The following is a 143,026-nucleotide window of genomic DNA, read 5'->3' as shown; positions in this document are numbered from 1 at the left end:
CTTGTACATAGGTGGGCAGTATTATAGTAGTTATATCCTGTACATAGCGGGCAGTATTATAGTAGTTATATTCCTGTACATAGGAGGAAGTATTATAGTAGTTATATTCCTGTACATAGTGGGCACTATTATAGAAGTTATTTTCCTGTACATAGGGGGCAGTATTATAGTAGTTATATTCTTGTACATAGGGGGCAGTAGTATAGTAGTTATATACCTGTACATAGGGGGCAGTATTATAGTAGTTATATTCTTGTACATAGGGGTCAGTATTATAGTAGTTATATTCTTGTACATAGGGGGCAGTATTATAGTAGTTATATTCCTGTACATAGGGAGCAGTATTATAGTAGTTATATTCCTGTACATAGGGAGCAGTATTATAGTAGTTATATTCCTGTACATAGGGAGCAGTATTATAGTAGTTATATTCTTGTACATATGGGGCAGTATTATAGTAGTTGTATTCCTGTACATAGGGGGCAGTATTATAGTAGTTATATTCTTGTACATAGGGGGCAGTATTATAGTAGTTATATTCTTGTACATAGGGGGCAGTATTATAGTAGTTATACTCCTGTACATAGGGGGCAGTATTATAGTAGTTATATTCTTGTACATAGGGGGATGTATTATAGTAGTTATATTCCTGTACATAGGGGGCAGTATTATAGTAGTTATATTCCTGTACATAGGGGGGCAGTATTATAGTAGTTATATTCCTGTACATAGGGAGCAGTATTATAGTAGTTATATTCCTGCACATAGGGAGCAGTATTATAGTAGTTATATTCTTGTATATAGGGGGCAGTATTATAGTAGTTATATACCTGTACATAGGGGTATTATTATAGTAGTTGTATTCCTGTACATAGGGGGCAGTATTATAGTAGTTATATTCTTGTACATAGGGGGCAGTATTATAGTAGTTATATTCTTGTACATAGGGGGCAGTATTATAGTAGTTATATACCTGTACATAGGGGCAGTATTATAGTAGTTATTTTCCTGTACATAGGGGGCAGTATTATAGTAGTTATATTCTTGTACATAGGGGCAGTATTATAGTAGTTATATTCCTGTACATAGGGGGCAGTATTATAGTAGTTATATTCTTGTACATAGGGGGTAGTATTATAGTAGTTATATTCCTGTACATAGGGGGTAGTATTATAGTAGTTATATTCTTGTACATAGGGGGCAGTATTATAGTAGTTATATTCTTGTACATAGGAGGCAGTATTATAGTAGTTATATTCCTGTACATAGGGGGCAGTATTATAGTAGTTATCTTGTACATAGGGGGCAGTATTATAGTAGTTATATTCTTGTACATAGGGGGCAGTATTATAGTAGTTATATTCTTGTACATAGGGGGCAGTATTATAGTAGTTGTATTCCTGTACATAGGGGGCAGTATTATAGTAGTTATATTCTTGTACATAGGGGACAGTATTATAGTAGTTATATTCTTGTACATAGGGGGCAGTATTATAGTAGTTATACTCCTGTACATAGGGGGCAGTATTATAGTAGTTATATTCTTGTACATAGGGGGATGTATTATAGTAGTTATATTCCTGTACATAGGGGGCAGTATTATAGTAGTTATATTCCTGTACATAGGGGGGCAGTATTATAGTAGTTATATTCCTGCACATAGGGAGCAGTATTATAGTAGTTATATACCTGTACATAGGGGCAGTATTATAGTAGTTGTATTCCTGTACATAGGGGGCAGTATTTTAGTAGTTATATTCTTGTACATAGGGGGCAGTATTATAGTAGCTATATTCTTGTACATAGGGGGCAGTATTATAGTAGTTATACTCCTGTACATAGGGGGCAGTATTATAGTAGTTATATTCCTGTACATAGGGGGCAGTATTATAGTAGTTATATTCTTGTACATAGGGGCAGTATTATAGTAGTTATATTCCTGTACATAGGGGGCAGTATTATAGTAGTTATATTCTTGTACATAGGGGGTAGTATTATAGTAGTTATATTCCTGTACATAGGGGGTAGTATTATAGTAGTTATATTCTTGTACATAGGGGGCAGTATTATAGTAGTTATATTCTTGTACATAGGGGCCAGTATTATAGTAGTTATATTCTTGTACATAGGGGGCAGTATTATAGTAGTTATATTCCTGTACATAGGGGGCAGTATTATAGTAGTTATATTCCTGTACATAGGGGGCAGTATTATAGTAGTTATACTCCTGTACATAGGGGGCAGTATTATAGTAGTTATACTCCTGTACATAGGGGGCAGTATTATAGTACTTATATTCTTGTACATAGGGAGCAGTATTATAGTAGTTATATTCTTGTACATAGAGGGGAGTATTATAGTAGTTATATTCTTGTACATAGGGGGAGGTATTATAGTAGTTATATTCCTGTACATAGGGGGCAGTATTATAGTAGTTATACTCCTGTACATAGGGGGCAGTATTATAGTAGTTATATTCCTGTACATAGGGGGCAGTATTATAGTAGTTATATCCCTGTACATAGGGGGCAGTATTATAGTAGTTATATTCCTGTACATAGGGGGCAGTATTATAGTAGTTATATTCTTGTACATAGGGGGCAGTATTATAGTAGTTATATTCCTGTACATAGGGGGCGGTATTATAATAGTTATATTCTTGTACATAGGGGGCAGTATTATAGTAGTTATATTCCTGTACATAGGGGGCAGTATTATAGTAGTTATTTTCTTGTACATAGGGGGCAGTATTATAGTAGTTATATTCTTATACATAGAGGGCAGTATTATAGTAGTTATATCCTTGTACATAGGGGCAGTATTATAGTAGTTATACTCCTGTACATAGGGGGCAGTATTATAGTAGTTATATTCCTGTACATAGGGGGCAGTATTATAGTAGTTATATCCCTGTACATAGGGGGCAGTATTATAGTAGTTATATTCTTGTACATAGAGGGCAGTGTTATAGTAGTTATATTCTTGTACATAGGGGGCAGTATTATAGTAGTTATATTCTTGTACATAGGGGGCAGTATTATAGTAGTTATATTCTTGTACATAGGGGGCAGTATTATAGTAGTTATATTCTTGTACATAGGGGGCAGTATTATAGTAGTTATATTCCTGTACATAGGGGGCAGTATTATAGTAGTTATATTCTTGTACATATGGGGCAGTATTATAGTAGTTATATTCCTGTACATAGGGGGCAGTATTATAGTAGTTATATTCTTGTACATAGGGGCAGTATTATAGTAGTTATATTCTTGTACATATGGGGCAGTATTATAGTAGTTATATTCCTGTACATAGGGGGCAGTATTATAGTAGTTATATTTCTGTACATAGGGGGCAGTATTATAGTAGTTATCTTGTACATAGGGGAAAGTATTATTAGTATCTCTTCCTCCTCTCAGTAATATATGTCATGTACACACATTGGAGCAGTGTATCCTGAGTGCGGTGTTATCTGTGAGATAGGTGCACTGTATGGAGGTTTTCATCAGGAGGATATACCGCACCCCAGGACATACATTACTGGTCTTATCTGTTCCCTGAACATACTGCTGATGACGGGACACCCACACGTTATTATAGGGGCCTCCAATACTTTTAATTGAGTCATGTTATAACTTTGCTGCTTTTTGGATTGTTCTGTTTGTATGTCACATGATGTCACCACCATAGACGCGGTCCCAACCCCCAACGTTTTATTATCACTACAATTTCTGATTTCCTATGTATCTTCTATATTTCGTGTATCTCAGTACTGAAGCCGCTTTCCTCCCCTTTTACAGTAAATCTCCCCCTTCCCATTTCCAGTGATCAGAACCAGAGGAGAGGTTCTACGCGAGATCTGATAACGCTCAGACAGATTATTTTATTTCCATTAAAGTTTTTCATTTTTTGGAATATTTTGTAATTTTTTTGCAGCAGTTCCTCGCCCGGCGCCCCAGGGATTTCTTGTGCGCTGCGCGGCCGGGGGTTCTGGGTTTGATTATTTTCGCTCTGTAGACTGGCGAAGGGGGGAAAAGTGCAAAGTCTCCGGGTCACAGTGTGTAACGTGAGAGCGCGGCCGCGTCCTGAGGTTTTATGGGAACGAGGAGGAAACACGATCCAGTTCAAAAGACGGATTTAATGTTGCATCATGTGAAAACAATTGAAGCCGCTTAATCCTGTACCGTAGCTTTAAGAGCGAGCGCAGCCATCACTAGGAGGAAAGGAAAGCTCTCATTTCCCTGCATTCAAATTACAATCAGTATGGAAGAACCCCAGCCCCCAAAATACTCCAGCCCCCCTATACCCCAGCCCCCAATATACTGCATCCCCCTATACCCCAGCCCCCAATATACTGCATCCCCCTATACCGCAGACCCCAATATACTGCTTCCCCTATACCCCAGCTCCCAAAATACTCCAGCCCCCCTATACCCCAGCCCCCAATATACTGCATCCCCTATACCCCAGCCCCCAAAATACTCCAGCCCCCATATACCCCAGCCCCCAATATACTGTATCCCCCTATACCCCAGCCCCCAATATACTGCATCCCCCTATACCCCAGCCCCCAATATACTGCATCCCCCTATACCCCAGACCCCAATATACTGCATCCCCCTATACCCCAGACCCCAATATATTGCATCCCCCTATACCCCAGACCCCAATATACTGCATCCCCCTATACCCCAGACCCCAATATACAGCATCCCCCTATACCCCAGACCCCAATATACTGCACCCCCCTATACCCCAGCCCCCAAAATACTCCAGCCCCCCTATACCCCAGCCCTCAATATACTGCATCCCCCTATACCCCAGACCCCAATATACTGCATCCCCCTATACCCCAGACCCCAATATACTGCATCCCCCTATATCCCAGCCCCAGATATACTGCATCCCCCCTATACCCCAGCCCCACATATACTGCAGCCCCCTATACCCCAGCCCCCAATATACTGCATCCCCCTATACCCCAGCCCCCAATATACTGCATCCCCCCTATACCCCAGCCCCCAATATACTGCATCCCCCCTATACCCCAGCCCCCAATATACTGCAGCCCCCTATACCCCAGCCTCCAATATACTGCATCCCCCTATACCCCAGCCCCCAATATACTGCATCCCCCCTATACCCCAGCCCCAAATATACTGCATCCCCCTATACCCCAGCACCCAACATACTGTATACCCCTATAACCCAGCCCCCAATATACTGCATCCCCCTATACCCCAGCCCCAAATATACTGCATCCCCCTATACCCCAGCACCCAACATACTGTATACCCCTATACCCCAGCCCCCAATATAATGCATTACCCCTATACCTCAACCCCCAATATACCCCAACCCCCAATATACTGCATCCCCCTATACCCCAGCCCCCAATATAATGCATTCCCCCTATACCTCAACCCCCAATATACCCCAACCCCCAATATACTGCATCCCCCTATACCCCAACCCCAATATACTGCATCCCCCTATACCCCAACCCCCAATATACTGCATCCCCCTATATCCCAGTCCCCAATATATTGCATACCCCCTATACCCCAACCCCAATATACTGCATCCCCTATACCCCAACCCCTAATATACTGCATCCCCCTATACCCCAACCCCCAATATACTGCATCCGCCTATATCCCAGCCCCCAATATATTGCATACCCCCTATACCCCAGCCCCCAATATACTGCATCTCCTATACCTCTGCCCCCAGTATACTGCATTTTCCCTATAGATCAGCCCCCAATATACTGCATACCCTATACCCCAACCCCAATATACTGCATCCCCCTATACCCCAACCCCCAGTATACTGCATTCCCCCTATTCCCCAGCCCCCAATATACTGCATCCCCCTATACCCCAACCCCCAATATACTGCATCCCCCTATACTCCAGCCACCAATATACTGCACCCCCCCTATACCCCAGACCCCAATATACTGCATCCCCCTATATCCCAGCCCCAGATATACTGCATCCCCCCTATACCCCAGCCCCACATATACTGCATACCCTATACCCCAACCCCAATATACTGCATCCCCCTATACCCCAGCCCCCAATATACTGCATTCCCCCTATACCCCAGCCCCCAATATATAACATCCCCCCTATACCCCAGCCCCCAATATACTGCATCCCCCTATACCCCAGCCCCAATATACTACATCCCCCCTATACCCCAGCCCCCAATATACTGCATCCCCCTATACCCCAGCCCCCAATATACTGCACCCCCCCTATACCCCAGCCCCCAATATACTGCATCCCCCTATACCCCAGCCCCCAATATACTGCACCCCCCCTATAACCCAGCCCCCAATATACTGCATCCCCCTATACCCCAGCCCCCAATATACTGCATCCCCACATACCCCAGCCCCCAATATACTGCATACCCCCTACACCCCACCTGCCAATATACTGCATCCCCCTATACCGCAGCCCCCAATATACTGCATCCCCCTATACCCCAGCCCCCAATATACTGCATCCCCCTATACCCCAGCCGCCAATATAATGCATCCCCCTATATCCCAGCCCCCAATATACTGCATTCCCCTACACCCCAGCATCTAATATACCGCATCCCCCTATACCCCAGCCCCCAATATACTGCATCCCCCTATACCCCAGCCCCCAATATACTGCATCCCCCTATACCACAGCCACCAATATACTGCACCCCCCCTATACCCCAGCCCCCAATATACTGCATCCCCTATACCCCAGCCCCCAATATACTGCACCCCCCTATACCCCAGCCCCCAATATACTGCATCCCCCTATATCCCAGCCCCCAACATACTGCATCCCCCTATACCCCAGCCCCCAATATACTGCATCCCCCTATACCCCAGCCCCCAATATACTGCACCCCCCTATACCCCAGCCCCCAATATACTGCATCCCCCTATACCCCAGCCCCCAATATACTGCACCCCCCCTATACCCCAGCCCCCAATATACTGCATCCCCCTATACCCCAGCCCCCAATATACTGCACCCCCCTATACCCCAGCCCCCAATATGCTGCATCCCCCTATACCCCAGCCCCCAATATACTGCATACACCCTACACCCCACCTGCCAATATACTGCATCCCCCCTATACCCCAGCCCCCAATATACTGCACCCCCCCTATACCCAAGCCCCCAATAAACTGCATCCCCCTATACCCCAGCCCCCAATATACTGCATCCCCCTATACCCCAGCCCCCAATATACTGCATACCCTCTACACCCCACCTGCCAATATACTGCATCCCCCTATACCCTAGCCCCCAATATACTGCATCCCCCTATACCCCAGCCCCCAATATACTGCACCCCCCCTATACCCCAGCCCCCAATATACTGCATCCCCCTATACCCCAGCCCCCAATATACTGCACCCCCCCTATACCCCAGCCCCCAATATACTGCATCCCCCTATACCCCAGCCCCCAATATACTGCATCCCCCTATACCCCAGCCCCCAATATACTGCACCCCCCCTATACCCCAGCCCCCAATATACTGCATCCCCTATACCCCAGCCCCCAATATACTGCATCCCCCTATACCCCAGCCCCCAATATACTGCATCCCCCTATATCCCAGCCCCCAACATACTGCATCCCCCTACACCCCAGCATCTAATATACCGCATCCCCCTATACCCCAGCCCCCAATATACTGCATCCCCCTATACCCCAGCCCCCAATATACTGCATCCCCCTATACCCCAGCCCCCAATATACTGCACCCCCCCTATACCCCAGCCCCCAATATACTGCATCCCCTATACCCCAGCCCCCAATATACTGCACCCCCCCTATACCCCAGCCCCCAATATACTGCATCCCCCTATATCCCAGCCCCCAACATACTGCATCCCCCTATACCCCAGCCCCCAATATACTGCATCCCCCTATACCCCAGCCCCCAATATACTGCACCCCCCCTATACCCCAGCCCCCAATATACTGCATCCCCCTATACCCCAGCCCCCAATATACTGCACCCCCCCTATACCCCAGCCCCCAATATACTGCATCCCCCTATACCCCAGCCCCCAATATACTGCATCCCCCTATACCCCAGCCCCCAATATACTGCATACCCCCTACACCCCACCTGCCAATATACTGCATCCCCCCTATACCCCAGCCCCCAATATACTGCACCCCCCCTATACCCCAGCCCCCAATATACTGCATCCCCCTATACCCCAGCCCCCAATATACTGCATCCCCCTATACCCCAGCCCCCAATATACTGCATACCCCCTACACCCCACCTGCCAATATACTGCATCCCCCCTATACCCCAGCCCCCAATATACTGCATCCCCCTATACCCCAGCCCCCAATATACTGCACCCCCCCTATACCCCAGCCCCCAATATACTGCATCCCCCTATACCCCAGCCCCCAATATACTGCACCCCCCTATACCCCAGCCCCCAATATACTGCATCCCCCTATACCCCAGCCCCCAATATACTGCATCCCCCTATACCCCAGCCCCCAATATACTGCATCCCCCTATACCCCAGCCCCCAATATACTGCATCCCCCTATACCCCAGCCCCCAATATACTGCATCCCCCTATACCCCAGCCCCCAATATACTGCATACCCCCTACACCCCACCTGCCAATATACTGCATCCCCCTATATCCCAGCCCCCAACATACTGCATCCCCCTATACCCCAGCCCCCAATATACTGCATCCCCCTATACCCCAGCCCCCAATATACTGCACCCCCCCTATACCCCAGCCCCCAATATACTGCATCCCCCTATACCCCAGCCCCCAATATACTGCACCCCCCCTATACCCCAGCCCCCAATATACTGCATCCCCCTATACCCCAGCCCCCAATATACTGCATCCCCCTATACCCAAGCCCCCAATATACTGCATACCCCCTACACCCCACCTGCCAATATACTGCATCCCCCCTATACCCCAGCCCCCAATATACTGCACCCCCCCTATACCCCAGCCCCAATATACTGCATCCCCCTATACCCCAGCCCCCAATATACTGCATCCCCCTATACCCCAGCCCCCAATATACTGCATACCCCCTACACCCCACCTGCCAATATACTGCATCCCCCCTATACCCCAGCCCCCAATATACTGCATCCCCCTATACCCCAGCCCCCAATATACTGCACCCCCCCTATACCCCAGCCCCCAATATACTGCATCCCCCTATACCCCAGCCCCCAATATACTGCACCCCCCCCTATACCCCAGCCCCCAATATACTGCATCCCCCTATACCCCAGCCCCCAATATACTGCATCCCCCTATACCCCAGCCCCCAATATACTGCATCCCCCTATACCCCAGCCCCCAATACACTGCATCCCCCTATACCCCAGCCCCCAATATACTGCACCCCCCCTATACCCCAGCCCCCAATATACTGCATCCCCCTATACCCCAGCCCCCAATATACTGCATCCCCCTATATCCCAGCCCCCAACATACTGCATCCCCCTATACCCCAGCCCCCAATATACTGCATCCCCCTATACCCCAGCCCCCAATATACTGCATCCCCCTATACCCCAGCCCCCAATATACTGCACCCCCCTATACCCCAGCCCCCAATATACTGCATCCCCCTATACCCCAGCCCCCAATATACTGCATACCCCCTACACCCCACCTGCCAATATACTGCATCCCCCTATACCCCAGCCCCCAATATACTGCACCCCCCCTATACCCCAGCCCCCAATATACTGCATCCCCCCTATACACCAGCCCCCAATATACTGCACCCCCCTATACCCCAGCCCCCAATATACTGCTTCCCCTATACCCCAGCCCCCAATATACTGCATCCCCCTATACCCCAGCCCCCAATATACTGCATACCCCCTACACCCCACCTGCCAATATACTGCATCCCCCCTATACCCCAGCCCCCAATATACTGCACCCCCCCTATACCCCAGCCCCCAATATACTGCATCCCCCTATACCCCAGCCCCCAATATACTGCATCCCCCTATACCACAGCCCCCAATATACTGCATACCCCCTACACCCCACCTGCCAATATACTGCATCCCCCCTATACCCCAGCCCCCAATATACTGCATCCCCCTATACCCCAGCCCCCAATATACGGCACCCCCCCTATACCCCAGCCCCCAATATACTGCATCCCCCTATACCCCAGCCCCCAATATACTGCACCCCCCCTATACCCCAGCCCCCAGTATACTGCATCCCCCTATACCCCAGCCCCCAATATACTGCATCCCCCTATACCCCAGCCCCCAGTATACTGCATCCCCCTATACCCCAGCCCCCAATATACTGCATCCCCCTATACCCCAGCCCCCAATATACTGCATACCCCCTACACCCCACCTGCCAATATACTGCATCCCCCTATATCCCAGCCCCCAACATACTGCATCCCCCTATACCCCAGCCCCCAATATACTGCATCCCCCTATACCCCAGCCCCCAATATACTGCACCCCCCTATACCCCAGCCCCCAATATACTGCATCCCCCTATACCCCAGCCCCCAATATACTGCACCCCCCCTATACCCCAGCCCCCAATATACTGCATCCCCCTATACCCCAGCCCCCAATATACTGCATCCCCCTATACCCCAGCCCCCAATATACTGCATACCCCCTACACCCCACCTGCCAATATACTGCATCCCCCCTATACCCCAGCCCCCAATATACTGCACCCCCCCTATACCCCAGCCCCCAATATACTGCATCCCCCTATACCCCAGCCCCCAATATACTGCATCCCCCTATACCCCAGCCCCCAATATACTGCATACCCCCTACACCCCACCTGCCAATATACTGCATCCCCCCTATACCCCAGCCCCCAATATACTGCATCCCCCTATACCCCAGCCCCCAATATACTGCACCCCCCCTATACCCCAGCCCCCAATATACTGCATCCCCCTATACCCCAGCCCCCAATATACTGCACCCCCCCTATACCCCAGCCCCCAATATACTGCATCCCCCTATACCCCAGCCCCCAATATACTGCATCCCCCTATACCCCAGCCCCCAATATACTGCATCCACCTATACCCCAGCCCCCAATATACTGCATCCCCCTATACCCCAGCCCCCAATATACTGCACCCCCCCTATACCCCAGCCCCCAATATACTGCATCCCCCTATACCCCAGCCCCCAATATACTGCATCCCCCTATATCCCAGCCCCCAACATACTGCATCCCCCTATACCCCAGCCCCCAATATACTGCATCCCCCTATACCCCAGCCCCCAATATACTGCATCCCCCTATACCCCAGCCCCCAATATACTGCACCCCCCTATACCCCAGCCCCCAATATACTGCATCCCCCTATACCACAGCCCCCAATATACTGCATACCCCCTACACCCTACCTGCCAATATACTGCATCCCCCTATACCCCAGCCCCCAATATACTGCACCCCCCCCTATACCCCAGCCCCCAATATACTGCATTCCCCCTATACACCAGCCCCCAATATACTGCACCCCCCTATACCCCAGCCCCCAATATACTGCATCCCCCTATACCCCAGCCCCCAATATACTGCATACCCCCTACACCCCACCTGCCAATATACTGCATCCCCCCTATACCCCAGCCCCCAATATACTGCACCCCCCCTATACCCCAGCCCCCAATATACTGCATCCCCCTATACCCCAGCCCCCAATATACTGCATCCCCCTATACCCCAGCCCCCAATATACTGCATACCCCCTACACCCCACCTGCCAATATACTGCATCCCCCCTATACCCCAGCCCCCAATATACTGCATCCCCCTATACCCCAGCCCCCAATATACTGCACCCCCCCTATACCCCAGCCCCCAATATACTGCATCCCCCTATACCCCAGCCCCCAATATACTGCACCCCCCCTATACCCCAGCCCCCAATATACTGCATCCCCCTATACCCCAGCCCCCAATATACTGCATCCCCCTATACCCCAGCCCCCAATATACTGCATACCCCCTACACCCCACCTGCCAATATACTGCATCCCCCTATATCCCAGCCCCCAACATACTGCATCCCCCTATACCCCAGCCCCCAACATACTGCATCCCCCTATACCCCAGCCCCCAATATACTGCATCCCCCTATACCCCAGCCCCCAATATACTGCATCCCCCTATACCCCCCCTATACCCCAGCCCCCAATATACTGCATCCCCCTATACCCCAGCCCCCAATATACTGCATCCCCCTATACCCCAGCCCCCAATATACTGCACCCCCCCTATATCCCAGCCCCCAATATACTGCATCCCCCTATACCCCAGCCCCCAATATACTGCATCCCCCTATACCCCAGCCCCCAATATACTGCATCCCCCTATACCCCAGCCCCCAATATACTGCATCCCCCTATACCCCAGCCCCCAATATACTGCACCCCCCCTATACCCCAGCCCCCAATATACTGCATCCCCCTATACCCCAGCCCCCAATATACTGCATCCCCCTATATCCCAGCCCCCAACATACTGCATCCCCCTATACCCCAGCCCCCAATATACTGCATCCCCCTATACCCCAGCCCCCAATATACTGCATCCCCCTATACCCCAGCCCCCAATATACTGCATCCCCCTATACCCCAGCCCCCAATATACTGCATCCCCCTATACCCCAGCCCCAATATACTGCATCCCCCTATACCCCAGCCCCCAATATACTGCATCCCCCTATACCCCAGACCCCAATATACTGCACCCCCCTATACCCCAGCCCCCAATATACTGCATCCCCCTATACCCCAGCCCCAATATACTGCATCCCCCTATACCCCAGCCCCCAATATACTGCATCCCCCTATACCCCAGCCCCACATATACTGCAGCCCCCTATACCCCAGCCCCAATATACTGCATTCCCCCTATACCCCAGCCCCAATATACTGCATACCCCCTATACCCCAGCCCCCAATATACTGCATCCCCCTATACCCCAACCCCCAATATACTGCATACCCCCTACACCCCACCTGCCAATATACTGCATCCCCCTATATCTCAGCCCCATTATACCGCAAAAAAAAGCCCAATAATGGGGAGGAGATCGGGGTCACTGGAAGAAAATGGAGTTTATGTTTATAATTAGACTCCTTTTTTTGAGGATTTCCTTTTTTTTTTCGCTCTCCCGCTGAGGCCTCTTATCATTTACATCTGAATGACCTTCACGTGTACAGATCCCTTTAATTTTATGGCCACAAACTCCAGCGGGAATCGGACGCTAATGTCTTGTTTACGGGGGCAATTCCGGCTTTTTTGGGGCTTTTCACCCATTGGTGTTAATTGATAGGAATAATGAGACTGACTGAGGGGAGGACAAGGGGTTAATGGTTTTATGGCAGAAATAACACAAATAATGAAGCCAATTATAGACTAATTAACCCTTTACAACCAGAGGCTTTGAAAAAAACATTCTGATAATTCCTGATTCTACACTCGTCCGTTTTAGCGTTGATCCCTACAGATGCGGCTTCAGATCACTCTGATCGCTGGGGGGGAGGTCCTGCTAGTGAGTCATTCACCCAACAGCGGCCTCTAAAGGAGAAATGTGATATGACAGGGCGTCCATTCAGCTTTCTGGTATATACAGGGGCTCTTCTCTCTGCTTCTTACAGGAGGTCTCACACTCGGATGTTATTTCAATGTATTCCGGACAATTCCATTAGAAGGACAATTCCATAAAGATTGTATCCAAGTCCATGTAACATTTTGTTCCTGTTTTTTCTTGGTTGTTGTGTCGCTGTGTAGCCTCGGGTCCCCGTGCAGCGCTGTTCACACTATGCAGAGTATATACCAGGACAATGTGGGGGGCTGTGGACTCACCCCCGGGGGGGTCTCAGGTGCGCACACAAGTCTCGCTGTTTGTCCGGTCTCCTGCTGGGGGCAGGTAAATATCAGACATTGTGCAGAGGGTTGTTATTTGAGGCCACATTATATGTAATTCACATGTAAACACCAGAGTGAGAGGAGATTACACAGGAGAAGTGTCACCCTACAGACGTGCTATGTATTGTCCCTGGAGAGATGTATAATCAGACCTCACACTGCTGTGCCCTGTGCTCTCTGCAGCCAGTGTTATGTATTGTCCCTGGAGAGATGTATAATCAGACCTCACACTGCTGTGCTCTGTGCTCTCTGCAGCCATTGTAATGTACTGTCCCTGGAGAGATGTGTAATCAGACCTCACACTGCTGTGCTCTGTGCTCTCTGCAGCCAGTGTTATGTATTGTCCCTGGAGAGATGTATAATCAGACCTCACACTGCTGTGCTCTGTGCTCTCTGCAGCCATTGTAATGTACTGTCCCTGGAGAGATGTATAATCAGACCTCACACTGCTGTGCTCTGTGTTCTCTGCAGCCAGTGTTATGTATTGTCCCTGGAGAGATGTATAATCAGACCTCACACTGCTGTGCCCTGTGCTCTCTGCAGCCAGTGTTATGTATTGTCCCTGGAGAGATGTATAATCAGACCTCACACTGCTGTGCTCTGTGCTCTCTGCAGCCATTGTAATGTACTGTCCCTGGAGAGATGTATAATCAGACCTCACACTGCTGTGCTCTGTGCTCTCTGCAGCCAGTGTTATGTATTGTCCCTGGAGAGATGTGTAATCAGACCTCACACTGCTGTGCTCTGTGCTCTCTGCAGCCAGTGTTATGTATTGTCCCTGGAGAGATGTATAATCAGACCTCACACTGCTGTGCTCTGTGCTCTCTGCAGCCAGTGTTATGTATTGTCCCTGGAGAGATGTGTAATCAGACCTCACACTGCTGTGCTCTGTGCTCTCTGCAGCCAGTGTTATGTATTGTCCCTGGAGAGATGTGTAATTGATAGGGATGGATCCTATATCCCCTTATGCTCTCCCTTATTCAGAACATGTTTATGTTATATCTCTCAGGAAAATCCTTAGGAGAATTGAGCTGAATAAATAAGGTTGCATAAAGAGTATAAATATTGCTTGGTTTAGATGACCAGAATGGACTTTGACCGGTTATTAATACTCTTAATTACAGAACTTCTGATTAGTATCAAGGAATAATAACCATTAAGGTAGCTTGTGCCAGCTCGCACCTGGCACTTAATGGGAAAATCAATAATGGAATTTATTCATTATTGATATGCCCTGTAAACAAGGACATATGTTAATTATTAACTATAGTTAAATGGAAACTGACCAATTGTTATAATATTTCCTAATGGTTCGATGAAACTATCCAATAATTGTAAGACAGCTTAACATGTAAACGCCCTTCTTTTGGGTATATAAGACGATGTCATGCACCAATAAAGCAGAGTTTTATTCAGAGAACCAGCGTGTGTTCTTGTCTGAAATTCTCGGCGAGCTCGTCATCATCCTGAATTTGGCTCCTCTCCAATATACTGAATTGTCCCCATTGAGGACAACCCTAACATAATCAGACCTCACACTGCTGTGCTCTGTGCTCTCTGCAGCCAGTGTTATGTACTGTCCCTGGAGAGATGTATAATCAGACCTCACACTGCTGTGCTCTGTGCTCTCTGCAGCCAGTGTTATGTATTGTCCCTGGAGAGATGTGTAATCAGACCTCACACTGCTGTGCTCTGTGCTCTCTGCAGCCAGTGTTATGTATTGTCCCTGGAGAGATGTGTAATCAGACCTCATGCTGCTGTGCTCTGTGCTCTCTGCCACCAGTGTTATGTACTGTCCCTGGAGAGATGTGTAATCAGACCTCACACTGCTGTGCTCTGTGCTCTCTGCAGCCAGTGTTATGTATAGTTCCTGGAGAGATGTGTAATCAGACCTCACACTGCTGTGCTCTGTGCTCTCTGCAGCCAGTGTTATGTGATGTCCCTGGAGAGATGTGTGATCAGACCTCACACTGCTGCGCTCTGTGCTCTCTGCAGCCAGTGTTATGTGATGTCCCTGGAGAGATGTGTAATCAGACCTCACACTGCTGTGCTCTGTGCACTCTGCAGCCAGTGTTATGTATTGTCCCTGGAGAGATGTATAATCAGACCTCACACTGCTGTGCTCTGTACTCTCTGCAGCCAGCGTTATGTATTGTTCCCAAAGAGATGTGTAATCATACCTCACACTGCTGTGCTCTGTGCTCTCTGCAGCCAGTGTTATGTATTGTCCCTGGAGAGATGTGTAATCAGACCTCACACTGCTGTGCTCTCTGCAGCCAGTGTTATGTATTGTCCCTGGAGAGATGTGTAATCAGACCTCACACTGCTGTGCTCTGTGCTCTCTGCAGCCAGTGTTATGTATTGTCCCTGGAGAGATGTGTAATCAGACCTCACACTGCTGTGCTCTGTGCTCTCTGCAGCCAGTGTTATGCATTGTCCCTGGAGAGATGTGTAATCAGACCTTACACTGCTGTGCTCTGTGTTCTCTGCAGCCAGTGTTATGCATTGTCCCTGGAGAGATGTGTAATCAGACCTCACACTGCTGTGCTCTGTGCTCTCTGCAGCCAGTGTTATGTATTGTCCCTGGAGAGATGTGTAATCAGACCTCACACTGCTGTGCTCTGTGCTCCCTGCAGCCAGTGTTATGTATTGTCCCTGGAGAGATGTGTAATCAGACCTCACACTGCTGTGCTCTGTGCTCTCTGCAGCCAGTGTTATGTACTGTCCCTGGAGAGATGTGTAATCAGACCTCACACTGCTGTGCTCTGTGCTCTCTGCAGCCAGTGTTATGTATTGTCCCTGGAGAAATTTGTAACCATAACTTTCATAGTTTTGTTTGTTGCTAGAAACAGAAGGACACGCCCCCAGTGCACTTGGAGAAGCTACAATCCCAGAATATAACTTTATATATAAACATATAAATGACACTCCATATATCACAGTCCTGCTGCTACTAACAATATACACAAAGGTCACACATCTCGCCAGGGACAATACATAACACTGCCTGCAGTCTGTATGGTGTCACCTGCTGACAGGTTCCCTTTAGACATGTGCACTCTAGTCTTGTCTACGTGTTCTCGCTCTGCCCCATTGTGACCAGTAGCTGTTACATCCCCGCTGCTCATTGTGGAAACAATAATCAGTCGCAGTCATTAGAGATGTGAATCATCAGAATCCAAACCTCATCCTCTCCCCTGACTCGTTATAATTAGCCCCGCTAATTGTACATAGGGGGCAGTATTATAGTAGTTATATCCCTGTACATAGGGAGCAGTATTATAGTAGTTATATTCCTGTACATAGGGGGCAGTATTATAGTAGTTATATTCTTGTACATAGGGGGCAGTATTATAGTAGTTATATTCCTGTACATAGGGGGCAGTATTATAGTAGTTATATTCCTGTACATAGGGGGCAGTAGTATAGTAGTTATATTCTTGTACATAGGGGCAGTATTATAGTAGTTATATTCCTGTACATAGGGGGCAGTATTATAGTAGTTATATTCCTGTACATAGGGGGCAGTATTATAGTAGTTATATTCCTGTACATAGGGGGCAGTATTATAGTAGTTATATCCCTGTACATAGGGAGCAGTATTATAGTAGTTATATTCCTGTACATAGGGGGCAGTATTATAGTAGTTATATTCTTGTACATAGGGGGCAGTATTATAGTAGTTATATTCCTGTACATAGGGGGCAGTATTATAGTAGTTATATTCCTGTACATAGGGGGCAGTAGTATAGTAGTTATATTCTTGTACATAGGGGCAGTATTATAGTAGTTATATTCCTGTACATAGGGGGCAGTATTATAGTAGTTATATTCCTGTACATAGGGGGCAGTATTATAGTAGTTATATTCTTGTACATAGGGGGCAGTATTATAGTAGTTATATTCTTGTACATAGGGGGGCAGTATTATAGTAGTTATATTCTTGTACATAGGGGGGCAGTATTATAGTAGTTATATTCCTGTACATAGGGGGCAGTATTATAGTAGTTATATTCCTGTACATAGGGGGCAGTATTATAGTAGTTATATTCCTGTACATAGGGGGCAGTATTATAGTAGTTATATCCCTGTACATAGGGAGCAGTATTATAGTAGTTATATTTCTGTACATAGGGGGCAGTATTATAGTAGTTATATTCCTGTACATAGGAGCAGTATTATAGTAGTTATATTCCTGTACATAGGGAGCAGTATTATAGTAGTTATATTCTTGTACATAGGGGGCAGTATTATAGTAGTTATATCCCTGTACATAGGGAGCAGTATTATAGTAGTTATATTCTTGTACATAGGGGGCAGTATTATAGTAGTTATATTCCTGTACATAGGGGGCAGTATTATAGTAGTTATATTCCTGTACATAGGGGGCAGTATTATAGTAGTTATATTCCTGTACATAGGGGGCAGTATTATAGTAGTTATATCCCTGTACATAGGGAGCAGTATTATAGTAGTTATATTCCTGTACATAGGGGGCAGTATTATAGTAGTTATATTCCTGTACATAGGGGGCAGTAGTATAGTAGTTATATTCTCGTACATAGGGAGCAGTATTATAGTAGTTATATTCCTGTACATAGGGGGCAGTATTATAGTAGTTATATTCTTGTACATAGGGGGCAGTATTATAGTAGTTATATTCTTGTACATAGGGGGCAGTATTATAGTAGTTATATTCTTGTACATAGGGGGGCAGTATTATAGTAGTTATATTCTTGTACATAGGGGGGCAGTATTATAGTAGTTATATTCTTGTACATAGGGGCAGTATTATAGTAGTTATATTCTTGTACATAGGGGCAGTATTATAGTAGTTATATTCCTGTACATAGGGGCAGTATTATAGTAGTTATATTCCTGTACATAGGGGGCAGTATTATAGTAGTTATATTCTTGTACATAGGGGGCAGTATTATAGTAGTTATATTCTTGTACATAGGGGCAGCATTATAGTAGTTATATTCCTGTACATAGGGGGCAGTATTATAGTAGTTATATTCTTGTACATAGGGGCAGTATTATAGTAGTTATATTCCTGTACATAGGGGCAGTATTATAGTAGTTATATTCTTGTACATAGGGGGCAGTATTATAGTAGTTATATTCTTGTACATAGGGGGCAGTATTATAGTAGTTATATTCTTGTACATAGGGGGGCAGTATTATAGTAGTTATATTCTTGTACATAGGGGCAGTATTATAGTAGTTATATTCTTGTACATAGGGGGCAGTATTATAGTAGTTATATTCCTGTACATAGGGGCAGTATTATAGTAGTTATATTCTTGTACATAGGGGGAAGTATTATAGTAGTTATATCCCTGTACATAGTGGGCAGTATTATAGTAGTTATATTCCTGTACATAGGGGGCAGTATTATAGTAGTTATATTCTTGTACATAGGGGGCAGTATTATAGTAGTTATATTCTTGTACATAGGGGGCAGTATTATAGTAGTTATATTCTTGTACATAGGGGGCAGTATTATAGTAGTTATATTCCTGTACATAGGGGCAGTATTATAGTAGTTATATTCCTGTACATAGGGGGCAGTATTATAGTAGTTATATTCTTGTACATAGTGGGCAGTATTATAGTAGTTACATTCTTGTACATAGGGGGCAGTATTATAGTAGTTATATTCTTGTACATAGGAGGCAGTATTATAGTAGTTATATTCCTGTACATAGGGGCAGTATTATAGTAGTTATATTCCTGTACATAGGGGGCAGTATTATAGTAGTTATATTCCTGTACATAGGGGGCAGTATTATAGTAGTTATATTCCTGTACATAGGGGGCAGTATTATAGTAGTTATATTCTTGTACATAGGGGGCATTATTATAGTAGTTATATTCCTGTACATAGGGGCAGTATTATAGTAGTTATATTCCTGTACATAGGGGGCAGTATTATAGTAGTTATATTCCTGTACATAGGGGGCAGTATTATAGTAGTTATATTCCTGTACATAGGGGGCAGTATTATAGTAGTTATATTCTTGTACATAGGGGGCATTATTATAGTAGTTATATTCCTGTACATAGGGGGCAGTATTATAGTAGTTATATTCTTGTACATAGGGGGCAGTATTATAGTAGTTATATTCCTGTACATAGGGGGCAGTATTATAGTAGTTATATTCCTGTACATAGGGGGCAGTATTATAGTAGTTATATTCTTGTACATAGGGGGCATTATTATAGTAGTTATATTCCTGTACATAGGGAGCAGTATTATAGTAGTATTGTGACTACTTAACCCTTTTATTACCAGTTTAGTTATTTTCGTGGGGGAATACATTGCCTTCCTATTAATAGTTGAGTCTTTCACTGTTGCTAATTCTTCATCCTGAGGAACATAATTCGGTGATATTTGACTCCAGGTCCCTGCAGCGCTGGGGGAGAGGGCAGATTAGGGCAAGGTCCTGACAAGTGGCCTCTCTCCATCACTAAATAGGAACCTTGTGTAATAATGTGTGTGGCGGCTGAGCTGTAGGTTGTTCTCTCCCCGTGACATTACAGTGCGCCAGTGTTACACGACACATGAGGTCATCAGGACCGGGTTCGGCGCTTTCATTACTGCTTGGAGCGGCGCCAGGACTTTCTCCGTCAAGGGTCGACCTCAGAAAATTGGGTCCTTTTGTGCTGGAGTAACGAGATCCGAAAATATGTCAACTTTAAAGAGAGACAATTAATGTATCATATCATCTTATTAATGAAATGGGCGGGGCCAGAAGGGGTAAAGGTTATCGATTGGAGGAATCAGACCGATCCTGGAGGATTTGATTGGGAATTGTTATGACATTGGCGACACCTAGTGGTTAGTGATTGCTCTGCAGCCTGAGGTTCCAGAGATGAGAGGGTTAATATTGAAGGGTACGGCAATGCCAAATTATGAGGAAAAGTAACAAAAATAAAAAAAATAATGTAAATGGTTATTCATATCTTATCAGTGGGATTGTAGCCCCCAGCCCCTCACACATCACATGTTTAATGCAACCACAGCGACCACTGCACAGCTTCTGAGCACAGCGCCGGACATGGCATAGTTACATGTTTATAGTAGCAGCTGGACTGTGAATAAGGAATTTATATATACCATGATTCTCCCAGTGCAATGGAGTTGTGTCCTCACACTGCTGTGCTCTGCACTCTCTTAAGGCAGTGTTCAGCTTTGTCGATGGTAAGATGTATAATCATATCTTTGTGTATGTAGTAGCAGCAGGACTGTGATATATGTATTTATATTCCAGAATTGCAGTTTCTCCAAGTGCACTAAAGGCATGTCCTCACACTGCTGTGCTCTCTGTAGTCGGTGTTAGGGATTGTTCCTGCAGTGATGTGTAATCAGACCTTTTTATATTTTGTTAGTAACAGCAGGACTGTGATGTAAGAATTTATATTCCAGCCTGTAGAACTACCAAGTGTACTGTGGGGGATGGGGTGTCACTGATCACTGCTGTGATCTGTAGTCAGTGTTATGTATTGTCCCTGGAGAGATGTGTAATCAGACCGCTGTGTGTGTTGTTAGTAGTAGCAGGATTGTGGATTGCAGCTTCTCCAAGTGCACTGTGGATGTGTCCTCACACTGCTGTGCTCTCTGCACTGACATGATCCACAGCTTTTCTCACTGCTGTAACATCACTCAGAAGCCTAGTATAGAGTTTTCCAATTAAAGAGGGGCCAAGCAGCACAGCAGTAGGGGCACTGAGCACTAAGAGCACATAGCACAGCAGTGTGAGGGCACGCCCCCAGTGCACTTGGAGAAGCTGCAATCCTGGAACAGAAATAAATTTATCACAGTCCTGCTGCTACTAACATACACAAAGATGTGATTACACATCCCTCCAGGGCCGATACATGACCCCGGCTGCAGTGTGTGCACATCCCTTTGCAGGTATCAAGCACTCGGCTCCATGGAGGATAATAACGAGACACATTTCCACTTCTCCATTCACTTTTACTCTCTCCATCCCCGGGACATAGGGGTCTGAGTGACGCAGATCGGACAGGACAGGGACACTATGGGGACATGTAGACAATGACATGGGGGCGGGGCTTTATGTGATGACCGTAGGCGCCGTGCGTCCTGTCCGCTCCTGGAGCTGGGAAAGCTTCAGCGCAATAGTGACCAGAGGAGCCAACATGTCCTGCGGGGAAGAGAGAAGAGTCACTCACACAACAGCAACCACAGGTACATGGTCTTGTGTCTTAAAGGGATCTCAACATTAATAATTACCCCTTTAAGAAAAGGTTTAAAGACAAAGCTATGTCCTAAATAATACGGCAGACATATAATTATATATTACTCAGCTGGTAACGGCCTCCCGCTCCAGCGCTGCAGGGAGTGGTCCCCATCAGACAGGAAGTGATGCTGACACGCCCACTGCTCAGCCAATCACAACTCCTCTGCCATCATCACTTCCTGTCTGAAGCCCTGGAGACTAGTTACAAGATCTGTGCAAAATGTATGAAGTGCAGCAAAAAATTTGATACAATTTCTTTTCGTTTGATACTATCGCCCGTTACAGGTCCGTTGGGATTTTTGCAACTTTTTGAAACACAATTTATCATAAGAAGCGCAGCCAGTACTACGTGCAGTGTCCTGTGCGGTGTGCAGGGGGCGCCAGATTCATGAAGACCTAGATCGGGGGTTAATTGGCCGGCTTGACCGTGCGGCTGCCAATCCGGCAATATGTTGCGGTTACGAGGCCGCACCCCGGATCTGAACGGCAATGAACCGCTCCACTCGTCTCTAATCGGGACAAATATGGCTGAATCTCTCTACAGGTCCTGAGATATAACTCTGGGTAATTGCACAGGAGGGGGAGTCACGTGGAGTGGGGTCAGGAGGTAAAATCGCCCACCCCTTACAATAGACTTCCTGTAGAATTACGGAGGGAGACACAGGTCAATCCATGGTCAAAAAGTTGCAACTTTTTTTCAACTTTACTTCTGCCAAATTGTCTTCAGTTTTAGTCACCTTTGTCCCCATCCACCAGCGAGTCAAACTATCACCCCCGCCCCCCCCATAACAGGCCCCGATTCCCAGCTTTGACATGTCGCTGGATTTTCCAATTTGTAACTACAAGGATATATATAAAAAAGTGAAAATACTTCATATATTTTCCTAAACTCCCCCCACGTTTTACGATACTGGACGCGTCATGTGTCAGCGCTGCCCAAAATGACAGGAAACGCAACCGGAGCCAAGAACCACAGAGAGAACAGGAAGGAATGTGAGCTCGGCAGCGGCGGGGAGAGACGCGATCCTGGGACATTAGGAATTAAAGGGTTCATTAAAGGGATGAGTCGGCCCGGGGAGATGAGGGGATTGCAGGTTTTAAAGAGTTAATTGTGCTCCATTGACGAACACGGAGGGAAAGATGAAGTTACGTCGCTTTTCACACTCAGGGACAATCCGCGGGGTCTGCCAATACACTCCCAGTACAATCAGTGAGAATCCACAGGTGGAGGGCTCTGGGCGGGTGTTACTAGAGACCTTCCATGCTTTAGCTTCACAGGCTGTTACACTGTAAAAGAGCACTTCTCCTTCCCACTGAGATTACAGCAGAGGGAGGGGTAAGTGCTGAGGGAGCAGGGAAGAGTGTAACAGCATTTGAAGCTACAGCACAGAGTGGTTCTGGTAGCATCCCCTGGTGCCCTTCAGGCTCATTAGCATAATTATAAAAGTTGATTTTAGTAGGAAGAAGGCCATGGCCATCAGTAATGTCCCTGGTTTATCAGGACGCATTCTGATGATGGATTTCCTTTAAAATGAGGCTAATGAACCAGAAGGGCTCCTGTGGGTGTTACCAAAGCACCTCAGTGCTGTAGCTTCCGAGCTGTTACACTGTCTCTTCTCCCTCTGCCTGATGTAATCTCACACAGTGATGTGAATATGGAATAACCATTATTCAGAGATTACGGATTCTTATGAGTAAATCCGAGGATTCAACAGGGAACGGACGTAGAAGCCGCTCTCCTCCTGTGCTTCATCACCGGTCTCCATAAGTATCCAGTAGATCCACATGACAGATCCTTCCATTGCCGGTTACTGTGCGCATTCGGGGGTCATCCTCTACCCCTGCAGACTCCTCTACCTACCTGAGGGTCCTCGTAGATTTTGGGAGCCTCCTTCTCGTAGCTGTCTATATACAGTCGTACAGTTGCTCCGGCGCTGCCGGTACCGCTCAGTCTGAAGATGATGCGAGATCCATCGGTAAAGATGATCCTTAACCCCTGCATGACGGAGATACAGTATTATATAGGAGGATAAATGGCCAAGACTACAACTCCCAGCATCCCACACAGTACAGTCCAATGACACCTACCTGATTCCTGGAAATACTCCCATCCACCGGGTCACTGTATTCAAAGTTATCAGCCTTCTCCACCGTGTAAACCTTATCCCCCACCGAGAACTTCTGCCCCACGAATGAGCGATCAAACATCAGCGACTCCAGGTCCTTCATCATCTTATTGGCTCCATCCGAGTCCACCTCCTCATAATCGTATCTATAGGGAAAAGCACATCACCCCAGAGCTGCACTCACTATTCACTGTGTACATACATGACATTACTTATCCTGTACTGATCCTGAGTTACATCCTGTATTATACCCCAGAGCTGCACTCACTATTCACTGTGTACATACATGACATTACTTATCCTGTACTGATCCTGAGTTACATCCTGTATTATACCCCAGAGCTGCACTCACTATTCTGCTGCTGGTGCAGTCACTGTGTACATACATGACATTACTTATCCTGTACTGATCCTGAGTTACATCCTGTATTATATCCCAGAGCTGCACTCACTATTCTGCTGCTGGTGCAGTCACTGTGTACATACATGACATTACTTATCCTGTACTGATCCTGAGTTACATCCTGTATTATACTCCAGAGCTGCACTCACTATTCTGCTGCTGGTGCAGTCACTGTGTACATACATGACATTACTTATCCTGTACTGATCCTGAGTTACATCCTGTATTATACCCCAGAGCTGCACTCACTATTCTGCTGCTGGTGCAGTCACTGTGTACATACATGACATTACTTATCCTGTACTGATCCTGAGTTACATCCTGTATTATACCCCAGAGCTGCACTCACTATTCTGCTGCTGGTGCAGTCACTGTGTACATACATGACATTACTTATCCTGTACTGATCCTGAGTTACATCCTGTATTATACTCCAGAGCTGCACTCACTATTCTGCTGCTGGTGCAGTCACTGTGTACATACATGACATTACTTATCCTGTACTGATCCTGAGTTACATCCTGTATTATACCCCAGATCTGCACTCACTATTCTGCTGCTGGTGCAGTCACTGTGTACATACATGACATTACTTATCCTGTACTGATCCTGAGTTACATCCTGTATTATACTCCAGAGCTGCACTCACTATTCTGCTGTTGGTGCAGTCACTGTGTACATACATGACATTACTTATCCTGTACTGATCCTGAGTTACATCCTGTATTATACTCCAGAGCTGCACTCACTATTCTGCTGCTGGTGCAGTCACTGTGTACATACATGACATTACTTATCCTGTACTGATCCTGAGTTACATCCTGTATTATACCCCAGAGCTGCACTCACTATTCTGCTGCTGGTGCAGTCACTGTGTACATACATGACATTACTTATCCTGTACTGATCCTGAGTTACATCCTGTATTATACTCCAGAGCTGCACTCACTATTCTGCTGCTGGTGCAGTCACGGTGTACATACATGACATTACTTATCCTGTACTGATCCTGAGTTACATCCTGTATTATACCCCAGAGCTGCACTCACTATTCTGCTGCTGGTGCAGTCACTGTGTACATACAGGACATTGCTTGTTACCTGGTGAAGAAGTTGCGTCCAAATTTTTGCCAGTGATCTTTGAGGATTTCCTCTACGCTCTGCTTGCGGGTGGCCATGATGGATAACCAGGCGAGAACCGCCCACAATCCGTCCTTTTCCCTAATGTGATCCGATCCTGTGGGAACCAACAACAATCACCTTGTAGTCAGAAATGAATGACCCTTTGGTCATACTAGGTGGAGCAATGGCATCTGCCCCCTCAATAGTGTATAGACCACCCTGTCCATATATACATGGGACCACTCCTACATTCAGGACGTGACTACCGCCCCCCCCCCCCCAGGAATATAAGAGGGGAGGGGGCAGCGTGTGATGTGACTAGGAGGAAGGAGAACAGCAAAGAATATTCACAGCTGGAAGGTTACATAGTCACCAGCAGCACAGAGGATTTCAGGAGAGGCTGTTGTAATGGCCTCCGCTGACCTCTCCGCTCCATCTGTGAGGCTTATAAACAATTCTCTCATTAATAAAATGACTGCCCCCCGGTGGTCACAGAGAGCAATGACGCCCCAGACATCTGTATTGAATAGAGTGCGAGGGGGGGACGCGGCCTCCCTAAAAATAGACCTCAAAATAACTTCCAATAATAACTTAATTACTCCTTTGTGTCCCAAAATTACACAGACCGCTGTCAGATGCAATTTCTGGCTTGGATACATTTCCATATAAAATAAAATGCTGAATTTAATTTGTACATCTGTAAAATAATAGAACTTATAAAAAAAGATCCTTCAAGGACCTCGCCAAATCAAATGTTTATGTACAAAGACGAAGGATGGAAAGGAAGTATGTGGTCACCCCCCCGCACCCAGCCCCCACCAACCCCGGCACCCAGCCCCCGCTCATACCGCTAATAGTCACACACTACAATGTACATTACTTATCCTGTACGGATCCTGAGTTACATCCTGTATTATACCCCAGAGCTGCACTCACTATTCTGCTGCTGGTGCAGTCACTGTGTACATACATGACATTACTTATCCTGTACTGATCCTGAGTTACATCCTGTATTATACCCCAGAGCTGCACTCACTATTCTGCTGCTGGTGCAGTCACTGTGTACATACATGACATTACTTATCCTGTACTGATCCTGAGTTACATCCTGTATTATACCCCAGAGCTGCACTCACTATTCTGCTGCTGGTGCAGTCACTGTGTACATACATGACATTACTTATCCTGCACTGATCCTGAGTTACATCCTGTATTATACTCCGGAGCTGCACTCACTATTCTGCTGCTGGTGCAGTCACTGTGTACACACATGACATTACTTATCCTGTACTGATCCTGAGTTACATCCTGTATTATACCCCAGAGCTGCACTCACTATTCTGCTGCTGGTGCAGTCACTGTGTACATACATGACATTACTTATCCTGTACTGATCCTGAGTTACATCCTGTATTATACTCCAGAGCTGCACTCACTATTCTGCTGCTGGTGCAGTCACTGTGTACATACATGACATTACTTATCCTGTACGGATCCTGAGTTACATCCTGTATTATACCCCAGAGCTGCACTCACTATTCTGCTGCTGGTGCAGTCACTGTACACACATGACATTACTTATCCTGTACTGATCCTGAGTTACATCCTGTATTATACTCCAGAGCTGCACTCACTATTCTGCTGCTGGTGCAGTCACTGTGTACATACATGACATTACTTATCCTGTACTGATCCTGAGTTACATCCTGTATTATACCCCAGAGCTGCACTCACTATTCTGCTGCTGGTGCAGTCACTGTGTACATACATGACATTACTTATCCTGTACGGATCCTGAGTTACATCCTGTATTATACCCCAGAGCTGCACTCACTATTCTGCTGCTGGTGCAGTCACTGTACACACATGACATTACTTATCCTGTACTGATCCTGAGTTACATCCTGTATTATACTCCAGAGCTGCACTCACTATTCTGCTGCTGGTGCAGTCACTGTGTACATACATGACATTACTTATCCTGTACTGATCCTGAGTTACATCCTGTATTATACTCCGGAGCTGCACTCACTATTCTGCTGCTGGTGCAGTCACTGTGTACATACATGACATTACTTATCCTGTACTGATCCTGAGTTACATCCTGTATTATACCCCAGAGATGCACTCACTATTCTGCTGCTGGTGCAGTCACTGTGTACATACATGACATTACTTATCCTGTACTGATCCTGAGTTACATCCTGTATTATACCCCAGAGCTGCACTCACTATTCTGCTGCTGGTGCAGTCACTGTGCACATACATGACATTACTTATCCTGTACTGATCCTGAGTTACATCCTGTATTATACCCCACAGCTGCACTCACTATTCTGCTGCTGGTGCAGTCACTGTGTACATACATGACATTACTTATCCTGTACTGATCCTGAGTTACATCCTGTATTATACCCCAGAGCTGCACTCACTATCGGTTCCCTACATCCTCTTTGGGTTCTGCTCCGGCTCTCCTCTTACCGGTTCCGAAGCTTTCCTCTCCGCACAGCGAGAGTTTATTTGCATCCATTAAATTTCCAAAGAATTTCCAGCCGGTCGGAGTCTCGTATAATGTGATCTTTGTAGCTTTTGCGACTCTAAAGAAAAAAAGAGACGAGGTGAACGAAAACAGAAGATTACAGATTCGCGGCTCATGTCGCTCTAATTAAGCTCCGAGGTTCCTTTTTCCTTCCACGTTGCGAAGTGTTTTTACTTCATATATTTTGATAAGTTTTCATGCGCCGACACGACATGTAATAAACACGTTCAGTTTTTAAAGTTTTATGGACTTGCAGATCCAGGCCTCGGCCTTCTCACAACTTTTTATTTTCGCCGTCGTCATGGCGACACGGGGACGGAGGCGAAATACAAGGACGCGAGTGTTTGGTCGCCGCATAGTTTTTAATCTGGATTTTATTATTCGTGTAATGTCACCGTCTGACAGGATTTGTTTTTTGACGGATCGGAGATTGTGGTCACTAACAGGAGGAACCATCGCAGGGGCCGGATTGTATTTCAGGGCATCAGGGCATTCACCGGGCACAAGTAAGGGGCCTCACACCCCAAAACTAGAAGACAAATCTAAAAGATTCTCTACACTGTAGTAAAAGTGTGAAAACGGATTCTTAAAATCTTTTTTCTACGTGGAGAAATTATGACCTGAAGTTACAGGCCCGAAGCCTGAGGCGGCAGTACGGAGGGAACCAGGGGAGTGCAACCTCTGTGGGCAGGTAAGTTGTAGATATTGAAGGGGTTGTCTGAGAGTTATGAAAAACACAAAAGGTGGCAGGGTGGGGGCTGCTTAAAAAAATAAAGATGTACTTACCTCCTCGTGTCCTGTTCTGCTGTCGCTCCGGTCAGCGCGCCATGTAAACAAACATGGCCGCCGGAGCAGTGCTGGACTCAGCTTCCGACTGGCCACGCCGGACCGTCCCTATTCACAGCACTGTGTATCCGGCCTGGACGGTTGTTGGGTCCAGCCGGAAGCTGAATCCAGCACTGCTCCGGCAGCCATGTTTGTTTACACGGTGCGCGGACCGGAGCGACAGCAGAACGGGACACGAGGAGGGTGTCGGAAGGTAAGTATATCTTTTTTTTTTAAGCAGCCCCCTCCCAGCCACCTTTTGTTTTTTTCATAACTCTCGGACAACCACTTTAATATTTATAACAATTTAGATCCATATGAGGATTGTCTGACGGAACCGGACGTGGCCAGGACCCTGGAACCGGACCTGACAGGACATGCCTGCAGAATCTTTCAGTCGTGCAGCCTCAGACTTTAGGTCTTTATCAATTCAATGTATTGAAAATCTGTTTTCAAGTTTGAATAGTTACTAAAATTCCTCGCAGACGATCTATTCCCTCCACAACAGGAAGCTCCCAGAGTTGTCCAATTGTTAAATTTTCCCTAAAGGAGACAGAAAGGGTTAAAAGATCACCTCACTGATCCCGACCAATCCCATACGGGCACCAAACAGTCTCTACTTCCTGTTTCCACCCGACAGACAGGAAATGTCACTCATCCAATCAGAGCATGAGGCGGGCCACTGCTCCACTCTGTGATTGGCTGAAAGAGGGAACAGGAAGTAGGGACCATTGGGGAATCGGGGCAGGATCGCGAGACCCAGGAAATTGGGGGATTGGGTATTTCTTTTTGTTGCGATGTTAAAAAGTCATAAACAAAATAAATTTAAAGGGATTTTCCAGGCAAGAAAAAAAGAATCTGCCCAGAAATCTCCATTTTAAAAGTTTTCCCCAATTTTTAATCTCCTCATATCTTACCGGTCCAGAGCTCCGCTGGTGGGCATGCTCCTCGCCAATCCTCGGACGCCCGTCTGCTGGAAGTAGGGAATACTGAAAATATTAGCAGCAATAACCGCCACGGAATCCGAAGGGTTAACAAAGAATCCGTTTCTGCCCAGAATCATGTTCCGGTCCTAAAAAACGAGAAGAGAAATATGGGGGTGGGGTTTTATTTGTCACTTGCAGAATCATCCTAAAAATCAGAGACAGAAGCTTCCCCCGTCCTGCGGCTACCCCATCTCCATCGAAGGCTGCGCCAAAGTCGTGCTCGCCGCACTTCATCGTATCCACCAGTTCTGAGGCGTAGGTCAAGTTTGGATCCGGATGGTGACCCCCAAAATCTTCCAGTGGGACGCAGTTTACAGCAGAATTGGCCGGAGCACCGAGCTCCTCGCAGAGGATTTTCTTCACGTACGGTCCAACAACTGGTTAATAGAGAAAAAAACGGAATAAGAATTGATGGAGTAATTATCGGATCATGTACCACACATCGGGAACCAGGAGTGTAAGGATTATATTGTATTGTCCCGTTACCTCCGTGCATGGCGTCTATGCGGATGTGGAGCCGGTTCTGTCCGGAGAGAAGTTCCTTTAAGGCACTAAAGTCAAAGATGTTCCGCAGCATGTTCCCGTAAGACTCCACCGAGTCCACAATCTCCACTGCAAGACATAAGACGCGGGTCAGAGATCGGGGGAAGTCCAAAAACATTCCAGAAGCATTGAGAAAGCTTAAAGAGGGTTTGTTTTTTGCAGGAGGAGTTGTAGTTTTATTTCTGGGAATATTATTATATTGGAAACCTCTCTCTCAGGCAAACTCCTGTCATGCCACAATCACTAGTGATCGTGACATCTAAGGGGTTAAAGGGCAGGGATCTGGGCCATAGTAGTGAGATGCTGGCACCAGCAGGGGACAGGTGGCAGGGGTTCAGAAGCGGATGGACCATCATGTCCACAGGAACGGATACGTCCACAGAGCTGCCGCTTGTTATATATTTGGGGACCCCTCACCCCAATGACCCCGCGCACCCGGATGTCACCGTCTCACCTGTAAACGGCTTAAACTTATTCTCCAGATCAAACTGCTGCTTCCCGATGGTGGATAAGTCGACTTTGAGGTCGGGGCAGATGGCATATTCCTCGATGGTCTTACTGAGCTGGAAGATCTTGTCAGTGATGGCTTCGGGTGCAGGTCCTAGAGGAAACACGAGACCCATCAGCGCCGGCTCCTGCCAAAACCTTATCTGACCCACCAGCGCCGCTTATACATGAGAACCACTGACTGATAATGTCAGGGACTGGTGGAGCCGCAATACCAAGCACAGCCACTATACAATGCATGGCGCTGTTCTTGCAGTCTCTTCATATTAGATTGGCGCGGTGCCAGGTGTCAGACCCCCCCCCACTAGTCGGATCACAGATCAATATCAATGTCCCAGAAAATCCCCCTGCAATACACCCGACTGATGATACTTTTGTGCAGCTGAGAGTTTGTTACAGTTGTATCCTGTATAGACAGCCCTCTGCTTTCCTGACAGTTTGTTACACTGTATCAGTGCAGCTCAGAGAATTGTCCCACCTCTGATCGCTCATTTTTCCCTCTCACCTCCATTGGAAGTGTTGAACTTGATGCCGAAATCTCCGTTGGGACCCCCAGGGTTGTGACTGGCCGTCAATATGATTCCCCCAATAGCTTTGATTTTGCGGATGATGCAGGACACGGCGGGGGTGGACAGGATCCCGTTCTGCCCGATCACCAGACGACCGATCTGAAAGATGAGAAATTATACTATTAACCCATTGCTTCCCAAATACATTCCAAATATCCGGGATCCTGGATCATCAATAAACCGGACAATTAGTGACTGGGAAGCAGCGGATGTTATATAGAAACCAATCAGATACATTTATATTACACCTGAGCTGTAATACCCAACGCAACCTGTAGGCAGGAGCGGCGCTATTACCGCAGCCTGGACACCCCCTACGTGTCCCATTACCACTATACAAGCCCCTCATCCGGGATGGTATTTGCAGCTATTGATTGCCCGATGCTTGGGGAGGGCGCAGCCAAAGGGTGCCCCGGAAAGGTGCAGCCAAAGGGTGTCCGGTGATTGGAGAGGGCACAGCCATAGGGGGTCCAGTGCTTGGGGAGGGCGCAGCCATAGGGTGCCCGGTGCTTGGGGAGGGCGCAGCCATAGGGGGTCCAGTGCTTGGGGAGGGCGCAGCCATAGGGGGTCCGGTGATTGGAGAGGGCACAGCCATAGGGGGTCCAGTGCTTGGGGAGGGCGCAGCCATAGGGGGTCCAGTGCTTGGGGAGGGCGCAGCCATAGGGGGTCCAGTGCTTGGGGAGGGCGCCTGGTGGGTGGATACTTTGCAGCTATTGGAGGTCTGTTGGGTGGGAAATGTGCAGCCATAGGGTGTCTTGTGATTGGGGAGGGTGCAGCCATTGGGTGTCTGGGAGGTGGATACTTTGCTGCTTAGGGTTCTGTGGGCGGAGCTATGTTCCCATACAATTAATGGAGGAACTCTTATAAAATCACAGCATGGGGTACAGCATTGAACCAGCGGAGAGGAGAGAGGCAAGTACAGGTTTATGGGGGGTTTTTTGTAAGCCTTTCTTTATGATGGGCCAAAATAGTTCAATCGCAACAACCCCTTTAATTCTGATTAGATAGGAACATTTAGGCAGTTGGGTCGTACAAAACATTGGTTTCATATTTTAGGTTTACAGTAATCTAAGTATTAATGCATAAAATTTATTATGTTTATATAAAAAAAAAGTAAAAAAAAAAAACCTGGATTATTTGTATAAAAAATGACAAAATTATATGCAAAAAAAAAAAAAAAAATTCTATCACAAACTTTATTGAAAATTAAAAAACCTCCCACAACATAAATCTACAGCAAAAAATTCCCATCCCGGCTACAAAGATGATAAGAGGGATCACATCCCGGTCATTGTCAGATGTAAAATCTCACTCATTCCTGGAATGTAAAAAGCTTCCGCTATAATATGGGTAAAGGGGGGAGAATATAAAATATACACCAGTGAAAATACATCATTAAAAAGAACATATAATGTGGTTGTGTATTTAACTTGTTCTAAATTCATTAAAAAAAAAATAAATTAAAAAACGTTAAAAGTAACAAAAAACAAAACAAAAAACAAATCAAACACTAGACACCAGGACTAGAGATCCCAGCAGGGTTAGTTATACGCACCCCATTAGCCGCCGCCATCTGTACGATAGTTTCAATAGCGAATTTGTTATAGTATCTTCCGTCTCCGCCCACCACCACGGTTGACCCCTGCCGATCCCGGAGGTCAATGGAGAAAAAGATGCTTTGGATGAAGTTCTGGAGGTAGTTTGTCCGGCTCTGGAAGTAGTGGGTCTTCTTGCGTAGTCCACTGGTTCCGGGTCTCTGGTCATTGTACGGCGCGGTGGGTAACGTCAGTAACGGGATCGGACCGTCATCCATTGCGTCAGCACATAGAGGCCGCGGGGGGGAAATCCGAGCGGCCAAAAAATTCAAGGAAACGAGCAAAATGCAGGAAACAGATTTCAGGAGCAGCAATGTCAAATCCAGCAGCGAGACATTCAGCGAGGAGACGCCAAAAATAGCTCCCAGGATGCGAGGACGATGCGGTTTCTAAGTGTAACTGAAGAACGCTCCGGACACATGTCCCCAACCGTCACTGTCACAGGAGGGAGACAAGGTACACACAGAGCCACACTGCACCTCCACACCAGGGTCCCGGGGCTGCAGGGCAAGGGGTCCCCTCCATGGCTGCCGGAGGACACACAGTGACAAGTCCAGGATCCCCCCGGTAGCCCTGGTGCGGCACCAACCAAGACGAGACGTAGATTGTAGGAGAGCGACAAATGCACAAGAGCCGCGTCCGCACCGGCACAGATCTGGAGTCCTGGATTAACTCTTCACTGATCGGCAGAACCACTTCAAGCCGGAATCAGGAAGGAAAACCCCCGAGTGCCGACATCCCCAGTAATCTCTGGATAAAGATTTGTTGTCTTTCTGCAAGAGAACGAAAGTACCTGGCGCTGCCCTGCTCTCTACTGCCCCTCAAATGCATTTGTTATCAAAGGCTCTCTAGCGCCTCTCCTGCAGGCCTCCCGGTGCTGCCCTGCTCTCTAGCCTAGCGCCTCTCCTGCACTTGTCCGGGGCTGCCCTGCTCTCTAGCGCCTCTCCTGCACTTGTCCGGGGATGCCCTGCTCTCTAGCGCCTCTCCTGCACTTGTCCGGGGATGCCCTGCTCTCTAGCGCCTCTCCTGCACTTGTCCGGGGATGCCCTGCTCTCTAGCGCCTCTCCTGCACTTGTCCGCGGATGCCCTGCTCTCTAGCGCCTCTCCTGCACTTGTCCGCGGATGCCCTGCTCTCTAGCGCCTCTCCTGCACTTGTCCGGGGATGCCCTGCTCTCTAGCGCCTCTCCTGCACTTGTCCGCGGATGCCCTGCTCTCTATCGCCTCTCCTGCACTTGTCCGGGGATGCCCTGCTCTCTAGCGCCTCTCCTGCACTTGTCCGCGGATGCCCTGCTCTCTAGCGCCTCTCCTGCACTTGTCCGCGGATGCCCTGCTCTCTATCGCCTCTCCTGCACTTGTCCGGGGATGCCCTGCTCTCTAGCGCCTCTCCTGCACTTGTCCGGGGATGCCCTGCTCTCTAGCGCCTCTCCTGCACTTGTCCAGGGATGCCCTGCTCTCTAGCGCCTCTCCTGCACTTGTCCGGGGATGCCCTGCTCTCTAGCGCCTCTCCTGCACTTGTCTGGGGCTGCCCTGCTCTTTAGCGCCTCTCCTGCACTTGTCCGGGGATGCCCTGCTCTCTAGCGCCTCTCCTGCACTTGTCCGGGGATGCCCTGCTCTCTAGCGCCTCTCCTGCACTTGTCTGGGGCTGCCCTGCTCTTTAGCGCCTCTCCTGCACTTGTCTGGGGCTGCCCTGCTCTTTAGCGCCTCTCCTGCACTTGTCCGGGGATGCCCTGCTCTCTAGCGCCTCTCCTGCACTTGTCCGGGGATGCCCTGCTCTCTAGCGCCTCTCCTGCACTTGTCCGGGGATGCCCTGCTCTCTAGCGCCTCTCCTGCACTTGTCCGGGGCTGCCCTGCTCTTTAGCGCCTCTCCTGCAGGTCTCCCGCTGTTGCTCTGCTCTCTAGCGCCTCTCCTGTAGGTGTCCTGCCTTGGCCACTACATCCATCTTCTGTCACTCACATTATACCCCTTCCGGCACTGTGACGGGCACTGGGAGCTTAACGGTCACAATGTTTCCGGAGGGGCACAAGTCCAGCTCTCCTGCACTGTGATCCTCCATATATTTATTTTCATGCTAATTGGGTTAAATACCTGGAATTTGTCGGAGAGAACTTCCGCGGCTCCGCTGTAACCGGACCCAACCCCAACACCTGTTCTCCTTCCCCTCTGACCTTTGCACAGACTCTAGGACAGGGATAGGTGGACGCAGTCGTGTAACTTAATCCTTTCTAATTTGATTGAGGTCACGGGAAGAAGAATCTGCCGATTAGTGACAAGCGCCGGAAAAGGGGGCGAGAGCCCGAAACCGGGACACAACCAGACCGGGGGCGGGACATTAATGTACGGGAGGAAACCCACTTACCCGGCAATCGCGAAATCATGTGCAAAAAACAACCAATTCTGAAATTGATCATAATCCAGTTTTCCAGTGGCTTCCAGATTTCAGAAATAGAAATTTGCTAAATATCAAAACTTCTAAGTCTCATTTCAGCCAAAAGTTACAAGTTGTTATAATGAAGCAAATCTGCATCAAAAGAGAGTCAATATTTCATAAGAGCGGAGACGAGTGAAGATCGGTGGTACTTGTGTCCCCCTAGTGGAGGAAGTTAGGAATGACATCCCTACTTCCCTGCATTCGTCAGCGCATGTTCACACTTGATGGATTTGCAGCTGCAAAAACCCTTTTAAAACTTGGGGTGTCCTATAGACTTGTTCTCTATTCCCCCCCAAAGCTCTACCTATAAATAATTTCACTATATCAAGTGCCTGAGGGGGTTCTGATCCAACTGATCCGATTTCTTATTGCACTTATTTGTTTTGTATTAGGATTCATCTTGAGGAATTGTTAGATATGCGATTGCCTAAGACGCAGTACAGGACGGGTAAATGACTGAGCACTCGGCACAGGAAGAGAAGGACACGTTCAGATTTGTTTGTCAAACTTTTCTGACCTTTGATCAGGACATGAAGTTTTAGAATTGCCAAAAATTCAAGGACAGAACCCCGACCCGGAACCTCGGCCCCCAGGTCAGGGGTCACTGCAGATAGTCCATGATCATGTCCTGTATAAATCAGACACTTTCTATCCATTACCCTTCTTTACAGTCGGGTCGGGGAGCTCATGGTGACCCCCTGTAAATCATCTCTTGTCGTATTGGGGGTCACCAAGACATAGATTATGTCCCACAGGCCAGAAACACCTAATACACCGACTATAGAAGATACACAGTAACAATGTATACAATTACTGTACAGCCTCCCTGACTGTATACTTAGGGTCCCTTAGAAATTTAGGACCGTATAGACAGAAGAATAACCTTAGCGGGCAGAGAGGGCACAGGCTTTAGCTCCTGCTTTGCCGATGCATTATGGGATTGATAGATAGGTCTTTCTATCCTTGTGGTAAGAGTCTGGATGGTCCCTGATCACACGGGGGGCCTCATCTCCCACATCTGTGATATGTACAATGGTGGGGGATGCACAGAAAGGACATTAAGCTTCATTTGGCCCATGAGAACAAAAATGCTGAAATTATGGAAAATCCCCAGAGCCATCAGGTTGGGGGAATAGTAAGACGATTCTGCTGCTATACAGGGATCACATCTCCAGGTAAGATCCGTTATTTATAGGAAGATAATGGGATTGACCACATCCCGTCACAGTCAGTAACGTCTTGGTCCCGGAGTAATAATCTGATCTCCGCATCAGACGCCAAGTCCTGTCCATGGCCGAGGATCTGGACCGAGGATTATAGCAGGTCCGATCGCTCCTGTACTGACCTCCCGTGAGACCAGCAGTCACATCCCGCAGATCACGGCACCAGATCTTACTGGGATGAGGCGACACTGGATGACACGACTGTGTGCTGTCCAGGGAACGTCGCACCAGATCCCCTAGACCAATCACATCCACATGAAACCATCCGACAACCTACAGCGGAAAGAACCAAAAGGAGAACAAGAGGGTCCAACGTCCCGTCCAGGAGATCAACATCCTGAAAACCCGTAGAAGGCAATGAAATGCGCCCCCCCGCTGTACACCGAGGCTCCATTCAGGAGGTAACCAGGTCCTCGTGTTGGGGGGTTCGACCCGTGTGTCCAGAAGATGAGCTACATAGTTAGGATTATCCTTCAAGTCAGATTTTCGGGGGAAACTGTTAAATTTGTCAGCCTCCTCCGGCTCTTCTTCCTGGCTCTCCTCCCTGCACTGCACGCTGCAGCTTCTCCTCTCCTCCCTGCACCACACACTGCAGCATCTCCTCTCCTCCCTGCACCGCACACTGCAGCTTCTTCTCTCCTCCCTGCACCGCACACTGCAGCTTCTCCTCTCCTCCCTGCACCGCACACTGCAGCTTCTCCTCTCCTCCCTGCACCGCACACTGCAGCTTCTCCTCTCCTCTCCTCCCTGCACCGCACACTGCAGCTTCTCCTCACTGCACCACACACTGCAGCTTCTCCTCTCCTCTCCTCCCTGCACCGCACACTGCAGCTTCTCCTCTCCTCCCTGCACCGCACACTGCAGCTTCTCCTCTCCTCCCTGCACCGCACACTGCAGCTTCTTCTCTCCTCCCTGCACCGCACGCTGCAGCTTCTTCTCTCCTCCCTGCACCGCACGCTGCAGCTTCTCCTCTCCTCCCTGCACCGCACGCTGCAGCTTCTCCTCTCCTCCCTGCACCGCACGCTGCAGCTTCTCCTCTCCTCCCTGCACCGCACGCTGCAGCTTCTCCTCTCCTCCCTGCACCGCACGCAGGACCCGGGAGTAGCACAGTACAGTACTTACCTCTCCGGCGAACCAGGAGCAGTGAACTTCTCAGCTGGACACATTTTTCGGCAGAGCTCTTCCACAGCTGGACCTCCACCCCTGGGGCACAGATTTTTACACAGTGATTCAACAGTCGCCTATGAGGGAGCGGCCATGACACGAGTCACAGATCTGTCCCACAGCCAAAACCTCCACAGCAGATCCAGACACCAGATCACCGTGACTCAGGAGCCGTCACCTCTATCAGGCTGCAACAATGTGCAACGTAACAATGTATCCATAGAAAGAGACTGATCACAACTAGGACAAGAAAGCGACCAATCAGGGCTCTGATTAACGCAGGACGGGAGCGAATGCAGAGCATGTTGGAACTGCACACCCGCTCCGTACGATACAGGGCACTTAGGGGACCTTCAGTTACCTTTACTCCCAGGGGCACCCCCAAATAATCAGACACATCCCCCGACCCTGTGGATAGGGGAACATTTCATCCGCGGATAAGAATTACATCGCCGCCTACATATAGATACAGCTCCAGGTTTACACTGTATGTAGTGGTGCAGGTACCTACCTGTGCTCTGCTGTAATGTGCTGAGCCCACCACATCCCATCACATAGCAGTAGCCCCCACAATTCAGTACGGACACCAGAGTTAGAGCCATCATCTAGACCAGACCTGGGCACTGTACATCCAACCCCCCAACAACCTCTGACCGGCCGCCTGAGACCACCGAAAAACTGCCCCCGTCCCCATCGTCACCTAATGATGCAATTAAGTCCTCTATATTGTCATTCAGTCATTGTGATGTATGTAGGGAGAAGTTATACACTGAATGCACTGTACATTGGGTAGATCTGAGCACATTAGTTTGGTCCTCCAAAACCGTTCCAATTTCTCGTGTGCCCCCTGGGAGAATTAAACGCCCCTCCATGTAGAATACGGCCACAGTCACTTTCCTGTGAGACGCGAGAGACATCAGTAAGTTACAGAGAACCATCCGGACGCCGAGCCAGAGCGGAGACGAGATCCGGGCGCACAAGTATTTGGGGGCCTGGGTATGGGGGGCGCAGGATAAACCTGTTATTAGATCACTGGTTCTAGGGAAGACAACTGACCTATGACCTCCAGAGACGGGCACCTCCCCTGCCAGGGCAGAATGGCAGTGGGGTTCAGTGTGGGGGGCTCCGGGGGGGCTGGGCCATTTGTTGATTTCTGCACATGTAATTCTACAGTTGCCCTGTAGGGGTCGCTATAAGGGAAACATATGACTGCCTGTGGCTTCTACTGGGGTGACATCTGCAGAGGCAACGGATCCAGGAGGGAGAAGAGAAGATGGTTCAGAATTGTTATTTTGTGCAGGAGGAAGTGCAGCCGGAGATTGTTACATTGTGGTGACATCTTACTACATCGCTACTATGTGTCCACATAGCCCCCGCCCCGTGTACACAGCTCCCCTGCTCCCATATGTCTCCATGGCTACTATGTGTCCACAGCTCCCCTGCGCATCCTGCCGTCATGGGTTACTCTTCTGTGTGGAGGTTATTACACTTGGTTTGTAGTCTGTTACCATGGAAACACATAGCATTGCATAGGACCTGTATACACAAAACGTAAGAGATATTTAACCCATTATAGTCACCTAGGATCAGAGCTCCTGCATTTCTGGGGGACGACAATCACCTACTGAAAATCGGATTCTAGTCTATAGTCCCACATTCACTATAGGAAATCTCCCCGACACTTGGACATCGCTCGCTGCCCCAAAATCCACCATATACAAGCCCTTCCAGGGAGTGTCCACCGGGGATATCAGCAATGGCTACAGGACCACAAACATGGCGCATTCTCATCCCTGCAAATAATCCGTCCTGTCTGATCCGTTATTCTCTAGAACTAATTCATTCCATGGGGCGAGTCAATCCGTAAAAACAGGTCCTTACGTCTGATCCGCAAAGAATAGCGCACACCCGGACCACGGATACAATCCCGACCTATGGATTATCTCTAATCCCCTGCAGAGTCCTGGCAGCTCTGAGCCGTATCGTGTACACAGGACCCGCGCAGGACGATGCGTACAACCGCAGAGACTGGAAATATCATCAGGAAAAATCCATGGAGCGGCTCCAGACCCTTTGGGGACCCGGAAGCGGTCAGACAGGAGCCAGGCAGGAGGATCAGCAGGTCACGGGCAGTATGGCTGCACAGCGGGGTCACTGCGGGTCACTGCGGGGTCTATGGAGGCCTCTGACGTGTTCCACAAATCAATACAGAAGGCGACGCTCCGTGTAGAACGCGCAGAACGCTGGGAATATCATCCAGAGACTTCTATATAAAGGCCCCAAATCCGATGACAGGAGGCGGCTGTAAGCGCACACCCGGCCTGGATTCCTGCAAGGTCACTTTAAATGTCAAAGGTCACATGATGCGTCCACAAGGTGACACCAAGATCATGTCTGGCCGGGGAGGAATCAGCCGTTCCCCAGCTGCAGAGCGTCTCTCCCCGGGTGGTGATGGCGGGAGGGGGGATGACAGCGATGGGATCCATAATAATGATCCCCGAGCTGTCAGTAGGGGGCGGCCCGGCCCTCCTCCATAATAAGGATCCCCACAGGGGAAGCAGAATCCTAGCGCCGGGCGCACTACAAGTACCAGCAACACAGAATCAGAGCTCCAGTCCCTACTGCTCCCCCATTATTACTGCCCTGAAAACCAATGCACCCCCAGAATGTTCTTGCCCTGCAGCTCATCGCATCCCCAGCACCCCCTGACCCCGCAGCCCATCGCACCCCCTGACCCCGCAGCCTATCGCACCCCCTGACCCCGCAGCCCATCGCACCCCCTGGCCCCGCAGCCCATCGCACCCCCTGGCCCCGCAGCCCATCGCACCCCCTGGCCCCGCACACCCCCTGGCCCCGCAGCCCATCGCACCCCCTGACCCTGCAGCCCATCGCACCCCCTGACCCCGCAGCCCATCTGACCCCCTGACCCCGCAGCCCATCGCACCCCCTGACCCCGCAGCCCATCGCACCCCCTGACCCCGCAGCCCATCGCACCCCCTGACCCCGCAGCCCATCGCACCCCCTGACCCCGTCTGCTACATTAATTCATCAACTTCAGACTATTAAACCTCTGGACTCACCGTCCTGCCACCCAGTAATTACTGACCTGCAGCTTATTGTACTGTCTGCAGAGTATTGCAGGTCCCGGTCCCTGCAGCACATCTCCCCCACAGTTTTGCCCTTGACCCCTGCAGCACATCTCACCCCGTTGGCGGCGGCGATCTGGATGATGATCTGTATGGCCTCCTTCATGTAGTACCTCCCGTCCCCGCCGACCACCAGCGCCCCGTCCTGCCGCTCCCCGGGCTCGGTGCACGAGATGATGCTCTGGATGAAGTTCTCCGCATAGTTCGGGCTGTTCTGGAACACGGTGACCCGCTTCCTCAGGCCGCTGGTGCCCGGCTTCTGGTCCGGGTAAGCCTGAGTCTTCACGGTCTGGATCTTCACCATCGCGGCGGCGGCAGCAGCGGAGGGATGGAGGAAGCAGCGGAGCCCCGGAGCCCACAGACCTCTATGCACAGGCCGCGCCGGGGGGAGGAGCCAGCGCGACCAGCCAATCAGATCCTCTAACGGGTACCGAGCTGTCAGTAGGGGGCGGCCCGGCCCTCCTCACCAGCCAATCAGCAGCGAGTCTCCGCCCCCTGCCTCCTGAGTGCCCGGGAGCACGTCGTCACCTGGAACTGTCAACCTTTACTACTGACAACAACCCTCCCACTGGGCGGGTCTTATATAGAGCAGAGGTGGTTACCCCTAGCAACCAATGCGAGCGCAGCTTTCATTTTCTAACCGACCCTGGAAACATTAAAGATGGAATCTGATTGGTTGATATTCCCAGAGCAGTAAAGCAGAGTAGTTTCTAGCTTATTTAGCCAACAGGGCGGACCTCAAAATGTGTGGCTCCAAATAGTTATAACACATCTTATAATACACACCTCGGCTGCTGCAGAGCATCACAATACACACCTCGGCTGCTGCAGAGCATCACAATACACACCTCGGCTGCTGCAGAGCATCACAATGCACACCTCAACTGCTGCAGAACCTCATAATACACATCTCGGCTGCTGCAGAGCATCACAATACACATCTCGGCTGCTGCAGAGCATCACAATACACACCTCGGCTGCTGCAGAACCTCACAATACACACCTCGGCTGCTGCAAAACATCACAATACATGCCACAGCTGCTGCAGAACCCTGTACTACACACCTCAGCTGCTGCAGAACCTCACAATACATACCTCAGCTGCTGCAAAACATCACAATACATGCCACAGCTGCAGCAGAACCTCATAATACACACCTCAGCAGCTGCAGAACCTCAAAATACACACCTCAGCAGCTGCAGAACCTCAAAATACACACCTCAGCAGCTGCAGAACCTCACAATACACACCTCAGCTGCTGCAGAACCTCACAATACACACCTCGGCTGCTGCAAAACATCACAATACATGCCACAGCTGCTGCAGAACCTCATAATACACACCTCAGCTGCGCAGAACATCACAATACACACCACGGCTGCTGCAGAACCTCATTCACAGAAGACACACATGCATGATACATGCACGCAGACACATGTATGCACTTTGTTTGTTTTTATTTCTCACATATACTCACCCCAAGTGAAATCTGTCATGCAGTCTTCTCAGAAGGGAAACCCTACAAGGACCCCATAGTCTAGGCTCAGCCAATCACTGCTTCCTCCTCCTGTGCAGTCCGGCACTCACCTGCTGTGCCCCGCCCCCTCCCCTCTTCTCACCGACCCGACTGCTGCAGAAGTGGGGAGGGAGCACAAGCTGTGCAGCAGCAGCTGTGCCGGGAGCCCCCACCACTCTGGCACCCAGGCGATCCCTCGCCCCATCACACTTGCATTATGAAGTTTGTGTAGTCAAAACAGCCCCACCCCAGTGCAATTAGCGGCTGATTTGCATATCCATGATTACGATTGTTGTTACGAAGTTTCAATCGGCTCTAATCAGGGGATTTTACCAACACTGCAGGCGACCCCTATACTCACAAGTTAGAGGATAACCAACCACAAGAACAGGTTCCATTCTCAACAATGGGTGGAGCAGCAGGTTTAGCATGCGTCCTGCCACTCCAATTAATAGTATCGGAGTGTAAGAAGTTGCTGAGCACAGCGCTGGGTTAAAGTAATAAATAATTCCTTTATTTATATAGCACACACAGATTACGCAGCGCTGCACAGAGCTCGCCAAATCGTACTCTGTCCCCAATGGGGCTCTCTTCAGCACTTCCATTATGTGAGTTCTGGAGATACCTGCGCTCTGTGCTCAGCAATTTCTGACACTCCCCTAGTATTAAAGAGAGCGTTGGACCGCTTCCTTGAATTAGCGAGAGCGGGTCCCACTGCTGTGATTCCAGTTCTCAAAATCACAGGGGGAAGTCAGACCCTTGGCGGTTTGATAATGTATCCTGTGGATAAGGAGATACTTGCAATGTTGTTACAACCCCTTTAAAGGGAACCTGTCACCAGGGACCTCATTTTCACTAAAGACAGGTTACAGAAGCCGATCACACCTGCAGTGCAAATATGTCTTCCTGCCTTCTCTACGCATTTGCAATACAATAAAATTGTGAGTTATAACTTATCTTACACACTGACAAAATCCTCTGTTTAGTCCCAGGGGTTGGGTTTTGGTTCGGATGCATTTAAAAAAAAACAACATGTGACTTTGTCTGTGCTACAGACTCCTCAGCTCTCAGCCCCCACCTTTGTGCTCCTCCCACCTACCCCTTCACAGAGCTCACAGCCTGGAGAGCTGACATCAGTGAGGGGGAGGAGCTGTACAGGAGCACAAAGGTGGGGGCTGAGAGCTGACAAGTCACATGTTGTTTTTTGAAATGCATCCAATCCCAAGCCCAACCCCTGGGACTACACAGGGTGCAAGGTAAGTAACACACAATCATAGTGTAATGCAAATGCTTAAAAAAGACAAAAAAAGCAGATGTGCACTGCAGGTGTGAGGGGCTTCTACAACCTGTAATAGGTGAAAAGCCCCCTATTATTGATCTTGAAGATGTATATGAATGATTGAAAAGCCTCAGTCCATGATACCAGAGCCGCACTGTTACTGGTTCTGGACTGTCCACAGCACGGGCTGGCGCATCCTCCTGCACTGTCCGGCACCGGCACCACTTACTATACAGGATCCTCCGAACCTTCCGGCAGAATAACGAGTCTGTAACCTGCACAAATACCAGGAACGTGCTGCCCGGCCCGGGATTTATTACGGGTCATCTCCCTGAGATAGTCCAATCCTATTGCACAGCTGACATTTATCACAGAGGATACCATTACACACAGAGGGCAAAGGTCACCGGCGGCAAAAATAGCAGCGGCCCCGCCGGCTGTGCCCGTACGGAAGGTTACACTAATAATATGGCTTCCCACCCTGTGCATCCTAATGAGACCCCCGGAATCAGAGTCACATTATCACCTCATTAGGCAGCCGGATCCTCTCTGGACTATACGTCAGATCTACAAATATTTCAGATTTGTTCATGTTTCACCCTCCTCTGCACCACTGGAGGTGTCCAAATCCTCATCCTTACTGCATTTGGGGTATGGAAAGTGCTCCCTCTGCTGCATAAGGTAAGTACTTGCAGGGAGGAGTAAACTTTATGATTAAGGGAGATCTGGCAGCATCTTCTCTAGATTCATCCTGAGTGTGCGCTTGGCAGAGTGTGCATGTGTATCAGGGAATCACAGGGAGTATTAGCCAGCAAATATAGTCTAATAACAAGGCTGGATTCACACGTGTCAATGATTTTATTACAAATGGTCCCCAGATGCAAAATAAGGTCTGCAACAATGAAGCTGCAATACCAAGCATGGCCACTATACAGGATAAGGCGCTGTGCATGGTGCATGCAGATCCTGGAATATCCCTATAAGTGGCCACTGCAACCTGACAAAATAAATAATTGTTAAAAAGAAATCTCCCATCAGAACCCATCCTGATAACCCAGGGACATTACCCCTAGATCCAGGCACCAGGACTGTGGGATCTTCTTATATTTGTTATCCATGGACTCCTTCCTTCTAAAATCAATTTTTATAATTATGCTAACAATGATAATCATGGGGGTGGGTGGTTGTTACCAGAGCCCCTCCATGCTGTAGATCCGTAGGCAGCCTGTGAAGCTACAGCACAGAGGGGCTCTGGTAACGCCCCCAGAGCCCTTCAGGCTCATTAGTATAATTCTAAAAGTTGATTTTAGATAAAAATAGGGCATGAATAACAATTATAAGACCACAGTCCCGGTGCCGGCATCTATGAGTAATGTCCCTGGTTTATCCGGATGGATTCTGATGGGAGATTTCCTATAACACTCGTTCATGAAGATTTGGCACATTCTTATTGATTTAAAATCTTTGGCATAAAAATCTAGACATTCCTTGCATTCACTAGCGACGTCCGGGGGGGGGGTCCGTCTCTGGTGGAGGACGTCCCGGGGGTGGGGGGGGGGGTCTCTTGGGTCCGTCTCTGGGGGAGGACGTCCGGGGGGGGCGGTCCGTCTCTGGTGGATGATGTCCCGGGGGTGGGGGGGGGGGGCACTTGGTATCCGTCTCTGGGGAAGGACGTCCGGGGGGGGGGGTCTGTCACTGGGGGAGGACGTCCGGGGGTGGGGGGGGGAAATCGTGTCTCTGGGAGGGGACGTCAGGGGGTCTGTCTCTGGGAGGGGACGTCAGGGGGTCTGTCTCTGGGAGGGGACGTCAGGGGGTCTGTCTCTGGGAGGGGACGTCAGGGGGTCTGTCTCTGGGAGGGGACGTCAGGGGGTCTGTCTCTGGGAGGGGACGTCAGGGGGTCTGTCTCTGGGAGGGGACGTCAGGGGGTCTGTCTCTAGGAGGGGACGTCCTGGGGGGGGGGGGGGGGGGAGAGGAAGTCCAGGGGTCTGTCTCTAGGAGAGGACGTCCTGGGGTCTGTCTCTAGGAGGGGACGTCCTGGTGGGGGGGAGGAAGTCCGGGGGTCCGTCTCTAGGAGAGGACGTCCGGGGGTCCGTCTCTGGGAGAGGACGTCCGGGGGTCCGTCTCTGGGAGAGGACGTCCGGGGGTCCGTCTCTGGGAGAGGACGTCCGGGGGTCCGTCTCTGGGAGAGGACGTCCGGGGGTCCGTCTCTGGGAGGGGACGTCCGGGGGTCTGTCTCTGGGAGGGGACGTCCGGGGGTCTGTCTCTAGGAGAGGACGCTGTGCACACAGTGGTACAGCCACTCCTGCTTCTCGCTCACAGCCATGACGTGCTGAGATACCTGCAAACAGAAAGACGATGTGTTAGTTGAGGCTCCGGTGATGTAACACTCAGGATTTCCATTGTGTGCACACAGCAGGGGGGCAGCGGGGGTCCCTGGAGCAATAAGGTACAGTAGCATATACCAGGGATCCAAAACCAAGGAGCAAACCTTTATACAGGGATTATTTCCCTGAGTACAATGTGTGCACAGCGCTGCACCCCACTGTATTGTGTGTAGCAGGACCTGCCCGTACATGCGCACCGCCCTGCGCCAGCTCCATACACCCGGGTAATAACATGGAGTGCCGGCTCTTACCGTGCTGGACTTTCCTGCCACTTCTACAGCAAACACGCTCATCCCCCGGCTGCTGGCGCAGTTCTTACTCTGGTCGTTGTTCACCTGCACCATAATCTTCTTATCAGACTGAGAAGAGAAGAGTCACCGGGTGTCAGGTAACTGCGCAGGCGACATATCATCCCAATAATACGGAAATAATCATAGCACAAGGGAAAATAACATTATATTCCACTGAGAAAGGTATCAGATCACATAGGAGTCTATGGAGAGGGGAGGGGGAGCAGGCGAAGATGGAGTTTATATATATCATATATGTCATCATTATATGTAAAGCACATTTGTGTTAACAAGAGCAACAGTAACACTATATCTGGCTGTTATACAAATTGTATTCTGTGGGCTGTTTAGCAGTTTTCCCCTCCGCAGGCGCTGTCTGTAATTCTCAGGTGTCTCAGAGCCGGTGGATGGAGACCGGATGCTATGATGTCTCCCTTACACAGCACACAGAAAGCAGAGGAGAATCTGCTCCATTACTCACTCAGAAACATCAGCAGGATCCTATAGGACATTATAGAGAAGTACTGACCTGTACTGATGGGGATAAAGCACTTGGGGTGAGATAGAAACTTACTGTCTCTGCTATTACTAAGCTCCTGCACACTCCTCCCCTCCAGTATCCACAGACCTTCAAGTAATCTGCGAATCAAGTTTATGTCACTGGAAATACGGCATCGGCAGCACTTTCAGACTTTCATACTACATTAAGTCCGTATATATTGGGGGTCATTTACTAAGGGCCCGATTCGCGTTTTCCCGACGTGTTACCCGAATATTTCCGATTTGCGCCGATTGTACCTGTATTGCCCCGGGATTTTGGCGCACGCGATCGGATTGTGGCGCATCGGCGAACAAAAGCCCGACGGATTCGGAAAAACCGCCGCTTTAAAAAAAAAAAAAAATTGGTTGCACGGGCCATACTCACATGCACCAGGAAGAGATCGGTGAACTCCGACGCAACTCGGCAGACCTCGGCGCAGCAGCGACACCTGGTGGACATCGGGTGCAGGACCTTCATGAATCGCCGGAAGACCCGAACGCTTGTCAGAGAAGCCGCCGCTGGAACGCGAATGGACCAGGTAAGTAAATGTGCCCCATTGTATCTGTGCAGAGAAATCACATCCAGGCGATGGCTCTGACATGACCCAGTCGTGGCTCCATGACTACAAGTGTCCCCCACATGACGCCCTCGGTCATTGCTGGGTGCACTGTGGGAGGGAACCACCGGTCCTGCTATGGTCAGTGAGTCCGGCCCACTGGTCCAATCTCCTGGATATTACAGTGAGTCAAAGTGTCACTAACAGCAGAGACTCTTCATGTCCTGTGACACCAAGGGGTTAAATTGGTTTTATCGTCACAGAGAGGGATCGGCTATAAGTCGCTCACCTTGTTCTCGATAACGGAAGTGATTCGCGTGTCGTTCTTGTAGGTGTAGACGGCGACATCTTCACATCCGTCCATGGACTTGGCTTCCCCTTTAAGGATGACGGATTTACAAAGAACCCTCTGCAGGAGGCGAGCGCCGGACTCCAGACTCACAGCCGTCAGCCGGGGCCTCGTCTTCTCCGCATAAACATCAATGACAAAGGGACAGGCCTGCGGTACAGAACAACAGTGACATCACAGGATCCGATACTACGTGTATGTATCATCAGAACTAAAGACCGGTCCATAATCACCTCCGTCATTTCCAGAGCCTTGTTATAGCCCATAGATTGTAGAGTCACCCACAGGTCCCTGGGGTCCCCTTCTCTGTCATTGGCCTCCATTAGATTGAGATCCAAGAAACCTTTTCTGGTCAACTCATTCTTCTTAGTTTCAAAGTTCTCTGCAATAATAAAAGACATTATATAAGACATCAACACTACAGAATCTACCTATACACTGCACTCACTATTCTGCTGCTGGTGCAGTCACTGTGTACATACATGACATTACTTATCCTGTACTGATCCTGAGTTACATCCTGTATTATACCCCAGAGCTGCACTCACTATTCTGCTGCTGGTGCAGTCACTGTGTACATACATGACATTACTTATCCTGTACTGATCCTGAGTTACATCCTGTATTATACCCCAGAGCTGCACTCACTATTCTGCTGCTGGTGCAGTCACTGTGTACATACATGACATTACTTATCCTGTACTGATCCTGAGTTACATCCTGTATTATACCCCAGAGATGCACTCACTATTCTGCTGCTGGTGCAGTCACTGTGTACATACATGACATTACTTATCCTGTACTGATCCTGAGTTACATCCTGTATTATACTCCAGAGCTGCAGTCACTATTCTGCTGCTGGTGCAGTCACTGTGTACATACATGACATTACTTATCCTGTACTGGTCCTGAGTTACATCCTGTATTATACCCCAGAGCTGCACTCACTATTCTGCTGCTGGTGCAGTCACTGTGTACATACATGACATTACTTATCCTGTACTGATCATGAGTTACATCCTGTATTATACTCCAGAGCTGCACTCACTATTCTGCTGCTGGTGCAGTCACTGTGTACATACATGACATTACTTATCCTTTACTGATCCTGAGTTGCACTAGCAGCAGAATAGTGAGTGCAGCTCTGGGGTATAATACAGGATGTAACTCAGGATCAGTACAGGATAAGTAATGTCATGTATGTACACAGTGACTGCACCAGCAGCAGAATAGTGAGTGCAGCTGTGGAGTATAATACAGGTATCTAGATGAGGCCCTCTCTTTCCTCCGCGGTTCGAGGACTCGGAATCTCTCCCCACATTTCCGATACAAAAAAGTAGAATTAATAACGAGTAAATGCTGTTAGGTTTCTCTCTGCACCGTCCATGGAAGGAGCGGGGGCTGTTAGCGGGTGATATTAAGGTCATATGATAATAAATGCTACACCGCGCGCGGCCTTTATGCCAGAGGCTTTTTTTTTCACCATCTTGCTGAAAGGTTAAAAGAAAAGTAATTCAGTCCTAATGCATTCTTAATAGAAACCATAAAAATGCAAATGTTTGGCTGAGAATTAGTGGACTTTTTACGGCCTGCGATATGGCGGATATTATCGGCAGGATACGGACACATATTTAAATCTCTTCCAAATTATCTCCCAATAACACACTTTTTCCTGTTAAACAACTGTATTAAGTGACTTCATTAATATAAAGGAGACGACTGCTGGCGAGATGGAGACGACGCGGACAACATGCAAAATAACGCGGAGGCGGCGGCACGCACCTTTACACACCTCCCAGGCGTCGTCATCGCACTTCTCACCGCTGCTCCGCAACTCGAAGAAATTATATTCCTCCAGGCTCAGGAAGCCGCTGCCATCTAAATCAATGATGTCAAACACGTCTGACAGAGCCGACCTGAAAAAGGGGGCGAGGAGGGAGAAGACGTTACTTCCCGCCATCAGAGCGGCGTCTGCATATTACGGATTAAAGGGAATGTGTTGCCAAATTTACATTTTTTATTTCTGATTGGAGATTTAAATCTTCCACTTTGGACCATGGGGGCGGCCATCTTGCCTGAGATCTGAGAACAGCAGTTAGTGATGTGCTTTACGGCAGCCACATGGACGTAGGCAGCAATGACCCAGAGCCGACTCAATGGAGGGGGAGGGGATAAGCTGTGACATCATCTATTGTCAGTAGTGATGTAATGATGGGTCAGTATTATCTATATAGAGGTCATTGTACAGGGAGGAGGAGGAGATAAGCTGTGACATCATCTATTGTCAGTAGTGATGTAATGATAGGTCAGTGTTATCTATATAGAGGTCATTGTACAGGGAGGGGGAGGAGATAAGCTGTGACATCATCTATTGTCAGTAGTGATGTAATGATGGGTCAGTGTTATCTATATAGAGGTCATTGTACATGGAGGGGGAGGAGATAAGCTGTGACATCATCTATTGTCAGTAGTGATGTAATGATGGGTCAGTGTTATCTATATAGAGGACATTGTACAGGGAGGAGGAGGAGATAAGCTGTGACATCATCTATTGTCAGTAGTGATGTAATGATGGGTCAGTGTTATCTATATAGAGGTCATTGTACAGGGAGGGGGATAAGCTGTGACATCATCTATTGTCAGTAGTGATGTAATGATGGGTCAGTGTTATCTATATAGAGGTCATTGTACAGGGAGGGGGAGGAGATAAGCTGTGACATCATCTATTGTCAGTAGTGATGTAATGATGGGTCAGTGTTATCTATATAGAGGTCATTGTACAGGGAGGGGGAGGAGATAAGCTGTGACATCATCTATTGTCAGTAGTGATGTAATGATGGGTCAGTGTTATCTATATAGAGGTCATTGTACAGGAGGGGGAGGAGATAAGCTGTGACATCATCTATTGTCAGTAGTGATGTAATGATGGGTCAGTGTTATCTATATAGAGGTCATTGTACAGGGAGGGGGAGGAGATAAGCTGTGACATCATCTATTGTCAGTAGTGATGTAATGATGGGTCAGTGTTATCTATATAGAGGTCATTGTACAGGGAGGGGGAGGAGATAAGCTGTGACATCATCTATTGTCAGTAGTGATGTAATGATGGGTCAGTGTTATATATATAGAGGTCATTGTACAGGGAGGGGGGAGGAGATAAGCTGTGACATCATCTATTGTCAGTAGTGATGTAATGATGGGTCAGTGTATTCTATATAGAGGACATTGTACAGGGAGGAGGAGGAGATAAGCTGTGACATCATCTATTGTCAGTAGTGATGTAATGATGGATCAGTGTTATCTATATAGAGGTCATTGTACAGGGAGGGGGAGGAGATAAGCTGTGACATCATCTATTGGCAGTAGTGATGTAATGATGGGTCAGTGTTATCTATATAGAGGTCATTGTACAGGAGGGGGAGGAGATAAGCTGTGACATCATCTATTGTCAGTAGTGATGTAATGATGGGTCAGTGTTATCTATATAGAGGTCATTGTACAGGAGGGGGAGGAGATAAGCTGTGACATCATCTATTGTCAGTAGTGATGTAATGATGGGTCAGTGTTATCTATATAGAGGACATTGTACAGGGAGAGGGAGGAGATAAGCTGTGACATCATCTATTGTCAGTAGTGATGTAATGATGGGTCAGTGTTATCTATATAGAGGTCATTGTACAGGGAGGGGGAGGAGATAAGCTGTGACATCATCTATTGTCAGTAGTGATGTAATGATGGGTCAGTGTTATCTATATAGAGGTCATTGTACAGGGAGGGGAGGAGATAAGCTGTGACATCATCTATTGTCAGTAGTGATGTAATGATGGGTCAGTGTTATCTATATAGAGGTCATTGTACAGAGAGGGGGAGGAGATAAGCTGTGACATCATCTATTGTCAGTAGTGACGTAACGATGGGTCAGTGTTATCTATATAGAGGTCATTGTACAGGGAGGGGGAGGAGATAAGCTGTGACATCATCTATTGTCAGTAGTGATGTAATGATGGGTCAGTGTTATCTATATAGAGGTCATTGTACAGGGAGGGGGAGGAGATAAGCTGTGACATCATCTATTGTCAGTAGTGATGTAATGATGGGTCAGTGTTATCTATATAGAGGGCATTGTACAGGGAGGGGGAGGAGATAAGCTGTGACATCATCTATTGTCAGTAGTGATGTAATGATGGGTCAGTGTTATCTATATAGAGGGCATTGTACAGGGAGGGGGAGGAGATAAGCTGTGACATCATCTATTGTCAGTAGTGATGTAATGATGGGTCAGTGTTATCTATATAGAGGTCATTGTACAGGGAGGGGGAGGAGATAAGCTGTGACATCATCTATTGTCAGTAGTGATGTAATGATGGGTCAGTGTTATCTATATAGAGGTCATTGTACAGGAGGGGGAGGAGATGAGCTGTGACATCATCTATTGTCAGTAGTGATGTAATGATGGGTCAGCGTTATCTATATAGAGGTCATTGTACAGGGAGGGGGAGGAGATAAGCTGTGACATCATCTATTGTCAGTAGTGATGTAACGATGGGTCAGTGTTATCTATATAGAGGTCATTGTACAGGGAGGGGGAGGAGATGAGCTGTGACATCATCTATTGTCAGTAGTGATGTAATGAGTGTGTTTTTGGAGGAAAATGTATTTTATCTGTTTTCTTTAAGGGTGCATTCACATGTTCAGTTTTTCACATGTGGTTTTTGAAGCCAAATTTAGTTGTGGATCATAATGGGTTAGAACATATTATTGAGAGAAGCCGTTTCTCAAATTTTTTAACTCCACTCCTGGTTTGGACATCAAAAACAGGATCTGAAAAACTGAACATGTGAACGCAGCCTCAGAGGTTTTCCATGTTGTACACATTGATGAGCTGTCGCTGCCTCGCCTTGAGAAATGTGTCACACTGTTGGAAATCACTGCTGCTGATGTTATAGTCTGTCCTGGGAGCATATCCCTTATGTGCTGCCCTCTAATGGTCAGTGTGAAAACTACAAATATTCATTCTACATGATAAAATAAATACATTATTAAAATGCGTCAAAGCTAAAAGTGACCACATTCAATGTCATCTAAATAGGGGTTAAAGGAACACTCCAGTCCCGGCTTATACCCAGTGCAGGGTCTGGAGGGAGTAACAGGACTCCAGGTTCTGGGAATACAATGACACTGGGGCTCATTTACTTACCCGTGCGAAGGAGTTCACCTAAAGTGCATTGTCCGTGTATAATGCGCTGTGCGGGGAGTCACTAAGATCCTGCACCCGATATTCTGCATGTGTCACTTCCCCGCTCAGGTCCCCGGAGTTCACCTTCTTCTTCCTGGTGCATGTAAGTGCATTGTCCGTGTATAATGCGCTGTGCGGGGAGTCACTAAGATCCTGCACCCGATATCCTGCATGTGTCACTTCCCCGCTCAGGTCCCCGGAGTTCACCTTCTTCCTGGTGCATGTAAGTGCATTGTCCGTGTATAATGCGCTGTGCGGGGAGTCACTAAGATCCTGCGCCCCATATCCTGCATGTGTCACTTCCTCGCTCAGGTCCCCGGAGTTCACCTTCTTCTTCTCGGTGCATGTAAGTGCATTGTCCGTGTATAATGCGCTGTGCGGGGAGTCACTACGATCCTGCGCCCGATATCCTGCATGTGTCGCTTCCCCGCTCAGGTCCACCGGAGTTCACCTTCTTCTTCCTGGTGCATGTAAGTGCATTGTCCGTGTATAATGCGCTGTGCGGGGAGTCACTAAGATCGTGCACCCGATATCCTGCTTGTGTCACTTCCCCGCTCAGGTCCCTGGAGTTCACCTTCTTCTTCCTGGTGCATGTAAGTGCATTGTCCGTGTATAATGCGCTGTGCGGGGAGTCACTAAGACCGTGCACCCGATATCCTGCATGTGTCGCTTCCCCGCTCAGGTCCCTGGAGGTCACCTTCTTCTTCCTGGTGCATGTAAGTGCATTGTCCGTGTATAATGCGCTGTGCGGGGAGTCACTAAGATCCTGCACCTGATATCCTGCATGTGTCACTTCCCCGCTCAGGTCCCGGGAGTTCACCTTCTTCTTCCTGGTGCATGTAAGTGCATTGTCCGTGTATAATGCGCTGTGCGGGGAGTCACTAAGATCCTGCACCCGATATCCTGCATGTGTCGCTTCCCCGCTCAGGTCCCCGGAGTTCACCTTCTTCCTGGTGCATGTAAGTGCATTGTCCGTGTATAATGCGCTGTGCGGGGAGTCACTAAGATCGTGCGTCCGATATCCTGCATGTGTCACTTCCCCGCTCAGGTACCAGGAGTTCACCTTCTTCCTGGTGCATGTAAGTGCATTGCCTTGCGATACAATTTGAATCTTAAATCCCGCGCTCAGTCCGAATCAGTCGGATCGTCCGACGGCCGCCCCCCCGATTTCAGTTGCATGAAAGCAGTGCAGCCATGCCACAATCCGATAGCGTGCGACACAATCTCCAGTTAAATACCTGTCACAGCCGCACAAAACTTGAAAACGTCGTAAAATCCGTCGAAAGTGCGGCCACGGACCCTTAGTAAATAAGCCCCAATGAGTTATGCTCCGCCCTTCAGGCCCTGCACCATGTATTATCCAATGAATCAGCTGTAACTGGATATTCCAACATCTGCATACATTTATTAACCCCTTCATGGGGTGGGAGTGTGCAACCCTATATATGTTGCAATAGAAATTACCATTGAAAGGTTAACAAAACTTTGTCAACTTGTGGGGTCACCAAGAATCCGGTTCCTCCAACTCAGCCTTGATTGACAGTCCCCTGCTCCAATGTGGAGCTAGACAATAAAGGGTGCACTGGCTTTGTAGCCACGCCCATGATGCACTGGTATGCTAATTTGCATATACATATGAGTATAAATGAAGATTTCTCTGCATCCAGGCCACAGGTTTTCTGTAGAAGTGCAGGACATTTGATGTTTCGCTTCTATGTGACCCCGGAGCTGACAGATTCTCATCCTGTTGCAGCAGAGTGTGAATATGCGGTTACAATCCCTGAGCAGATGTTGTGCATCCACAGGGGTCACGGGCACATTCACACCCGCAGCGATTTACAACTGGATTCCAAGGGCTCTGTAGTGGCCTTTGTATACTGCCGGTAAGAAAGGCGCTGTATGCTGATGGAGTCTCTGCACCAGATCCTTACCCTTAGAATATATATATATATACACGTCTTATGTAGATTCAGCAGTGGCCCAGAGAGGCTCCTCATACACGGCACATCATGTTCTGTGACACTGCATTTACCTTGTTAGTTCTGGGCTGACATCACTCACGACGTTCTCCCCTTCGCTGTCATCCGCAGGATAAAATACTGACCCATCGGGTCACTTTATAATGATTCTTTATATTACGGAACAGTAGCGCCGGTCATTGACCACCTGAACCCACAGACTTACCGAAACTCTGGCGTCAGCTGTAAATCCTCGCTGTCGTCTCGGTAAACCAGCCGCGCTTCCTTGGGGACTTGCTTCTTGCTCTTTCTCAGCCGGCAGCCGGTAGTGAACGGCACCAGCGTGTAGGAGCCGGCACCCAGATCACCTTTCCAGATGTAGGACTGAGCAGAGAGAAAAGTCATGTACAGGGTGATCGTCGTGTAACGACGCTGGAGAATCCGAGAAATGGCGGCACATTACTAGAACATCTATCTACCTGTAATAGGTGGCGGTTCAGCCTCTACGCTCCCTGCTAATCACTAAAATCCCAGCTTGTACATACAGATGACTTACACACAGGGCCAGATTAAAGGAGGGGCTCCTGGGGCTCTAGCCCCGGGGCCCCCACCACTTTCACTTTTTAAGGGGCCCCCACCAGTTTCCGGCTGAGTCGCTGACTGTCTTTGTGTGTGATACGCAGTGGCCCGTGGCCGCCTGCATCGCACATAGGGGTCTAGGATGTCAGCTGTGTCAGTGAGACACAGCTGCCATCACTGGGGGAGTTCGCCGATGCACTGTTTTGGTAGCAGGTTGTGATGGGACACTGGCGGCGAGTGATGACGTCATGCTGTCGGCGTCCAATCACAACATGCTGCTGCACAAAATCTCCCCCAGCGATGGCACAGCTGACATCCTAAACCCCTATGGCAGGCTATATACTACAGGGGGCTGGCAGGCTATATACTACAGGGGGCTGGCAGGCTATATACTTCCAAGGGGCCCCCACCACCCTTAATCCGGCCCTGCTTACACATAGGAGAAGTCATGGATATCAGATGGGTGGGTGGGCGAAACTCTAGAGCCCCACAATCAGCTGAAACGACACAGAGAACTGAGCTGGATGAACAGCGCCATGGTGTGTAGTGGCTAAGCTGTGTCACTGCAGCTCACGTCCTATTCATATAAATTAGAGCAGAGGTGCAGGTAGCGGGACTGACCACTACATACACAATGGCGCTGTTTTCCCAGCTCAGCCCTAATTCATGCTCCTGAGTCTGGATTCCCACCAATCTGTGATCTGTACTATGGATAGGTCATTGACCTCAGTACACCGATACACCCCCTGTAAGAGTCTCGGGTGCCCTGTGTACCTTGTGATCCTCCTGACCCTGTGTATAGTATTACTCACATGTGCTGCCGTCCCCCATCATATGATAATAGGACAAAGGTCAGGACCCCACATCAGCGACTAATGGGCAACACACTCGGCAATAGGACATTGCTTGCTAAAGAAAGACATCCCCTTTAAACCCCCTGTGTGTTGTGTAACCCCTGGCAGAGTATATGGGGTGCAGGGGTACAAGTCTTAACCCCTCAGTCAGGACCTGAAATCTCATAGGGCTCACTTAAAAGGAACATGTCAGATAAACTAATACACACTAACGAAACATATCTTTTAAAACTGCCTAATACACAGCAGTACAACTTTCCATAGATTATTGCTCCCCACGCCTGAAAAGTTTCACAGTAAAGTTCACAAGTTGTAAAGTTGACTCGCCCTCTATGCAAATCGACCCATATGAGTCCGATCATTGGGGCTCATTTACTAAGGGTCCGAACGCTACACCTTCATCGGGTTTCTCAAATATTTCCCTGGGATTTTGGTGCACGCGCTCGGATTGTGGCGCATCGGCGCCGGCTTTCACGGGACAGAAATCGGGGGCCCGTCGGACAACCCGATGGATTCGGAAAAAACGCGGAATTTAGAAAGCGATTTGTGTCGCAAGATCAGCACTTACATACACCGGGAAGAAGCAGGTGAACTCCGGGGACCTCGGCGCAGCAGCGACACCTGGTGGGCATCGGGCGCACGGACCTTAGTGAATGCCGGCAGACCCGAATCCTCGTCGGACAATGCGCCGCTGGATCGCGACAGGACCGGGTAAATGTGCCCCATTGTCTTTCCTTTGAGCTGAGTCCGGCATATTCATGTTCCTCCAGCTCGGTCCCTCCTCCCTCAGGAACGAGAGAGACGCTGGCTGAGAAGAGAATTCCTCAGGGAGTACTGCGTGCGGAGCGGATTTCTCTTCAGCTAGTCACACACATCCAGCGTTTCTCTCAAATCCTTCATTCACCCCTCCCTCAGGAATTCTCTTTAGCAAGTCACATAAAGCCAACGTCTTTCTCATTCCTGAGGGAGGGGTGAATGATGTAGGAAAGTCTAATTGACTGGGCTGAAAGCGTGGCCCTTGTCAATGAGGAAGCTGGAGGTGCGGCTGAGCTGGAAGCACATGAATATGTATAGAGGGCGAGTCAAATTCACAAACGGACTGTGGAACCTTTCAGGCATGGGGAGGAACAACATAGGGATAGTTGTACTGCTGTGTAATAGTAGTTTTCAAAGATATGTTTTGGTTGGTTTGGGTTAGTTTAACTTACAGGTTCCCCTTTAATTAAATACCAGTAATATACTGTAAATCCCATATGATAGGCAGGGGCTTCCATGCATGGGGGGCCAGTGGGGCTTTCGTGGGATTTGATGACCCCACTGCCCATCGGTCTGACACCCCTAGAACACTGGTGAATGCTCAGACCTCTTTATAGCGGACTTCTGTGAAGGATATAAGCTGCGGTTCTCCTCGCCCATCACTTTCCTTCAGGACGTACAGAGCCGTGTCCACAGACATCCAGGGGGAGGATTTTCCTGCAGAAAAACAGAATAAGACATTAGGAGAGGTGAGGGCTCCGATGTCTATCTCCCCTAAGGGCCGGAATAGAAGTGTGTGCAGCCGGACGAGTAATCTAGGACATGTCCTATACTTTGGCAGATCACTGCTTGTCGTCTGCCTATGAAGGGAGGAGGGGTGAAGAACCCTCACCTCTCCCCCTCCTCCTCCCGGGCCTGGTGCTCGCCCGGGATCCGGTCCTGACGAGCACACGGTCGTGTGAATGTACCCTAAAAGGGATCTACAAGTTAGGGACCTGCACATATTATATGAAGGGGAATCAAGAGCCAGAAAAGCCCTGCAGCGATGTGATACAATCCCACTATACTGTAGAAGCAGGGTGTAGTTCCACAGTACAGCACAAGAGGGCAGCACAGCCACAGCCATACCGCTACACTGTCACATACCTTCAGCTCTGACCGCTACACTGTCACTTACCTTCAGCTCTGCTCAGATTGAGGGGCTTGATAGTCAGGTACACGGTAGACTTCAGGGTTAGCTGCAGCCGATACTGGTGACTTATTATACTGTTCTCTTCCAGGTAGAAGCATCCTCTGGACCGGGCACCCTGCCACTCCTAAAAATACCAAGAACACGTGAAATGTAACAGAGTAAATCAGAATGATGCAGAAATGATGGGCTCCATACATTGATGAGGAAATGTTCTGCACGTTGCATTTTGATTCCATTTTTAAGAGCTCTGCTTGCTGAGAACGACTGGCTATAATCATTCCTGGCCGGAAAATCTGCTGCATAATACATCTGCTGTGTAATGACGTGTTTGTTTTCTGTATTAACCGCTTTCCTTTAGGGGCTGAACTACTCTACAGCCCTTCCCTTTAATACAGAGCAATTAAAGCACAGCAGTGTGAGGACACGGAGAAGCTACAATCCTGGAATATAGATCCATATATCACAGTCCTGCTGCCACTAACATCATATGCAAAGTTCTGATTATCTCTCCAGTGGCACAGAGCACAGAAGTGTGAGGACACACCCTGAGTGAACTTGGATAAGTTACAATCCTGAACTATAATTCCAAATTTCACAATCCTGCTGCTACTAACAACATATACAAAGGTCTGATTACACATCTCTCTGGGGACAATGCATAACACTGGTTGCAGAGAGTACAGAGCACAGCAGTGTGAGGACATCCCCCCCCCCCACCCAGTGCACTTGGAGAATATACAATCCTGAAATATAAATCCATATATCACAGTCCTGCTTCAACTAACAACATACACAAAGGTCTGACTACACATCTCTCCAGGGACAATATATAAGATTGTCTGCAGCGAAAATAGTGCACAGCAGTGTGAGGACATGCCTTCAGTGCACTTGGAGAAGATTCAGTCTTAAAATATAAATCCGTATATCACAGTCCTGCTGCTACTAACAACATACACAAAAGTGTAATTACACATCTCTCCAGGGACAGTACATAACACTGGCTGCAGTCTGTATGGTCACAGCTGCTGACAGGTTCCCTGCGATAATGCAGTAGGTTTCACTCTGCTCTGAAGTCTCTTGTTATGCAAGTTCTGTATAACTATAACTCTTACGTATGTGGGGGCTTCTCCTGAGGACGGCTCCATGTGACAGGATGGGGGGTCCTGGAGACCCCCCTCTAATGATCAGTAAACCAGTGATAATCAGTATGTAGATCCATAGACGAGGCGCTGAGCCCCGGGTCTGATACGGTATAAGTGACCCTTCAGCACACGCAGTAAATAAATACAATAAATGGCGCCTTATATCCGGGCCGGGTTACGGCGTCTTCCTGGACTCATCGCTCAGCTCCGCCGCCCGGTGAACTGTAATGCAGGAAAATGTAAGTGTCAGTCCGGCTACGATTTACAGGAGTCCGGGGCGGAAAACAAAAGCGCAAGTTGTTATTGGAAATGAGAACGCGACCCGGGAGAGCGGTGACTGCCGCATTTTCCACAAGCATTTTATGTGCCTCATACGCTTCCCCGGGGGCCTATAAAGCCGGGGGGGCCCGGTCTATTCGCCCTTTATGGCGTTAATATCTGCAGGAAAACGAAAAAATAAAAATATAAGCCGGACCCTAGTAAAGTCCGAACGAAGTAAAAAGGACCGCGGCCGCGCGGCTGATCAATAATAACACTCTACAAATATTGACTCTGCGAGGGGAGTATCACGTGTCCCCCCACAGGACACCGTGCCGGTGATTTATCAACCGGACCTAGCGGGGACTCCTAAATGAAAATCAATGGCGCTTTAAAGGGGAGAGGGTCTCGTACCTCCAGTGCACAACACGGGCTCTTCAAACATGTCGCTTAACCCTTTCCATCCTGCGGAGCGGCACAAGTACCACTACAGCGGCTGCTGTGGGACCCAAGGTGTTGGGGGCCCAGCAGATTAATTAGAATGGGACCAAGCCATTCCTAGTAATGACACCACATCCTACAAAGAGACCCCAGAAGCCAGACTAGCAAGGTGGGTCCACAGCGCAAAGGCGGAAGATTTGCACTTGATGTGACTATTAGGCTTCATTCACACCTCGTCTTTTCCACATGCTGTAAGGACGTGTTGAGCAGATTGTGACATGACCTTACAATATATGGCACAGACTAGTGATGGTCATTCTCAACTTTTTCAGGTAAACGGCAAAGGCTGCTCTTCCTTGAGAGGCGGAGCCCCTCTTAGCCACACCCAAAATCAGATAGCACCGCCCCCAACTCGTGACTGCGCCTCTTTAAACCCAGGACATTTGGGGTTCAAATTGGAGATTGGTTTGGTGGCTGAAAACCTCTCACTATTGTAATTACAAAAGAAGTCGTTTAGGAGGCAGAAAAGTCGTCTCTTTATAGTGAGCGAAGCCTAATGATCCAGAGGAGCCGGACATCACCGACCTATCTGTCAGGAAGGAGGCTCAGGAGAAGAGGCCCAGCAAGAGGGAAGCTCTTTCCATCCAGCTTTTTTGCACAATATTGAACATATAGGAGTTCATTAACTAAGGGTCAGAACGCCGCACTTTCGCCGGGTTTCCCGAATATTTCCGATGTGCCGGCTTTCACGCGACAGAAATCGGGGGGATCACCCCCGATTCACCCGACGGACTCGGAAAAAATGCGGAATTTAAAAAACGATTTGTGTCGCAAGATCAGCACTTACATGCACCAGGAAGGAGAAGGTGAACTCCGGCGGACCTCGGCGCAGCAGCGACACCTGCAGGAACTCGGGCGCACGACCTTAGTGAATCCCGGCAGAACCCGAATCCTCGTCCGACTTGACCGGGTAAGTAAATGTGCCCCATAGGGCCCGGAGTCCGGAGGAGTTAAATGAAATTGCATTGTCAGACGATAATGCACATCTGCCGCGATTCACTAGGATCGTGCGACACAATATCCTGCATGTGTCGCTTCCCCGCTCAGGTCCCTGGAGTTCACCTTCTTCTTCCTGGTGCATGTAAGTGCATTGTCCGTGTATAATGCGCTGTGCGGGGAGTCACTAAGATCGTGCGCCCGATATCCTGCATGTGTCACTTCCCCACTCAGGTCCCTGGAGTTCACCTTCTTCCTGGTGCATGTAAGTGCATTGTCCGTGTATAATGCGCTGTGCGGGGAGTCACTAAGATCGTGCACCCGATATACTGCATGTATCGCTTCCCCGCTCAGGTCCCCGGAGTTCACCTTCTTCTTCCTGGTGCATGTAAGTGCATTGTCCGTGTATAATGTGCTGTGCGGGGAGTCACTAAGATCGTGCGCCCGATATTCTGCAGGTGTCGCTTCCCCGCTCAGGTCCCCGGAGTTCACCTTCTTCTTCCTGGTGCATGTAAGTGCATTGTCCGTGTATAATGCGCTGTGCGGGGAGTCACTAAAATCCTGCGCCCAATATTCTGCATGTGTCACTTCCCCGCTCAGGTCCCTGGAGTTCACCTTCTTCTTCCTGGTGCATGCAAGTGCATTGTCCGTGTATAATGCGCTGTGCGGGGAGTCATTAACATCCTGCACCCGATATCCTGCATGTGTCGCCTCCCCGCTCAGGTCCCCGGAGTTCACCTTCTTCTTCCTGGTGCATGTAAGTGCATTGTCCGTGTATAATGTGCTGAGCAGGGAGTCACTAAAATCCTGCACCCGATATCCTGCATGTGTCGCTTCCCCGCTCAGGTCCCTGGAGTTCACCTTCTTCTTCCTGGTGCATGTAAGTGCATTGTCCGTGTATAATGCGCTGTGCGGGTAGTCACTAAGATCCTGCACCCGATATCCTGCATGTGTCGCTTCCCCGCTCAGGTCCCCGGAGTTCACCTTCTTCTTCCTGGTGCATGTAAGTGCATTGTCCGTGTATAATGCGCTGTGCGGGGAGTCAATAACATCCTGCACCCGATATCCTGCATGTGTCGCCTCCCCGCTCAGGTCCCCGGAGTTCACCTTCTTCTCCCCGATGCATGTAAGTGCATTGTCCGTGTATAATGTGCTGAGCAGGGAGTCACTAAGATCCTGCACCCGATATCCTGCATGTGTCGCTTCCCCGCTCAGGTCCCTGGAGTTCACCTTCTTCTTCCTGGTGCATGTAAGTGCATTGTCCGTGTATAATGCGCTGTGCGGGGAGTCAATAACATCCTGCACCCGATATCCTGCATGTGTCGCCTCCCCGCTCAGGTCCCCGGAGTTCACCTTCTTCCTGGTGCATGTAAGTGCATTGTCCGTGTATAATGCGCTGTGCGGGGAGTCACTAAGATCGTGCCCCGATATCCTGCATGTGTCGCCTCCCCGCTCAGGTCCCCGGAGTTCACCTTCTTCTTCCTGGTGCATGTAAGTGCATTGTCCGTGTATAATGCGCTGTGCGGGGAGTCACTAAGATCCTGCGCCCGATATCCTGCATGTGTCGCTTCCCCGCTCAGGTCCCCGGAGTTCATCTTCTTCTTCCTGGTGCATGTAAGTGCATTGTCTTGCGACACAATTAGAAAGTTAAATCCCGCGCTCAGTCCGAATCAGTCGCATCATCCAACAGCTGCGCCCCTCCCCCCCACCCCCCCCCCCGCGATTTCTGTTTGCGCCACAATCCGAAGTGAACTACCTGTAACAGCCGCGCAAAACCCCAAAACAACGGAAAGTCTGACAAAAGAGCGATATGCGGACCCTTAGTAAATAAGCCCTATACAATGCAGATGGATGCAAAAACAATGGGGCTTATTTACTAAGGGTCCGCGGACGCACTTTCGTCAGACTTTCCGTCATTTTCGGGTTTTAAGTGTGGCGAACATGTTAAACCTTCTGCAGAACAATGGACCAGGCACAATGAAATTCGGCAAGGTATAAGGTGATGTTAAAGGGGGTCCTGAATTTCTGTTCCGAAAGCTGCGTTACAATGTGTTACCTGAACATTTGCAGTCGGCAGCGTTCACACTCAGCAGGAGAAGCTGTAATAGAGACCCCGGCCCCCACGATCACCATGTATACCCCGCACACAATAAGGACATCATATAAAACCGCTTCCAGCAATGTGAAATGATGCCCCGGGGGGTAATATATGTGTAAGATATAGCGGCCCCGCACTACAGGCTTCATACATTAACCTGTTGTGGGATTTAAAGGGAAGGCAGCGACCGAGAAGTCGTGTCATATACAATAATTACGTCCCGCTGTCTTGTTATTGCCCCCTGTTGCCCCTCTGACCTGACACAGGGGTTATTATGATGTGGAGGGAAAGCGAGAGGGTCAGTGGGTGACTAATAAGAGGAAACACATTATATATCATTAGACTGGAAGGAGGGACCTGTAACCGAGCAGTCAGTGGTAGCAACGCCACGAGGATGATGAGGATGATGATGGGATCTGCCTCGGCTCTTACTCCCTGACTCTATACTCTGAATAATTTATTTGATTGGAAATTGTCCAGTCTCTACCTATGGACACTGTATTTTATATCTGTGCATTGTCTACCCCCATTAGGGGTCATGTGGCTTCTTCTATGATGTATGATTCCTACGTGATGCCCCCACAAGGTCGCACATGACTCTCCTGTACATGTGTCACCAGTCACCTGACTGCCAGGGGCTGCTGGACGATAACCGAGTCACATGATCAGACTTTCTCCACACTACGGATGCTCCTAGTGCATGTGCAGCAGCAGTGCATCATGGGATCTGTAGTTTAGAAAATCCTCGCTGGAAATAAGTGAAAAAAGTGGGTCTATCATGATATCAGGGTATCGAGGAAAGGAGGTTTATGATGATAAAGTTTAATGAACTCATGGGGGGGGGAACATAATTAAAGGTGCCGTAATTTGAAGAATAATATTTATGTACTTGGTTGTCTGACTATCCCTTTAAGATGTAGCGATCAGAGTACAATAGCTCAGTATCTGGACTCAGCGGACACAGTCTTGGGTTTCTGGTTCTATTCACTGTACAGGGATTGTGCCCGAAACATATAAATCTAATGCTAAACGTCAATGGGATCACCTTCCCTTTAAGAGGTTAAATGTAATCCTCTATCCACAGTACCAGTACTGAGAACATGGAGTAATGTTAGCACAGTGATGAGACCCCTACAGAACAGAAGAAAAGGGGGTCTGGCGGGGTCCGAGGTACCTTCGTGGTAGATGGCCGCGCATGTCCATTCTGCTATATACATCTCTATGCACGGCCGTCTGCTCTATTCATCTCCGGGAGCGATGAGAGGTCCGGTGGAGGTACCTCGGACCCCATTTTCGTGATCTGTAGGGGTCTCATCACTGAGACCCCCACTGATCAGCAAGTTATGCCCCATCCTTTGGCTAGGGCCTAACTTGATTGGACGGGAAAACCCCTTTAATGAATATAGAAGTAGTGTGAGCATAAACCTATTCAGTCCATTCATTCCCTCTGAAGGTGCCGGAGATCTTTGTCAGTCCCATACACACTGCAGCACTGCTTAACCTGTAAGATGATTGGTGTGACCCCCCTGATCAGCATGTTACAGGAGGCTGACTGTGCGATCTTCCCCCAGGACAGCACTACAGTCTCACAGTATCCAGTATTTCCATCCCACCAGGGATTTACCTGCAGATCACTGGGCTCCACGTGTCTGGAAATCTTGAGAGGTCCCATATTTATCACAGTAGACAATGTCCCTCTGTATTTTCGAGCTGATGATGGCCGCGAAGATTTACTTTCCCCTATAAAAAAACAAAAACACCCCTGAAAATAAATTCATCATTGTAACAGATTAAGTCAAGTTATTAGGGGGTTGTAAGACTCAAGCCCCCCTATACTGCACCACCCCTATAACTTCTCTATTAAAAGGGCCCTGGAGACCCGGTGTACATTGTACATTGTGCCTTGTTCCTAGGACCTTCATACCGACAGATTTTCAAGATACGTCATCAATATCAGATCTGCTTAATGTGGATGCCAATAGTCGTATTCTCCCCTCGGCTTTTTGAAGGGGGAGACCCGGATCCTATATCATGTAGGGGCTGCAGCTCGCTCTCTGATAAGGGAATGAGAATGAGCTGCAGTCACTACACAGTGGGGGGGGGGGGGGGCATGTAGTCTGCCTTGTATGCCAGCATTCTTATGGACAAGACATTAAAAAGTTGCAATTCATAAGATGGGGCAAGTCGTAAAATTGGGCTGGGCCTAGGACGGGGCCCGGGCACAGGACGGGGCCCGGGCACAGGACGGGGCCCGGGCACAGGACGGGGCCCGGGCACAGGACGGGGCCCGGGCACAGGACGGGGCGGGCCCAGCCCCGCGTATTTAATATGACCTGCACCAGGTTATAGCAGAATTGTACGCCAGGCAGGACCTTGTGTAGAATTCAGTCATGTGCTGGATACACTAAGAGGCCAGAACCTCTGAGTAAATCTGGCACCATGTGAATATAAATCCCCCCATGTAGAGCTCTGTGCCTGCTTGTACATTGCTAGGGTCCCTACCGGAGGGGCTGCCGGGAGTCGACCCGCACCAATGTGACATCGATGACCGGTCCTAAGCATACATCACAATACAAAAGCCCCAGAACTCCCCTTTAAGAGTCCTTACCTTTCCGTGGAGTAGTATCGCTATCATTAAACCTCTGGTTCCGCGGAGAGGCAGAGCGTTCCGGAGACGATTCGATCTGACTCCCGAACTGCTGACGTTTGGCCCGGTTATTAGTTTCCATCTTCTCCGCGGCCGTCTTGGCACATTGGTCACAAGTGCTGAGGAAAGTGTTACAGAACTACAAGGAGGGGGGAAATAGGAGAATCAGCGCCGGCCTCATACACCATAGGAGAACATCAGAGGGGACCGGCTGCTGAATGTAGGAACCTGCCCTGAAGAAGACTACAGCCAGCAACGTCACCCCCGAACCTACATCAGGTAAGAGGGGGTCCAACACTCAAGACCCCAAATAACCACCTGTTTGACCACATCCAGCATCACATTTATCACTCACATGGCTGCCGCAACGTTACTTTATAAGTGAATGAGGCTAAGCTGCAATACCTTACATATCCACTATACAATGCAGGGCGCTGTGCTATGTAAGGACTGAGGAGGCCATTGGCATCTATGTGGATCAGGGGTATCACACCCCCACCAATCGGACATTAATTATTTGGGATCTCACCAATATCCAAGTCCCTAAAATCCTCTTAAGATCATTGAGTTCAAAGGGCATTTGTATTGTGGAAAAGCCACTGCCGTTCCCAGGAATCATCACTCAGCTTTCCCAGAGGCATGAAAAGAAATTCGCCTGAAGTAATGTACAATGTATGTATTTCAGCAAACTTTGGGTGAGGATTTTAAACAACAATGATTTATAGATTTATAATAATAATAATAATTAATGACCTATTAGCAAACATGCCGAGGTGTAAGTGATCCCCGCGTCCCCGTCACTTACCTTATTATAGTCCATCCGCCCTCCGATGTTTACATCAGCCAGACGCAGAATGGCGCTCACCTCCTCCGGAGACATCTTCTCTCCTTTCTGTAAGACAGACAAATAGACATGAGAAAGATCTATAGATAAATAGGAGACAATGGGAACCAGATAAAGGCCCAAGGCACAAACAGAAAAACAGGGAGCTTATTCCATACGTTACGATTCGTTAGCCTTTTTCGAACTTAAAGGAAATCTACCATTTGATTTGATGCATTATGAAGCAAGCCTACCTTGAGACTGCTGTAGCTACACTGATGCAGAAACATATCTTGTTTAATCTCTGAGATGAGTAGTTTTAGTGAAAAAACTATTATAAAATTATGATAATGAGGCTCTGTAGCTTCTGTTCCTGTTCCTCTTACATGAGTTATGCACTGCTCAAAGGATGATGTAATCACTGTGCTGTGCCAGACAGGCAGAAGTAATCAATTGCTGCACCATCCCCCAGCTGCTGTGTATAAGTCATCCAGCCCAGGTTGCTTAGTCCTGTCTGGACAGTTCAGAAAACTCTGGGGCACATTTACTTACCCATCCGGAGGAGTTCACAGAAAGTGCATTGTCCGTGTATAATGCGCTGTGCGGGGAGTCACTAAGATTGTGCACCCGATATCCTGAATGTGTCGCTTCCCCGCTCAGGTCCCAGAGTTCACATTCTTCTTCCTGGTGCATGTAAGTGCATTGTCCGTGTATAATGCGCTGTGCGGGGAATCACTAAGATCGTGCACCCGATATCCTGAATGTGTCGCTTCCCCGCTCAGGTCCCAGAGTTCACATTCTTCTTCCTGGTGCATGTAAGTGCATTGTCCGTGTATAATGCGCTGTGCGGGGAGTCACTAAGATCCTGCGTCCGATATCCTGCATGTGTCGCTTCCCCGCTCAGGTCCCCGGAGTTCACCTTCTTCTTCCTGGTGCATGTAAGTGCATTGTCCGTGTATAATGCGCTGTGCGGGGAGTCACTAAGATCGTGCACCCGATATCCTGAATGTGTCGCTTCCCCGCTCAGGTCCCAGAGTTCACCTTCTTCTTCCTGGTGCATGTAAGTGCATTGTCTGTGTATAATGCGCTGTGCGGGGAGTCACTAAGATCATGCGCCCGATATCCTGCATGTGTCGATCCCCCGCTCAGGTCCCTGGAGTTCACCTTCTTCTTCCTGGTGCATGTAAGTGCATTGTCCGTGTATAATGCGCTGTGCGGGGAGTCACTAAGATCCTGCACCCGATATCCTGCATGTGACGCTTCCCCGCTCAGGTCCCCGGAGTTCACCTTCTTCTCCCTGGTGCATGTAAGTGCATTGTCCGTGTATAATGCGCTGTGCGGGGAGTCACTAAGATCCTGCGCCCGATATCCTGCATGTGTCGCTTCCCCGCTCAGGTCCCCGGAGTTCACCTTCTTCTTCCCGGTGCATGTAAGTGCATTGTCCGTGTATAATGCGCTGTGCGGGGAGTCACTAAGATCCTGCGCCCGATATCCTGCATGTGTCGCTTCCCCGCTCAGGTCCCCGGAGTTCACCTTCTTCTTCCTGGTGCATGTAAGTGCATTGTCTGTGTATAATGCGCTGTGCGGGGAGTCACTAAGATCCTGCACCCGATATCCTGCATGTGTCACTTCCCCGCTCAGGTCCCTGGAGTTCACCTTCTTCTTCCTGGTGCATGTAAGTGCATTGTCCGTGTATAATGCGCTGTGCGGGGAGTCACTAAGATCCTGCGCCCGATATCCTGCATGTGTCGCTTCCCCGCTCAGGTCCCCGGAGTTCACCTTCTTCTTCCTGGTGCATGTAAGTGCATTGTCCGTGTATAATGCGCTGTGCGGGGTATCACTAAGATCTTGCACCCGATATCCTGAATGTGTCGCTTCCCCGCTCAGGTCCCAGGAGTTCACCTTCTTCCCGATGTATGTAAGTCCTTGGCTTTCAACACAATTTAAATGTTAAATCCTGCACTCAGTCCGAATCAGTCGGATCGTTCGACGGCACCCCCGATTTTGTGTCGTATGAAAGCCGGTGATATTGCGGCAAAATCCGATCGCGTGCTACACAGTCCCCTGTTAAATACCTGTCAAAGCCACCAAAAAAAACGAAAGTCCAACGAAAGTATGGCCGCGGACCCTTAGTAAATAAGCCAATCCTGTGTACTGTATTTAGCAACGGCAGACTGAAGCAATCCAGCTTTCCCAAGATCTTGAATGTTATAATTGTTATTTCAGCAAAACCACTCAGTTCAGGGATTAAACAAGATATGTTTTTGCAGCACTGTAGCTACAGCAGTCTCAAGGTGTGTTTGCTTCATACTGCATCAAATCACATAGTAGATTTCCATTAATGGTGTGATCAGTCACATGACCCAAGTTTACCACGACCCCAATGCAGTGACATCAGTGTATTCAATTATACATATTCTATATTATATATATTCTGCAACAATTGTTGGTTTTTCTTTCATTAAATGAGGGAGAACGACAATTTGCCCATGTGTGTAGATAGATAGCTAGAAAGTTAATAGATAGGACATAAACAAAGTGAGGAAAGACTGAGCCCGAAGTGAGTAAATAAGTCAGTGGAAGGTGGTGGAGGAAGTGTCATGGTTTAGGGAATGTTCCTTCCTTGCGTTCATCACTCAGCCATTTTCATGCAGGACATTGCCCCCTGTCACACAGCAAAACAGGTAAAGTTACTTGACACATAAAACATTGAGACAATGAAATGGCCACAGCCCAGTGTTCTGATCTAAACCCAATAGAAAACCTCTGGAAAATCCTTGGTGACAAGTTCTGGCCAAGAAAACCCACAACAGTCACAGAACTGAGGAAGAGACTGGAAGAAGAGCGGAGCAGATCCCAGCCGAGCCGTGTGAGAGACTAGTGAGGTCCTTTGGCCGCTGCTGAGGTCCTGTGGCCAGTGCTGAGGTCCTGTGCACTACCTACTGGTTGGTGACTACCGGGACCTGCAGAAAATGTACTTATAATCTTTCTCTGTGCTCCAGTGATTTTCTCTAATTATCTTCCTCACGTATTTGCAAAATAAAGGTTTTATGTTGATACTTTGGTAATTTTGTAAAATACTGTTCTAGTGCCCTGGTGACCCCTTACACATCGATTACATGTCCATTAATAGTCATTACATTATTTCTGAAAAAGTCAAGTGATCAGACATTGGGGCTCATTTACTAAGGGCCCTGCGGCCGTATTTCCATCGGGTTTCCCGAATTTTTCCGTTTTGTGCCGAATTCCGCCGGGATTTTGGCGCATACGATCGGATTTTGGCGATCCCGTGACAGAAGTCGGACAACCCAACTCATTCGGAAAAACTGCAGAATTAAAAAAACGAAATGTGTCGCAAGATCAAGCGCTCACATGCACCAGGAAGAAGCAGGTGAACTCCGGCCGACCACGGCGCAGCAGCGACATCTGCAGGATATCGGGCGCACGGACCTTAGTGAATCCCGGCAGAACCCGAATCCTCGACGGACAACGCGCCGTGGGATCGCGACTGGACCGGGTAAGTAAATGTGCTCCATTGTTCTCTAATTTTGATCTCCACTATAAACTTATTGAATTGGGACACTAGCACTTTATAATGATGGTAACAATATTGGTTATTATTTGTGTATATGTTAATTGTTTATTATTGTACACACTGATGTCACTTTGTTTATACTGAATTTGGGGGGATATATGGGAGGAGATAGATAGATAGATATGAGATAGATAGATAGATAGATAGATAGATAGATAGATAGATAGGAGATAGATAGATAGATAGATAGATAGATAGATAGATAGATAGATAGATAGATAGATAGATAGATAGATAGATAGGAGATAGATAGATAGGAGATAGATAGATAGGAGATAGATAGATAGATAGATAGATAGGAGATAGATAGATAGATAGATAGATAGATAGATAGATAGATAGATAGATAGATAGATAGGAGATAGATAGATAGATAGATAGATAGATAGATAGATAGGAGATAGATAGATAGGAGATAGATAGATAGATAGATAGGAGATAGATAGATAGATAGATAGATAGATAGGAGATAGATAGATAGATAGATAGGAGATAGATAGATAGATAGATAGATAGATAGATAGATAGATAGATAGAAAGATAGATAGGAGATAGATAGATAAATATGAGATAGATAGATAGATAGATAGATAGATATAAGATAGATAGATATGAGATAGATAGATAGATAGATAGATAGATAGGAGATAGATAGGAGATAGAAAGATAGATAGATAGGAGATAGATAGATGTGACTGTAGTAGTTACTATGTGGAGTACATACGGTGGTAAGGACCCGGGTCAGCTCATCGTGGGTGATGTATCCTCTGCTTGTGGGGTCGAGCTTCCGGAAGGCTTTCAGCAGTTCTGACTTGGCAGCGGGTTTCTCTCTTCTCACAATGGCACAGAAATCATCAAAGTTCAGCTCTTTGGTCTTTGCAGTCCAGTATCTGCTGAGGGTCCTGTTAGAGGGGTTCCGCCCGGCCCGTTGGAGGACTGTAAAGGAGAAGGACATAGGATAGCGGTAAATGATCACTGTCCTGTATCACACACCCCGGGCAGCTCCAGTCTCTTCTATCCTCTGGGCAGCTGCAGTATTCATCTAATTCTTCATTATCACAATTTTTGCAGTATGAGAATAGAAATCTTGCTACAATGTGGCTGCACCTTACAGTCCGATGGTAAGGAGGATCCAGCACTGCCAGACCCTCCTGACCGCTGTCCTGCTGAAGCGCTGAGAGAGCAGGACCTCTACACTGCTCTCCCAGCCATGAGGACTACTGCAGGACCTCTACACTGCTCTCCCAGCCATGAGGACTACTGCAGGACCTCTACACTGCTCTCCCAGCCATGAGGACGACTGCAGGACCTCTACACTGCTCTCCCAGCCATGAGGACGACTGCAGGACCTCTACACTGCTCTCCCAGCCATGAGGACTACTGCAGGACCTCTACACTGCTCTCCCAGCCATGAGGACTACTGCAGGACCTCTACACTGCTCTCCCAGCCATGAGGACGACTGCAGGACCTCTACACTGCTCTCCCAGCCATGAGGACTACTGCAGGACCTCTACACTGCTCTCCCAACCATGAGGACTACTGCAGGACCTCTACACTGCTCTCCCAACCATGAGGACTACTGCAGGACCTCTACACTGCTCTCCCAACCATGAGGACTACTGCAGGACCTCTACACTGCTCTCCCAACCATGAGGACTACTGCAGGACCTCTACACTGCTCTCCCAACCATGAGGACAACTGCAGGACCTCTACACTGCTCTCCCAACCATGAGGACTACTGCAGGACCTCTACACTGCTCTCCCAGCCATGAGGACTACTGCAGGACCTCTACACTGCTCTCCCAACCATGAGGACTACTGCAGGACCTCTACACTGCTCTCCCAACCATGAGGACTACTGCAGGACCTCTACACTGCTCTCCCAGCCATGAGGACTACTGCAGGACCTCTACACTGCTCTCCCAGCCATGAGGACGACTGCAGGACCTCTACACTGCTCTCCCAACCATGAGGACTACTGCAGGACCTCTACACTGCTCTCCCAGCCATGAGGACTACTGCAGGACCTCTACACTGCTCTCCCAACCATGAGGACTACTGCAGGACCTCTACACTGCTCTCCCAACCATGAGGACTACTGCAGGACCTCTACACTGCTCTCCCAACCATGAGGACTACTGCAGGACCTCTACACTGCTCTCCCAGCCATGAGGACTACTGCAGGACCTCTACACTGCTCTCCCAGCCATGAGGACTACTGCAGGACCTCTACGCTGCTCTCCCAACCATGAGGACTACTGCAGGACCTCTACACTGCTCTCCCAACCATGAGGACTACTGCAGGACCTCTACACTGCTCTCCCAGCCATGAGGACTACTGCAGGACCTCTACACTGCTCTCCCAGCCATGAGGACTACTGCAGGACCTCTACACTGCTCTCCCAACCATGAGGACTACCTAGAGGGAAGTCACAAACATCTGACTGATCACATGTCTTCTCCTTCAATATAGACACTGAGAGACAAAGAAGTGTGCTACTGAGGACCAAAACATAAAGCAACATAATCTTTATTTAAAGGGAACCTGTCACTAGGAGAGCCATTTTTAGCACTCCCCCCAGTCCCCACAGAGCATAGTACATACACTGCCAAAGTGTGTTTGTATAAAAAATAGGTTTTACAGAAAAAAAGATATGTTATTTTGTACCTTTCATTAGCATCTGCTGTGTGACTAGGTACTCGTCCCCTGGGAGTGGCTGGAAAGGAGCAGTCCCCCCCCCCACCCTTGGGAAACAGCTCCTCCATGTGACCTTTTCAAATATATGAAAACACCCATCACTTTCTTAGCGACGCCCCCTGCTCCTTTAAAGCCAATCCCGAGTGAGGGGAGTTATTCATTTATTTAAAAAGGACACATGGAGGAGCGGTTTCCCAAGGTGGGGGGGGGACTGCTCCTTTCCAGCCCCTCCCAGGGGACGACTGCCTAGTCACACAGCAAGGCTCTCCTGGTGACAGGATCCCTTTAACAATTCAGGAAATACACAACTCCACATTGATTAAAATCACTTAAAAATACCAAAAAGAACACAGGGTTATAGGGGGTACAATGACCCTGCTCTATCCACCTCCCCTAACCGCGAGTGTGCTAAGCAGTCAGTCAGACCTAAGTAACAAGGTGAAATACAATACAATACAATGCAATACACATATAATGGGTCAACACCGATATCAAAGATAAATCAAGGATGAATGTAACCTTTCCTGCCAAAGTGCCCAATGTTACCAGTAAACGGGACATAATGGGGCAGATTTACTTACCCGGTCCAGTCGCAATCCCGCGGAGCGATGTCCGTCGAGGATTCGGATCCGCCGCGATTCACCAAGCTCGTGCGCCCGAGTTCCTGCATCCGTCGCTTCTGCCCCGTGGTCCGCTGGAGTTCACCTTCTTCTTCCCGATGCTTGTAAGTCCATGTGAGTGCTAATCTTGCGACACAATTTTAAATGTTAAATCCCGCGTGTTGTCCGAATCCGTCAGGTTGTCTAACGGCACGTTTCCCTCCGATTTCTGTCGTGTGCAAGCCGGCGCCGATGCGACACAATCTGATCGCGTGCGCCAAAATCCCAGGGCAATTCGGCGCAAAACGGAAAACTGGGACCAGGTATGAAATAGAGCTGTGAGTGAGTGTATGGATGTAGCAGAGCTGTGAGTGAGTGTATGGATGTAGCAGAGCTGTGTGTGAGTGTATGGATGTAGCAGAGCTGTGTGTGAGTGTATGGATGTAGCAGAGCTGTGAGTGAGTGTATGGATGTAGCAGAGCTGTGTGTGAGTGTATGGATGTAGCAGAGCTGTGTGTGAGTGTATGGATGTAGCAGAGCTGTGAGTGTATGGATGTAGCAGAGCTGTGAGTGAGTGTATGGATGTAGCAGAGCTGTGTGTGAGTGTATGGATGTAGCAGAGCTGTGTGTGAGTGTATGGATGTAGCAGAACTGTGAGTGAGTGTATGGATGTAGCAAAGCTGTGTGTGAGTGTATGGATGTAGCAGAGCTGTGTGTAAGTGTATGGATGTAGCAGAGCTGTGAATGAGTGTATGGATGTAGCAGAGCTATGAGTGAGTGTATGGATGTAGCAGAACTGTGAGTGAGTGTATGGATGTAGCAGAGCTGTGTGTGAGTGCATGGATGTAGCAGAGCTGTGAGTGTATGGATGTAGTAGAGCTGTGAGTGAGTGTATGGATGTAGCAGAGCTGTGAGTGAGTGTATGGATGTAGCAGAGCAGTGAGTGTATGGATGTAGTAGAGCTGTGTGTGAGTGTATGGATGTAGTAGAGCTGTGTGTGAGTGTATGGATGTAGCAGAGCTGTGTGTGAGTGTATGGATGTAGCAGAGCTGTGTGTGAGTGTATGGATGTAGCAGAGCTGTGAGTGAGTGTATGGATGTAGCAGAGCTGTGAATGAGTGTATGGATGTAGCAGAGCTGTGTGTGAGTGTATGGATGTAGCAGAGCTGTGTGTAAGTGTATGGATGTAGCAGAGCTGTGAATGAGTGTATGGATGTAGCAGAACTGTGAGTGAGTGTATGGATGTAGCAGAGCTGTGTGTGTGAGTGTATGGATGTAGCAGAGCAGTGAGTGTATGGATGTAGTAGAGCTGTGTGTGAGTGTATGGATGTAGCAGAGCTGTGTGTGAGTGTATGGATGTAGCAGAGCTGTGAGTGAGTGTATGGATGTAGCAGAGCTGTGAGTGAGTGTATGGATGTAGCAGAGCTGTGAATGAGTGTATGGATGTAGCAGAGCTGTGAGTGAGTGTATGGATGTAGCAGAGCTGTGTGTGAGTGTATGGATGTAGCAGAGCTGTGTGTGAGTGTATGGATGTAGCAGAGCTGTGAGTGTATGGATGTAGTAGAGCTGTGTGTGAGTGTATGGATGTAGCAGAGCTGTGTGTGAGTGTATGGATGTAGCAGAGCTGTGAGTGAGTGTATGGATGTAGCAGAGCTGTGAGTGAGTGTATGGATGTAGCAGAGCTGTGAGTGAGTGTATGGATGTAGCAGAGCTGTGTGTGAGTGTATGGATGTAGCAGAGCTGTGTGTGAGTGTATGGATGTAGCAGAGCTGTGTGTGAGTGTATGGATGTAGCAGAGCTGTGAGTGTATGGATGTAGTAGAGCTGTGAGTGAGTGTATGGCTGTAGCAGAGCTGTGTGTGAGTGTATGGATGTACCAGAGCTGTGAGTGTATGGATGTAGTAGAGCTGTGAGTGAGTGTATGGATGTAGCAGAGCTGTGAGTGTGTGTATGGATGTAGCAGTGCTGTGAGTGAGTGAATGGATGTAGCAGAGCTGTGAGTGAGTGTATGGATGTAGCAGAGCTGTGAGTGTATAGATGTAGTAGAGCTGTGAGTGAGTGTATGGATGTAGCAGAGCTCTTGTGAGCATTGTACAAGCACTGTCACCTCCTGTGTCCTCCTCCTCATAGATTGTAAGCTCTTGTGAGCAGGGCCATCACTCCTATTGCTGTATCTGACCATGTTATGACTCTGTACTTGTCCCCCTTGCTCTGTACATCGTGGCGGCATATGATGGCGCCATATAAAATAAAGATATATAATTATTCCAATGACTTCTTGCTGTTGTGGGGCGCAGAAGGTCGCGGCTCTCACACTTGAGGCTCCCGTCTTAAGGTCACGCGGCTCCTGGAGATGCCCGGGGAAGGGGTCACGTGAGCGGCTGTAACGTTATAGCCTGTGAATTAGACTGCAGGAAAATTATTTTCATTCCTGCTCATTTATCTCCTGGGAACATGTTCCAGATCCCCGGGACAGTTAACCCCTTAGGCTCCTGGCACGTCGGAAGGTCTAATCATCATCTAATGCCGGGAAATATTTGGTATTCGGAGGGCCCTGTTCTCTCCGCGACCTTGACACCGCCGCTCGTATAATAATAATTGGTCAATTGCTTAAGTGGCTCGTGGAAGGAGATGAAAGACATAACAAGCCGAAAGGAGATAACATTTGTTCTCGGCGCGACTATTTTTGACGCCGGATTATGAGAAACCTGCCATTAGCTGCGAGGGGGGAAAAAAAATCTTTTGCCATAATGTTGAAAGCCTTCATTAGGCGAAGCACATCTGCTGAATGTGACCGCCTGTTAAACTAGCCGTGGCGTAATTAGGATATCACCACCGAAAAAATCCAACGTGTCATCAGGATTTATCTCTCTATCAACATAGCAGAACGCCAGGCGTTAACCCCCGCCGCGCCAAAAGGGCTCCCGGCCGATGCTCCTATGCAAAATCGCCGCTATATGGACATTTTTCCCGTGCGGATTCACCGCTGCTCCAGATATGGCAGAGGGTTTTTTTTAAATCTACATCTCGTTGCATTTATTTAAAGGGAACCTGTCACCAGGGACCTCATTTTCACTAAAGACAGGTTATAGAAGCCCCTCACACCTGCATTGTACGTATTCCTCTCTGCTTTCTCTAAGCATTTGCAATATAATTGTGCGTTAATAATTGCACTCTGACAAAATCCTCTGTGAAGTCCCAGGGGTTGGGCTTTGGTTTGGATGCAGCCCCCCACCTTTGTGCTCCTGTACAGCTCCTCCCTCCCACACTGATGTCAGCTCATCAGGATGTGACCTCTGTGAAGGAGCAGGAGGGAGGGGTTGTACAGGAGCACAAAGGTGGGGGCTGAGAGCTGAAGAGTCTGCAGCAAAGACAAGTCACATGTTGATTTTTGAAATGCATCCAAACCAAAGCCCAACCCCTGGGACTACATAGAGGATTCTGTCATTGTGCAAGGTAAGTTATAACACACAATTATATTGTAATGCAAATGCTTAGAGAAGGAAGAAAGACAGATGTGCACTGCAGGTGTGAGGGGCTTCTTCAACCTGTCTTTAGTGAAAATGAGGTCCCTGGTGACAGGGTTAAGGAAATCTACCGTCAGAATCCATCCTGATAAACCAAGGACACTTAGTTAGTGATGTTTCTGGATGCAGGACCATCAATTACAGTGAAAGGAGGCTTTCTGAGAAAGAGAGAGCTGGACTTCAGTGTTAAACTCTCCGCCTTCTTAACGTTATATTTACATCTCACTTCAGAGTAGATTTTCTGGATGCTGCCACCGCACTGGGCCATGAAAGAAACCTGATCCGTAAGGTGTGTCAGCTGCCTGACAACATACTGGTAGTGGTTTAATATGTCAATTTCTGCTGACAGGTTCCCTTTAAGAAGTGTTCGGGACATATGTGTCGCACGCGACCGTTTTTGGGCGTGGCTGCACTATTCTTTATGCGACACAAATTTCTACACTGAAGGGGGCGTTCCGGTCGCACCGTGCGCCAGATTTATCTTACAGAATCCGACTGAATTGTGCCACACGGCCCCATGTTAAAGGTGCACCAAATAAAAGTGGTGCACTCTGTCGGGCAGTGCAGTGGGCACCAGATTCATGCAGAACGTGCAACACAAATCCTGAATCTGGCACCACCTCCAAACTACACAGGGCACTGCACATAGTACACACCCCCTGCACATAGTACACACCCCCTGCACATAGTACACCCCCCCCCGGCACATAGTACACCCCCCCCCCCCCGGCACATAGTACACCCCCCCCCCCCGGCACATAGTACACCCCCCCCCCCCGGCACATAGTACACCCCCCCCCCGGCACATAGTACACCCCCCCGACACATAGTACACCCCCCCCGGCACATAGTACACCCCCCCCCGGCACATAGTACACCCCCCCCGGCACATAGTACACCCCCCCCGGCACATAGTACACCCCCCCCCCGGCACATAGTACACAGGACACTGCACATAGTACACCCCCTGCACATAGTACACAGGGCACTGCACATAGTACACAGGACACTGCACATAGTACACACTGCACATAGTACACCCTGCACATAGTACACCCCCCCGGCACATAGTACACAGGACACTGCACATAGTACACAGGACACTGCACATAGTACACAGGGCACTGCACATAGTACACACTGCACATAGTACACACTGCACATAGTACACAGCCCCTGCACATAGTACACAGGGAACTGCACATAGTACACAGGGCACTGCACATAGTACACAGGGCACTGCACATAGTACACAGGGCACTGCACATAGTACACACGGCACATAGTACACAGCCCCTGCACATAGTACACACTGCACATAGTACACAGCCCCTGCACATAGTACACACTGCACTGTTTTTGATAAATGTGGGCCAGTGTAATGACAATGCATCACGTGATTACCCCTGGAGGTAGCGTCGGGTTGCAGTGTTCGTCCTGGTCCTTGCATGGCCCATGCAGCCGGGTTGGTACCTGTTACCTTTGTGCACTTGTACTGGGGTGAGGTTACTAATGGTTCTACCCCTGTGGTCATTACATTGTGTTACTATATTAGATATGGACCAGGATTTGCACCAATCTCTGGCGACCACTAGTAGAGGTTTATAATTGGTGACTGTACTTTATTAATGTGCATTAATAAAATTGAGACTATTGATGAAACAGATTTGTTCTCTATGATCTTTAGGTGATTTGTAGCACGGCTGCTTGGAGGTAAGTATCGCTGTGCAGGGTTGTAGGCTTGGTGGTATATACTCGCTAGTACATAGGTATGTCAAGCTGTAAAATCACTTATACCAAGCGCTGCAAACCCTTCTCTGCTCCCCAAGCACAACACCATACAATGTATAGTGGCTGCACTTGGTACTGCAACAGTCTATTTAAAGGACATTGGCTGCAATCAGCAACATCAGTGGCCTGAAAAGCACCCGCGGTGCCCAAAACAGCCGGGGGTGCTGGGAGTTGGACCCCAAAACAGAACATCAATAATTTTACTATCAGAAAACTCTTTTTATTTATCTTCTCAATTTTTTGGTTGCAGTTTTTCTGTGATTTAAAAAAAATACCTAGACACAGCTGCTGCCGCTCCGTGATGTTGTCCAGGCTGCTCTTGAAGACGGTCAAGTAGGCGGCGCGGCAAGATGTGTAGAAAGCCTCCTCCTCATTGGCCGGGAGCTTCGGAGATTCTGATCGCTCGTCGGATGGGAATCGTTTATTCGTCAGCGAGCTCATGCTCCCGTACAGACCGGACATCCTGCAAGTCACAGGGAAATTACATGAACCAGCGTGAATCTGCTGTCACAGCAGGACTGCAGCCAGTGTTGTGGGCATGCTCTGTGATCAGGACTGCAGCCAGTGTTGTGGACATGCTCTGTGATCAGGACTGCAGCCAGTATTGTGGACATGCTCTGTGATCAGGACTGCAGCCAGTGTTGTGGGCATGCTCTGCTATCAGGACTGCAGACAGTGTTGTGGGCATGCTCTGCTATCAGGACTGCAGCCAGTGTTGTGGGCATGCTCTGCTATCAGGACTGCAGCCAGTGTTGTGGGCATGCTCTGCTATCAGGACTGCAGCCAGTGTTGTGGGCATGCTCTGCTATCAGGGCTGCAGCCAGTGTTGTGGGCATGCTCTGCTATCAGGACTGCAGACAGTGTTGTGGGCATGCTCTGTGATCAGGACTGCAGGCAGTGTTGTGGGCATGCTCTGCTATCAGGACTGCAGACAGTGTTGTGGGCATGCTCTGCTATCAGGACTGCAGCCAGTGTTGTGGGCATGCTCTGCTATCAGGACTGCAGCCAGTGTTGTGGGCATGCTCTGTGATCAGGACTGCAGGCAGTGTTGTGGGCATGCTCTGCTATCAGGACTGCAGCCAGTGTTGTGGGCATGCTCTGTTATCAGGAGTGCAGCCAGTGTTGTGGGCATGCTCTGTTATCAGGACTGCAGACAGTGTTGTGGGCATGCTCTGTTATCAGGACTGCAGGCAGTGTTGTGTGCATGCTCTGTTATCAGGAGTGCAGGCAGTGTTGTGGGTATGCTCTACGATCAGGACTGCAGCCAGTGTTGTGGGCATGCTCTGCTATCAGGACTGCAGACAGTGTTGTGGGCATGTTCTGCTATCAGGACTGCAGGCAGTGTGGTGGGCATGCTCTGTTATCAGGACTGCAAGCAGTGTTGTGGGCGTGCTCTGCTATCAGGACTGCAACCAGTGTTGTGGGCATGCTCTGTGATCAGGACTGCAGGCAGTGTTGTGGGCATGCTCTGTGATCAGGACTGCAGGCAGTGTTGTGGGCATGCTCTGCTATCAGGACTGCAGCCAGTGTTGTGGACATGCTCTGCTATCAGGACTGCAGCCAGTGTTGTGGGCATGCTCTGCTATCAGGACTGCAGACAGTGTTGTGGGCATGCTCTGTTATCAGGAGTGCAGGCAGTGTTGTGGGCATGCTCTGTTATCAGGACTGCAGACAGTGTTGTGGGCATGCTCTGTTATCAGGACTGCAGGCAGTGTTGTGGGCATGCTCTGTGATCAGGACTGCAGGCAGTGTTGTGGGCATGCTCTGTGATCAGGACTGCAGGCAGTGTTGTGGGCATGCTCTGTGATCAGGACTGCAGGCAGTGTTGTGGGCATGCTCTGCTATCAGGACTGCAGCCAGTGTTGTGGACATGCTCTGCTATCAGGACTGCAGGCAGTGTTGTGGGCATGCTCTGCTATCAGGACTGCAGACAGTGTTGTGGGCATGCTCTGTTATCAGGAGTGCAGGCAGTGTTGTGGGCATGCTCTGTTATCAGGACTGCAGACAGTGTTGTGGGCATGCTCTGTTATCAGGACTGCAGACAGTGTTGTGGGCATGCTCTGTTATCAGGAGTGCAGGCAGTGTTGTGGGCATGCTCTGTTATCAGGACTGCAGCCAGTGTTGTGGACATGCTCTGCTATCAGGACTGCAGGCAGTGTTGTGGGCATGCTCTGTTATCAGGAGTGCAGGCAGTGTTGTGGGCATGCTCTGTTATCAGGACTGCAGGCAGTGTTGTGGGCATGCTCTGTTATCAGGACTGCAGACAGTGTTGTGGGCATGCTCTGTTATCAGGAGTGCAGGCAGTGTTGTGGGTATGCTCTACGATCAGGACTGCAGCCAGTGTTGTGGGCATGCTCTGCTATCAGGACTGCAGACAGTGTTGTGGGCATGCTCTGCTATCAGGACTGCAGGCAGTGTTGTGGGCATGCTCTGTTATCAGGACTGCAGGCAGTGTTGTGGGCGTGCTCTGCTATCAGGACTTCAGGCAGTGTTGTGGACATGCTCTGCTATCAGGACTGCAAGCAGTGTTGTGGGCATGCTCTACGATCAGGACTGCAGGCAGTGTTGTGGGCATGTTCTGCTATCAGGACTGCAGCCAGTGTTGTGGGCATGCTCTGCTATCAGGACTGCAGACAATGTTGTGGGCATGCTCTACGATCAGGACTGCAGGCAGTGTTGTGGGCATGCTCTGTGATCAGGACTGCAGGCAGTGTTGTGGGCATGCTCTACGATCAGGACTGCAGGCAGTGTTGTGGGCATGCTCTACGATCAGGACTGCAGGCAGTGTTGTGGGCATGTTCTGCTATCAGGACTGCAGGCAGTGTTGTGGGCATGCTCTGCTATCAGGACTGCAGACAATGTTGTGGGCATGCTCTACGATCAGGACTGCAGGCAGTGTTGTGGGCATGCTCTGTGATCAGGACAGCAGGCAGTGTTGTGGGCATGCTCTGTGATCAGGACTGCAGGCAGTATTGTGGGCATGCTCTGCTATCAGGACTGCAGCCAGTGTTGTGGGCATGCTCTGCTATCAGGACTGCAGTCAGTGTTGTGGGCATGCTCTGCTATCAGGACTGCAGCCAGTGTTGTGGGCGTGCTCTGCTATCAGGACTGCAGCCAGTGTTGTGGGCATGCTCTGCTATCAGGACTGCAGGCAGTGTTGTGGGCGTGCTCTGCTATCAGGACTGCAGACAGTGTTGTGGGCATGCTCTGCTATCAGGACTGCAGGCAGTGTTGTGGGCATGCTCTGCTATCAGGACTGCAGCCAGTGTTGTGGGCATGCTCTGTTATCAGGAGTGCAGGCAGTGTTGTGGGCATGCTCTGTTATCAGGACTGCAGACAGTGTTGTGGGCATGCTCTGTTATCAGGACTGCAGGCAGTGTTGTGTGCATGCTCTGTTATCAGGAGTGCAGGCAGTGTTGTGGGTATGCTCTACGATCAGGACTGCAGCCAGTGTTGTGGGCATGCTCTGCTATCAGGACTGCAGACAGTGTTGTGGGCATGTTCTGCTATCAGGACTGCAGGCAGTGTCGTGGGCATGCTCTGTTATCAGGACTGCAGGCAGTGTTGTGGGCGTGCTCTGCTATCAGGACTGCAGCCAGTGTTGTGGGCATGCTCTGTGATCAGGACTGCAGGCAGTGTTGTGGGCATGCTCTGTGATCAGGACTGCAGGCAGTGTTGTGGGCATGCTCTGCTATCAGGACTGCAGCCACTGTTGTGGACATGCTCTGCTATCAGGACTGCAGCCAGTGTTGTGGGCATGCTCTGCTATCAGGACTGCAGACAGTGTTGTGGGCATGCTCTGCTATCAGGACTGCAGACAGTGTTGTGGGCATGCTCTGTTATCAGGAGTGCAGGCAGTGTTGTGGGCATGCTCTGTTATCAGGACTGCAGACAGTGTTGTGGGCATGCTCTGTTATCAGGACTGCAGGCAGTGTTGTGGGCATGCTCTGTGATCAGGACTGCAGGCAGTGTTGTGGGCATGCTCTGCTATCAGGACTGCAGCCAGTGTTGTGGACATGCTCTGCTATCAGGACTGCAGGCAGTGTTGTGGGCATGCTCTGCTATCAGGACTGCAGACAGTGTTGTGGGCATGCTCTGTTATCAGGAGTGCAGGCAGTGTTGTGGGCATGCTCTGTTATCAGGACTGCAGACAGTGTTGTGGGCATGCTCTGTTATCAGGACTGCAGACAGTGTTGTGGGCATGCTCTGTTATCAGGAGTGCAGGCAGTGTTGTGGGCATGCTCTGTTATCAGGAGTGCAGGCAGTGTTGTGGGCATGCTCTGTTATCAGGACTGCAGGCAGTGTTGTGGGCATGCTCTGTTATCAGGACTGCAGACAGTGTTGTGGGCATGCTCTACGATCAGGACTGCAGGCAGTGTTGTGGGTATGCTCTACGATCAGGACTGCAGCCAGTGTTGTGGGCATGCTCTGCTATCAGGACTGCAGACAGTGTTGTGGGCATGTTCTGCTATCAGGACTGCAGGCAGTGTTGTGGGCATGCTCTGTTATCAGGACTGCAGGCAGTGTTGTGGGCGTGCTCTGCTATCAGGACTTCAGGCAGTGTTGTGGACATGCTCTGCTATCAGGACTGCAGGCAGTGTTGTGGGCATGCTCTACGATCAGGACTGCAGGCAGTGTTGTGGGCATGTTCTGCTATCAGGACTGCAGCCAGTGTTGTGGGCATGCTCTGCTATCAGGACTGCAGACAATGTTGTGGACATGCTCTACGATCAGGACTGCAGGCAGTGTTGTGGGCATGCTCTGTGATCAGGAGTGCAGGCAGTGTTGTGGGCATGCTCTGCTATCAGGACTGCAGTGTTGTGGGCATGCTCTACGATCAGGACTGCAGGCAGTGTTGTGGGCATGCTCTACGATCAGGACTGCAGGCAGTGTTGTGGGCATGTTCTGCTATCAGGACTGCAGGCAGTGTTGTGGGCATGCTCTGCTATCAGGACTGCAGACAATGTTGTGGGCATGCTCTACGATCAGGACTGCAGGCAGTGTTGTGGGTATGCTCTACGATCAGGACTGCAGCCAGTGTTGTGGGCATGCTCTGCTATCAGGACTGCAGACAGTGTTGTGGGCATGTTCTGCTATCAGGACTGCAGGCAGTGTTGTGGGCATGCTCTGTTATCAGGACTGCAGGCAGTGTTGTGGGCGTGCTCTGCTATCAGGACTTCAGGCAGTGTTGTGGACATGCTCTGCTATCAGGACTGCAGGCAGTGTTGTGGGCATGCTCTGTTATCAGGAGTGCAGGCAGTGTTGTGGGCATGTTCTGCTATCAGGACTGCAGCCAGTGTTGTGGGCATGCTCTGCTATCAGGACTGCAGACAATGTTGTGGGCATGCTCTGTGATCAGGACTGCAGGCAGTGTTGTGGGCATGCTCTACGATCAGGACTGCAGGCAGTGTTGTGGGCATGCTCTACGATCAGGACTGCAGGCAGTGTTGTGGGCATGTTCTGCTATCAGGACTGCAGGCAGTGTTGTGGGCATGCTCTGCTATCAGGACTGCAGACAATGTTGTGGGCATGCTCTACGATCAGGACTGCAGGCAGTGTTGTGGGCATGCTCTGTGATCAGGACTGCAGGCAGTGTTGTGGGCATGCTCTGTGATCAGGACTGCAGGCAGTATTGTGGGCATGCTCTGCTATCAGGACTGCAGACAGTGTTGTGGGCATGCTCTGTGATCAGGACTGCAGCCAGTGTTGTGGGCATGCTCTGCTATCAGGACTGCAGACAGTGTTGTGGGCATGCTCTCTGGTGTACAATAGATTATTGAATGCAGCTCTGGATGCAACTAGAGTATAATACATGTACATTGGGGTATTGATATAGAGCAGCACATCTGTGTTTCTGGGGTCTCTGCAATAGGGTCCCTACGGGCAATCTAAAGATCAGCACATCGAAAGTGACATCAATAGGGGGGACATGGAGTAGGGACTATGCTCAGACAATCAGAACATACAGGAATAGTTGTGGGTCCCAAAGGTCCAGAACCGAGGTCTCACTATATTATAATATATAATATACATTTACTAAAAATACCATGTAGGAAATCTCCCCCCGGACATCACCCCCCCCTCAGCATCTGCCAAATATACAGGGTCCCCTTCAGGACTCACTGGACTCCAGCTCCAGAGATAGAAAAGATGTTTTCCCTTTACACTTGGGAAGGAAAGTTAATAAGCGGCTCTCAGGGATGAATCCTCCGGATATAACGGACGCACATTCCTATTACAGGAGGATTATAAGACCCCCCAGGGAAGAGACGTCACAGACCACTAACAGCCAGCAAAATGTATACAATATATACTGCACAAGCCACGTACAGAGTCCTAAAGGGAAGGGAACGCGGAGGAGCAACTGTTACTTATCCTCAGTTACATCCTGTATTATACTCCAGAGCTGCACTCACTATTCTGCTGCTGGTGCAGTCACTGTGTACATACATGACATTACTTATCCTGTACTGATCCTGAGTTACATCCTGTATTATACCCCAGAGCTGCACTCACTATTCTGCTGCTGGTGCAGTCACTCTGTACATACATGACATTACTTATCCTGTACTGATCCTGAGTTACATCCTGTATTATACCCCAGAGCTGCACTCACTATTCTGCTGGTGGTGCAGTCACTGTGTACATACATGACATTACTTATCCTGTACTGATCCTGAGTTACATCCTGTATTATACCCCAGAGCTGCACTCACTATTCTGCTGCTGGTGCAGTCACTGTGTACATACATGACATTACTTATCCTGTACTGATCCTGAGTTACATCCTGTATTATACCCCAGAGCTGCACTCACTATTCTGCTGCTGGTGCAGTCACTGTGTACATACATGACATTACTTATCCTGTACTGATCCTGAGTTACATCCTGTATTATACCCCAGAGCTGCACTCACTATTCTGCTGCTGGTGCAGTCACTGTGTACATACATGACATTACTTATCCTGTACTGATCCTGAGTTACATCCTGTATTATACCCCAGAGCTGCACTCACTATTCTGCTGCTGGTGCAGTCACTGTGTACATACATGACATTACTTATCCTGTACTGATCCTGAGTTACATCCTGTATTATACTCCAGAGCTGCACTCACTATTCTGCTGGTGCAGTCACTGTACATACATGACATTACTTATCCTGTACTGATCCTGAGTTACATCCTGTATTATACTCCAGAGCTGCACTCACTATTCTGCTGCTGGTGCAGTCACTGTGTACATACATGACATTACTTATCCTGTACTGATCCTGAGTTACATCCTGTATTATACCCCAGAGCTGCACTCACTATTCTGCTGCTGGTGCAGTCACTGTGTACATACATGACATTACTTATCCTGTACTGATCCTGAGTTACATCCTGTATTATACCCCAGAGCTGCACTCACTATTCTGCTGCTGGTGCAGTCACTGTACATACATGACATTACTTATCCTGTACTGATCCTGAGTTACATCCTGTATTATACTCCAGAGCTGCACTCACTATTCTGCTGGTGCAGTCACTGTGTACATACATGACATTACTTATCCTGTACTGATCCTGAGTTACATCCTGCATTATACCCCAGAGCTGCACTCACTATTCTGCTGCTGGTGCAGTCACTGTGTACATACATGACATTACTTATCCTGTACTGATCCTGAGTTACATCCTGTATTATACCCCAGAGCTGCACTCGCTATTCTGCTGCTGGTGCAGTCACTGTACATACATGACATTACTTATCCTGTACTGATCCTGAGTTACATCCTGTATTATACTCCAGAACTGCACTCACTATTCTGCTGCTGGTGCAGTCACTGTGTACATACATGACATTACTTATCCTGTACTGATCCTGAGTTACATCCTGTATTATACTCCAGAGCTGCACTCACTATTCTGCTGCTGGTGCAGTCACTGTGTACATACATGACATTACTTATCCTGTACTGATCCTGAGTTACATCCTGTATTATACCCCAGAGCTGCACTCACTATTCTGCTGCTGGTGCAGTCACTGTGTACATACATGACATTACTTATCCTGTACTGATCCTGAGTTACATCCTGTAATATACCCCAGAGCTGCACTCACTATTCTGCTGCTGGTGCAGTCACTGTGTACATACATGACATTACTTATCCTGTACTGATCCTGAGTTACATCCTGTATTATACCCCAGAGCTGCACTCACTATTCTGCTGGTGCAGTCACTGTGTACATACATGACATTACTTATCCTGTACTGATCCTGAGTTACATCCTGTATTATACTCCAGAGCTGCACTCACTATTCTGCTGCTGGTGCAGTCACTGTGTACATACATACATACTGCAGGAGAACCAGTGATTCCATTGGACATTGTTGTTCTGGATAAGGTTTGGGGTTGTCCTATCAGCTCTGCTGGGACTTGTGGTGCACATTATCACCTTTCTAGTATTATGGACACAGGCAGACTAGATGGCCAGCTCCCGGGGTGAGCACTGCTCCCCACCCATAGACTATCAGGACCCCCGGACCCTCCACTACTCACCTTACAGCACCTTAGCGCCAGCCCGGACCGTTCTCTAATGCTACTCCTCCGTTACCAAGGGAACGCTGGCCCGGAAGTGACGTATCCTTCCAATAACCAACATGGCCGCTTCGGCCTCAACAACTGCAAATATTAAGTGTTTTTTTTCTCGAGGGAATAGAAATAGTCCAGTAATTAGACAAAAGGCGTTACTAGGATAGAAACTACTGTTTTGCATAAAGCAATATGAGAAACTTTCCACATTTATATAATAAGGGAAAGGAATGCGGAACCATCCAGCGCGACTTTGTTTCCGCCGGACGCGTTTACAGGCGGCACAGGGCGCCAACCGTCAGAATAAAGAGACTATTATCGTGATCGCGGAACATGCGGTAAGTGTCCGTGTCTGAGGGGATGTATGATGTTATATTCCGCGCTGCGGGGTGGGACACGTGACGGGGCTTATCGTCCGATGTTATTGTAACCTCTGTCTACCAAAGACTACAACTCCCATGATGCACCGCAAGAAACATTTCTGTTTCTTTCTCTCGGTGGGTTTGTACTTGGAGACCGAAATCCATGTAAAAATAGATAATCCTGTATGTAATAAAGTATAGCTGCAGCTTCTATGAGGTTATGAGTTACTCCTTTAAAAATTGCTAGTTAAAGGGAACCTGTCAGCAGAAATTGACCTAATAAACCTCCAACGTTATGTTGCCAAGTAAATGAAGATTTTATGTACCTTTCATGGTTTACTACAGTGACCTCATCCCGAAAATCAACTTTGAAGTGAGATGTACATTGGTTGTAGAGAGTCACAGAGGCGGAGAGAGTACAGCAGTCAAGCTCTCCTCTCCTGAGAACTCCCCCTCTGCTGTGATTGGCTGTCCAGAAATCTGGAATTTATGTCATTTATGATGTCCCTGGATGTAGTGTTGTCAATTACAGTGAAGCGGGCATTCGGGGAGAGAGCTTGACTTCAGTGTTAAACTTCCATGACTTTATACAACCCCTTTATATGTGTTGATTTTCTGGATCTGGAGGAGGCACAGTAACATTGGGGAACTTCTGGGGGAAAACTTGTCGTGAGGGGGACCACTGATCAGCAAGTTTTTTTCTATTCTGTGAATACAGTGAAACTAACCTTTTCCGTGAGATTGAATATCGGGGCTTATTTACTAAGGGTCCAGGGCCGCACTTTCGTCGGATTTTCTAGGTTTTCACGATTTGAAGGACATTTAACTGGGGATTGTGTCACAGTTGATTGGATTGTGGCGCAGCTGCACTGCTTTCATGCGACAGAAATCAGGGGGCGGCCGTCGGACAATCCGACTGATACGGACTGAGTGCGGGATTTAAGATTCTAAGGCCCCTTCCACACTAGCGTTGCATTTCACGTCAGGGTGCAATGCGTGAAAAACTGACGTTTTTGGCTGCGTTTTTGTTCCATTTTTCCTTGGAGTAATTAGCGTTTTTGCGTTTTTCACGCGCGTGTTGTTAGCGGTTTTTTTGCGTTTTCGGCGCATTTTTCACGCGCGAGTCAATGGGAGACTCGAGCATTTTTCAAAGGGACCATGGTTTGGGATTAAAATGTGTTATTTAATTGAAAAATAATGTCTTCTGATAAGTTGCAAACATCTGCGATCTATTCTTCACTGTTCCCCATGTATATTATCTCCCGACAAGTTATCAGATGTGAAGAACAGTGAAGAATAGAATAAAAACAGTGACCACAGGATCATTTAAGAGAAAAACACAGTGCAGAATAGATTACAGATGTTCGGCACATCTGCTTACTTGTCGGGAGATACGCGCGGAGCGGTGCGCCCAAAATAGCATGTGAAGAACAATATATATGTGTGTGAAGAACAAATTGCAGATGTTTAAAGGATATCGGGTGCAGGATCTTAGTGACTCCCCGCACAGCGCATTATACACGGACAATGCACTTACATGCACCAGGAAGAAGAAGGTGAACTCATGGGACCTGAGCGGGGAAGCGGCACATGCAGGATATCGGGTGCACGATCTTAGTGACTCCCCGCACAGCGCATTATACACGGACAATGCACTTACATGCACCAGGAAGAAGAAGGTGAACTCATGGGACCTGAGCGGGGAAGCGGCACATGCAGGATATCGGGTGCACGATCTTAGTGACTCCCCGCACAGCGCATTATACACGGACAATGCACTTAAATGCACCAGGAAGAAGAAGGTGAACTCCGGGGACCTGAGCGGGGAAGCGACACATGCAGGATATCGGGTGCACGTTCTAAGTGACTCCCCGCACAGCGCATTATACACGGACAATGCACTTACATGCACCGGGAAGAAGAAGGAGAACTCCGGGGACCTGAGCGGGGTAGTGACACATGCAGGATATCGGGCGCAGGATCTTAGTGACTCCCCGCACAGCGCATTATACACGGACAATGCACTTACATGCACCAGGAAGAAGAAGGTGAACTCCGGGGACCTGAGCGGGGAAGCGACACATGCAGGATATCGGGAGCACGATCTTAGTGACTCCCCGCACAGCACATTATACACGGACAATGCACTTACATGCACCGGGAAGAAGAAGGAGAACTCCGGGGACCTGAGCGGGGTAGTGACACATGCAGGATATCGGGCGCAGGATCTTAGTGACTCCCCGCACAGCGCATTATACACGGACAATGCACTTACATGCACCAGGAAGAAGAAGGTGAACTCCGGGGACCTGAGCGGGGAAGCGACACATGCAGGATATCGGGTGCACGATCTTAGAGTGCAGGATCGTTGGACAACGACAGAACGGGTAATCGTCGCATCGGTCCAGAGGTATCACATGTACCCGTCTGGCACTCCCTTTGTACGCTTGTACTTCGATGGGGATAGATTTGTATCTAGCATACCACAGGGTGCATGGTGATGGGAATACCGCGGGGGGCACTGTGACTGGCATACAATGCCACTTGGTGCATAGTAGGCGGCACACCACGGGGGTGTGTAGTCGGTGGCACACCGCGGAGGTGCGTAGTCGGTGGCACACCACGGGGGGTGCGTAGTCGGCGGCACACCACGGGGGGTGCGTAGTCGGCGGCACACCACGGGGGGTGCGTAGTCGGCGGCACACCACGGGGGGTGCGTAGTCGGCGGCACACCACGGGGGGTGCGTAGTCGGCGGCACACCACGGGGGGTGCGTAGTTGGCGGCACACCACGGGGGGTGCGTAGTTGGCGGCACACCACGGGGGGTGCGTAGTCGGCGGCACACCACGGGGGGTGCGTAGTCGGTGGCACACCACGGGGGTGTGGAACTTTGGCCTGCTTCCCCTACAGATAAGGGGGACACCCCTGCATGGATGATAGAAGAGGCGGCTCCAGCGCAGGGATGTTGCGCGGCTGCAGATCTTTCCTGCTCGTCCTGTAATGAAATGCTAATGTCGCTCTTTAGGTGACAGCTGTGAGATTGAAGGCATTATAAATATTCGGCTCTTGGTTTGGAGCTTTGCTATTAACAGCTGGGCATCCAGCTCAGGAGCAGATTTTGGCAGGAGCGCGGAGCTTGGCATGTCCCTCCCGCTGGATGCTGGGGCGCAGCTTCTTTAAGGGTCGCTGATTTTCCGTGTCTCGCCGCATCCATCTGTTTCCATCTCCGAGAAATAACTTTGCCTCGAGTCTTTTTGAAAGATTTTTGCAAAGCCGAGCGCTGGTTATCCGACTCCGCATCAATCCCTGAGACTGCCGGATCGGGTTCTGCAACCTTTCCACATAGTTTGTGTTTCTGCTCATCGTTCTATTAAAGACCTCTGCTTGCTGTCTGTGAATGGCGCCTGCTCTACTTCTAGGACAAAAGGTGTTACTTACAATACACTGATACATTGTAGCATCTTGTGCTGCTGGATACAATTGTTGCAAATTCCAAAACACAGTATTTATTTCAATGGGGATTTTAACCCTTCAGCTGCAGAGATTTTGATCATGTGATGGAAAGGGGTTGAGCAGATGTTTTGCATTTTGAGTCGCTATCCTTTGGCCTCAGAGTCACATTGTGACCCCCCTCCCTTTATTACTATTATTTTGGATATTGCGATCTTTGGCCTTTTGATAGGTCTCATGGCCCCAAACACCAACTTTCCATCCAACAAAAGATCTTCCTCAATAGTCTGGGGGTGCACTAGGGGTTATGTCCTCACACTGCTGTGCTCTGGAAACTCTGCAACTACTTAGATCTTTGCCAAGTGACTGCCGTAGTATTCAACCAGGATGTCTCTAGATCTTTTACTCAAAGCACAGGGGTAAAGGTTGTGGAGGAACGCATTGCAGAGAGCCATGGCACAGCAGTGTGAGTGCAATCCCCCCCCCCCCCACACACACACACACACCAGAGGAATGTCCTCACACTGCTTTGTTCTTCGCTTTCTGCATTGAACTACTCCTCAGTCCCTTCCCTCTGATGTGAGTTGTAGTGTCCAGCAATCATGATGATATAGCTTTCGCTCACAGTTGAGGTTAAGACCTGTGGCGTGATTCAGTGCACAGAGCACAGCAGTGTGACGACATACCTTCACCGCCCTTGGGGAAGCTGCAATCCTGGAATATAAATCCATATGTCACAGTCCTGCTGCAGCTTACAACATACACAAAGTACACATCTCTCCAGGGACAATACACAGCGATGTCATGCTGAGAGCACAGTGCACAGCAGTGTAAGGAACCCCCCACCACTAACCACAATCCTGGAATATGGATCCATATTTAACAGTTCTGCTGGGACTAGCAATAAATACCTGTGGGATTGGCGCATCAGAGCTGTGGCTATTATGGGGAGACACATTCTAGTTTGTTTCTTACAATTATTTTATACGCAATGGGGCAGATTTACTTACCCGGTCCATTCGCGATCCAGCGATGCGTTCTCTGTGCAGGATTCGGGTCTTCCGGCGATTCACTAAGGTAGTTCCCCTGATGTCCACCAGGTGTCGCTGCTGCGCTCTGAAGTTCATCGGAGTGCACTGAAGTTCATTGTCCTACGCTGGGTGCAGGTAAGCGCGTGTCAAGCGACACTTTTTTTTTAAATCCGGGTTTTTTCCGAATCCATCAGGCTTCCAACCCCCCCCCCCCCCCTGCGTTTTGCGTCGTGTGCATGCCAGCGCCGATGCGCCACAATCCGATTGCATGCGCCAAAATTCCGAGGCAATTCAGGGAAAATCGTCGCAAACCAGAAATATTCGGATAACCCTTTGGAAAGAGGCGATTCGGGCCCTTAGTAAATGACCCCCATTTTGTTGTTTTTTTTGTCACTTGTGATATATTTTTTTCCTCTCTCGCAATTTTATTTCTAATTCGATTCTCATCTTTGTTTCCAGAGCCAGAAGATCCCTTCGCCTGGAAGCGCCGGAGAGCGGCAAGGTGCGTCCACCTCCCTCTGAAGGGTTAATCCTCCTGCAGCTGTTTCGTTATCAGTCGTCTGACATGGCAAACACACCCTGGGGGGGCAGAGAAAGAGGCCGAGGGGCTGCGGAGAGGGCGGCCCCCATGTATCCGCGCGTCTCATTTTCGGAAGTTGGAGGGGAGTCATCCGTCAGCTCTGAGCGGCGTCATTACCGCGGAGCCGTCTTGTCATCGACCACCACTCCAAACAATATGGAATTATGATAATGTTACATCCAGCATATTAGGAACGTGCAAACGGGAGATGGGAACCAGAGCGGCATCTTTCTCGCGGAGAAGATAATTGTTTACCTCGGCTAATCTGCGATAATTAAGCCGTAAAAATACCAGCGCTTCTATAAATTATCCCGCCATTACTATCGTATAAAATAAAGCTCCACTATAACTGTTATGTTTGTCGATCCCCGTCACAGCGCAAACGCCGTGCCAAATGGAGCGGCCGCCATTGCCAAATGTATCATGATATACTAGATGATGGCGCTCTGGTGCCAGCGGCCGGCGCTAACGGGGACACTAATGGGGGAGAGATTGTAATGAGTGGCGTTTGAGGTCTATCGCTGGTCATCTACATCCGACCCCAACTTCATCTTCCTGCTTCTTTAAATGTATACTTAAAGGGAACCTGTCAGCAGGTGCATACAATCTGCAGCCAGTGTTATGTATTGTCCCTGGAGAGATGTATAATCAGACCTTTGTGTATATTGTTAGTAGCAGCAGGACTGTGATATATGGATTTATATTCCAGGATTGATGCTTCATCAAGTGCACTAGGGGCGTGTCCTCACACTGCTGTGCTCTGTGCTCTCTTCAGACAGTATTTTGGTTTTGTTCCTCAAGATCAGTGTGATCACACCTTGCTGTATGTTGCTAGTAACAGCAGGACTGTGACATATGGATGTACATTTCATCTTGTAACCTGGGGACTGTCCTAGGACCTAATCTTTTGTAATGTCTTATTTACAGAATGACAAATCAAAGATTAAAGTAAGAGATGATCCCAGCTCTTACTCCCCTATTACGGGAACCCGTCAGATGAGCCCCTCCTCAGCCTCCAAGCAAAGGGCAGCAATGTTGGCCAAGGAGCAGAGAAGACAACGTAAGTGTTCACCATCCTACAGCCAAATGCACATCTTCCCACCTTCATTATATACGCTCCAGCAGAATAGTGAGTGCAGCTCTGGAGTATAATACAGGATAAGTAATGTCATGTATGTACACAGTGACTGCACCAGCAGCAGAATAGTGAGTGCAGCTCTGGGGTATAATACAGGATGTAACTCAGGATCAGTACATGATAAGTAATGTCATGTATGTACACAGTGACTGCACCAGCAGCAGAATAGTGAGTGCAGCTCTGGAGTATAATACAGGATGTAACTCAGGATCAGTACAGGATAAGTAATGTCATGTATGTACACAGTGACTGCACCAGCAGCAGAATAGTGAGTGCAGCTCTGGGGTATAATACAGGATGTAACTCAGGATCAGTACAGGATAAGTAATGTCATGTATGTACACAGTGACTGCACCAGCAGCAGAAAAGTGAGTGCAGCTCTGGGGTATAATACAGGATGTAACTCAGGATCAGTACAGGATAAGTAATGCCATGTATGTACACAGTGACTGCACAAGCAGCAGAATAGTGAGTGCAGCTCTGGGGTATAATACAGGATGTAACTCAGGATCAGTACAGGATAAGTAATGTCATGTATGTACACAGTGACTGCACCAGCAGCAGAATAGTGAGTGCAGCTCTGGGGTATAATACAGGATGTAACTCAGGATCAGTACAGGATAAGTAATGTCATGTATGTACACAGTGACTGCACCAGCAGCAGAATAGTGAGTGCAGCTCTGGGGTATAATACAGGATGTAACTCAGGATCAGTACAGGATAAGTAATGTCATGTATGTACACAGTGACTGCACCAGCAGCAGAATAGTGAGTGCAGCTCTGGGGTATAATACAGGATGTAACTCAGGATCAGTACAGGATAAGTAATGTCATGTGTGTACACAGTGACTGCACCAGCAGCAGAATAGTGAGTGCAGCTCTGGAGTATAATACAGGATGTAACTCAGGATCAGTACAGGATAAGTAATGTCATGTATGTACACAGTAACTGCACCAGCAGCAGAATAGTGAGTGCAGCTCTGGGGTATAATACAGGATGTAACTCAGGATCAGTACAGGATAAGTAATGTCATGTATGTACACAGTGACTGCACCAGCAGCAGAATAGTGAGTGCAGCTCTGGGGTATAATACAGGATGTAACTCAGGATCAGTACAGGATAAGTAATGTCATGTATGTACACAGTGACTGCACCAGCAGCAGAATAGTGAGTGCAGCTCTGGAGTATAATACAGGATGTAACTCAGGATCAGTACAGGATAAGTAATGTCATGTATGTACACAGTGACTGCACCAGCAGCAGAATAGTGAGTGCAGCTCTGGGGTATAATACAGGATGTAACTCAGGATCAGAGTAGTGTTATATTATAACATGTTCTTCAAAAGTTGACCCAAAAAACTAATATTCATCCTTTTAAGTAACATCTTTTTTGCAGTGATTTTTGGAGACCTCCCCAGGCGGCGCAGTATATGTATGTATAGGCCTCTCCTAGTTCCATATGTCCTGTGCTATGGACCTGGTGGTCCAGCTCTAGGGGATTATCCAGCGCTCCCATAGACCCCAGCATCCATATTTATGTAACTTGAGATAAGACTCATCCTGAAAGTCAGACATTGGCGCCATCAGTATTCGGGTAACGTGAGGGGGGGGGGGAGTAATGTAAAGTGTAAATGATATTGGTTTTAATAAACTTTGTTCATGCTGCGTGTTTAAGTGTTCTCCTCCGTCTGAGTGATCAGTCTGTGGGTCATGGCTGAGAGACGTCTGATTACTTTTCTTAAGTGCGCCCATGGATTTCGCCCGAATCTCATTTTCTGGCTGCAGACGGTCGTTAGCGCTGCAAAGCATGGACGCTGCGGAGAGGAGAGGCAGCGGCGCAATGTGTCGGGGATGATGGCTGCCGCTCCTGCCCTTGTCTCCTGTCTGTGTTCAGCTCTGAGCTCTGCTTTGTGGCTGCCGGGGCATGCTGGGAGTAGTAGTGGTTTCATGGTGGACCTTGGGCGTCTTGCAATAAGCAGATGCAGCTTCGGTTTTGCAGCAGAACTTGATGCATAATGTGCGGATTCACCCACGGAAAATGTTCTGGACTGTAAAATCTCCTCTTCGATGCTGCTCTGTATGTTGGTGTGATCCCACAAACTGCAAACATTGCACAGAACAGGAGTCCTTGCCTTGTACAAAATACGATGCATGGACTCCCTGTCTACTGCATGTACAGCAAAGCCGCTGCAGTTCAGGCAGCGGACAGGGAGTCCTTGCATCATATTTCTGTACAATGCAAGGACTCGCATATCTTGGTATAATCCCACAAACGACACAGAACAGGAGTACTTGCATTATACAGAAATATGATGCAAGGACTCCCTGTACAACAGCGCCGCTTCTGTAACAGTTCTTACAATATTCCTGCAGTTCGGGCAGCAGACGTGGAGTCTTTACGTCGTATTTCTGTACTATGCAAAGACTTCTTTCCTTGGCAATGTGTGCAGTTTGTGGGATCAGACAGACCTACAGGAGTCCTTGCATTAAAATTTTTGTACAATGCAAGGACTCCCTGCCGGCCGCCAGAACTGCAGCGGCTGTATTTTTAAGAACTGTTACAAAAGCAGCAAAGCTGTACAAGGAGTCCTTGCATCATATTTGTGTAGAGTGCAAGGAGTCCCGTCCTATGTGATGTGTGCAGTTCGTGCGGCTCGTCTTTTGGGTCATAAGGCCTCATTATCCACCATTCAGCAATACAGGCGGTCCACTACTTAAGGACACCCCACTTACAGACAACCCATAGTTAAAGACGGACTCCGCTGCCCCCTGTGACCTCTGGTGACCTCTCTGGATGTTACTGTAGTCCCAGACTGCAATGATCAGCTGTACGGCGTCTGTAATGAAGCTTTATTGATAATCCTTGGTCCCATTACAGCAAAAAATGTTTAAACGCCAATTGTCACCGGGGAAAAAAAAAATTTTGTCTGGATCTACAATGATAAAATATACAGTTTCGATTTACATACAAATTCAACTTAAGAACAAACCTTCGGACCCTATCTTGTACGTAAAATTAAATGTAATAAACTTGATTTTTCTTTTTTTTTTTTTTTTTTGCAGGTGATGTCACTACTGGAGCCGCAGCGCCGAAATCCCCCAGCAGAGGGCAGAGCTCTCCAAAAGAAAACGCAGAGTAAGTCTCCAAAAATGAGGGGTCTGACATCTCAGGGAAATCTGTGACCCTATGTCAGCGCATTGTACTGACTGGTCCCATTCACCTGGAAGGTGCCACCAGGAATTGTCCTTGACCTCGTGACCTTGACCTCTGGACGAGCGGAGCCCCTATGACTTCTACAGCGGCAACAAGTAGCCAAAAGATGCCCCAAGTCCGTGATACTGACACTGTGTAGCGGGTTATGGGGGCTCCACTGGACCCGCGGGGGGGGGGGGGGGGGGGGGTTTAGTCCATTTCCATTATGTGTATAGCAGGTAAATGGGGGTCCTGCGGGTGGGAGGCCCCGTTAAAGGGTCTATCTGTTTTGGCAATCCTTGATGATTAGAGAAGTTTTCCTAACTACTCTACATGATATTCCGTGGATTTACAGCTCCATCAGGATGATGTTTCCAGCCTTGATCCGTCTCCATAGCTTTTCCATAGGATTTTGTATTTCTAGCAGCTCCCCCATATCGGCACACAGCGCCCCCCACACTAATAGTGCACCCCTACATTTACATATAACCTACACTCTAGTGTCCCTACTCATTCAGCCCTACAGCCGTGTTACATGTGCTGCCCCCCATTATTAGTGCCCCCTATATAGTATATGGCTCATTGTGTTATACTGGATCCCCCTACACAGTAGAGGTAGGTAGGTAGCCATGTCATGTGCGCCCCCCTCAGTATTCGTTCTCTGTCCCTGTTTGTGCAGAGTCTTTTGTGTACCCCCATATATAACACCCCCCGATGCCTCCTACATAGCAGTGTCCAGCTCGTGGCTCCTTTCTGTGCTGCCCTCTACATCTCAGTTTGGTCTCTTTTCTACCCCCCCCCCCCCCCCCACATTAATAGTCGCCCCATTTGTGCCCATAAAATTTTTTTTTACTAAATTGAAAGTTATACAAAACTCTTCGGGGGCCTCGTATTGTTAGTGGTGACTGCTCCCCAGAACAAGCCGTGACCCTGACGTCCACCCCTGACCCCCTCATAGACAGCGAGCAGCCTGCGGCCACACCCCACGTCCTTCAGATGCCACGTCCAGGGCCTTGTGAAGTGTCACCTGGAGTCCACATCTCACCAGCAATGGTCCTTACACTTTAATAGTTACTAAGACGAGGGGGGGACTAGGTGGGTGTCAGAGGGCCCTGCTTATCTGTGCACCTCATATACATCTCTATAGGGATGAGGCTGTTAGACTTCACAGATTGTTGCTTTAGGGGTCACTTTAAAGGAAATCTCCCATCACAATCCATCCTGATAAACCAGGGACATTACTCATTGATCCAGACACCAGGACTGTGGTATCTTCTTATATCCATGGCCTCCTACAATTATACTAATAAGTCTGAAGGGCTCTGGGGGATGTAACCAGAGCCCCCCTCCATGCGGTAGCTTCACTCTGCTGGAGTACTCTCCCCCCCCCCCTGTGTGAGATTACATCAGGCAGAACGAGGGGAGACAGTGTAACAGCCTGTGAAGCAACAGCACAGAGGGGCTCTGGTGACAGAGCATTTAGTATAATTTTAAAAGTTGATTTTAGAAGGAAGGAGGCCATGGATAACAAATATAAGCAGATACCACGGTCCCGGGGGCCTGGATCTATGAGTAACGTCCCTGGATGGATTTTGATGGTAGCTTTCCCTTTAATAAAACCAGCTGTTCCCTTTGAATTCCTTTGGGACCAGTGTAGCGGCCTGGTACATGCACATGGAGTAGAGGGACGTCACGGGCAATGAGGCCCAATCCTACATTCTGGAGCATAACACAGACGCAGCGGATCCGTGTGCACTTCCCAGCGCCGGGCGATCTCCATCTTGTGACATTTCCTCTCCCGGTGACATCTGTCGCAGCCGCCGGAATGTGGTAAACAGCAACTTAAGTGCCTGGTAAATGCCACTTGTAATCAGTCCTTGTGCGGATCAGGATGGGAGGGTCCTGCCCGGGCTCCAGAACCAGGATCCAGTTACATCCTAATACTGTTATTCTTATAGTAAGGGGGGGGTAGACACGCGGAGAAGCCCAAACCTCCCCCTCCCACCCCACCCCCACCCCCTCCATGTCCCCGCACGTCAGGAAGCTCAGAATAGACTTAATTCAATTTAATGAAAATAAACTAAAACTAAAAGCTGCACAAAAATTGTCAGTTTCCTAAAACTAAAGGGAAAAAAAATTAGTTTCGGAAAAAAAATTCGTTTTTTTAAATTTATTCTACCGTCACAATCCAAGTTCCAGGCCCCGTGGTGTCTTCTTCTTATATTTATTATCCATGGCCTTCGTCCTTCTAACTTTTTTTTTTTTTTATTATGACTATGCTAATAATTACCAGAGCCCCTCCGTGCCGCAGCTTTACAGGCTGTTACACTGTCTCCCCTCCTCCCTCAACACTTCCCCCTCCCTCTGCCTGATGTAATCTCACACAGTGGGAGTGGGGACGTATTCCTGCACAGTGTAACAGCCTGTGAAGCTGCAGCACCACGGTAGGGGCTCTGGTAACACACCCTGTAGCCCTTTAGGCTCATTAGCATTATTTTTACAGTTGATTTTAGAAGGTAGCATGGATTTTTATAGAAGATTTTCATTTAATATCCAGAAAATTATATTTCAAGGTCGTTAAATAAATTAAATCCACAAATCTTCACATACCAGTCCAGACCCCTTTTCATGATGTGGTCCCCCAGGTCCTGCTCCTGGCTTCTCCAGCAGATGGCTTTGCCCCCGGTGGTGACTGCTGCAGATTCCTCTAGACCACCAGTAACTTCTGGTCCTCTGATTGGCTGCAGCAGTCACATGACTGCCCCTCTTGTATATTCAGTTTCATTTTATTCTGTTTTCCAATTTTGCTAAATATTTTTGTTTCATTTCCCCCCCCTCCCCCCCCAGTATTTTGGAGAAGTTTTCGGTAGTTGAAGGGTCATTGAATGAGTTTTTGAAGATGAGGCAGCGGCTTATGGATGTGCAGGTAAGTGGCTGCGGGTAGATGAGTCCATGTGTGACCCAATGGCTATAGTTATGCTGGGTACCGGGATGTTACACCTTGTCCACTAATATAACATCCGGTTCTGAATGGAGAGTTCTATTGGACACCAGATGAGTTCTCTGCATACAGAATCCGGACTTCTCCACTCACATCCAGATCTGCATCAAGGGTTCTGTTGGCTTCAGCCCTGACATCATGGACCTCAGACAGGATCATGTGATGCAATGTACTCTGACCCACTGCATAGCGGGACCTCCTGCAGAGGATATATAGAAGCCGTACATATACACTAATGGGTGACATGGGAGGTAGGTACTTCTATAAGGGCACATCAACTTTTCATTATCATCAGAATCCATCCTGATAAACCAGGGACATTACTCATGGATCCAGGCACCGGGACTGTGGGATCTTCTTATATGTGTCATCCATGGCCTCCTCCCTTCTAAAATCAAGTTTTAACATTATGCTAATGAGTCAGAAGGACTCTGGGGGCGTTACCAGAGCCCCTCCGTGTTGCAGCTTCACAGGTTGTTACACTGTGGAGGAGCACTAACCCCCCTCCCCCCGTCTCACTAACTGCTGTCATATCACAAAGTGTAACAGCTTGTGAGTCTGCAGTATGGAGGGGCTCTGGTAACACTCCCCCAGAGCCCTCCTGACTCATCAATATAATTAAAAAGTGGATTTTAGAAGGAAGGAGGCCACGGATGACAAATATAAGAAGATCCCACAGTCCCGGTGCCTGGATCTAGGAGTAATGTCCCTGGTTTATCAGGATGGATTCCCTGTAATTTCCACATAACCCTGCGGTGCATGCAGTCAGGGGCCCAGTAGGGGGCAGCAGAGAGAGGCAGATATTTCCAGTGTCACTTTGCAGCTTTGTGTGTGAGTGGAGCGCTGCACATGACATAATGTAACATAAGTAAATCGCAGCATTTTCCGCGTCCCTCAGCTCCGTATAATGATGTTCCCAGCCCCTTCCCTGTGACCAGGGGGACCTCAGCCCAAAATACACTCAGCAGGCGGCTGGAAGTGCCGAGTCGGCATCTCGGTGACTTTGTGCGCTGGACGTGTGTCCTTCTGTTTACCTAATTTAGTCGGAAGCTGTTTCTGATCCGTCTTAGCTGTCCGCAGCACATGGGGAGACGTCTCCAGCAGCCGGCAGCGGGTGTGTGTGTGTGATTTCATGGGTGACACCCGCGCCGCTCGCTGGGTGGCTCCGGGGGCAAATATTTACGCAGTGTGAAATCTGCTCCGTACCCTGAAGATTAGCACTTGTTACTGACCCTGACCCCACGCTGAATAGTAAAAATGTCTATTTTCTGCAGATTTTTTAAAAATTCATATTAATATTGGTATTTAGTGATTATTATATATCGGTCGGGTCATGTGACCCAGTTGTAGCCCTGTTCTATTCAAGTATATAGGGCTGAGCCGCAATACCAAGTGCCACCACTATACAATGTGTGGCGCTGTGCCTGGTGAGGAGGCCGAGCGGTGGGATTGTAAGGTGTCGGACCACCAAACCGCCCAATTTTACACAGAAAATTGCTCGTTTAAAGGGGTGGTCTGCTCATAGGGGGCAACTTCCATACATTATAATAGGGCACAAAAATTGGAAAAAAATCATTTATTTTAGGGAGGTTTCACTGTATTCATATCTGTGTCCCAAAAAACCCTTTTAAAAGGGTAAAAATATAATATTTTTTTATTTTACTTGCCAATAAAATTTTTAATCCACCTTCCCCCTCCTTAAAGGGGTTGCCCAGAGAAATGGCTGATGCTTTCCGAAACGTCTCCTGTCCTGGCCATGGGTGATATGTGGTATTTCAAACTAAAGCCCCATTCATCTCTATACAGCCAAGCTGCAATACCGGCACTGGCCATGGTCAGGTGTGGCGCTGTTCTGGGAAGAAAGCAGACAGCCCCTTTAAGTATTAAAAAGTGGGGGGTTTTTCCTAGATATTTGTTACTATGTTTCCACTGAATGATTCTGTGCAGCTCATTACTCTCATGTGTGCAAGGGACTGTTCACATTGTGTTTATCTGATACCTGCATCAGGAGGCTCTGGCTGCATACGGCATACATACTCCTAGGCCCCCATTTACCTAACTGGGGGGGGGGAAGGCCAAAAGAGTAGAGGGTCGGTCTGGTGTCTGTCAGTGAAGGGGTTAACAGTAATGACAAGTCTTGCGCTTTCTCTGTGTGACTGATGGGACTTTTTCACATGTTTTTTCCTCTCCTAGGCTGTAGGGGGCAGCAGAGAGCTGGGAAACCTTTCCGGATTGGACCGCGGGGCGACAGATCTGCAAACGGAGATGCAAAAAGCGAAAGTTCTGAGTAAGGACTTAAAGGCAAAGCCTCACAGGACCCCTCCCCCTTTTTTTTTTCTTTAAAGGGGCGGCACATCTCGTTAGGGTAACGATGTTGGGTAACGGGTGTCAATTCCCAACCTTGAATCTCCCATAGAAAAACATTGGGTTGCGCCCCCTGTGCAGCTTAGAGCTTTATTGCGTCAAAGTTGCAGGAAGCCGCAGTCATAAGACATTGATTTGAATGGGAGGAGAACTTGTACAGAGCTGCCTAGTGCCTTTCAGAGCTCATGGAAAGCTGGGTGACACCCAGAGAGGACCCCCCGGAGGGTGATTTTGGCTACGTGCATGTAGTGGTGGACACATGAGGTCTCCGCCGGCCCATGGTGGAAGGAATTATCCGGCACTCAGCAGCGGAGCCCCGTATCATCGCCCTGACAATGGGGCTCTGTCATCCCCGGGTCATGTGTCGCCATATAATGCAGGAACGTGCGGAGAAGCTTCCATCGCTCCGAGCACGTGTGACCCCGCCGATCTGCACGTTTCCTATATCACAGATTATAGCCACGTCCTGCGCCGCCATATACGGCAAGACGCCCCGGGTGTAACAGAGAACCAAGGCCCAGAGTTCTGGAGAGTAAAGGAAACGGATCCAATCCAGAACACAGAGTATTATATGAGGATGTAGCAGAGCTGAGACTGTCATGTCCTGTCACTTCCTTATTAAAGGGAACCTGTCAGCAGCTGTTACCATACAGACTGCAGCCAGTGCTATGTCCCTGGAGACATGTCTAATTTATATTCGGGGAGCCTAGCTTCTCCAAGTGGATGGTGTACTCACACTGCTGTGCTCTGTGCTCTCTGCAGCCTATGTTAGGTTTTGATCGTGAAAAGATCTGTAATCATATTTAATTGTTTTTTGTTAGTAGCAGCGGGACTGTGAAATATGGATTTATATTCCAGGATTGTAGCTTCTCCAAGTGCCCTCGACTCTCTGCAGCCAGTGTTAGGTATTGACCCTGGAGAGATGAGTAATAACACCATTATATGTATATTGTTAGTAGCAGCAGGACTGTGAAATAAGGATTTATATTCCAGGATTGTAGCTTCTCCAAGATCTCTGGGGGGTGTCCTCACTAATGTGCTCTATGCATCAAGCTGCTCCACGCCTCTACTCTAATTGAAAGCTGTAACAGGGAATTTTCTTGAATATTACAGCAGCTTCATGTAGAGAACCAGAAGCACAGCAGTGTGAGGACAACTCCCAGTGCACTTGGATAGACAATAATCCAGGAATATATATCCATATGTCACAGTCCTGCTGCTACTAACAACATACACAAAGGTCTGATTACACATCTCTCCAGGGACGTAACACTGGGTGCTGAGAGAACAGAGCACAGCAGTGTGAGGTCTGATTACACATCTCTCCAGGGACGTAACAGTGGGTGCTGAGAGAACAGAGCACAGCAGTGTGAGGACACACCCCCAGTGCACTTGGGCTATAATCCATATTTATGTATCAGCCTGGTCCGCATCCTCATGCCTGAGAGTAGGGGGTCTTGTTAGCATATTGGGGGCTGGAGGAAATGAGGTGCGGATGGGGCAATCCCTACTCTCCTCCCTACACCCCATGTGATGGGGATTAGACGCTGATGATCCTTTATGTTTTCCCCTTTAGTTTGTGAAGTCAGAAAGATGAAGCAGCGTCGGCAGCGCACAGGATGATGGTGAGAGATGATACAGTGTTACCCCGGTGCATGATGGGAGTATCCCTCGCGTGTAACCACGGCGATACATTGTAGCTTCTCCTGCATTGATACATTTTTATTCTCTGCCATTGATTAGGTGATCGGTGACGTCTCTGCTGCACAATTCCCCAGTGGATTGATACCAGTCTGTATTGGAGATGAGAAGACGGAGACTATTACTGTATTACCTCCAGACCAATGGGGCTGTGTCCTCACACTGCTGTGCTCTGTGCAGCCAGTGTTAGGTATTTTCCCTGGAGAGATGTGTAATCATAGCTTTATATGTTGTTAGTAGCAGCAGGACTGTGAAATATGGATTTATATTCCAGGATTGTAGCTTCTGTAAGTGCAATGAGCGGTGTCAGCTCATAGAGCACAGCAGGGTGAGGAAACGCCCCCTGGAGCTACAATCCTGGAATGTAGATGAATACCATATGACCATAAACATATGAATACTCCCTTGTTATTTCCCCTCTAATCATGTCTAGTTTGTTTCGTTACAGTGTATCAGGAGCTTTCTCTTGTAACGAGCGACACACTTGTCAGCTTGATTCCATTCACTGATTGCAAGCAGAGATCTTTCAAATTTATATTTTTTTATCACAAACTTTATATATTTTCTCTGTTAAAAAAAATTGCAATGTGTATCCTGTAACTATTGTACAATGTTTCTTAAAGCGAACCTACACTAACCCCCCCAAGCCCAGTACCAGGACCTCCTTCTGTAACATGTACGTCCCCTGGAGGGGTTTTTAGTATATTTCTAGGTTGTAGTATGAATGAGAAATCCTCTTTTATTCTTTTGTAGGAAGCAGTCAGGCCAACCCCGCCTCCTGCAGTCAGGCCAACCCTGCCCCCTGCAGCCAGGCAAGCCCCCGCCCCCTGCAGTCAGGCCAGCCCCCACCTCCTACAGTCAGGCCAGCCCCCGCCCCCTGCAGTCAGGCCAGCCCCGCCCCCTGCAGTCAGGCCAGCCCCCGCCCCCTGCAGCCAGGCCAGCCCCCGCCTCCTGCAGTCAGGCCAACCCCGCCCCCTGCAGTCAGGCCAGCCCCCGCCCCCTGCAGTCAGGCCAGCCCCCGCCCCCTGCAGTCAGGCCAGCCCCCGCCCCCTGCAGTCAGGCCAGCCCCCGCCCCCTGCAGTCAGGCCAGCCCCCGCCTCCTGCAGTCAGGCCAGCCCCCGCCCCCTGCAGTCAGGCCAGCCCCCGCCCCCTGCAGTCAGGCCAGCCCCCGCCCCCTGCAGTCAGGCCGCCCCCGCCCCCTGCAGTCAGGCCAGCCCCTGCAGTCAGGCCAGCCCCCGCCCCCTGCAGTCAGGCCAGCCCCCGCCCCCTGCAGCCAGGCCAACCCCCGCCCCCTGCAGTCAGGCCAGCCCCCGCCCCCTGCAGTCAGGCCAGCCCCCGCCTCCTGCAGTCAGGCCAGCCCCCGCCCCCTGCAGTCAGGCCAGCCCCCGCCCCCTGCAGTCAGGCCAGCCCCCGCCCCCTGCAGTCAGGCCGCCCCCGCCCCCTGCAGTCAGGCCAGCCCCTGCAGTCAGGCCAGCCCCCGCCCCCTGCAGTCAGGCCAGCCCCCGCCCCCTGCAGCCAGGCCAACCCCCGCCCCCTGCAGCCAGGCCAACCCCCGCCCCCTGCAGCCAGGCCAGCCCCCTGCAGTCAGGCCAGCCCCCGGCAGTCAGGCCAGCCCCCGGCAGCCAGGCCAGCCCCCGGCAGCCAGGCCAGCCCCTGGCAGCCAGGCCAGCCCCCGGCCCCTGGCAGCCAGGCCAGCCCCGGCCCCCGGCAGCCAGGCCGGCCCCCGGCAGCCAGGCCAGCCCCCGGCAGCCAGGCCAGCCCCCGCCCCCCGGCAGCCAGGCCAGCCCCCGCCCCCCGGCAGCCAGGCCAGCCCCCGCCCCCCGGCAGCCAGGCCAGCCCCCGCCCCCCGGCAGCCAGGCCAGCCCCCGCCCCCCGGCAGTCAGGCCAGCCCCCGCCCCCCGGCAGTCAGGCCAGCCCCCGCCCCCCGGCAGTCAGGCCAGCCCCCGCCCCCCGGAAGCCAGGGCAGCCCCCGCCCCCCGGAAGCCAGGGCAGCCCCCGCCCCCTGCAGTAAGGCCAACCCCGCTCCCTGCATCCTACAAAAGATTTAGGCTACATTCACACTGCCGTATAGGGGACGTATATACGGCCAATATACGTCCCCCATAGACGGCAATGGGCGCACGGCGCCCTACGGGAGCGGTACGGTGCAGCACACGTGCGGCACCGTACCGCTTCGTACCCCGGAAAAAGATAGGACATGTCCTATCTTTGTCCGTAGTACGGCGCAGTGGCCCATATGATCCTATGGAGAGGGGCGGGGGTGAGCTGCGCCTGTCGCGTGCCCACCGTACCGTAGCGGACAACGGTAGTGTGAATGCAGCCTTAAAGATAATTTCTCATTAATGCTACAACCTAGAAATATACTAAAATCCCCTCCAGGGGACGTACATGTTACAGAAGAAGGTGCCGGTACTGGGTTTTTATATTCTATTAGGAAGTTGCAGAATTCTCTCTCTGCTGATTTATCTTCTATATTATTAGAGTTGTTACATTTTTGTCACTTTTTGATGTTGTGGCTTTATTTTTGTGTTTGTAAGAGGTTTGATGCCCAGAATAGATGGGACCCCCGCCCCCCCCCCCCCTGTGGTCGCCATCTGCGGGGCCCTCGCCCATTTAGCTGCTTCGCCCTGAACTTTGCCTTGTTTTTCCAAGTCTTGGTCTAAAAGGGAAATCTCTGAAAATACTTTGCCGGGTGAATGTCAGAAATGTCCTGCTGCTTTCACCTGCCGAAAATACAGCGGGGGCGCACCTGTCACCCCACACCCGGGAGGACAGAGAACGTGTGGGCTAGATATTAACCACTCACAGATGAGGGTTTGCTACAATTGTATCAAGTCCAGACGATCCAAACAAGAACAAATCTCTAGGACGTTACATTTCTCTTCCACGGATGATAATGTGACGACCCCTCAGCTGTGAGAAGTGACGGGGCAGGGTGGGTTTTTAGAATGATTTGGAAGGGATGTGATGCTGGTAGTGACAGATGGAGGAAGATGCTTGTGATGGATTTAAAGGGGTCCTCTGATTTTATATAAATAGGGCCCCAGTCTTGTGGCTACTACTCGCTTCATCAAAGACAGAAGACATGGAGGATCCTGTGATTCCCCTTCATCCAACGCAAATTACCCCCTGATTCCCACTCATCCAACGAACCCCGTGATTCCCCCTCGTCCAATGCAAATTACCCCGTGATTCCCCCTCATCCAACGCAAATTACCCCGTGATTCCCCCTCATCCAACGCAAATTACCCCGTTATTCCCCCTCATCCAACGCAAATTACCCCGTGATTCCCCCTCATCCAACACAAATTACCCTGTGATTCCCCCTCGTCCAACACAAATTACCCCGTGATTCCCCCTCATCCAACGCAAATTACCCCGTGATTCCCCCTCATCCAACACAAATTACCCCATGATTCCCCCTCATCCAACACAAATTACCCCGTGATTCCCCCTCATCCAACACAAATTACCCTGTGATTCCCCCTCATCCAACGCAAATTACCCTGTGATTCCCCCTCATCCAACGCAAATTACCCTGTGATTCCCCCTCATCCAACGCAAATTACCCCGTGATTCCCCCCTCGTCCAACGCAAATTACCCCGTGATTCCCCCTCATCCAACGCAAATTACCCCGTGATTCCCCCTCATCCAACGCAAATTACCCCGTGATTCCCCCTCATCCAACGCAAATTACCCCGTGATTCCCCCCTCGTCCAACGCAAATTACCCCGTGATTCCCCCTCATCCAACGCAAATTACCCCGTGATTCCCCCTCATCCAACGCAAATTACCCCGTGATTCCCCCTCATCCAACGCAAATTACCCCGTGATTCCCCCTCATCCGACGCAAATTACCCCGTGATTCCCCCTCGTCCAACGCAAATTACCCCGTGATTCCCCCTCGTCCGACGCAAATTACCCCGTGATTCCCCCTCATCCGACGCAGAGAACCCAGTGATGCCCCCTCATCCATCCCTGTGATCCCCATTATCCAGTACAGAGGTCCTCGAGGTCCCCCTTTTTTGGTGGTGTCCCTGTGATCCCTCTGACCTCATAAAAATGGACCTTTTCCGTACAGAGGACCTCAAACTGCCTTTCATCTAATGCAGAGCCCCCCAGGATCCCCTCATTCAGTATAGAGGACCCCCAGATCATCCTCATCCAATAGTCCCTCTTGTCCCATGGCCCCCTTTATCCACTGCTCCTAATGACCCTCCTTAGTCCCGGGAAGTGTTGACCTCTTCCCATTGGGTAAAATCCTTCTCCAGTGATTTGTGATCCCCCCGATCACTGAGGTTACACAAACCCATCACGTTCCTGCTGATTTTGGGGGAGCCCCCTGCACCTGCCCCCTCCTCCTCCTGCGGGGGCCCTTGTCATGCAGTGACGGCCTCTTCCTGCGCTGGTGGGGGGCGCTGTGCCCATGGGAGGGGGGCAGTGATTTAGCAGCCCTTACCATGCAGTTATAACCCGCCCTGACAACGGCGCCGCTCGTTCATCACGACCCCGGAGCGCGGCTTAACCTTGCCCAGCAGAGTCAGCCACATCCAGTATTTAAAGGGACGGGCCCCTGTCAGCCGCAGCCTTGTTACAGAAAACTTATGGAAAAAGAATTCGGAAAGAGCCGGGAAGTTTTGTCGATTCCAGCACTTTAACACAAAATTCAATATTTATTTCCACTCGCTTCGTTTTCAAGAACTGACCCAGAATTTATGACTCTTGGGCGACAAGAAGATCCCCGGAGCCAACAATGTCCTGTAATTTAACAATTTGTAGACCAGCGGGAATATAATGGATTCCTCTGAAGGGAACTTTACTCTGGGTAATACACAATATAGAAATTACTGATGGAGAACTGGTAGATGTAACACAGTAAGAAGAGGTCAATGTTACCGCCCCTTTAATTTATAATTCAGGTAAATTATCTGACAACAGAAAGTATAATGGTTGTCATCAAAATAAGCTCTAAGTACTAAACACCAGCAGAATAGTGAGTGCAGCTCTGGGGTATAATACAGGATGTAACTCAGGATAAGTAATGTCATGTATGTACACAGTGACTGCACCAGCAGCAGAATAGTGAGTGCAGCTCTGGGGTATAATACAGGATGTAACTCAGGATAAGTAATGTCATGTATGTACACAGTGACTGCACCAGCAGCAGAATAGTGAGTGCAGCTCTGGGGTATAATACAGGATGTAACTCAGGATCAGTACAGGATAAGTAATGTCATGTATGTACACAGTGACTGCACCAGCAGCAGAATAGTGAGTGCAGCTCTGGGGTATAATACAGGATGTAACTCAGGATCAGTACAGGATAAGTAATGTCATGTATGTACACAGTGACTGCACCAGCAGCAGAATAGTGAGTGCAGCTCTGGAGTATAATACAGGATGTAACTCAGGATCAGTACAGGATAAGTAATGTCATGTATGTACACAGTGACTGCACCAGCAGCAGAATACTGAGTGCAGCTCTGGGTATAATACAGGATGTAACTCAGGATCAGTACAGGATAAGTAATGTCATGTATGTACACAGTGACTGCACCAGCAGCAGAATAGTGAGTGCAGCTCTGGAGTATAATACAGGATGTAACTCAGGATCAGTACAGGATAAGTAATGTCATGTATGTACACAGTGACTGCACCAGCAGCAGAATAGTGAGTGCAGCTCTGGGGTATAATACAGGATGTAACTCAGGATCAGTACAGGATAAGTTATGTCATGTATGTACAGTGACTGCACCAGCAGCAGAATAGTGAGTGCAGCTCTGGGGTATAATACAGGATGTAACTCAGGATCAGTACAGGATAAGTAATGTCATGTATGTACAGAGTGACTCCACCAGCAGCAGAATAGTGAGTGCAGCTCTGGGGTATAATACAGGATGTAACTCAGGATCAGTACAGGATAAGTAATGTCATGTATGTACACAGTGACTGCACCAGCAGCAGAATAGTGAGTGCAGCTCTGGAGTATAACACAGGATGTAACTCAGGATCAGTACAGGATCAGTAATGTCATGTATGTACACAGTGACTGCACCAGCAGCAGAATAGTGAGTGCAGCTCTGGAGTATAATACAGGATATAACTCAGGATCAGTACAGGATAAGTAATGTCATGTATGTACACAGTGACTGCACCAGCAGCAGAATAGTGAGTGCAGCTCTGGAGTATAATACAGGATGTAACTCAGGATCAGTACAGGATAAGTAATGTCATGTATGTACACAGTGACTGCACCAGCAGCAGAATAGTGAGTGCAGCTCTGGAGTATAATACAGGATGTAACTCAGGATCAGTACAGGATAAGTAATGTCATGTATGTACACAGTGACTGCACCAGCAGCAGAATAGTGAGTGCAGCTCTGGAGTATAATACAGGATGTAACTCAGGATCAGTACAGGATAAGTAATGTCATGTATGTACACAGTGACTGCACCAGCAGCAGAATAGTGAGTGCAGCTCTGGAGTATAATACAGGATGTAACTCAGGATCAGTACAGGATAAGTAATGTCATGTATGTACACAGTGACTGCACCAGCAGCAGAATAGTGAGTGCAGCTCTGGAGTATAATACAGGATGTAACTCCGGATCAGTACAGGATAAGTAATGTCATGTATGTACACAGTGACTGCACCAGCAGCAGAATAGTGAGTGCAGCTCTGGGGTATAATACAGGATGTAACTCAGGATCAGTACAGGGTAAGTAATGTCATGTATGTACACAGTGACTGCACCAGCAGCAGAATAGTGAGTGCAGCTCTGGAGTATAATACAGGATGTAACTCAGGATCAGTACAGGATAAGTAATGTCATGTATGTACACAGTGACTGCACCAGCAGCAGAATAGTGAGTACAGCTCTGGAGTATAATACAGGATGTAACTCAGGATCAGTACAGGATCAGTAATGTCATGTATGTACACAGTGACTGCACCAGCAGCAGAATAGTGAGTGCAGCTCTGGAGTATAATACAGGATATAACTCAGGATCAGTACAGGATAAGTAATGTCATGTATGTACACAGTGACTGCACCAGCAGCAGAATAGTGAGTGCAGCTCTGGAGTATAATACAGGATGTAACTCAGGATCAGTACAGGATAAGTAATGTCATGTATGTACACAGTGACTGCACCAGCAGCAGAATAGTGAGTGCAGCTCTGGAGTATAATACAGGATGTAACTCAGGATCAGTACAGGATAAGTAATGTCATGTATGTACACAGTGACTGCACCAGCAGCAGAATAGTGAGTGCAGCTCTGGAGTATAATACAGGATGTAACTCAGGATCAGTACAGGATAAGTAATGTCATGTATGTACACAGTGACTGCACCAGCAGCAGAATAGTGAGTGCAGCTCTGGAGTATAATACAGGATGTAACTCAGGATCAGTACAGGATAAGTAATGTCATGTATGTACACAGTGACTGCACCAGCAGCAGAATAGTGAGTGCAGCTCTGGAGTATAATACAGGATGTAACTCCGGATCAGTACAGGATAAGTAATGTCATGTATGTACACAGTGACTGCACCAGCAGCAGAATAGTGAGTGCAGCTCTGGGGTATAATACAGGATGTAACTCAGGATCAGTACAGGGTAAGTAATGTCATGTATGTACACAGTGACTGCACCAGCAGCAGAATAGTGAGTGCAGCTCTGGAGTATAATACAGGATGTAACTCAGGATCAGTACAGGATAAGTAATGTCATGTATGTACACAGTGACTGCACCAGCAGCAGAATAGTGAGTGCAGCTCTGGAGTATAATACAGGATGTAACTCCGGATCAGTACAGGATAAGTAATGTCATGTATGTACACAGTGACTGCACCAGCAGCAGAATAGTGAGTGCAGCTCTGGGGTATAATACAGGATGTAACTCAGGATCAGTACAGGGTAAGTAATGTCATGTATGTACACAGTGACTGCACCAGCAGCAGAATAGTGAGTGCAGCTCTGGGGTATAATACAGGATGTAACTCAGGATCAGTACAGGGTAAGTAATGTCATGTATGTACACAGTGACTCCACCAGCAGCAGAATAGTGAGTGCAGCTCTGGGGTATAATACAGGATGTAACTCAGGATCAGTACAGGATAAGTAATGTCATGTATGTACACAGTGACTGCACCAGCAGCAGAATAGTGAGTGCAGCTCTGGAGTATAACACAGGATGTAACTCAGGATCAGTACAGGATCAGTAATGTCATGTATGTACACAGTGACTGCACCAGCAGCAGAATAGTGAGTGCAGCTCTGGAGTATAATACAGGATGTAACTCAGGATCAGTACAGGACAAGTAATGTCATGTATGTACACAGTGACTGCACCAGCAGCAGAATAGTGAGTGCAGCTCTGGAGTATAATACAGGATGTAACTCAGGATCAGTACAGGATAAGTAATGTCATGTATGTACACAGTGACTGCACCAGCAGCAGAATAGTGAGTGCAGCTCTGGAGTATAATACAGGATGTAACTCCGGATCAGTACAGGATAAGTAATGTCATGTATGTACACAGTGACTGCACCAGCAGCAGAATAGTGAGTGCAGCTCTGGAGTATAACACAGGATGTAACTCAGGATCAGTACAGGATCAGTAATGTCATGTATGTACACAGTGACTGCACCAGCAGCAGAATAGTGAGTGCAGCTCTGGAGTATAATACAGGATATAACTCAGGATCAGTACAGGGTAAGTAATGTCATGTATGTACACAGTGACTGCACCAGCAGCAGAATAGTGAGTGCAGCTCTGGGGTATAATACAGGATGTAACTCAAGATCAGTACAGGGTAAGTAATGTCATGTATGTACACAGTGACTGCACCAGCAGCAGAATAGTGAGTGCAGCTCTGGGGTATAATACAGGATGTAACTCAGGATCAGTACAGGATAAGTAATGTCATGTATGTACACAGTGACTACACCAGCAGCAGAATAGTGAGTGCAGCTCTGGGGTATAATACAGGATGTAACTCAGGATAAGTAATGTCATGTATGTACACAGTGACTACACCAGCAGCAGAATAGTGAGTACAGCTCTGGGGTATAATACAGGATGTAACTCAGGATCAGTACAGGATAAGTAATGTCATGTATGTACACAGTGACTGCACCAGCAGCAGAATAGTGAGTGCAGCTCTGGAGTATAATACAGGATGTAACTCAGGATCAGTACAGGATAAGTAATGTCATGTATGTACACAGTGACTGCACCACCAGCAGAATAGTGAGTGCAGCTCTGGAGTATAATACAGGATGTAACTCAGGATCAGTACAGGATAAGTAATGTCATGTATGTACACAGTGACTGCACCAGCAGCAGAATAGTGAGTGCAGCTCTGGGGTATAATACAGGATGTAACTCAGGATCAGTACAGGATAAGCAATGTCATGTATGTACACAGTGACTGCACCAGCAGCAGAATAGTGAGTGCAGCTCTGGAGTATAATACAGGATGTAACTCAGGATCAGTACAGGATAAGTAATGCCATGTATGTACACAGTGATTGCACCAGCAGCAGAATAGTGAGTGCAGCTCTGGAGTATAATACAGGATGTAACTCAGGATCAGTACAGGATAAGTAATGCCATGTATGTACACAGTGATTGCACCAGCAGCAGAATAGTGAGTGCAGCTCTGGAGTATAATACAGGATGTAACTCAGGATCAGTACAGGATAAGTAATGTCATGTATGTACACAGTGACTGCACCAGCAGCAGAATAGTGAGTGCAGCTCTGGAGTATAATACAGGATGTAACTCAGGATCAGTACAGGATAAGAAATGTCATGTATGTACACAGTGACTGCACCAGCAGCAGAATAGTGAGTGCAGCTCTGGAGTATAATACAGGATGTAACTCAGGATCAGTACAGGATAAGTAATGTCATGTATGTACACAGTGACTGCACCAGCAGCAGAATAGTGAGTGCAGCTCTGGGGTATAATATGAGATGTAACAGTGAGTACCAGGTCTCCAGTGAGTATTAGAGTCTGGGGATGATTAAGGTGATGGGAACGTCCAGGGGGGGTCGCGCTGCTGATTTGCCTCCTTCTTGTCCTTTTTGGATGTGGTTTTTTCGTGATTACTTTGGATTCGTTCTGCTCAGAAAACTTTAAACCCGTGACGGTTCTGCGGCTGCTGGAGCCAGAATGTCACATTATCGTCACATGGTGAAGCATGAAATTTATTTACTTTACTTGCACAAGCTTTTCTTAAAACAACCTAATCGAGGAGGTGGCGGATGAATGGCGGCCATTATGTGCGGGTCACTATATCATTATCTCGGACAGGCGGCCCCATTGTTCGCCCGGGACCAGCGTTCACTGTAAACAAAATATTTTCTAAGAGAATGTAAGCAAATCTCCCCCCAGCTGCCAAGAGATGAAATCTATGTCCTGCCTCGGCATCTCCCAATATTCTGCACATTCCCAGGACGGCAAAATACCAGAAATATCCGTCTGGAACCTACAAAGTAGTAAGAAGGTCAACACAACCTCGACCTTTGTGGGAGACCCTCCAGGTGAAGCCCCCTTTGTGCCCACTAAAACTGTGAAAACCATCAGAACCCCCCACACCATCACACCCAACAGTGTCACCAACACAGCCCCCCCACACCATCACACCCAACAGTGTCACCAGCAGAGCCCCCCCCCCCACACCATCACACCCAACAGTGTCACCAGCAGAGCCCCCCATACCATCACACCCAACAGTGTCACCAGCACAGCCCCCCACACCATTACACCCAACAGTGTCACCAGCAGAGCCCCCCACACCATCACACCCAACAGTGTCACCAGCACAGCCCCCCACACATCACACCCAACAGTGTCACCAGCAAAGCCCCCCACACATCACACCCAACAGTGTCACCAGCACAGCCCCCCCCCCACACCATCACACCCAACAGTGTCACCAGCAAAGCCCCCCACACCATCACACCCAACAGTGTCACCAGCACAGCCCCCCCACACCAACACACCCAACAGTGTCACCAGCACAGCCCCCCACACCATCACACCCAACAGTGTCACCAGCACAGCCCCCCCCCACACCATCACACCCAACAGTGTCACCAGCAGAGCCCCCCACACCATCACACCCAACAGTGTCACCAGCACAGCCCCCCACACATCACACCCAACAGTGTCACCAGCAAAGCCCCCCACACATCACACCCAACAGTGTCACCAGCACAGCCCCCCCCCCACACCATCACACCCAACAGTGTCACCAGCAAAGCCCCCCACACCATCACACCCAACAGTGTCACCAGCACAGCCCCCCCACACCAACACACCCAACAGTGTCACCAGCACAGCCCCCCACACCATCACACCCAACAGTGTCACCAGCACAGCCCCCCCCCCCACACCATCACACCCAACAGTGTCACCAGCAAAGCCCCCACACCATCACACCTCCTTCTCCAGGCTTCATGATGGGGACCAGGCATGTAGAGTCCATTCCTTCACCTTTTCTGTGTTGCAAGACCCAGTGGTTGGAACCAAAGATCTCACATTTGAACTCAACTCATCAGACCAAAGCCCCGATGTCCATTCCTTGTGTCTCTGGTGTTTGGTGCTGATCCTTAGCAGCGGTTTCCTAGCAGCGATGTTACCATGAAGCTGCTGCACAGTTCCCCGGCAAAGGCGACTCTCGTGCTCCCCGGAAGAGGCGGCTTGTGCTCCGCGGCAGAGGCGACTCTCGTGCTACCCGGCGGAAGCGAAGAAGGTGAACTCCGGGGACCTGAGCGGGGAAGCGACACATGCAGGATATCGGGCGCAGGATCTTAGTGACTCCCCGCACAGGGCATTATACACGGACAATGCACTTACATGCACCAGGAAGAAGAAGGTGAACTCCGGGGACCTGAGCGGGGAAGCGACACATGCAGGATATCGGGCGCAGGATCTTAGTGACTCCCCGCACAGGGCATTATACACTGACAATGCACTTACATGCACCAGGAAGAAGAAGGTGAACTCCGGGGACCTGAGCGGGGAAGAGACACATGCAGGATATCAGGCGCACGATCTTAGTGTCTCCCCGCACAGCGCAATTTTACACGGACAATGCACTTACATGCACCAGGAAGAAGAAGGTGAACTCCTGGGACCTGAGCGGGGAAGAGACACATGCAGGATATCAGGCGCACGATCTTAGTGTCTCCCCGCACAGCGCAATTTTACACGGACAATGCACTTACATGCACCAGGAAGAAGAAGGTGAACTCCGGGGACCTGAGCGGGGAAGAGACACATTCAGGATATCAGGCGCACAATCTTAGTGTCTCCCCGCACAGCGCAATTTTACACGGACAATGCACTTACATGCACCAGGAAGAAGAAGGTGAACTCCTGGGACCTGAGCGGGGAAGCAACACATGCAGGATATCGGACGCAGGATCTTAGTGACTCCTTGCACAGCGCTTTATACACGGACAATGCACTTACATGCACCAAGAAGAAGGTGAACTCCGGGGACCTGAGTGGGGAAGCGACACATGCAGGATATCGGGTGCACGATCTTAGTGAATCGCGGCACAGCGCATTATACACGGACAATGCACTTACATGCACCAGGAAGAAGAAGGTGAACTCCGGGGACCTGAGCGGGGAAGCGACACATGCAGGATATCGGGCGCAGGATCTTAGTGACTCCCCACACAGCGCATTATACACAGACAATGCACTTACATGCATCAGGAAGAAGGTGAACTCCGGGGACCTGAGCGGGGAAGCGACACATGCAGGATATCGGGCGCACGATCTTAGTGACTCCCCGCACAGCGCATTATACACGGACAATGCACTTACATGCACCAGGAAGAAGAAGGTGAACTCCGGGGACCTGAGCGGGGAAGCGACACAAGCAGGATATCGGGCACAGGATCTTAGTGACTCCCTGCACAGCGCATTATACACGGACAATGCACTTACATGCACCAGGAAGAAGAAGGTGAACTCCGGGGACCTGAGCGGGGAAGCGACACATGCAGGATATCGGGCGCAGGATCTTAGTGACTCCCCGCACAGCGCATTATACACGGACAATGCACTTACATGCACCAGGAAGAAGAAGATGAACTCCGGGGACCTGAGTGGGGAAGCGACACATGCAGAATATCGGGTGCAGGATCTTAGTGACTCCCCGCACAGCGCATTATACACGGACAATGCACTTACATGCACCAGGAAGAAGAGGGTGAACTCCTGGGACCTGAGCGGGGAAGCGACACATGCAGGATATCGGGCGCAGGATCTTAGTGAATCGCGGTACAGCGCATTATACACGGACAATACACTTACATGCACCAGGAAGAAGAAGGTGAACTCCGGGGACCTGAGCGGGGAAGCGACACATGCAGGATATCGGGTGCAGGATCTTAGTGACTCCCCGCACAGCGAATTATACACGGACAATGCACTTACATGCACCAGGAAGAAGAGGGTGAACTCCTGGGACCTGAGCGGGGAAGCGACACATGCAGGATATCGGGCGCAGGATCTTAGTGAATCGCGGTACAGCGCATTATACACGGACAATACACTTACATGCACCAGGAAGAAGAAGGTGAACTCCGGGGACCTGAGCGGGGAAGCGACACATGCAGGATATCGGGTGCAGGATCTTAGTGACTCCCCGCACAGCGAATTATACACGGACAATGCACTTACATGCACCAGGAAGAAGAGGGTGAACTCCTGGGACCTGAGCGGGGAAGCGACACATGCAGGATATCGGGCGCAGGATCTTAGTGAATCGCGGTACAGCGCATTATACACGGACAATACACTTACATGCACCAGGAAGAAGAAGGTGAACTCCGGGGACCTGAGCGGGGAAGCGACACATGCAGCATATCAGGTGCAGGATCTTAGTGACTCCCCGCACAGCGAATTATACACGGACAATGCACTTACATGCACCAGGAAGAAGAGGGTGAACACCTGGGACCTGAGCGGGGAAGCGACACATGCAGGATATCGGGCGCAGGATCTTAGTGAATCGCGGTACAGCGCATTATACACGGACAATACACTTACATGCACCAGGAAGAAGAAGGTGAACTCCGGGGACCTGAGCGGGGAAGCGACACATGCAGGATATCGGGTGCAGGATCTTAGTGACTCCCCGCACAGCGAATTATACACGGACAATGCACTTACATGCACCAGGAAGAAGAGGGTGAACTCCTGGGACCTGAGCGGGGAAGCGACACATGCAGGATATCGGGCGCAGGATCTTAGTGAATCGCGGTACAGCGCATTATACACGGACAATACACTTACATGCACCAGGAAGAAGAAGGTGAACTCCGGGGACCTGAGCGGGGAAGCGACACATGCAGGATATCGGGTGCAGGATCTTAGTGACTCCCCGCACAGCGAATTATACACAGACAATGCACTTACATGCACCAGGAAGAAGAGGGTGAACTCCTGGGACCTGAGCGGGGAAGCGACACATGCAGGATATCGGGCGCAGGATCTTAGTGAATCGCGGTACAGCGCATTATACACGGACAATACACTTGCATGCACCAGGAAGAAGAAGGTGAACTCCGGGGACCTGAGCGGGGAAGCAACACATGCAGGATATCGGGTGCAGGATCTTAGTGACTCCCCGCACAGCGAATTATACACGGACAATGCACTTACATGCACCAGGAAGAAGAAGGTGAACTCCGGGGACCTGAGTGGGGAAGCGACACATGCAGGATATCGGGTGCAGGATCTTAGTGACTCCCCGCACAGCGCATTATACACGGACAATGCACTTACATGCACCAGGAAGAAGAGGATGAACTCCTGGGACCTGAGCGGGGAAGCGACACATGCAGGATATCGGGCGCAGGATCTTAGTGAATCGCGGTACAGCGCATTATACACGGACAATACACTTACATGCACCAGGAAGAAGAAGGTGAACTCCGGGGACCTGAGCGGGGAAGCGACACATGCAGGATATCGGGTGCAGGATCTTAGTGACTCCCCGCACAGCGAATTATACACGGACAATGCACTTACATGCACCAGGAAGAAGAGGGTGAACACCTGGGACCTGAGCGGGGAAGCGACACATGCAGGATATCGGGCGCAGGATCTTAGTGAATCGCGGTACAGCGCATTATACACGGACAATACACTTACATGCACCAGGAAGAAGAAGGTGAACTCCGGGGACCTGAGCGGGGAAGCGACACATGCAGGATATCGGGTGCAGGATCTTAGTGACTCCCCGCACAGCGAATTATACACGGACAATGCACTTACATGCACCAGGAAGAAGAGGGTGAACTCCTGGGACCTGAGCGGGGAAGCGACACATGCAGGATATCGGGCGCAGGATCTTAGTGAATCGCGGTACAGCGCATTATACACGGACAATACACTTACATGCACCAGGAAGAAGAAGGTGAACTCCGGGGACCTGAGCGGGGAAGCGACACATGCAGGATATCGGGTGCAGGATCTTAGTGACTCCCCGCACAGCGAATTATACACGGACAATGCACTTACATGCACCAGGAAGAAGAGGGTGAACTCCTGGGACCTGAGCGGGGAAGCGACACATGCAGGATATCGGGCGCAGGATCTTAGTGAATCGCGGTACAGCGCATTATACACGGACAATACACTTACATGCACCAGGAAGAAGAAGGTGAACTCCGGGGACCTGAGCGGGGAAGCGACACATGCAGGATATCGGGTGCAGGATCTTAGTGACTCCCCGCACAGCGAATTATACACGGACAATGCACTTACATGCACCAGGAAGAAGAGGGTGAACTCCTGGGACCTGAGCGGGGAAGCGTCACATGCAGGATATCGGGCGCAGGATCTTAGTGAATCGCGGTACAGCGCATTATACACGGACAATACACTTACATGCACCAGGAAGAAGAAGGTGAACTCCGGGGACCTGAGCGGGGAAGCGACACATGCAGGATATCGGGTGCAGGATCTTAGTGACTCCCCGCACAGCGAATTATACACGGACAATGCACTTACATGCACAAGGAAGAAGAGGGTGAACTCCTGGGACCTGAACGGGGAAGCGACACATGCAGGATATCGGGCGCAGGATCTTAGTGACTCCCCGCACAGCGCATTATACACGGACAATGCACTTACATGCACCAGGAAGAAGAGGGTGAACTCCTGGGACCTGAACGGGGAAGCGACACATGCAGGATATCGGGCGCAGGATCTTAGTGAATCGCGGTACAGCGCATTATACACGGACAATACACTTACATGCACCAGGAAGAAGAAGGTGAACTCCGGGGATCTGAGCGGGGAAGCGACACATGCAGGATATCGGGTGCAGGATCTTAGTGACTCCCCGCACAGCGAATTATACACGGACAATGCACTTACATGCACCAGGAAGAAGAGGGTGAACTCCTGGGACCTGAGCGGGGAAGCGACACATGCAGGATATCGGGCGCAGGATCTTAGTGAATCGCGGTACAGCGCATTATACACGGACAATACACTTACATGCACCAGGAAGAAGAAGGTGAACTCCGGGGACCTGAGCGGGGAAGCGACACATGCAGGATATCGGGTGCAGGATCTTAGTGACTCCCCGCACAGCGAATTATACACGGACAATGCACTTACATGCACCAGGAAGAAGAGGGTGAACTCCTGGGACCTGAACGGGGAAGCGACACATGCAGGATATCGGGCGCAGGATCTTAGTGACTCCCCGCACAGCGCATTATACACGGACAATGCACTTACATGCACCAGGAAGAAGAGGGTGAACTCCTGGGACCTGAACGGGGAAGCGACACATGCAGGATATCGGGCGCAGGATCTTAGTGAATCGCGGTACAGCGCATTATACACGGACAATACACTTACATGCACCAGGAAGAAGAAGGTGAACTCCGGGGACCTGAGCGGGGAAGCGACACATGCAGGATATCGGGTGCAGGATCTTAGTGACTCCCCGCACAGCGAATTATACACGGACAATGCACTTACATGCACCAGGAAGAAGAGGGTGAACTCCTGGGACCTGAGCGGGGAAGCGACACATGCAGGATATCGGGCGCAGGATCTTAGTGACTCCCCGCACAGCGCATTATACACGGACAATACACTTACATGCACCAGGAAGAAGAAGGTGAACTCCGGGGACCTGAGCGGGGAAGCGACACATGCAGGATATCGGGTGCAGGATCTTAGTGACTCCCCGCACAGCGAATTATACACGGACAATGCACTTACATGCACCAGGAAGAAGAGGGTGAACTCCTGGGACCTGAACGGGGAAGCGACACATGCAGGATATCGGGCGCAGGATCTTAGTGAATCGCGGTACAGCGCATTATACACGGACAATACACTTACATGCACCAGGAAGAAGAAGGTGAACTCCGGGGATCTGAGCGGGGAAGCGACACATGCAGGATATCGGGTGCAGGATCTTAGTGACTCCCCGCACAGCGAATTATACACGGACAATGCACTTACATGCACCAGGAAGAAGAGGGTGAACTCCTGGGACCTGAGCGGGGAAGCGACACATGCAGGATATCGGGCGCAGGATCTTAGTGAATCGCGGTACAGCGCATTATACACGGACAATACACTTACATGCACCAGGAAGAAGAAGGTGAACTCCGGGGACCTGAGCGGGGAAGCGACACATGCAGGATATCGGGTGCAGGATCTTAGTGACTCCCCGCACAGCGAATTATACACGGACAATGCACTTACATGCACCAGGAAGAAGAGGGTGAACTCCTGGGACCTGAACGGGGAAGCGACACATGCAGGATATCGGGCGCAGGATCTTAGTGACTCCCCGCACAGCGCATTATACACGGACAATGCACTTACATGCACCAGGAAGAAGAGGGTGAACTCCTGGGACCTGAACGGGGAAGCGACACATGCAGGATATCGGGCGCAGGATCTTAGTGAATCGCGGTACAGCGCATTATACACGGACAATACACTTACATGCACCAGGAAGAAGAAGGTGAACTCCGGGGACCTGAGCGGGGAAGCGACACATGCAGGATATCGGGTGCAGGATCTTAGTGACTCCCCGCACAGCGAATTATACACGGACAATGCACTTACATGCACCAGGAAGAAGAGGGTGAACTCCTGGGACCTGAGCGGGGAAGCGACACATGCAGGATATCGGGCGCAGGATCTTAGTGACTCCCCGCACAGCGCATTATACACGGACAATACACTTACATGCACCAGGAAGAAGAAGGTGAACTCCGGGGACCTGAGCGGGGAAGCGACACATGCAGGATATCGGGTGCAGGATCTTAGTGACTCCCCGCACAGCGAATTATACACGGACAATGCACTTACATGCACCAGGAAGAAGAGGGTGAACTCCTGGGACCTGAACGGGGAAGCGAAACATGCAGGATATCGGGCGCAGGATCTTAGTGAATCGCGGTACAGCGCATTATACACGGACAATGCACTTTCTGGGAACTCCGTGGGACCGGGTAAGTAAATGTGCCCCAATGTCTGTCCTGTATATATGTCTCCAATAGTCCTGGTTTGCCCTCAATTTGACTTTGTATTTCTCCTGCTTCCAAATGTTTTGGCCTTATTTAACATTGATTTGCTTTGCTCCTAAAAGAGCGCAAATAATTGCGTAAAAACAAGGCAGTCGCGAACATGTGCAGGAAAAGCAATAATTGAGCCTAATATGGCTAAAAAAAAATCTACATTTGACAAAGAGCCAAAACTACAAGACAAATGCAAAAAGGTGACTCACAAAATGTGCAAAAAGAATCTATCTCCTATCTATCTATCTCCTATCTATCTATCTCCTATCTATCTATCTCCTATCTATCTATCTCCTATCTATCTATCTCCTATCTATCTATCTATCTATCTATCTATCTATCTATCTATCTATCCCCTATCTATCTATCTCCTATCTATCTATCTATCTATCTATCTATCTATCTATCTATCTATCTATCTATCTATCTATCCCCTATCTATCTATCTCCTATCTATCTCCTATCTATCTATCTATCTATCTATCTATCTATCTATCTATCTATCTATCTATCTCCTATCTATCTATCTATCTCCTATCTATCTATCTATCTATCTATCTATCTATCTATCTCCTATCTATCTATCTCCTATCTATCTATCTCCTATCTATCTATCTATCTATCTATCTATCTATCTATCTATCTCCTATCTATCTATCTCCTATCTATCTATCTATCTATCTATCTATCTATCTATCTATCTATCTATCTATCTATCTATCCCCTATCTATCTATCTATCTATCTATCTATCTCCTATCTATCTATCTCCTATCTATCTATCTCCTATCTATCTATCTCCTATCTATCTCCTATCTATCTCCTATCTATCTATCTATCTCCTATCTATCTATCTATCTATCTCCTATCTATCTATCTCCTATCTATCTATCTCCTATCTATCTATCTCCTATCTATCTATCTATCTCCTATCTATCTATCCATCTATCTCCTATCTATCTATCTATCTATCTATCTATCTATCTATCTATCTATCTATCTATCCATCTATCTCCTATCTCATATCTATCTATCTATCTACCTATCTATCTCATATCTATCTATCTCATATCTATCTATCTATCTATCTCCTATCTATCTATCTCCTATCTATCTATCTATCTATCTCATATCTATCTATCTATCTATCTATCTCCTATCTATCTATCTATCTATCTATCTATCTATCTATCTGTCTCATATCTATCTATCTCCTATCCATCTATCTATATATCTATCTATCTATCTCCTATCTATCTATCTCCTATCTATCTATCTATCTATCTATCTATCTATCTATCTATCTATCTATCTGTCTCATATCTATCTATCTCCTATCCATCTATCTATATATCTATCTATCTATCTCATATCTATCTATCTCATATCTATCTATCTATATATCTATCTATCTATCTATCTCCTATCTATTTATCCATCTATCTCCTATCTATCTATCTATCTATCTATCTATCTATCTATCTATCTATCTCATATCTATCTATCTCCTATCTATCTATCTATCTATCTATCTCATATCTATCTATCTCCTATCTATCTATCTATCTATCTATCTATCTATCTATCTATCTATCTCCTATCTATCTCCTATCTATCTATCTATCTATCTATCTATCTATCTATCTATCTATCTACCTACCTTATATCTATCTATCTATCTCCTATCTATCCCATATCTATCTCATATCTATCTATCTATCTATCTATCTTCTATCTATCTATCTATCTATCTATCTATCTATCTATCTATCTATCTATCTCCTATCTATCTATCTATCTATCTATCTCCTATCTATCTATCTATCTCCTATCTATCTCCTATCTATCTCCTATCTATCTACCTATCTATCTATCTCCTATCTATCTATCTCCTATCTATCTATCTCCTATCTATCTATCTATCTATCTATCTATCTATCTCCTATCTATCTCCTATCTATCTACCTATCTATCTATCTCCTATCTATCTCCTATCTATCTATCTATCCATCTATCTATATATCTATCTATCTATCTCATATCTATCTATCTATATATCTATCTATCTATCTATCTCCTATCTATTTATCCATCTATCTCCTATCTATCTCCTATCTATCTACCTATCTATCTATCTCCTATCTATCTATCTCCTATCTATCTATCTCCTATCTATCTATCTATCTATCTATCTATCTATCTATCTATCTATCTCCTATCTATCTCCTATCTATCTACCTATCTATCTATCTCCTATCTATCTCCTATCTATCTATCTATCCATCTATCTATATATCTATCTATCTATCTCATATCTATCTATCTATATATCTATCTATCTATCTATCTCCTATCTATTTATCCATCTATCTCCTATCTATCTTCTATCTATCTATCTATCTATCTATCTATCTATCTATCTATCTATCTATCTCCTATCTATCTACTGTATCTCCTATGCCTCTACCTGCACACATCCCTATCCCCCAGAGCTGACCCTCTAATCTGTCGTCACCCTAGTCCCGCCCCCTCCTGCCTCTATTGATTTAACCCCTTCCTGCCTGGGCTCCCTCCATCCATCTGAGCTCTCTCCTGCAGACAGGACCATTTGCTTGTGTTGGGTCGGGCGCTGGGGATGTGCTGATGACAACAGAATTGGATGGAGAGGCGGTAATAATTCTGAGCGCTTTCCGCTGCGGGAGATATTGATTATTTGTGTGTGGTGAGAGATTTGGAAAATTCTATTAAAGAAGTTGTACAAAGGTTTCATAAATTTCCTGGGGGGAGCGTGTACACAGACATCGGTGCGTCCTCAATCAATGCGCCGCTGCGCCATATATTTCCTATGAAGCAGAAGAATAAATAATATTTAAACAGTTCTGCTTACTCCTTCACTCCCCAAACAAGTTTTATTTTTTCTCTCCCGCATTTAGTCCCCGGACCCCCCCCCCCTTCCCCCGCCGCGGGTTTTATGGACCTTCTCCCCGCGAGACGCATCTCGTCTACGATGAATTTCTAAATGAGCAGAAATGGTAAAGATGAGATGTCAGCAGAATAAAAATTGATCAGCGAGGAGATAGAGGCGTAAGGAGAGAGATTTGTATGGAGGCTCTAATAGGTTTTATTAAATAAAAATACTATAAAAGACAGTAATGAATGGAGCCGGGAGAAGGCGGACGCGATTTATACCGCACCTGACTCTTTATTCTGTTATCCTGCCGAGGTGGCCTCTGGTACTGCAGATTTTTTTATCCATTTTTTTTTTTGAGCTGCATTAAGAAGAATGCTGCCTCCAGAGCAGCGCTCCCTTCCTAAATAGTGGGGGGTTTTATGTGGTTTTAGTAAGAATGTTGGCTCGTTGTTATGTCTAGATGGCATTTGTTATAGGAGACTTTTTTGAATCTTGTTTTTGAGCTGCATTAAGGAGAATGCTGGCTCCAGAGCAGCGCTCCCTACCTAAATAGTGGGGTTTTTTTATGTGGTTTTAGTAAGAATGTTGGCTTGTTGTTGTGCCTAGATGGCGTTTGTTATAAGATACCTTGTTAAGAGACCTTGTTATTTGTTTTAAGAGAATCTTGTTTTTGAGCTGCATTTAGGAGAATCCTAGCTCCAGAGCAGCGCTCCTTACCTAAATAGTGGGGTTTTTTTTATGTGGTTTTAGTAAGAATGTTGGCTTGTTGTTGTGCCTAGATGGCATTTGTTATAGGAGGCTTTTTTGAATCTTGTTTTTGAGCTGCATTAAGGAGAATGCTGGCTCCAGAGCAGCGCTCCCTACCTAAATAGTGGGGTTTTTTATGTGGTTTTAGTAAGAATGTTGGCTTGTTGTTGTGCCTAGATGGCATTTGTTATAAGATACCTTGTTAAGAGACCTTGTTATTTGTTTTAAGAGAATCTTGTTTTTGAGCTGCATTAATAGAATGCTGGCTCCAGAGCAGCGCTCCATACCTGATTAGTGAGTTTTTATGTGGTTTTAGTAAGAATATTGGCTTGTTGTTATGTCTAGATGGCATTTGTTATAAGATACCTTGTTAAGAGACCTTGTTATTTGTTTTAAGAGAATCTTGTTTTTGAGCTGCATTAAGGAGAATGCTGGCTCCAGAGCAGCGCTCCATACCTGATTAGTGGGTTTTTATGTGGTTTTAGTAAGAATATTGGCTTGTTGTTATGTCTAGATGGCATTTGTTATAGGAGGCTTTTTTGAATCTTGTTTTTGAGCTGCATTAAGGAGAATGCTGGCTCCAGAGCAGCGCTCCCTACCTAAATAGTGGGGGGTTTTATGTGTTTTTAGTAAGAATGTTGGCTTGTTGTTGTGCCTAGATGGCATTTGTTATAGGAGACTTTTTTGAATCTTGTTTTTGAGCTGCATTAAGGAGAATGCTGGCTCCAGAGCAGCGCTCCCTACCTAAATAGTGGGGGGTTTTATGTGGTTTTAGTAAGAATATTGGCTTGTTGTTGTGCCTAGATGGCATTTGTTATAGGAGACTTTTTTGAATCTTGTTTTTGAGCTGCATTAAGGAGAATGCTGGCTCCAGAGCAGCGCTCCCTACTTTACTAGTGGGTTTTTTATGTGGTTTTAGTAAGAATGTTGGCTTGTTATTGTACCTTGGTTGCATCTGTTATAGCAAATTTTTATTCTTTTATTTTTTTAGCTGCATTAAGAAGAATGCTGGCTCCAGAGCAGCGCTCCCTACCTAATTAGTGTGGGGGGGGGGGGGGCAGGGGTATGTGGTTTTAGTAAGAATATTGGCTTGTTGTTGTGCCTAGATGGCATTTGTTATAGGAGACTTTTTTGAATCTTGTTTTTGAGCTGCATTAAGGAGAATGCTGGCTCCAGAGCAGCGCTCCCTACTTTACTAGTGGGTTTTTTATGTGGTTTTAGTAAGTATGTTGGCTTGTTATTGTACCTTGGTTGCATCTGTTATAGAAAATTTTTATTCTTTTATTTTATTAGCTGTGTTAAGAATAATGCAGGTTTCAGAGCAGCGCTCCCTACCTCATTACTAGGGGTTTATGAAGTTAAGTAAGAATATTGACTTGTTGTTGTGTCAAGATGACTTTTATTTTAGGAGATTATTTTGAATCTTGTTTTTTTGCTGCATTAAGAAGAATTTCAGTTTCAGAGCAGCGCTCCCTACTTACCGGTAATTACTAGGGGTTTATGGAGTTTTAGCAAGAATATTGGCTTGTTGTTGTGTCTAGATGCCATATGTTATAGGAGACTTTTTGAATATTGTTTTTGAGCTGCATTAAAGAGAATGCTGGCTCCAGAGCAGCGCTCCCTACCTAATTAGTGGGTTTTTATGTGGTTTTAGTAAGAATGGTGGCTTGTTATTGTCTGCTATAGCAGATTTTTATTCTTTTTTTTTCTTAGCTGCATTAAAAATATTGCAGGCTTCAGAGCAGCGCTCCTTACCTAAAAAGTAGAGGGGTTTATGGAGTTTACGCAAGAACATTGGCTTGTCAAGCCAAGATGGCATTTGATATAGGAGAATTTTTGAAACTTGTTTGTGATCTGTGTTAATAATAATGACTGCTTCAGAGCAGCGCTCCCTACCTAATCAGTGGGGGTTTTGTGTGGTTTTAGTAGGAATATGGGCTGAATGTTGTGCTTAGATTGCATCTATTATTGGAGATTTTTTTATGCAAGCTTCAGAGCAGCGCTCCCTGGTTTTGGTAAACGTATCGACTCGTTATTGTGCCTGAGGCATCTACGCAAGTTCCATTGGAGATTTTTTTTTTAATGATTTTTTTTTTACCAATGCAGACTTCAGAGCATCTCTTCCTACCGAGCTAGTCATTTTTTTTAAAGGGCTTTTAGCAAAAACATTGGCTTGTTTTAATGGCAGACAGTGGGCCCTGATTCTGAACCCCACAAAACAGCCTGACCTGTTACCTGATCCACTCTAAATGGTGGCAAGTCACTGGGTGCCGGTCCCTCCTTAAGCCAAAGTCCAAAAGAAGTAGACAATGGCAAAAACAGGTAAAAATGGTCACCAAGCCAGGTCACAACAGAGAGCGCAACAAAGAATCAGAATCAAAATATGGAAGAGAGGTCAGAAAACACGGCAAAGACAGGACCAGGAATGCAATTACAAAGTCAAGAATAACTATTATAACCGGCTCTGGACTAAGTGTGAGCAGGAAATTACGTGACGTCAGAGTCTCCAGTCCAGATGTTTGGAGCAGAGCCGCAGGAGGAGAAGGTTGTGGTGCAATTAAATCCAAACATCCAGAAACCTAAGCCTGTGTTCACACTGACAAAGACACAATCAGCGCCTCCTCAGCCGCCGGAGGATGCAGGGATGTGGGTTACCGTACTCCCTCTGTGGAGGGGCCATCAGACTTTTTAATAAATCTCTTCCATTAGACAGGTCTCTGCATGTACATCTACCTGTGTCTTCCCCTGTTCTCCCCATGCCACCCTCTGTATATATATATATACACAGCTTCCGCACTGCTCCCGGCCGTCCTCATGGCGTCACCCACTGTATCTCTCTCCTCACTGACAGACACAGGAAGGACTGAGCAGGATAAGTCATAACTCTCCTGCTGCAGCTTCTCCTATTCATCAGAGCTCAGACATGTAAACAAAAAGAAGCGCGGAGGGTCTGCACACAGCACAAAAGGAAGTAGCAGGACTGCTGAATAATAAGATGAACTTTCAGGGATTGTTATCAAAGCATTGAAAGGCACTTAGTAACTTATGTCAGGGTAAGGATCAATGTAACATGGAGAAAACCTTCCGAATTTAACTCTGAGACGCAGGTTCTTAGCAGAAACCCGATCCCGCACAACATTCTCAGGCCCTGAGGATCATTTTTTATGTTTATGCAGCCATCGTCTTGAGCTTTAACCAGATTTCACAGATTCTAGGCCCAGACTGTTCTCTGCCTTTGATATGTGGTTCTGGCTGACGGATTAGCGGGTTCCAGGACTCTACAGGATGAGAATTTTGGATTAAACCCATAATTACAAGAGAGCGGTGATGCCTCGGGGGAGGATGTAACACCTTAAATACTGCTGTAATGTCTGATTCAGTATCTGGATGGAACGTGGAGGAGAAGAATGAGAGACTCCCAGGCGGCCACAGAAATCCCATCAGAAACGAGTCAATATTCTCAGAGATAAGATGCAGATGAAGTGTGTGATTAATAACAGGGAGGCGAGAAGCTCAGCACCAGGGAAATCTCCCATCAGCCTCCATCCAGGGACATTACTCAGAGATCCATAGATTTGTCCCTCTGCCTGCTGTAATCTCACACGAGAGGGGGGGGGGGTGCTCCTGAACAGTGTAACAGCCTGCGAAGCTACAGCACAGAGGGGCTCTGGTAACTCCCCCAGAATTGGGGTGTTATCTGTCATACAATGCTTTTTTATTCTTTTTTTTTTGAGCTGCATTAAGGACAATGCAGCCTTCGGAGCAGCGCTCTAATAATCCATCATCATCCTACAAGGTAAAGGTCCGGTGCCTTCCTGTGGTTGAACATGTGGGAGATCTCTGTGATCCGTCTACAGAGGGACATGCGGCGCCAGTTCTGATTCGATTCCCTAATGCGACGGTCGGAGATTATTCAGCGCATGCGGACGCCTAAGTGATTCATTTACAGCCTCAAAATAAGCGTCTATAGTTGTATAGAACGGAACTACAACTCCCAGCATTTAATGGGCTTGTATCATACATTTTGGATGTGATTCCCTAATCTAATAAGTTCATTGTCATCTAGAGTGGAACTACAACTCCCAGCATTTAAGGTGCTGGTATCATTCATTTTGGATGTGATTCCTGATTGCACCGATTCCATCGTCGTATAGAGTGGAACTACAACTCCCAGCATTCAAAGGGTCGGCATTATAAATTTTGGATTTGATTCCCTATTCTAGTAAGTTCATAGTTGTCTAGAGTGGAACTACAACTCCCAGAATTTAAGGGTCCGGTATCATATATTTCGGATTCCATCGTCGTCTAGAATGGAACTACAACTCTCAGCATGTCTCAGCTCCCTTTCTCCAGTCATGGCATGCTGGGAGTTGTGGTTCCACACTGTGACGGAGCAGTATTTACACGTGTCTGCGTTCTATCAAGCGTCGTCCATCTTGTGTTTTATAATGCCGCGTCGCTCGCCCTCGGGATAAGATAACATGAGGGACGGTTATTTGCCGGATCGGATTGTGTGAGTAAACAAAGTAATTCCGATTTATCTCAGAGGAATCTGTGTTATGGAGTAATGGAGGCGTCTTGTGATGGAGAAGCTCCGGAGCGAGGAGACAATCCGCCTTGTGTCTGCGGATCACAGGGACATTCCTCCGCCTCCTCTTCTTCCTCCTCTTCTTCTCCCTCTTCTTCCTCGTCCTCTTCTTCCTCCTCCTCCTTCTCCTCCTCTTCTTCTTCCTTCACCTCTTCTTCCACTGCCTCTTCCTCCTGTTCTCCCTCTTCCTCTCCTTCTATCTCATCCTCCTCCTCCTCTTCTTCTTCTTCTTCCTCCTCCTCTTCTTCCTCTTCCTCTCCTTCTATCTCATCCTCCTCCTCCTTTTCTTCTTCTTCCTCCTCCTCCACTTCTTCCTCTTCCTCCTCCTCTTCTTCCTCCTTACTCCATGTCCTTCTTCTCCTCTTCTTTCTTCTCCTCCTTCTCTTCTTCCTCCTCCTGTTCATCTCCCTTCACCTCTTCTACCTCTTCCTCTTCCTCTTCCCCCTCCTCTTCTTGCTCTTCTTCTACCTCATCCTCCTCTTCCTCATCCTCCTTTTCCTCCTCCTCTTCTTCTTCCTCCTCCTCCTCTTCTTCCTCCTCTTCCTCCTCCTCCTTCTTATCCTCTTCTTCCTCCTCCTTCTCCTCCTCCTCTTCTTCTTCCTTCACCTCTTCTTCCTCTTCTTTTGCCTCATCCTCCTCTTCCTCTTCTTCTGCCTCATCCTCCTCTTCCTCATACTCCTTTTCCTCCTCCTCCTCTTTTTCCTCGTCCTCTCCTTCTACCTCCTCCTCCTTCTCTCCTTCCTCCTCCTCCTCCACCTCTTCTTCCTCTTCTTCTGCCTCATCCTCCTCTTCCTCTTCTTCTTCCTCCACCTCCTCTTCCTCCTCCTCTTCTTCTCCCTCCTCCTCCTCCTCCTCTCTTTCCTCCTCCTCTTTTTCCTCTTCCTCCCTCCTCCTCATCCTCCTTCTGCTCCGTCTCCCATGTGTGGTCTCTTTTATGGGATCGGTCACTTCCAGCTGTCGGCCAGCAGGTTCAAAAACATAAACTTTTCTCAGCGTTGCGTTGTAAACGCGCAGCGATGGCTCCTGGTAACACAACTGTTATCCTAACATTAAAGGGGAAGCTCAGCCCAGAGGGGGCACGGAGAGGACATCTGTCACCTGCTCCTTTAAGATGCCCCAATGCAAGTAAATTTGGAGACCACTATTTGCCCCCTGGAGGTGGAGCACATTAGTTCTATATATCAGTATTATTTCGGATGGCGGATATCTGGCAGTATTATATTGGCACTCTATGGCGCTATTATACAGGGATTTTGTGGCACTATTGTTTGGGTTTTGTATTGCGATATTATATTATGTAGAATCTGTATTGCAGTATTGTACGGGCTCCATATGGCACTAAAAGTAGGGGCGTAACTACAGTGGTGGCAGCCATGGCAGCCGCTATGGGACCCACAGTGTCACGGGGCCCCGTCATCCGACCTGACACAATAAAGAATGGAGGATGTGCACCATTATATCTATATTGTACTGCACATTGTCCAGCATAATATGTATATAACATATACTGTGATGTACAGTATATATTCGGGTCCGGCTGGAATTTATTAATGTAGTTCCTCCGACGTCCACCAGGTGGCGCTGCTGCGCTGAAGTTCTCTGGAACGCACTGGAATACACCGAGCCGGGCTGAGTGAAGGTAAGTGCAAGCTCCGCAACAGATTTTTTATTTTTTTTTAAATGCAGCGTTTTTTCCGAATCCGTCGGGTTTTCGTTCGGCCACACCTCCCGATTTCCATTGCGTGCATGCCAGCACCGATGCGCCAAAATCCGATCGCGTGTGCCAAAATCCCGGGGCAATTCAGGGGAAATCGGCGCAAATCGGAAATATTCGGGTAACACGCCGGGAAAACGCGAGTCGGGCCATTAGTAAATGACCCCCATTGTGCGGCACTATTATGATAACGCTGTATGGCAGTATTATTATTATGACAGGGTATTGCAGTATTACATAGTCTCTGGATGGCACTATTATGAGCATTTGCCTCCTACAAGGGTCTCCCCCAATTTTCCCCATAAGTTTGATATTTAGTAACTTTTAGTAAACTTTTTTGGGAACTTTTTGAAACTTTGTCTCAGAGCGTTCTCCTAGGGTTCCGGCACGTGCGGGGTTAACCCCCGGTGGTGCCCTCTATGGCCTCCTTGCAATGTCCTGACTCAGCCGGGGATGCCGCATAGTGTAAGTATTATGTGCAGGGCGCGCAGCACTTCATGTGCACTTGGCCCAGATAGAACTTATTTCATTCACCATATTTTATATCAAACGGATCCGAGAAAAAAAATCCGGGGGGAGGGGGGGGGGGGGCTCGGCGATCGCCAGGACATAAAACCGCATCTGCCTCGATCATCTTTAAAGAGAAGTTTAGATGCTTGTAAATCTATCTGCCCGGTGGATGCCAGTCCTGGAGGCTGCGAGCGCGGGGCAGGTGTCGGGGCAGATTCAGTTTCTTGCGTCTAATTTAAACTTAACACTGGACTCAAGCGGATAATCTCAATGTAAATAGCACATTGCACCCCCAGCCCCCCCCCCCCCCCCAAAAAAAAATCTTCACCCAACATCTGGACACCGAGCCCAAGCAAATGGCAAATCTTTGGCTCTTCTTAGCTTCTGCAACGTTGTCTGTTGTTCTCTGTTATCAGCCATTTGAAGGGAACCTGTCAGCAGGTGTGAACATACAGACTGCAGCCAGTGTTATGTATTGTCCCTGGAGAGATGTGTAATCAGACCTCACACTGCTGTGCTCTGTGCTCTCTGCAGCCAGTGTTATGTATTATCCCTGGAGAGATGTGTAATCAGACCTCACACTGCTGTGCTCTGTGCTCTCTGCAGCCAGTGTTATGTATTGTCCCTGGAGAGATGTGTAATCAGGCCTCACACTTCTGTGCTCTGTGCTCTCTGCAGCTAGTGCTATGCATTGTCCCTGGAGAGATGTGTAATCAGACCTCACACTGCTGTGCTCTGTGCTCTCTGCAGCCAGTGTTATGGATTGTCACCGGAGAGATGTGTAATCAGACCTCACACTGCTGTGCTCTGTGCTCTTTGCAGCCAGTGTTAGGCATTGTCCCTGATGAGATGTGTAATCATACCTCACACTGCTGTGCTCTGTGCTCTCTGCAGCCAGTGTTATGTATTGTCCCTGGAGAGATGTGTAATCAGACCTCACACTGCTGTGCTCCGTGCTCTTTGCAGCCAGTGTTAGGCATTGTCCCTGATGATATGTGTAATCAGACCTTTCTGTGTATTGTTAGTTGCAGCAGGACTGTGATATATGGATTCATATTCCAGGATTGTAACTTCATCAAGTTCACTGTGGTTGTGTCCTCACACTGCTGTGTGCTGTGCTCTCTGCAGACGTTGTTAGGTAATGACCCTGAAAAGACTTTTAATCATATCTTTATATATTTTGTTAGTAAAGACAGAACTGTGAAATATATGGAAGAGGACTTGCCTTGTGCTTCCCTCACTTACTTCTTACTTCTTAGCTGTGGGGCTGTGTAATTAAGAGAGCACAGAGCACAGCAGTGTGAGGACATCCCCCAGTGCACTTGGAGAAGCTACAATCCTGGAATATAAATCCATATATCACAGTCCTGCTGCTACTAACAACATACACAAAGGTCTGATTACACATCTCTCCAGGGACAATACATGGTCATATTATCAAATATCAGGATGGACATGGAATACATGGGGGGTCTACATCATTTACAGATAACTGGGGTCCCCCAGAATTGGAGCCACTAGTGGGAGGCAGCTCTAGAGTTAAGCCCCTGCACGGTGGCTCAGTGGTTAGCACTTCTGCCTTGCAGCGCTGGGGTCCTGGGTTCAAATCCCACCCAGGTCAACATCTGCAAAGAGTTTGTATCTTCTCTCCGTGTTTGCGTGGGTTTCCTCCGGTTTCCTCCGGTTTCCTCCCACACTCCAAAAAACATACTGTTAGGTTATTTAGCTTGTGAGTCCCATTAGGGACAGGGACCAATTTGTCAGGCTTTATGCAGCGCTGCGTAATCTGTGTGCGCTATATACATATAGATATATTATATGACCCCTATAGACATGGCTTGTGCTCAGGAGAACGTCAGGACACCCCAAACATTAGGCGTCTTGTGTAACATCTCCGTGTCTGAGTTGCTCTGTTACTGCCTCTTCCTCCAGGGGTCCCCCTTATCCTAGGGGACGCGCACTCACTATTGTGTCCCCGGCCAATCCCTGGTGATCCTTGGTTATATGAGGATAATGGACCCAGTTCTCCGCTCTGCGTCTCGGATCCCCCTTGTTGATCTTGTCTTGCCCCTGACTCGGCTTATGCTCCCTGCTCTGATCGAAAGCCGCACTTTCGTCGGGTTTCCGTTTTGCACCGAATTGCCCCGGGCTTTTGGCGCACGCGATCGGATTGTGCCGCAACGGCGCCGGCTTTCACGCGACAGAAATCGGGAGGCGTGGCCATCGGACAACCCCAGGGATTCGGACAAACCGCGGAATTTAAAAAAGCTTTTGTGTCGCAACATCAGCACTTACATGCACCGGGAAGAAGAAGGTGAACTCCGGCGGACCTCGGCGCAGCAGCGACACCTGCAGGATATCGGGCGCACGGACCTTAGTGAATCCACGGACCAGACCCGAATCCACGTCGCACAACGCACCGCAGGATCGCGACGGGACCGGGTAAGTAAATCTGCCCCAGTGTACCTGCCGCCCCATAACTGGGTGCCATAGCCCACATGGTCGTGTGCATGAGACCCTGTCACTTCAAGAGGTAGCAACCCAGAGGTCTCCCTACAGCAGATTCTTGTATAGGGGTTACAGGGTGAGCACCGGATGACACAAATAGCTGCATATTACACTTGGTATATTATAATGTGGCAGATTCCCCTAGATGGGGTCCTGCTGCCTCCTGTCAGGGTTATTATCCTCCTGTAATGTTTATGAGCGGCCGCTGTTCCCTGATATCCACTCGGAGACTAAAGAGAGGAAGCAAATGTTTGCATTCTCCATTAATTAGCTCCTGCGATCATTGCTGCGGTGGATACAGTATACGGCCGGTGAGTGAGGGGCTTCAGCAAGTGTCACCCACCAGCGGCTGCACCTCCAGGCCTGACCCCGCAGGTCACATGTCACACGGAGAGGTCGCCGCAGGCCCCATATAGCATAGATCTGCTGTGTACACTGTGACAGGATCATGTTCCCGCTAATGTCCCATCTATCCGCAGACATTTGTCACATTTCCCTCTTTATATATTCATTTTAATTGGATTCTTACCGTGAAATGAAATGACTTTTACGCCCGTCCCTTTAATAATATTTCATTAAGATTGGAAACCAATGACAACGGCAGAATCGAAGGTCCCCGGATGGACTGATGCTAAATGATGCATTTCCAGGAAAATTCAATGGGACCGGACAAGTCCTGAATTTCTATATTTCATAGAGGATACATCTTTCAGAAAATTCGCATAGTACAAAGCTTCTGCATTTACATTAAATATCATTGGGTGGGACTGGGACCCCAACATCTACAAGACCAACATCTGCCCCCCAGCAGCACCAGGGACCATAGGAAGGACTTACTGCCACTATGGATGTTTATGGGCCTTGCATCCTAATAATAGGTGGTGTAGTCCTTTAAAAATGGAACAAACATTCTATAGATAAAATTGCATGATGGTACATCCCAAATAAATCCAGAATATTCCAGCTTTCACTTTAGAAGCACAATAGAAATTCCATTGACAAGTTTTAGTTACTATTAGTAATGTATTCCTGTAAGGACAGGCTCCACATATTATAGATTTATGTAAGAATATATAATGCAAAGTTGCAAGATGGTGGAATTACACAGAGACTTCCCAGAGGATGAGGATTTCCATTTATACACCAAGTCTGGCACAAGATTTCATGTTCTGGAACCAGATTTCCTGGCACCGTCCTTACTACTTTGCTTAATAACATTGGATTCTACTGGCGTTTGGGACAATATGATACATAATCTATCGATCTGTGATTGAACATATAAAGCACCTTTATAAGGAAGCCTCTCAGTCTTCATATTGGGGTACAATGATACGACACTTAAGGGTTCGGTCTCTGATAAAACCGGATATAAACCTGTGTTGAAACATAAAACACAAAGTTGCACGATGGTGCAACCCACATAAAAATACACACTCTAGACATGACTTGTATATGTTAGTTCTTCATATACTGAACCCAGGGCCATCTAATAACATAATGGGTCCTACTGATGTTGGTGGTGTCCTTAAAAAACTGACTAAAGTTACTATAACACACACCACAAACTTGCATCATGGCACTTCGTTAAAATTTCTTTGTGTACCCCATACTTAACTAATGCTGTTGTTTTCCTCTGTTATTTAGACTCCTGTTAAAATGTTTGTTAAAGGATTAAAAAAAACTCTTGATCTATGTTGGAATTAATAACACAAAGTTGCATGATGGTGAACCCAAAGACGCAATCCAAAATGTCTCTCATTTCTTCAGGATATGAAACCTATGCTCAATTACCTTTGGTCCTATAGGGCAGTGGTGGCTAACCTATGGCACTGGTGCCGGAGGTAGCACTCGGAGCCCTTTCTGTGGGCACTGAGGCCATCACCAGAGATGACTCCAGGTATCTTCCTGCAGTCCCAGACAGCCCAGGACTTGCTGTGCACAGAGCTATTTTAAAGTGACAGCTCAACCTGGGACTATTTTCTGCTGTATTGGTGTCCTCAGGTGCTGGTATCAATGAAAACTGTGACAGAGCAGGGAGTATAAATCATAAATTACATTTCTGTGTTGGCACATAAATAAGTGGGACTTGGTTGTAGTTTGGGCACTCGGTCTCTAAAAGGTTTGCCATCACTGCTATAGGGGTTAGTTCTCTTCTGTTGATCTCTGTGGGAACTTATAACACAAAGTTGCATGATGGCGCACCCATTGGAATAATACAAAGACCTCATAGGCTCCATACAGGATTCAAAATGTGTCTGCGTGTCTCAAGTCTCCTTCTCACCATATACAGTCACGGATAAATAGCCGACTCAGCGTTTCCATAACTTTCCCATCTGCAAAAAAGACAAAAGCACTGGGTGTAACAGACCCTTCCCCCGCCCCCTTGTTACTTTGTATCATTTACTGTAAAGATTATTATTTTACAAATCTCCCACCACTAGTGAATCATAACCAATATTAATATCTGCAGCATGGTACACAGGCGCCCACTTTTCCCCCCAGACATAATGGGGCTCATTGTAGATGAAAGCCGCCAGTAGGCGCCCGGGACCCGACTGCTGAGGGTTTACAGAACAGATATTTCTTTCTGGATGTGATGATGATGATAACAAGTGGGTCCTGGAGTCTCGGAAAGGCCTGACTCTGAGATCACACATCCCACACGCAGGGTGTTATGTACATTCAGCCACAAACCCCCCATTATGGCCGAGATGAAACAATTGTCTTTATGATCCCGGAGAGAACAATGCGCCGGTTATAAGACGCCCGAGGTGTCTGGACACAGACTGGAGCAAGACTGGACCTCTCCAGGACATCCAATACATTGTACTGTATGATAGAAATACATTGTACTGTATGATAGAAATTACAGGAAGATCTCAAGATCAATTATTATTGAATTTTTCTGTGACCAAATTTGAAAAGAATTCAGAAAGGGTTAAAAAAATGTAACAAAGTAACAACAAACAATAAAAAATGTATCTATTTATCATCTATCAATTTATATTGTATCTATCCGTCTCATATCTAATTATCGTCCGGCTGTATACACTATGTAGCCGTGACCCTCGGTGCCGTATACACTGTGTAGTCCCAAATTGTGTTGCAAGACAATGCACTTACATGCATCGGGAAGAAGAAGGTGAACTCCAGGGACCTGAGCGGGGTAGTGACACATGCAGGATATCGGGCGCATGATCTTAGTGACTCCCCGCACAGCGCATTATACACGGACAATGCACTTACATGCATCGGGAAGAAGAAGGTGAACTCCGGGGACCTGAGCGGGGAAGTGACACATGCAGGATATCGGGCGCATGATCTTAGTGACTCCCCGCACAGCGCATTATACACGGACAATGCACTTACATGCACCAGGAAGAAGAAGGTGAACTCCGGGGACCTGAGCGGGGAAGTGACACATGCAGGATATCAGGCGCACGATCCTAGTGACTCCCCGCACAGCGCATTATACACGGACAATGCACTTACATGCACCAGGAAGAAGAAGGTGAACTCCGGGGACCTGAGCGGGGAAGCGACACATGCAGGATATCGGGCGCAGGATCTTAGTGACTCCCTGCACAGCGCATTATACACGGACAATGCACTTACATGCACCAGGAAGAAGAAGGTGAACTCCGGGGACCTGAGCGGGGAAGCGACACATGCAGGATATCGGGTGCAGGATCTTAGTGACTCCCCGCACAGCGCATTATACACAGACAATGCACTTACATGTACCAGGAAGAAGAAGGTGAACTCCGGGGACCTGAGCGGGGAAGCGACACATGCAGGATATCGGGCGCATGAGCTTAGTGACTCCCTGCACAGCGCATTATACACGGACAATGCACTTACATGCACCAGGAAGAAGGAGAACTCCGGGGACCTGAGCGGGGAAGCAACACATGCAGGATATCGGGGGCAGGATCTTAGTGACTCCCCGCACAGCGCATTATACACGGACAATGCACTTACATTCACCAGGAAGAAGAAGGTGACCTCCGGAGGACCTGAGCGGGGAAGCGACACATGCAGGATATCAGGCGCACGATCTTAGTGACTCCCTGCACAGCGCATTATACACGGACAATGCACTTACATTCACCAGGAAGAAGAAGGTGACCTCCGGAGGACCTGAGCGGGGAAGCGACACATGCAGGATATCGGGCGCATGAGCTTAGTGACTCCTCGCACAGCGCATTATACACGGACAATGCACTTACATTCACCAGGAAGAAGAAGGTGAACTCCAGAGACCTGAGCGGGGAGGCGACACATGCAGGATATCGGGTGCAGGATCTTAGTGACTCCTCGCACAGCACATTATACACAGACAATGCACTTACATGCACCAGGAAGAAGAAGGTGAACTCCGGGGACCTGAGCGGGGAAGCGACACATGCAGGATATCGGGTGCAGGATCTTAGTGACTGCCTGCACAGCGCATTATACACGGACAATGCACTTACATGCACCGGGAAGAAGAAGGTGAACTCCGGGGACCTGAGTGGGGAAGCGACACATGAAGGATATCGGGAGCACAATCTTAGTGACTCCCCGCACAGCGCATTATACACGGACAATGCACTTACATGCACCAGGAAGAAGAAGGTGAACTCCGGGGACCTGAGTGGGGAAGCGACACATGAAGGATATCGGGAGCACAATCTTAGTGACTCCCCGCACAGCGCATTATACACGGACAATGCACTTACATGCACCAGGAAGAAGAAGGTGAACTCCGGGGACCTGAGTGGGGAAGCGACACATGAAGGATATCGGGAGCACAATCTTAGTGACTCCCCGCACAGCGCATTATACACGGACAATGCACTTACATGCACCAGGAAGAAGAAGGTGGACTCCGGGGACCTGAGCGGGGAAGCGACACATGCAGGATATCGGGGCAGGATCTTAGTGACTCCCCGCACAGCGCATTATACACGGACAATGCACTTACATGCACCAGGAAGAAGAAGGTGAACTCCGGGGACCTGAGCGGGGAAGCGACACATGCAGGATATCGGGTGCAGGATCTTAGTGACTCCTCGCACAGCACATTATACACAGACAATGCACTTACATGCACCAGGAAGAAGAAGGTGAACTCCGGGGACCTGAGCGGGGAAGTGACACATGCAGTATATCAGGCGCACGATCTTAGTGACTCCCCGCACAGCGCATTATACACGGACAATGCACTTACATGCACCAGGAAGAAGAAGGTGAACTCCAGGGACCTGAGCGGGGAAGTGACACATGCAGGATATTGGGTGCAGGATCTTAGTGACTCCCCGACCAGCGTATTATACACAGACAATGCACTCACATGCACCAGGAAGAAGAAGGTGAACTCCGGGGACCTGAGCGGGGAAGCGACACATGCAGGATATCGGGCGCACGATCTTAGTGACTCCCCGCACAGCGCATTATACACGGACAATGCACTTACATGCACCGGGAAGAAGAAGGTGAACTCTGGGGACCTGAGCGGGGAAGCGACACATGCAGGATATCGGGTGCAGGATCTTAGTGACTCCCCGCACAGCGCATTATACACGGACAATGCACTTACATGCACCGGGAAGAAGAAGGTGAACTCCAGGGACCTGAGCGGGGAAGCGACACATGCAGGATATCGGGTGCAGGATCTTAGTGACTCCTCGCACAGCACATTATACACAGACAATGCACTTACATGCACCAGGAAGAAGAAGGTGAACTCCAGGGACCTGAGCGGGGAAGCGACACATGCAGTATATCAGGCGCACGATCTTAGTGACTCCCCGCACAGCACATTATACATGGACAATGCACTCACATGCACCAGGAAGAAGAAGGTGAAGTCCAGGGACCTGAGCGGGGAAGCGACACATGCAGGATATCGGATGCAGGATCTTAGTGACTCCCCGCACAGCGCATTATACACAGACAATGCACTTACATGCACCAGGAAGAAGAAGGTGAACTCCAGGGACCTGAGCGGGGAAGCGACACATGCAGGATATCGGGCGCACGATCTGACTCCCCACACAGCGCATTATACACAGACAATGCACTTACATGCACCGGGAAGAAGAAGGTGAACTCTGGGGACCTGAGCGGGGAAGCAACACATGCAGGATATCGGGTGCAGGATCTTAGTGACTCCCCGCACAGCGTATTATACACAGACAATGCACTCACATGCACCAGGAAGAAGAAGGTGACCTCCGGAGGACCTGAGCGGGGAAGCGACACATGCAGGATATCGGGTGCAGGATCTTAGTGACTCTCCGCACAGCGCATTATACACAGACAATGCACTTACATGCACCTGGAAGAAGAAGGTGAACTCCAGGGACCTGAGCGGGGAAGCGACACATGCAGGATATTGGGCGCACGATCTTACTCCCCACACAGCGCATTATACACGGACAATGCACTTACATGCACCAGGAAGAAGAAGGTGAACTCCGGGGACCTGAGCGGGGAAGCGACACATGCAGGATATCAGGCGCAGGATCTTAGTGACT

General features: G+C 48.6%; 2 protein-coding genes and 1 long non-coding RNA gene across 8 annotated transcripts; 2 read left to right on the top strand and 1 right to left on the bottom strand.

Moving 5' to 3' along the window:
• Positions 1-21,941: 21,941 nt before the first annotated feature.
• On the bottom strand, positions 21,942-88,191 carry LOC140104495 (phosphoglucomutase-1). Of its 4 annotated transcripts, none has more exons than XM_072128068.1 (14): positions 88,075-88,154; positions 79,806-79,993; positions 71,640-71,851; positions 67,303-67,389; positions 31,804-31,966; positions 31,246-31,392; positions 30,735-30,860; positions 30,435-30,625; positions 30,180-30,334; positions 28,380-28,495; positions 25,878-26,013; positions 24,337-24,520; positions 24,110-24,244; positions 21,942-22,152 (listed from the first exon to the last, which is right to left on the bottom strand). In XM_072128068.1, exons 2-14 carry the CDS (start codon positions 79,990-79,992, stop codon positions 22,063-22,065), a joined length of 1,929 nt encoding a protein of 642 aa, XP_071984169.1. In that variant the 5' UTR covers position 79,993; positions 88,075-88,154; the 3' UTR covers positions 21,942-22,062. The 4 variants fall into 4 exon arrangements, with proteins under 4 accessions (XP_071984169.1, XP_071984168.1, XP_071984167.1 ...); XM_072128065.1 differs by lacking the exons at positions 21,942-22,152; positions 24,110-24,244; positions 24,337-24,520; ... (5 more) ...; positions 31,246-31,392; positions 31,804-31,966 and adding exons at positions 45,060-46,558; positions 46,856-46,963; positions 48,281-48,490; ... (5 more) ...; positions 65,475-65,590; positions 66,459-66,636 and having other exon boundaries at positions 88,075-88,191; XM_072128067.1 differs by lacking the exons at positions 67,303-67,389; positions 71,640-71,851; positions 79,806-79,993; positions 88,075-88,154 and adding an exon at positions 41,483-41,818.
• Positions 44,658-59,235, top strand: LOC140104498 (uncharacterized). Of its 2 annotated transcripts, none has more exons than XR_011850340.1 (3): positions 44,658-44,901; positions 48,324-48,535; positions 59,004-59,235. It is a non-coding gene; the product is annotated as an uncharacterized lncRNA (long non-coding RNA). The 2 variants fall into 2 exon arrangements; XR_011850339.1 differs by lacking the exon at positions 44,658-44,901 and adding an exon at positions 46,820-46,992.
• A 131-nt stretch (positions 88,192-88,322) lies between the features above and the next one.
• ITGB3BP (integrin subunit beta 3 binding protein) lies at positions 88,323-106,536 on the top strand. Of its 2 annotated transcripts, XM_072128070.1 has the most exons (8): positions 88,358-88,445; positions 93,410-93,452; positions 94,458-94,590; positions 97,733-97,805; positions 100,710-100,788; positions 103,057-103,150; positions 104,804-104,852; positions 104,971-106,533. In XM_072128070.1, the coding sequence occupies exons 1-7, from the start codon at positions 88,441-88,443 to the stop codon at positions 104,848-104,850; spliced, it is 474 nt and encodes a 157-aa protein (XP_071984171.1). In that variant the 5' UTR covers positions 88,358-88,440; the 3' UTR covers positions 104,851-104,852; positions 104,971-106,533. The 2 variants fall into 2 exon arrangements, with proteins under 2 accessions (XP_071984170.1, XP_071984171.1); XM_072128069.1 differs by lacking the exon at positions 93,410-93,452 and having other exon boundaries at positions 88,323-88,445; positions 104,971-106,536.
• The last annotated feature ends 36,490 nt before the right edge of the window (positions 106,537-143,026 follow it).

The sequence above is a fragment of the Engystomops pustulosus genome, chromosome 10, assembly GCF_040894005.1.
Source record: "Engystomops pustulosus chromosome 10, aEngPut4.maternal, whole genome shotgun sequence".
Lineage (NCBI taxonomy): Eukaryota > Metazoa > Chordata > Amphibia > Anura > Leptodactylidae > Engystomops > Engystomops pustulosus.
Note: the sequence above shows the minus strand (reverse complement) of the source record. Positions and strands in the feature narration are given on the sequence as shown.

What these genes read in the sequence shown, in the direction of transcription:
- ITGB3BP (XM_072128069.1), top strand. Translation starts at nt 88,338, where the DNA reads ATGCGGAACCATCCAGCGCGACTTTGTTTCCGCCGGACGCGTTTACAG. An exon ending in TCTCCAAAAGAAAACGCAGA is followed by an intron (nt 97,806 to 100,709) that starts GTAAGTCTCCAA and finishes CTCCCCCCCCAG; the next exon opens with TATTTTGGAGAAGTTTTCGG. An exon ending in AGCGGCTTATGGATGTGCAG is followed by an intron (nt 100,789 to 103,056) that starts GTAAGTGGCTGC and finishes TTCCTCTCCTAG; the next exon opens with GCTGTAGGGGGCAGCAGAGA.
- LOC140104495 (XM_072128068.1), bottom strand. Translation starts at nt 79,992, where the DNA reads ATGTCCGGTCTGTACGGGAGCATGAGCTCGCTGACGAATAAACGATTC. An exon ending in GGACGCAACTTCTTCACCAG is followed by an intron (nt 24,521 to 25,877) that starts GTAACAAGCAAT and finishes TTTTCCCTATAG; the next exon opens with ATACGATTATGAGGAGGTGG. An exon ending in GGAGTATTTCCAGGAATCAG is followed by an intron (nt 24,245 to 24,336) that starts GTAGGTGTCATT and finishes TCCGTCATGCAG; the next exon opens with GGGTTAAGGATCATCTTTAC.